This window comes from Perognathus longimembris, chromosome 2 (assembly GCF_023159225.1).
Source record: "Perognathus longimembris pacificus isolate PPM17 chromosome 2, ASM2315922v1, whole genome shotgun sequence".
NCBI lineage: Eukaryota > Metazoa > Chordata > Mammalia > Rodentia > Heteromyidae > Perognathus > Perognathus longimembris.
This window is the reverse complement of record NC_063162.1, coordinates 41,960,434-42,104,612: the sequence shown is the minus strand read 5'-3', so window position 1 is coordinate 42,104,612 and position 144,179 is coordinate 41,960,434. Positions and strand designations below refer to the sequence as shown.

General features: G+C 37.1%; 1 pseudogene; it reads right to left on the bottom strand.

Moving 5' to 3' along the window:
- Nucleotides 1-84,277: 84,277 nt before the first annotated feature.
- LOC125343294 lies at nt 84,278-84,923 on the bottom strand (annotated as a pseudogene).
- Between the last annotated feature and the right edge of the window lie 59,256 nt (nt 84,924-144,179).

Here is a 144,179-nt window from a genome sequence, read left to right as displayed (position 1 = left end):
CTCTATCTCTTTAATCGTTTTCCCTTCTTCTCTCCTTTACATCACTTTCATACTATATACTTCATTACATACTGTTTCTCATTCTCTAGCTGCATGAAAGTATTATATTTAAAGCTGTATTCCTAGCACCAAGTGTAGTGCTCAGAAACACTACTAAAGATACTCAGTACTTTAGTAGATAAATATAGAGAGAGTAATAGAATCTATACAGTGCAATTTGGAAATAATGTGGTCTACAATGGAGCATACATTTATTGTGCTGAGTGCTGCAGGTTTAAGACTATTTTCATTCCTTGCAATCACATCTTTTGAATGTGTTTATCAGTATATCGCTTTATTTCCCTCAAATACAACTGTTAGCAGCATTCATGCTGGGATTTTCACATTACTCTCAAGCTAGTAAAAAGATAGTATCATCACTAATGTGAGAATCATAGTAAATATTTTAGATACATTACAGAATTAGCTAATCCCTTACACTATTATCTATTATCTCAAGATAAAAAATAAGCTGACCAATAAATATTATTAATAAAATTTGCCCCCCTTTTACTTACTATATTAACATTACTTCATTATATAAACAGTAAATCAGTGTAGGGTCAGGTGATTTTTCCACACATGAAGTAAATGGTTTCCCTAGCTGCAAAACAAACAAGAAGTACAAAATAATGAATAAATAAACAAATATGCATAAAATCATATAAATGACATTTATCAAAATGAGCTCAAAGAAAAGGAAACAAGGTTTTTTTTATTTTCCTTTTTGTTCTTGTATTTTTTTCTCCTTTGTCACTGTTTCTGTTTTCTGTATTTTGTCTTGTGTGTAAGTTTATCTGTGTGGGAGAGGGTAGTGGGAGTACAGAAATGGTGAAACAAGGGGCGAACAAATGCAGCAGTGATACTCACTAGACATTATGTTGAAAATTATGCAACCTGGGTGTGGAGAGTTGGGATGGAAAAACTGGGAGAAAACAAGGGAAGATGTACCACTGTTCATAAAAGGATGAACTCATTATACCTGACTTATGTAACTGTAACCCCTCTGTACATCACTTCTACAATAACAAAAATAACAATAATTAGAATAGAGAAAGTTAAAAATAAAAAAGAAATTTGAATTACATCACATATAATAGCTAGCTGTACCAAAGGTATAATAAAGTAAGACTGACAAATAATAATACGATGTTGAGAGACATTGGTAAGAAATTTTTTTAAAGGAAAGCAAAGACATTAAGTATTTTCACATATATCAACTGTATAGATGTTCTTTAAAATTATAACAATTTTTTATTAAATTTAAAATGGCATTTTAAGCTTTATTTTCAATTTTTTTCTTTATTTTCGAAGTGAAGTACAGAGGGGTTACAGTTTCATATGTCAGGCAATGAGTTCATTTCTTATCTGAACTTGTTACCTCCTCCTTAATTTTCCCCCACTTCTCCCTCTCCTTCCCCCCCCCCCCCATGAGTTATACAGTGTTTACACCAAATGGTTTTGTAAGTATTGCTTTTGGAATGGTTTGCTTTTTTATCCTTTGTCTCTCGATTTTGGTATTCCTTTTCCCTTCCCTAGTTCTAATACATGTATATACAGTATCCAGGGTTTTAATGTTGGGAGCCAAGCTGGCAGTAAATTTCTTCCTGATCTCTGGCTGTGTTCTCAAGGTCGTGCAAGGGCATGGCTTACTGGAAAGACAAGACTAATCGGAAATGCTTTACTATGTCCACAGGAGTCCATTCTTAACCTCATCCTGTCTTAGCTGCCATTGGATATTGCCAACTCCAAGCTTTTTTGTGTTCTTGAATTTTAGTAACCCTATGCTAGTTCCTGGTTTTCAAACTGCATATAAGCTGGAAGTTAAGAATAAACATGGCTGCAATCTTGAGCTACAATCTTGAGCTGCAGACCTCCCGAGCCCCATCTTTTGTCTCTTGTCTTTTTTCTCTTGTCTTGTGTCTTTCTTTTTCTTTAATCTTTTCCCCCTCAATCAGGATTCCCTTTCGCTGCTGGCTGGCTCCAGCAAGTGGCGCCTGAACAGGGCCCTGAACACCTGGGACTAAGGCAGAGGACCCCACTGAGGTAAGGATGTCCGATCACTTGGGAAAGAGAGCAGGAGAGAGTAGGGAGAGTATCCTTGGGAGTAAGAAATTATGGGACAAGGTAACAGCCGCATACTATACATGCAGGCCCTCAAAGGGATGCCTCATGCCTGGGGAGTGAAAGTTGGCCAAAGTCAGTTAGAACGTTTCTTTCACTTTATTGAAGAAGCATGCCCCTGGTTCTGGGAGGAAGGAACCATTAACTTAGAAACTTGGCAGAAAATTGGAAAAAAGAGTCAGGAACATTATGACACAAATGGCCCTGAGAAAACCCCAGTGGACGCTATTACTCTTTGGAATCTGGTCCGAGATTGTTTGGATCCTAGACATAAACAGATTAGATTCAATCAGTCGATCAGAGAAACTGAACAGGGACCTGATGAGCATCGCTCAGCCCTGGGAGCTTATGCAGCTGCCCGGGAAGAGCTAAGAAAATTAATAAAATCTGAACCCACTGGGCTAGTTAATAAGGAAGACCCAGATGGCTCAGACACTGAGAAAAAAATGTGCAATGAGCCTACTAATGATAGATTGACCCATGTTGAGAGTATGTTGAAATTAGTTATAGCCCTATTGTCACAGCTTCATCCAGAACAACAAACTCCTTTAAAGGTAGATACTGGTGAGCCCCCACCGACAGTCCTGGCAAATTTACAGCTCTCCTTGGAGCAGGGTGCTCACAGAGGGGAGGGACCTGAGGCTAGGGAAATGCTAACACCAAGGAGGTAACTTCTCCTGACCGAGCACTCTACCATGGGAGGGGCACAATCTAAAAGCTGCTCAAGTTTGAGCCCAATCTTACAAATTTGGAATATTTTACAGGGCTTAGATAACGTCTGTGAGTGCTCAGGAAGATGGAGTTCTCTCTTTCTTTTTCTGCCTCTCTCTAAACTCTGCCCTCTGTGATATAGGATGGGCTGGTGCTAGCTTCCAAAGGTACCAATATTTGTTTAACATCAGCTTTGAAAGACTCAAAGAAAGGTTTTCTACTCTTGTTATTGTTGTTTTTTAAGCTTGGAGATTCAGTTAAATTCTGTTCGTTGTTGGTGAAATCCTAAATTTTCTCTAGCATTGAGCACATGGTGGACAATAGAATTGGTTGGAGGTGGAAGCTCACCAGTCCCCCAGGTGATGAGCATGCCAAATTCCTCAAGGCTGGGCAGGCACTTGGAGACTCCAGGTCCTGGTAACGCTGCCCCCACCTTGAACTCTGTATCTGTGGCCTTGCAATTCAAAGGTGCCTTTCAATTCAAATGCTGGAAGATGAAGGTGTCTTGCTGTGAGCCTGCTAAGGCTCTGACCAGCTCCTCTGCCATTATGCTTTGCCACATGTCTATGTTCTTTCTGTTCATGTCCTGTCTCCCATCTCCTGGACCTTCTCTGGTCATATTGTCCACTTCAGCTCCCCATGGGAGCTGAACTGGTTTCTCAAAATGTGGCTTCTCAGATAATCTGTGAAAATTTTGGTTTGCTGAAAAGGTTTTTTGTTTTCTAACTAACCATGTGGTTCTAAAATATGGGCAAAATAATATCATTTTTACTCTCTCTCTTCTCTCTCCCCTCTCTCCTCTCTCTCCTCTCTTTCTCTCTCTCTCTCTTTCTCTTTTCCAGTTCAGATCCTCTGCCTTGTAGTGGCCTATCTACACAATCCAGAAGATAAGTGTCCCATGGAAAACTGAGAGCATTACACAAAAAGCTTGAAATCTGAGCATCCTGGTGCAAACCAGCCTGGGCAGGAAAGTCCCTGAGACTCTTATCTCTAATTAACCACCAGCAAGCTGAAAGTAATAGAGCTGTAGCCATTAGAAAAACACCTCAAGTTCAAACCTATGACTGGAACTCATGAAAACAAACCTCATGGCCCAGCTCCTGCGCCCCTGCTCTGTGCCCCGGCTCCACATCCCCAGTGGCTGCGCCTGCAGATCATTTGAGGAGCCCAACTGGTGATCTGAGGAGGTCTCCCTGGAACCCAACCCCATCTATGGCGTGTCCAAGGTGCAGGCGGAGCTCATGGGAGAATATTATCATTATTGGTATGGCCTGGATTTCTGGTGTCTGCGATACCCTGGGATTGTTTCTGCCAATTCCCAGCTGGAGGAGGAGCAATGGACCACAGGCGGCGGGTTCGAATGTAAAGAATGAGGAGGTTCTTTCACCTGGAAGTGGGACGGACCTTCATGTTCATCGGAGAGCACACAGGAGAGAAACCTTATGAATACAACAAATGTGGACAGACCCTGGCATGGAAAATAGAATTCACACAGGTGATAAACCTTGTAAACATAGAAAGTCTTTCAACCAAAACTCACTTTAGCAGGCCTAAGAGAATTCACACATGTGAGAAATGTTAGGAATGTAATAGATGTGGAATGTCTTTCACCTGGAAGAAAACTCAGTTTGCATTGGAGAACCCAAACAGGATAAAAAGCCTTGTGAATGTAAATCCATTTTTTAAAAAAAGAACTCTTAAAGCAGGCTCAGATTGTGTGGTGAGCAGCAACTGGAGAGAGGTAACAAAGAATATTGCTCATAAAGTTTACTTGCACATTTGAAAACACAATTAGGTTATTAATATGGAGAAGATAACATGACATCCTACATAATTTCATAGAAAAGTCCATTCTGTGCATATTAGGTAACATAATGAATTCTACTGAATAATCAACAAAAAATATTGTCTCTAAAGTAAACATAATTGCCTACTGAAAAAATAGTCAATATGTTTAATGAAATTAACAGCAAGATAAACTTAGAAATCAGACTACTCAGTAAATTTTTAATTTGTCATTGAAATCAGTTATTTTAGGATATGTCTCTTTCAAAAGTGTTACATTTGATTTTAGATAATCAATCTCTTGTTTAATGTGTACTTAAAATAAAGGTAATCTTAGTGGCCAAAAAAAGAAATGATAAAATAATGGCATTCACAGGGAAATGGTCAGATCTTGAACAAATAATATTGAGCAAGACAAGCCTAGAGCACAGAGGACAAAGGCGCATGGTCTCCCTGATATGTGGTTGTTGGAGGGTGAGGGGAGAACAGTAGAGATCATGTCTGTAAAGCAACAAACTTCTTTTCAAATGGTTTTTCTACATATTTTGGTCAGTGACTTTAAATCATCTCTCTAAAACCAAACAATTACTAAATAAACATAAAAAGGTCTCAAAAGCTACATACATATAATTATATAAGATGAAGCTAAACAAAATTAACTCCAAGACCTGGAAACAGGAGGATTTTACTGTTGTCAATGTTTAATGTACTAGGTGAATTTCCTTTGATGTACCCCATGTGGTCACTGTATATGATTCTGGTACACTGGATATTGTATATATGCTTATCTGAACTGGGGAAGAGAGAGAAAAATGAAGGAGGGTGTAACAAATATGACAAGAAATGTACTCACTACCTTATTATGTAACTATACCCTCTCTGCACATCACCTGATCAATAAAATTTAATAATAATTTAAAAAAGTCTTTAGACTAACAAAAAAATATATCATTTTGCCAGTGGAATTTCAGAAAACTTACATGGCCAATTAAAGAACAATTCTAAGCGCGCCCCAAAGCTGTGCACAACTGTCTGTCTGTTGGTAAAACTAAAAAAAAAAAAAAAAAAAAAAAAAACTAGCATCATAGTATCAAAGTTACTTCCTTTTTTTTTTTTTACTACTATTTTAACTTACTTTAAGTATTGTGTTAAACTGATCTTTGCAGCCTGTGGGTGGAGTAACAGTGAGCAGCCTGGAGGCAATCCTATCACCAGACTCCAAGCCAAAAGAAAAAAAAATCCCAAGTTTTAAACCCAAACTGATCATGTTTGGGTGCAAGCAAATTTATCTTAAGAAAAACTCCAAAAGGTTCTAATATGCATCACGTGGTATAAGTACAATGATGAAACACCAGTGTTATTCTTTATGTCTATCTATGCTAAATGTCAAGTGTACATCGGATCCTGACAATTCTTTGTTATAGACTAAGATTTTGCTTCTCCATTTTTCTCTCCTGTGCTCTCATAAACTTTTTAAGATCAAGGGACCAGAGTCATTGTGGAACAAGTGTGCAAATGTGGCTGCTAACCTAGATTTTCCTGACCCAGAATTAATATTTTGCTTAATAGGATGCAGGTCAACATGTGTGCTAGCTGTGTGAACTGTGGTGGTTTGTGACTACAGGAAGCTGCCTCCAGAGTCTGCTCCCAAACTGCCTAGTTTCACTATTAACTTATTCTCTCTCTCTTGCATGGGAAACTGCTCAGGGAATCTAGGAATCCTGTGAAGATTTTGACAGGCCCAGAGTGCTACTACCCTGGCTCTGCCTGCCCCAAGATTAGGGTTGGGTTTATAGCAGGCCTATCATGACAGAGTTGCAACCGAGACTTACTCCAAGGTTAAAAGCATCAGAGTTGTGTTTGGTGGCCACAGGGTTGCATTGGGGTAGCATTGGTGTCTTCCCCCTCCATGTCTCAGAAACTGTCATGGCTGCTGCAGAGAGCAGACTTGGTTGGCCTTTAATCTGTGTTGATTTTGTTACTAAAAAGATGGTTAAAGGCCTAAGCCTTCTAAAATCTTTTAAAGTTGTCACCCTCCTTAAACCAGTGGGGCACCATCCTACAAAAGCCAGAGTACTCAGAGTAAACAACCAAGGAATACTGGGAGGTTTCAAATGTCTTTAACCAGTCTGTGTAGAAATTTGCAGGCAACCCAGCAGGAGGTGTGACAATCTATCCAGGGGACTCTGAGAGATGCCACTACAGCCTTGCCCAGATCCAACCCTTCTCTCCTGCCGGCCTCCATCACACCTGATTTGGGATGAAGACACAGTCACTTTGGATTCGCTGAAGCTGAGACTTTTACACTGTCCTGACCCTTTTCCCTCTATGATGAACATAGTTGTGCTGGTGGTTTGTGAGTTAAAGGTATAATTTAGTGACAGAGTATCTGCTTAGTTTGGAGGAGGCCTGCGTTTTAATTCCTTGGACCATGAAAAATAAATAAATAAATTCTATGTAGAAAAGACAGAATTATCAAAGAAATTTTCCAAAGTAGATTTTTAATTTGCTATAATTAAAGTTACAACATAATCCTTAAGTGCAGGGTAGTTTGAGATTTCAGGTTAGCAATGATGGAGGCTTGTAGGGACAAGGAAAAATGAATATCAGAAGACCCAAAGACAGCCATTACATGTGTGTTTAAGAGAGTAAGAAAAAGAAAGCACAAAGGCATAATCAGCAATGAAAAAAATATGTTTTTGAAAAATAGAGGTGATCCACTTTTTGATGCTCTGAGATAGTATAAATAGAAAAAAAATGGATATATGTTTGGAAGAATCCATCTTACTCATCAAGAGTCATGTCATTTGGCTAAAGTAACAGAAGGGTGTGTTAACAGTGTAAGGGAAGTGATGGAATAGCAAATCTCAAACAAAACCCTTAGAATTTTAACTAAAGCCAGTGTTTATTGTCAAAGAAATAGCTTAACATATCTAGTAGATATTCAACCACTCTTTGAGAATAATTATAATTTTTTGCCAGGAATACTATCAAGGAAGGCACACTGACCCAATCTCAGACATCATTAGAATTTAACATCATGATAAAATGCTTTAAAGAAAGGCCCTCTTCCTTTGAGAACACTCATAACCCATGGTGATTAGAAACCACTAGGCATTGTTCTTTACATCTTGACAGGTAATGATCAATATAACACTTTATTGGTACAATGGTTAAAAAGGAATTGAGACTCAGATCCTTGAAATGAGTCTGGAATTACCAAGAAAAATTGATTGAGTAGCAAGAAAGAACCAGGGCAAGTAACTCATTTGTGTAATCCCAGATACTCATGAAGTGGAGAACTCATAGGATTGTGGTGTGATCATGAGCAAAAAGATAGCCGACTATATCTCAACTAATGAACCGGATTTGATTGTTCAACTGAATAACCCATGGTGGGAGAGGGAAAAGGGGAGGGGGGAATGAGGGAGGAGGTAACAAACAGTACAAGAAATGTACCCAAGGCCTAAAGTATGAAATTGTAACCTCTCTGTACATCAATTTGACAATTAAATAAAAATAAAAAATTAATATTTTATAATATTAAAAAAAAGATTCTGTCCAAAAGACAAGTACAGAAAAAGAACAATGAGTGTTAGAATACATGCATACTAAGTGCAAAGCTCTGGGTTTTTATTCTTTTGTTTTGTTTTGTTTGTTTTTTGCCAGTCCTGGGGCTTGACTCAGGGCCTGAGCACCATCTTTGGCTTGTTTTTGCTCAAGGCTAGCACTCTACCTCTTGAGCCACAGTGCCACTTCCAGCTTTTTCTGTTTAAGTGGTGCAGAGGAATTGAACCCAAGGCTTTGTGCATGCTAGGCAAGTACTCTACCACTAAGCCATATTCCCAGCACCAGCTCTGATTTTTTTAAATTTATTTTTATTTTTACTTTATTGTTATTGTAAAGGTGATGCACAGATGGATTACAGTTGAACAAATCAGGTAATGAGTACATCTCCTTTCATACAGAGTCATCTCTTCTCTCACTCTCTCCCAGTCTCTCCCTTCCATCTTCACCTGCAAGTTGTATAGTTCACTTTTATAACAGTGTGCAGTGAACCTAACTGCTGCTCTTGTTCACCGTTTTCCCCTAGAGTTCTGTGCCCCCATCACTCCAAAGACAGATAAGAAAGAAAAAAAAATAGGTCCAACAACAACAAAAGGAAAAAAAGTTTCTATTTCTTGGCATTCGTTTTCATACATCTATTATTTCATATGATCAAATGCACACAGGCATTAAACCATTGTATTTATCTTTTAAGATCATCCACCTTTATTCTCACTGTGTGTAAATGCCTGCAGTCCTGTGTAATATATCATGTCCCAATGTATTTTTAGCTCTGGCTTCAGCGTATGAGAGAAAACAAGTGTCATTTGTTTCTCTGAACTTGGCTTTGACCTTCAAATGACATAATTATTCTTTCTAATGGCTGTGTAAAATTTCATTGTGTATAAGTAGCATACTTTTTGGATCTACTCATCTATTGTTGGTGATTGGGACTATTTCCATGTGTGGCTATTGTGAATAGTGCAGCAAGGTACACAGATATGAAAGTGTCTTTGTGATAGCCTGACTTTCAGTTTTCTGAGTAGATGCCCAAGAATGGTATGGCTGGGTGGTAGGGAAGATCTGTGTTTAGTTTTTTGTGGAACCTCCAGTCTTCTGTCTAGAATAGTTGTACTAGTTTACAATCCCACCAACAGTGCAATAGGGTCCCTTTTAACGCACATCCCTGCCAACATTTGTTGAAGCCCTTCTTTTAATCACTTATACTGAAACTAAAAAGTAAGGGAATGGCAAAGGAAAAATTTATTCTTATTTTTTTCCAATATCAGAATTTGAACTCATAGTCTCATGCTTGCTCAATGGCTGTCTGACTGCCTACTTTTTGGACCATGTTTCTAGCTTGGCTTTTTGTTGATTATCTTCCAATATGGTGCATAAGACTTCTCTGCTGTTGCTAACTTCAGATTGTGAGCTTCCAGGTTTCAGCTTCCTCAGTAGTTAGGATTATATTTATGAACCAGTGACACTTAGCAAATACGTATTTCAAAACCTTTCACAGTGGTAAATTCCAATAGAAATCATATCAATCATTTGCAGGGTTCAATTTTTGATAAGATTTGTGAAAATGAATCAATGTCTCTTATCTGTTTCTTTGAGGTGGCTTTTGGGTTGATCTCAGGGCCTGGCATTGCTCAGCAGGTGTTCTACCACTTGAGACATACATATTAACTTTAGCTTATTTATTCTGTAGACAGAATATTCTTGCCTAGGTAGACTGAGATTGTGATCCTTTTTCCTCCATTTTCTGAATACCTGAGATTATACTCATGCAGCCACCATGCCCAGTTTGTCTTTAAGATAAGGTCTTCTCTTTTAAAATATTTAAGTACTTGTATATACGGGTTTCAATTCAACAAGACAGATTAAGAGTAGGGTGCAACTTGATTGCTGTCACCCCACTTCCATCATTCGTCCTCATCTTTCTCAATCATATCCATATGCTCAAGGAAAGTAGGTTCTTCTTAACATTATGTTTTTGGAGCTGGGAAGTTGCCTGTTCCTTTTCCATCACCTCTCAGCTTTCTTGGATTAACACTGACCCATCTTTGATATATCACTTTTAAGGCATTATGATGAGGTATTACCATAATGTTGCTGATGACTAAAATGAAAATAAGGAACTTAAATGAATCTAATAAAACTTAGATTTGTATACACCTCATGAATTTTAGAATAATGACTCCAAATAAGTCCATGAACCTTAACATTTTCCTCATAAACAAAAGGGAAAATCTCTCTCAAATAATTCGCTTTGGTAGCATATCCAAGCCATAGAACTAGTAGACTAAATTTTTCTCACCACTTTATCCTTGCATATTAGTTTACTCATTTAATGTTTTCCTATCCTGGAAATAATACATATCTACATAGATACACATATTTGCTATTAAAAGTTTTCCTTGGAACTGGGGGGATAATCAAGCAATAGAACACCTACGAAGAAATATAGGACACCAAATTTAAATCTTAATAGAAAGAAAGGAATTTAAACAATGAATTAAAATTATGAATGGATTTTCAGCCTATGCTAATAACATGTTTCTATAGGATTCAACAGCTCATGATAAATATATTTGTTTGTTATTATGCTTGGCAGTTTCTGGGATCAAACATAAGGGAGTTGTACAGAAGGATTAATTTTTTTAATAATTAAAAAAATTTGACAAGGTGTTTGTTGTGCAAAAGGGGTACAGTTACATAATAGGGTAGTGTGTACATTTCTTGTGATATCTTACACCCTGTTTTTCTTTCCCTTCCCTAGATCAGTTAGACATATATACAATACACGGTATATCAAAAACATATACAGTATCCACGTTGCCTACGCCAAAGGAAATTCACTTAGGACTTTAAATGTAACATCAACAATAGAGTTTGTTTATCCTTGTCTTATATGAACATACATATGTAGTTTTTGAGCTATTGTAAACCATTAAGAGGTCTGTTTTTGACCTTTATATGTTGAGTAGTTGTTTGGTTTTAGTTACGTAATATACGGTCACTGACCCAAACCTGAGGGAAATACCATTTGACAAGAATTTTTTGGTTTCACAGACCCGGTCTCTACTGTCTCCCCCACCCCCAACCTTAACAGTAATATATGAAGGAGATCATGCCTGTTTGTTTTCTGTGTTCTAGGCTTGTCTCGCTCAACATTATTTGTTCAAGTTCTGACCATTTCCTGCAAATAACAATATTTCATCATTTCTAATCGCTATGTAGTATTCCATTGTGTATAGGTACCATATTTTTTTAATCCATTCATCTGTGGAGGGGTATCTGGCTTGTTTCCATATTTTGGCTATTGTGAATTGTGCAGCAATAAACATGGAAGTGCAGATTTTTTTTTTTTTTATATATCTTGAGGCCTGTTGTTCAGGATAGATGCCTAGGAGTGGTATGGCTGGGTCATAGGGTAAGTCTATATTGAGCTTTTTGAGGAACCTCCATACTGTTCTCCAAAGTGGTTGTACTAATTTGCATTCCCACCAAAAATGGAGAAGGGTTCCTCTTTCCTCACACCCACTCCAGCATTTGTTGTTGGCTGAGTTCAGAGTATAGGCCATTCTAACTGGGGTGAGGTGGTATCTCAGGGTTGTTTTTATTTGCATTTCCTTTACTGCCAGGGATGTTCAACATTTCCTCTTATGTTTCTTTGCCATTTTTATTTCTTCTCTTGTGAAGTCTCTCTTTAGCTCCTTTGCCCATTTCCTAATTGGTTTACTGGGCTTGGAAGGGCTTAGTTTTTTGAGTTCTCTGTAGATGATAGATATTAGGCCTTTGTCTGTTGCTGGGCTGGTAAAGATCCTTTCCCATATTGTTGGCTGTCTTTCTATTTGGTGGCTATGTCCTTAGCTGTGCAGAAACTTTTTAATTTGTAGTAGTCCCATTTGTTGAGTCTCTCCCCTATCTGTTGTGCCCCTGGGACTATATTCAGGAAGTTCCTCCCTGTGCCTATAAGTTCTAGCATCTTTCCTACTCTGTCCTTCAGTAGTTTCAAGGATTCAGGTCTGATATTGAGGTCCTTGAACCATTTTGAGTTGATCTTGGTGCATGGTGATAGTCTTGGGTCTACTTTGAGTTTTCTGCATATGGCTGCCAGTTCTCCCAGCACCAGTAGTTGTAGAGGCTATGTTTATTCCATTGTATGTCTTTAGCTCCTTTGTCGAATATCAGCTGACTATAAGAGTACAGTTTTATTTCTGGATCTTCAATTCTAATCCTTTGGTCTTCTGGTCTGTTTTTATACCAGTATAGGCTGTTTTTGTTATGATGGCTCTATAGTAGAGCTTGAAGTCTGGTATTGTGATACCTCCTGCACTGCTTTTTTTTTTTTTTGCCTAGAATTGCTTTGGCTATTCTAGGTCTTTTGCTGTTCTATATGAATTTATGGATTGCTTTCTCTATTTCAGTGAAGATGTAACTGGGATTTTGATAGGGATTGCATTGAATTTGTAGAACAATTTGGGCAATATGGCCATTTTCACTATATTGATTCTTCCTACCCATGAGCAAGGGAGGTCTTTTGATCTCTTTGTGTCTTTTTTGATTTTATAGTTCTCATTAATTAGGTCCATAACGTCCTTGGTTAGGTTGATCCCTAGGTACTTTTTTTTGGGGGGGGGGTACTGTAAATGGAATTGTTTCCATAATTTCCTTTTCTGTTTGTACATTCCTGGTGTACAGAAAAGCTGCTGACTTTTGTGGATTGATTTTGTATCCTGCTACTTTGCCAAAATGGTTTATTAGGTGTAGGAGTTTGGGGACTGAGCTTTTTGGGTCATTCAGATATAAGATCATGTCATCTGCGAATAGGGATGGCTTGATTTCTTCCTTGTCAATGTGGATCCATTTAATGTCCTTCTCTTGCCTTATTGCTATGGCTAGGGATTCCAGCACTATGTTGAAAAGAAGTGGGGAGAGTGGGCATCCTTGTCTTGTTCCTGAGTTTAGGGGGAATGATTTTAGTTTCTTTCCATTTAATATGATGTTAGCAGTTGGTCTGTTGTATTTGGCTTTTATTGTTTTGAGGAATGTGCCATCTATTCCTGTTCTCTCCAGAGCTTTTAGTAAGTATGGATGTTGTATTTTCTCAAAGGCTTTTTGGGCATCGACTGAGATAACAATGTGATTCTTGATTTTAGTTCTATTTATGTGGTGAATTACATTGATTGATTTACGGATGTTGAACCATCCTTGTGACTGTGGGATGAAGCCTACTTGGTCATGATGTATAATTTTCTTAATCAGTTTCTGGATCCTGTTAGCTAATATTTTATTGAGGAGCTTTGCATGTGTGTTCATTAGTGATATTGGTCTGTAGTTCTCTTTTTTTGTTTGTTTGTTTGGTCTTTGCCTTGTTTGGGAATGAGTATGATATTAGCTTCATAGAATGAGTTTGGGATTTCTCCCTCTGTTTCTATTTTACGGAAGAGTTTGAGGAGTATTGGTATTAGCTCCTCACTAAAGGTTTTGTAGAATTCGTTGGTGAATCCATCTGGGCCTGCGCTTTTCTTTGTTGGGAGGTTCTTGATTACCCCCTGTATCTTGCTGTAAGTTTTTGGTTTATTTTGTTGATTCATTTCTTCTTGGTTCAGTTTGAGCAGTGTATACTTCTCTAAGAATGGATCCATTTCTGTGAAAATATTGTTTTTAGTGAGTTCTGGAAATAGTTCCTTATGATTTTTTTAATATTATGTGTACTTGTTGTTATTTTTCTGGTGGAGTCCCTGATTTTACGTATATGAGTCTTTTTACTTCTTTTTTTTGTAAGTCTTGCGAGGGGTCTGTCAATTTTATTTATTTTCTCAAAGAACCAGCTTTTAGTCTTATTTATTTGTTGAATGGCCTTTCTATTTTTAATCAGATTTATCTCTACTCTAATCTTTGTGATCTCTCTCCTCCTAGTCATTTTAGATTTGATCATTTTTTTTCTCCAGTTCTTTTAGTTTCATCGTGAGGTTATTCACCTGCTCTGTTTCCATTCTTTTAATGTGAGTGCTGAGGGCGATAATCTTGCCCCTCAGTACTGCCTTAGCTGTGTCCCATAGCTTTCTTTGTGATGTATTTTCATTGTCATTGTGGTTTATGAATTCTTTAATTTCATCTTTAATTTGGTCTGTGGCCCAAGTGTTGGATAACAGTGTGGGGTTTAGCCTCCAAGAATGTGTATAGCCTCTGTGGTAACCGTTGTTATTGAGGGTTACTTTTAATCCACTGTGGTCAGATATAATACCTGGGATGACGTCAATACTTTTGTATTTGCTGAGGTTCTTTGTGTGGGCTATGACATGGTCGATTTTGGAGTATGATCCATGGGCTGCTGAGAAGAAGGTGTATTGGGTCTCTGTAGGGTGGAAGATTCTGTATAGATCTGTCAGATCCATTTGGGATATGGTGTTACTTAGGTCCTCAGCTCCCTTGCTGATCCTCTGGTTGTTGAATCTGTCTCTTGGAGTGAGTGGGGTATTAAAGTCACCCACTATGATTGTGTTTGGGACTATCTTGTTCTGCAGTTCTGTGAAAATTTGCTTGACATATGTAGGGCCTCTTTTGTTCGGTGAGTATACATTTATCACCATGATGTCTTGATTCTATATTTTTCCTTGTGTTACAATGTAGTGACCTTCTTTTTCTTTTTGAGTTGATTTTAATGAAAAGTCCAGGTTGTCTGAGATCAGGATGGCTACTCCTGCTGTTTTGGTAGGTGTGTTTGGTTGGAAGAACTTGCTCCATCCTGTCATTTGGAGCCTGTTTTTATCCCTTGCTGTACGTGGGTCTCTTGTAGACAACAGATGGCAACTTTTTGTTTGCAGATCCATTCTGCCAGTCTGCTCCTCTTTATCGGAGAGTTTATACTGTTTATATTCAAAGAGATCAAGGATAAGAGTGTTTTTTCTCCTTCCATTTTCTTGTTGGGCTGTTTTTCCTCTTTTTTTTTTTTCTTGTCTTTAGTGAGCTACTCTTTCTGTTGGGCTCTGGCTATTGTAGTTTCTTTCTGTCTGTGTGTCCTGTCCGATTTCTGTTGGGTGGGATTCCCCTCTTAGAATTCTCTGTAGGGCTGGTTTTTTGTTCACACACTCCTTTAGATTCTCTTTGCTATGGAAAGATCTGGTTTTCCCCTCGAATATGAACTCCAGCTTTGCTGGATATTTTATTCTAGGTTGGCAGTTGTTGGCCTGTAGGACTTGGATGGTGTTCTTCCATTTTCTTCGCGCGTGGTATGTTTGTGTGGAGAGGTCTGCTGTTATTCGGATCCTCTTCCTATTGTAGTAAATTTCTTTCTTTGCTTTGGCTGAATTCAAAATTTGCTTTTTATTCTTAAGATCTGAAGTCTTGATTATTATGTGCCTTGGTGTGGCTTTTCTAGGATCTGGTCTGCCAGGTGTCCTATAGTCTTCATTTATGTGGATGGGGTCCCTTGTGAGATTGGGGAAGTTTTCTGCAATAACTTTATTGAAAATATGTTGAAGCCCTCTGCTCTGGTATTTGGCTCCTTCTTCTATTGCAATTATGCGCAGATTATATCTCTTGTCTTTGTCCAGTAGCTCCTGGATTAGTCTGCCACGGAGCTTTACCATTTCTTGGAGTGTGGTAATTTTCTGGTTCTTATTGGCTGCATCATCATCCAACAGAGAGATTCTGGCTTCCATATGGTCAATTCTTTGTGCTGTGGATTCAAGTGAGGAGTTTATGGATGTCAGAGAGCTATTTATAGTTGCCAGAACAGCTCTGATCATGGAAATTTCTTTAAGAGTTGTATTTTAAATCTATTTTTTCATGCATTTCACTTCTCAGGATGTTAAGGTCTTCTTTAACAGATGTTTGCAATGTATCCATTTTTGCTTCCATTTCTTTCTTGGCTTCCTGGATGTCCTTTGAGACTTCCACTCTAAACTCCTGGAATTGTTTTCTGATTTTGTTTCTGAGGCTTTCCATCATTTCTGCTAACATAGCCTCAGTTGTTTTTTTATTCTCCATCTCCTCTTCAGTCGTGCTACTTTATGGATCTGGTGAGTTGGCTTGCCCTTTGATGAAATTTGTTATATTTCTTTGTGATTTGTGCATCTGGAGATCTGTGGGTGGCTTCCCTGGTTTGGCTTTGTGCTGGTTCCCGCTGGTCCATCAGTGGGAGACTTGTTTGTGCCTTGGCTCTGGGTTTGAGTTTGGCTGTTGAACTTTACTGCCCAATGGGTGAGCATGACCTTCTCGATTGTTGCTGAGGTGGTCACCCTCACTTGTGCCTTCTTGTGTGCTCCAGCGGGGGTTTGGGCAAGACGTCCTCCTGCTGGGGAGCTAGCATGCTCGCCCATGCTGGCCCTACAGGGGGCGGGTGCGTGCGCACTCTAGTGCTTCCTTTGGGGGTGAGTTGCCGAGTTGTTAGACAGTGCTTGTGTCCTCTCGCGAATTTGTTGTGGGAGGACGGTTTGCTTGGGCCCCTGCAGGATCAAGTGTCCGTGTGCGGGTTGGTGCCTGTAGACTCTCTGTGTCTCCGCTGTGAGGGAGGGCATGTGTTCAGGCCCAGGTGACCCTGCTGTGCTGGTGTTGCTCACCAGCGAGCCTGGTCCTACCAGTCCCCAGGCTGGGGAGGGGGCGGGGCCGGTGCAGCCAGGTTCAGGCAGTTCTGCTGGGGCTTTTGGGGGGTCGGATGCTTTGGCGCTGCTCCACCTCTGTTAGTTCCCGCATTCTCCCAGAGGTCTTAGTGCCGCCAGCTATGGAGCTGCTTTATTCCCTCGGAGTAGGGAGGGGGAGGAAGGGAGCTCTAGCTTCTTTGTAGGGTTTGGGTCTCTGCTAGAGCTGGTCTCTTGTTTGGGGGAGTAAGGGGAACTTACTGGTCCTGGGTTGAGTGTGTGTCCCACGCTGCTGTGGATTCTTCGGGGCTATGGTGCTGGGGTATAGTGATCAGTCGTGTGGTGGCGGCCCCGGCTCTCCCCGTCTGCACATTGGGTTCCCCTGCTGCTTACGTCTGGTCCCAGCCATTTGGTCCCCGCACCTCCGGTCCTTCGCTGCTGCTGTCTGTCTCGATGGTCGGCACTCCGTCTGGGGTCCGTGGAGCTCTTGCTGTCCAGATTCTGTGCTCCTGGTGTGACTTTTCGGCAGTCAGTTTGTTGGCGCTGGGTCCCCTTTCCTAGCCTGGCCCTGTTCTGGCCAGGGTCAGCGGGTGTGGGGGGGTACCCCAGAGATTTTCCGGCTCTGTGTAGGCTCTTCTTTTTTTGTTCTTTTTCATTTCCTGCGTTTCTCCGTTGCTTCTGGCTGCTGGGTTTGCTGGGTTCTTGATGGGGTGTTGGGTGCTGGAGTTCCCAGCTCACTATTCAGTTGGAGCAAGTTGGGGTGCCTCCCTACTGTGGCGGCGCCATCTTCCCTTCGCCCAAGAGATTCTTTAACTGATAGAAAATGTATGTCTTTCAGAAGTCTACTTCTGTAAGGTTCTCAGGTCTACTACCCAGTTTTTCTCAATTTAATTGTGATCCCAAATTGAGCATTTACCCATTTGAAGAATGCTTACTTTGTGGAGAATTATTCCACTGCCTTTAGTGAAGCTACCTTTATCTTATTTCTTTCATATTTGACCATTCTATGTACTCTATCCTTTGTACATCTTGAATTTGCCATGGATGTGTAAATGAAACAAATTTACCTTTAGAAATAAATTGATGACTGGTTTTCTTTCTGAGTATTATAACTTGAGGATGTATATAACAGTGTTTGGAGCCACAGAAGAGAGTGATGGTCAATAAGCTTTGTTTGTTTGTTTTATTTTATTACTTATTTTTGCTATGATCCCTTATTGCAAAGTGCTGAGACAATTCTTTGAAAACTTTGAATGTTCTCATGGCCAACATGTAATATATGTCTATTGGTTGTGATGAAGAAATGGCATCATTTTTCCTTCTGCTGCTCTGAGATACATTATTCTATGCTAACTTCTGAAAAGTGTTTTGGGTCATTTTCTCTGGATAAATAACTCTCCCAATTTATCCTAGTGGAAAAATTTGGCAAAATAAAATCACATTTTGTCTTTTCTATTTTTTAATTTTAGAAATGGATATGGGGCTTCTAATAGAAACACTTATGCAAATGGTCAATATTAGCAGCTGACCTTGAAGAATGTCCTGCATACAAACAACTCTCTACTTGGTACTTGACTGGTGATAATGATTCAGAACAGGTGTTAATTCTCCATTTGCAGGCTCATTATGGATCTGTTAAACTTTGGAAGTTGAACCTGCCTCTCAAGTGACTCGGAAATTTTGCCATTTTCATCTCTATAGTGGGTTTATGCTCTCTTATTTCCAAAGAACATATGTTCTGCAATGCTAATACAGTCCATAGCATATTCACTATTATGTAAACATTCCTTCCTGTGAAACATTTACCTATAAATGTGATGTATTCTTAGCTCCTTTCCTCATTTTCAAAGTTCATTTGAATGACAAACTACAGATTTCTTTAAAATGCTTTTACTTGTTTTCCCTTGAAATTTTGTTTGTGTATATATTTTTGTGGTATAGTTATTTCTAAGAACATAAATAGAAGTATAGTTGCTGGTGTGAATCATTTTATATGGGCAAGAAACAATCTGAAAATAAAATAAAACTGGTAATGGAAATGTTATTGGAAGGGGAAACATGGAAGATGGAAGCAGTGCTCACTTTCCTAAGAGCTGGCACCACCCAGCATGTGTCAGTTTTGAGTTCATTCCCCAGTACTGCAAAATCAGAGGGGGGGGAGGGAAGAAGGAGGAAGGGACAGGGACTGCAAAATTATGTATTCATTGTAACATCTCATTTTGATATAAACCACAATAGACACTAAATTTATTTGAGTACAATGATTTAAATATATAATACTATTTTTCAGATAAGTTTGAAAAAGCATAATATATTTACCCCATAGAATCTTCAAAACACTGTAAACCAGAAATATCACTGGAGTTAAAGAAACAAATAATCTTCTGCTGAACAGTAGGAGGGTGAATAATATTAGAAACCCAAGATATTGAAAGGATAATATTCAACACTAAACTTAGTCATAGCACATGATAGCACAGAAATATTAACATAGATCCTAAGGCTATACTTCATATAAATTTAAAGCATAAACTAAGTAATCATTTTAATAAAGTAGAATTAAATAACCTTAATCTAATTTCTTTAACATATAATAATGCATTAGACTACTTGAAATATTCTTATATATTTCAAATCAGTTAAAATTTTAAATTAAAGATATTTTATAAATGTTATTTAAAAACAAAAGTATACAGGCTAATAGAGTAGTGTGGTATTGGAATGCAAGACTATATATGTGCCTAGTATAATTGCTAATTCATATTAAATATACATATCTTAGTGTAGTTGTTAATTTTAAATATACAGATCTCTTTAAATGCTTATGCTTATTCATGGTAGAAATCTCAACATTCCTTTGTAAATATGTAGTTTTTTTTATTATTGTTAGTCATGTACTATGCAATAACACATGGAACTTCTTGTTCCTATTGGTAATTTTGTTACTTTGATCAACATCTCCCCTTCCTATCTCTCTCACTGACCCTTGCTAACCTCTGGAAATGATTCTTCTACTCTCAGCTTCTAATGGAGCAATGTTTTATAGGATTTTTCTTTCTGTGATTGGTGAATTTTACTTAATATACTGACCTGCACTTCCATCTGTGTTGTCACAGAAATATTTCATTTCATTCCTTTTTATGTCTGATCAGTATTCTGTTTTGTATAATAGGTTGTTAAATGTATAATAGGCAAACCTATTGTACATTTATATTTATTTAAACCTTCCATACATTGCTTCTACTTCTTAGGCCCTCTGAAGAAATATGGGGCTACAGATGACTTTTTAGTATGCAGCTATCATTTCCTTTAGGCCTAGGATTGAAGGAAATGTGTTCAACTTTCTCCTGAAAATGTTCTATTGATTTAGATTCCCAGTGTGAAAATGTTTTCTATTCTCATTTTCTTTATCAATATTTGTTATCCTTAATCTTCTCTATAATAGCTTTTCTTGTGGGTGGTGAGATTAGCTATTTTAAATCAAATAAGGGTTTATCATTAAATTACAATTATCTAAATAAATGATTACAAGATGCAAGATCAAAGGAATAAGAAATAAAGCTACAATTTACTATCTATGGTGTATCAAAAACCCTCTTGCATTCGTCCACATAGTGTATTCCAGTTAATCATCACAACTATTCTGACAGGTTTAGATGTCATTTTACAGATTTAAAAAATTGGACCATTTGAAATGTTTTCTTCTTAGCCCTGGATCCACTCAAGCCAGGAAGCTCCAGTTTCCAGATTTCTGCCGTGGCTCACCATTTGGTATTCTTCTCAGAGGAACCTTCCTGACACCTCATTGTGCAGAAATATATGTGCTTGCTTATAGAAAGGATTTGAACCTGCATTAAAGAACAATCCAAAGTTATTTCAGTTGAAGTAGCCATGAGGCAGAGATGTTAGACTTTTAATGGTTATTAACTGCCCTGTGAGGAAGAGCTGCTATGTTAGAGGAGATTTAGTTTCATGAGGGCTGTTCATGGCAGAGAAATCAAAAATGGTAGTTAAGGGTCCAGAGAGACACTAAATGCTGTGTTCCAGGCACATGTGACTCTCAGATAAGAACACTCATGAAAATGATAAAGCATGATGTCCACAGAATGTTTAGTTCTAGAGGAACAGAGAGGAGACACAAAATCCAGGTTTTTACAACTTCTCACAAGTAGAATTTGGAAACTGTGTACTTAGGAAAGCTTAGCTGCTCTCTTGTATTATTTTTGTTTCTTAGTTATTTTTTAATCTTTAAATAACTGAACAAAGGGGATTTCAATTCACCAAGTCAATTTATAAGGATAATGAATCCCAATCAGTGCTACCTTCTTTTAATGTCATATATCAAGCTCAGAAATGCTTTAAATTCTGAACCTCTAAAAAAGCCACAGGCTCTGAATGTGACTTAGTGGTAGAGTGCTTGCCTACCACGCGTGAAGCCCTGGGTTCCATTCCTCAGTATCACAAAAACAAAAAGCCAGAAATGGTGCTGTGGATCAGGGGTAGAGTGCTACCCCTTGAGCACAGAGAGGCTCAGGGACAGAGTCTAAGCTCTGAGTTCAAGCCCAGGACAGGCAATAAATGAATGAATGAATGAATGAATGAAAATTTTTAAAAACCCACCATAGCCTGAAGACTTTAACTGACATAGAAGTGGGAGATTTTTATTAAAAAGAAAAAGCCAAGACCTCCAACTTATTACAGTAAGAAGGCCATAAAGTCAAGTCAAGTTGTCCTGAGAAACGTACACATGACTATATAATATATAATTATATAATATGACTATGTTATATATGTGTGTAAGTATACATATGAATATACAAATACAGAGAGATAGACAAAGACAAAGGGACAGAGAGAGGCAGAAAGAGAAATCGCTCTTGAGGAATGTCCATATTTCTAGGTTGGCCTGTGTATGAAGGTCAGGCATAGGGTGCATACAAGAAATCTGAATCATATCTCAGGACTGTGTGTCGGGTTGGTCCAGCTTGGTCTCTTTGGAAAGCAAATTCTGATTCAGAATTCTGATTCAGAATTAAGAAAGAGACTCAATAGCAGCATGTTGGAAGATCTGCTGGTCAGGACGGAGCAAAGGCAGCAGTTGAAGCTTCATTGTACACAATGATGGTGTGTGAGGACTTAATAGTTAAAACAGTCCATCAGAGAACTCCTGCAGCACTTACAGTCTGCCTGGAGCAGTCACTGCACACCAGGCCTCCTGGTTCTGCAAAGAGGGAGGGAAGCCACAGGGCAGAAAAACCCAAGACTGCTGAGAGAGGCAGTCTTCTCAGAGCAGCTGCCTTCACGATTTCTTCTTCTGAAGATAATCTAGGCACAATTCTCCAAACTAGGTTAGAGACAAATGAATAATAAAACTAGGAATAAATATTTGCAGAGAATATGGCTCACCAAGGACTAATTTCCTTAGTACATAAAGTTTTCTTATAGCTCATGCGAAAACAATAAATCAAAGAACTTATAGAAAAAGGAGCCGAGAGGATGAACAGGCTGTTAACTCCTACCAGGCACACAGGCACATCTGCCCAAGAAGAGTCAAGTGACCATGAAAGAAAAAAAAAAGGAAAATATGATGGATTCTTTTAAGTTAAAGAAACATGAATTGATACTGTAATTTAAGGCCTGGTATTAAAAAAGATACACTATATTAGTAAAGACATAAGATTCGTATGGTGATACATCAACATATATTAACACATAAATGCACACATACAGGTTTCTAATAAACACATATGTTTCTAATAAATATATATTTAACATAAATATGTGTATATAAGTTTAAATGTATGAAGAATAATTTAGAAGTAAATGTCCATTTTTAAAGGTGTGTTCTGTGACTCCAATTCTTTTTCAAAATAAATTGAACATATATCCTCATATATGCACAGTGAATATTGATTTGATCAAATTTTATAGTGGTAAACACTGGAAACAAATTAAAAAATATCCTCAGCACTATTCATGATGCTCACTTTTTGAGTACCACACAGTGCCACACAGGAGAAATATGCAGTCATTTAAAAATGTCACATATCTAGAGTTTAAGGAGTAGGAAGACTCAAAGATTTATTAAAGTTTGGAAGAAAACAATATGTTGGTGTATTGTATAATCCCAGGACTTGACAGGTTGTGTAAGGAGAAGCACATGGTCAAAGCCAGCCTGTCCTAGCTAGAGAGCTCCAGGTCTATCCTCTATCACAAGACTCTGTCTCTACAAATCAAACAAAACAGTGGGGCCCCATCATTTATATCAATTCTTTCTCTGTATATATTCAAGTCTCACATGCATAGGTTTGCCAGCATGTATTGCTCATTCATACACACACATACACATACACACACAAATACACACTATGCATGCATTCATAAACAGAATCACCTTGAATACACTACAGACAGGTGACACTATTACAGATATTATTGAGAGACTTCAGGTCAAGGATAGAAAATTTCCTGTCCAATAATGCTATTCAATTATTTTTTCCTGACAATTCTTTCCTTCTCTAGCTCATTTACATATTCTGATGTCCAGAAAACAAATAGAAGTAAACCTGCTTTATGTACATACATGTACATATATATATATAAAGTCATTGAATATATATGAATACACTGATGAAAGCTAATGAATTTATTTTCAAATTTTAAAACATAAACAGTTTTACTATGCTGGAGAAGTCATGCAAAGTTTTGTTCCAGTTTTATTATTCTTTTTCTGAACTTAATTTTATTGTCATAGTGATATACAAAGGGGTTACATTTACATGCATAAGGTAGTGAGTAAATTAAATGTCTTTTTTTTTTAACTGTATTTCTTTTGGCACTGGGGATCGAACCCAGGACATTGCACTTGCTAGGCAAATGCTTTGCCACTGAGTTACATCCCAGCCCACATTAAATGTCAAACTTATTACCCACTCCCTCATTTTTCTCCCACCTTCCCACCCCACCTCCCAGTTGCAAAGTTAATTTCCAACATGTTGCCTTGTGAGTATCACCATTGCATATTCTTTACATTTTAACTCATGGCATACATGCACGTCATTACAGCTCTTTGAATTTTTTAAAATAAAAATTACTAGAAATTTTATAACATGTGGATGCTAAAAAGGAAACATGATGCATAACATTCAATGTACAAAATGTGAAAATGGAAATAGGTAATGAAGTGATAGGAGGGAGTGGGAAAGATTGGGGAGAATGATGGAAGAAGGTGAGATGTTGACCAGCATTCACTGGACTAATAAATTGATATGCTGAATTGAAACCCTTTCATTTTCTACTTAAAGTTTATATATGTGTGTGTATATATATATGTACACACTTTACACACACACACATATATGCAACCCTTTTATATTATTCACCAACAAAATGTGACAAGAGCCTTAGAATTTGGGGTACTCTCTTGATGTGCAGAAACATTTGTTTTCATATAATTCATCATGGATAGTTCCATGTTTGAATCATTTTATTATGTGTTCATAAAGATATCAATTAAAATTAGTAACATGTTTAAAAGTTTTATTTTAATGAATTGCCTTTTGTACTAGGCTTCTCAGTGAGAAGATATAAATCTCTTTCAATGCTCCTAAATAAAGTTACCTTGGTCAGTTAATGAACAATTCCTAGAAAGAATCATAAAATCACAATGCACATTTATAATCACTTGAGAAGTAGCACAGCAATATTTGACTCCAGAATAGCAATCACACAGGATGACCCAAGTATGTAAACATAAGAGATTAAGCAACCTCTAACACAATCACTGGGTAACAAATCTTGGTAATATTTGAAGATATATCAACAAAAACACTTCAACTCAGCTTGACCTCATGTTCTCTAGGATGATTTCATCTCTGGAAATGAGTGGTGTTTACAGAAGAGTTCAGGGACCAAGTGTTCCTTACTGGGACATACTGATTCTCTGAAATGAAAAAGCTTTGGAGCATGTATCCTAGACATTTAATTGTGGTAATTGAAATGGGAACATGTCTGTATCCTTTCTTAATATATTTGGGTTAGTTGCCTTTTAACACCTGTTTCCTCTTTATAATGGGAGACTGGAGAATAGAACCAATTTTCAGGCACTAACAACTCCTGCCGAGCCACCAGGAGAAAACTCTCTACTGAGATACCATACCATGCACTCAGCTAACATGGTACTTGCTTCTGAGGACAGGGATTCATGTTCAGCCATTTCCTGTGGGTGTCTCTATCTTCTTCACTCTTTCCATTCTTGAATAAGTGGGCAGATAATGAAAACTAAAGTGTTTATAAAGAATCAATATGCTTAAAAATCTTCCTGATGTGTTCATCTGGCTCACTAAAGAAAACTATGGTTTGGGGCTCTTTTATGCATATTATAAAATACTATTATTTGTGTTTCTCAATATACAATATAATTGTGACACATATGGCCTACCAATCCAAGTCATGCATTTTATTTTATTTAGGGATATAAAACAATTAGTACATAATCCTCAGTATAAAACATTATGCTGATGTGAAAAATATGGCAAATATTTGAAGACAAAATAATTTCAATCTCCCATCACATATTTAGAGTATAGAAAAAAGGAAACATTCTGCATTTCATATTAGGAAATCAGCATAGCATATGAAGGGGGTGGGAGAGAAAAACTGAGGACTTTTATTCAAAATAGCAAATGTCAAAGCACTATGAATGTGGCTTAGTGGTAGAGTGCTTGCCTTGTATGCATGAGGACCTTGTATGCATGATTCTTCAGGATCACATAAAGAAAATAAGTACAATTTTTATTAATTTATTTATTATCAAAATGATGTACAGAGGGGTTACAGTTTCATACATAAAGCAGTGAGTACCTTTACTTATCCAACGTGTTACCTCCTTCCTCATTTTTCTCCCATCTTCTCCCTCATTTCCTCCCCCACCCCATTTCCCTTCCCCTCTTCCTAGTGAGTTGCACAGTTGGTTTACAGCATATAGTTTTTGGAAGTATTGCTGTAAGGGCACTTACACTGGTCCCCCCACCATAAAGTGCTTGTTTATACTTTTAATATTTAAAATCTTCATGCTTGGCTTGCCCCCAGAGGGCTAGCTGCCCATCCTTCTGCTTTTCTTGGAAATATTTTATGATGCCCCTTTCTTTTCATTCAGATTCCATGGCCTTATCACATTCAAAGACAACCTGCAGTTACTCTTCCGCTTTCAAGTATTCTGCTGATTATAGATGCATTCATTTAAAGATCAAATTCTGTGTTTTTTTAAGGAGGATGGAAAGTCTATTAATGTATGTATGATTTGAATTTCATACAGTTCTACTCAGTTTTTCTTTAAACACTGTTAAATGAATTTCCAATGAATACAGCCAACATATGATCCTATAATAATGCAAATATGATCCTATTATAATGCAAATAAATGAGATCATTTTTGTGTTTTTGGTACTGGGGATTAAACTAAAGGTCACGCACATGCTAGGCAAATGCTCCACACAAACACACATACACACACCCTCAGTCTCAGATCTTATTACCTTGTTTGTCAAAGACAACCCAGGGAACTAAGAAGCTATTGCAATTGTTTGGCATCATGTATACCAACAACTCCTATCAGTTGTTTTCAGAGTCAATGTTATATTTGCCAATGCTTTTAATGTAAGAACTGGCAGAATCACTAATTTGGAGATGTGATTTTCATGATGATTCATTCAATATTCGCTTCCTAAGGTGAGAACCTGGGGCTTAGTTAATGAAAACTCTTTCTGAGGCTCATAAATGGCTTATGAGCTTCCTGAGACACAATAGCACACAGTTATTGCTTTATCTGTTTATCAACGACTTTGTTTTGCATACATCATTTCCACACATGTATTGCTTATGAATCCAAAAGATTTTCTTTCTTTAAAATGCCATGACTCATAGGATTCTATTAGTAGTAGAATTATTCTCTGTGCAGATATATACTTACATGTTAGAAATAATTTCATTTGGACTTGGTACCACTGTGTCTTGTGTATTAAAAATAAATCACACTCTTCTACTCATCCAAAAAAAAAAAGATGTCAAAGGAAAATGCACACTGAATTTAAAAGTTCTGTGTTTTGACAAAAAACTATTTTGAAAGGAAAAGACAAAGGCAAATATATGTATATATATAAAACAAAGGCTTTCAATTTATGAAATCATAAAAGAATCAGTGAAAATATCTCAGTCTACATTGCTAAATGTAACTCATTTTAGTTTCTTGACAGAACTCACGATCATTTCTCCAAATAGTTTCTCTGCTTTATGTTTGATTGACACGCATTTTCCCTTTTCACTAAGTTAATATAAGCACGCATTTTAGTTTCACGTAATTCATACTTAAGGGAGAGACATTTTTAATAATTCAGTTTTGTTTTTTCTTCCTTTTTTAAATCACAGAGGTATTGATATTAAAATCAAAGCTGAACAGTGTCTTCATTGATGCTGTTTTATTTCATGGAAGCATGGAATGGTGCACCATAAATTTTCTTATGACAATTTTGCAGAGGTGTTATGACCCAGAATTTTAAGTTTCTCTCTTTTGCGTCAAATCTTGATGTTCCTTTAAATGTAACAACATGATTACTAACAGGTTTTATGTATTATTAATAGGATAAAAGGGAAATAACTTTGGACTTATAAGGCATGCATTATTCATTTAATGTCGTCTCCTTTACTCTTGTGTAAAGGATGTGATCTTAAATTTTAAAGGAATAGATGACTTATTTCCTTAATAAGGAGTATACCAACCAAGTTAGCAAATTAAACTTTTATTTCATGAGCTTATCTGTAAATGTTACTAGCATTTTTTTAGATTAGGAAAGTTCCAAAAGTATTGTTGAAAAGTTTGGATATTTTGTTCACATGTTTTGCTAGAATAATAAATGCAGTTGACACCATAACTCTAATTATCACTAATTCTAAAGGTGTATAATGCTATATATTATATACTAAATATTTCTGCTGATCAATTTTCATGACATAAGCTTTACAGTTTGAAATTTGCCTTATCCTGATGATCTGTAAAATGCAACACAAATTGAGTAAGACAAGCTAACTCAAAGAAATAAAACCACACCATTTTCATATATTTTTTCTCATACATGAAAGTTACACCTAAAAGACATGTGTGTTAAAGGAAGTACATGCATCGATATAAACACCCATATATGTATACATATTACATATATATGTTATATATATATAATTTTGGGGAGGGGTGAAGAGAGAGGGAAAAGAAAAGTGATGAAGGCAGTGAGATCGATTTAAATATATTGTCAGCATGCATAGAAAGGTAATAGCAAAATCCTTCCCCTGGTATAACTGATAGGAGGTAATGAAAAGCAAAATGAGACAAATCAACATACTTCAGACAATTTTTACTAAATGTATTTATAGTATGACATGGAAAATTCTAAGGCTGCACATGCTTGCAAAGAGTTAAGTGTGACATAAGAATTTAGTTTCTTATACAAGACAGGTGCTATTCACACCCATTACCTTAGGTACAGAGTCAGGATGGCTCTTTGAGATTAGCATAAGCATATGTGCATTCTTGTATATCTGTAGTTTGATCTGTCTCCTCTTACTCAACCCATAAAGTCTACAAATACATTACAAATCTTCCATATTAATATAGCTGTTTTATCCCCTTGAATATAGCATCTTCAAAGATAAACTTTTGTTTGTCAGCCCAATTCCTGAAACAATTTTTTTTCTGTTCCCACTGATTTCTCAATCTTCGATTTCAAGATTTGCCACTGCAAGCTCGATGTCATAGGATGTGGGCTAAACATCTGGCATGAGTCCTCCTTTGCTAATGGTTCCTCTCACCAAAGCATATGTCTGAACAGATACCAGCTCCTACTTCTACCAAACCCAGTCAAGTCAGTCCTTGCTGGTGTGTGGATTGGATCAGTTTGGTGAAGATGACCTACATCTCTCATAATTTCATTCTTACTCTATTCCATTTAAAACATGGAGGCAGGGCTGGGGATATAGCCTAGTGGCAAGAGTGCCTGCCTCGGATACACGAGGCCCTAGGTTTGATTCCCCAGCACCACATATACAGAAAACGGCCAGAAGCGGCGCTGTGGCTCAAGTGGCGGAGTGCTAGCCTTGAGCGGGAAGAAGCCAGGGACAGTGCTCAGGCCCTGAGTCCAAGGCCCAGGACTGGCCAAAAAAAAAAAAAAAAAACAAAAAACATGGAGGCAGCCAAGAGGCGAGTAGGCAAAAGGGAAATGCAAGGGTAGTAGGAGTGGTTGAAATTCGTGGTTGCTTGCTATTCCACCTTTTTTCAGCCTGAGCCAGGGCAATGCCTGCTTTTTTTTTTTTTTTAACATTAGAGGCAGTAAGATGCTTATATAAGGTCTTGTCCTTCAGGGTTGCAGCCCCTTTCACAGTTCTGGTTTATCCTCATTCTCTTTTGCTTCACATCCACTTTCCTCTTCTGTCTTCCATACATATCTCAAGTCCCAAAGTCAAATGTAAGGATTAAAATCTTAGCAAACTTCCATGAGTGTGCAAGAACAGAATTGGAATAAACTATTCAAGGTTATTCCCAAATCATAAATTGTCATATATGAATCCTTTTATGTATCTATTTATTACAACCAAAATCAGAACATATTTTACTTATTGTGATCATCTGTTGATGATTCTGTTTTCAACTTTATTTTTTTCCCTAAACATTTTTTTCTCAATACTTTAACAGTGAATTTAATATGATGAAAGTTTTTACCCATCATTTTCAAAGTGGCTCTCAGTCTCTTTTGCAACAAAACAGAAACTCAGAGGTGATACTCAAGGCCTCATAAGTGCTGCCCTTTGGTTTGTATCTCCATTCTTATTTTTCACTGCAGCACCATTATAGTGAGAATCATGTACAAATTCGCAGTCCAGTCATGCCTCAAATCTTTGTACTCTCAAGACCTTTCTGGCCCTCCTTCATACCTTTCTCTCACCCCTATGTCCTTGATGAATACGTACTGTTTGTGACTAAGCATAAATAATGTCACTGTGAATATTCCCTGATCATCTTTAGTGAATTAACCAGACATATCTTAGTTACTTAATGGTAGATGAAGAACTATGGGTGGAGAATGTCCATGCGAATACTCTGTAGGAGAAAGAGATAATTTACCAACCACAATGAGTCTTTACTTTTCTATTATGGTCCCTTCATACGCAGCATAAAAAAATGATATACGAAGTACTTCAGGATAATTCTAGATGCAGGTATTTAAATATGAGAATGTTTTGCCTGATTTAGTATCTTCTGATTTCCTTTGCTCAGAGTTTCAGTTCAATATTTTAGCTTCCATTCTTTACATGGAAAACGCTTTACCAACACATTTCAGTGTGTATTTTGTTTGGTTTACTTTCTTGACACTCTCTTGGGCTTCATAACATGCCGTTCTGTATAGTTAGCATAGTTGAACTAAATTTGACTTATTAGATTTTTGCGTGTTTGTATATACATACAAAAGAAGGCAATTTATGTCTCTGTAGTATAGCTCCTCAAAGCTTGAAATCTAATCATTTCAGATGATTCACAAAAGAGGTGTGGGTAAAGGAAAAAGGAGGAAAAGAGCTGTTATTAAATAAGGCCCTTTAGAATTACAGCTCTAAATAATGATAGTTTGGCTACTTCTCTCATATTGTGCAAGAAACCATTTCAGAAAAATCACATTTGGGATACATTGGAGCCTGATTTCAATAGAGAAGGTCTCAGCAGGAAGGCCTGCTCTCCATTTTCCATTCTTGCCTCCCCTCATGGTTTACCAGTCATGTGACATTAGGTGAGTAATTCTTTTTTCCCTGACTTCAAATTTCTGCTGTTAGAATTCGATATAGTCATATTCCTACTAAGTAATAATCAGTAAAGAATTCAATGAATGTAATTCCAAGTTGAAAATTCAGAGGACAATGAAATTTGCTTTAAGGACAAATGAAATGACCTTGTCCTGGAAATCCTTCTGTTTGTTGTTTGGGAGAAAATAAGTGTGAAATAGCTACTCCTCTTTCCTTGGTTTCTATTGCTTTTATTTTATCTCCATCTTTTTCAATCTTCTTAATTAGATACCACAAATGTTCAGACATTTCAGAAAGTATAGTCCATTATTGAAGACTTACCTATGCAGTCCAGAAAATAGGGCAAACCAATTCCTTATTTCCAACTGTGTGTTCCTTTCAGAAACTCCACAGAGGGCTTACAGGAGAACTGCTTTTTTCACATTCTTCTACCCTCTCTCATTTCTTTGGTTATTTTATCTCTTAGCATTCTGTCTTCCCCACACTGTTGTTCTTTCTTTCAGCCTGTGGTCCCTCTGCAGATATTTCTTCCACATGGTTACTACTTTAAAACATACTATACAGGTGTTTGGATATGCAGATCTTCCTGCACAGAGAATGTTGTGCAGAATACAAGATAAACAAACACCTTGCTCTGACAAAGTCAGGTACCTACTGCCCAAACAAGAAATTCTGACACTGAGATTCATGGCAATATTTTAACTCTGGTTGTTTTGATGGACCTATCCGCACACAAAAAAAGTTTTACTTCTTACGTTTTCTAAACTCCTCTTCTATTTCTATCTGTACAGTGCTTTCCAGAAATGATGGTATTGATGCAAAATTTCTCCTGAGGAAGAGAGGTTAGTAATCTTGCTCTGTCACATTTGATTATTCATTTTTTGTTTTGTGTTTTGCTGAGTTTGGTTTGGCTTTCCCTGTAACATAAAGGAAGAGAAGTGGTAGAACATTTTTGTTGTGCCCAAGCAGGAGAGTTTGTTTGCATGATGGTTATGAGATTAAGTGTGCAGGCAGGGAGTTCCCATGTTCCATCAGGCTAAGGACCACCTCTAACTCCTAGTACTTGCCATAGTTGTTTGAACAAACTGTTAAAAATCACCTGACAGCTGGACAGAGCTGCTATTAAAAGGAAACAGGTCAAAATGGCAGAACCCCAGGATAACTGTTGCTGCAAACAACAATCCAGTCAGCCCTGATAGCAGTTTCCTGGCCTTACAGCCATGGTAAGTGTGGGAAAGGTACAGAACAATAGCTGTCATCAAGGCAGCCAAGGCCTGTGAGGCATCGTCCTGGGTTTGGTTAAGTTTTGGACTGATGGCCTTCTGAACACTAAGCCCTAGGACATGTTTTATTATAAAAAAAAAAAAAAAAAAAAAAACTTTTGATGGTCACTCCTTCCTCTTGATTCCTTTCAAAAGTATGTAAATCTTCATCCTCTTGCAAGGTTTTTTTTTTTTTTTTTTTTGGTTGTTGTTGTTTTTTTGGCCAGTCCTGGGGCTTGGACTCAGGGCCTGAGCACTGTCCCTGGCTTCTTTTTGCTCAAGGCTAGCACTCTGCCACTTGAGCCACAGTGCCACTTCTGGCCATTTTCTGTGTATGTGGTGCTGGGGAATCAAACCTAGGGCCTCATGTATACGAGGCAAGCACTCTTGCCACTAGGCCATATCCCCAGCCCCCCTCTTGCAAGTTTTACCATCCAGACAGCAACAGTGGACAGGAGGATCATCTGATGCTAATACGGGATATGCGCAGGTTAACAACTGGGCAAAAAACTTTGAAAAATTAGCATATAATAAAAAGTATGAAAGAATGGCAAGGATGTGAAGCAGGATTGCCCACAATGGGGTAACTAGAATGAGGGGGAAGGGTGAGTGGAGAAGATAAAAGAGGGTGCACACACTGAACATAGTTTGTGTATGTATGTGAACATGGAGCAATGAAGCTTTTTGAGCTTTGGTTAGGAAAGGGATGGGGAGATGATGGAGCACAATGGAGAGGGTGGGTCTAACTCTGGTACATGTTAGGCCTGGATGAACATTTCAAATCCTGTGCAATTATTCACCATCAATAAAATGGTGGATAAAATAAAGGCTATCATACTTGTATTGAAAAGTAAAGAATCTTGAGAAAATTGACAATTCATTTCGATACACATAATTAGCAAACATGGATGAGTTAGGTTGCTCCCTGCCTAGCTCTTACAAAGCAAAAATAAATGAATACATACATAAATACATACATACATACATACATTTGAAATCCTCCAGTCATTTGTCAGCTGAGAATCTAGACTTGCACTGCCCACTTCTGCCCAGGAAGTGTACTCCGCATTTCCCAAGTAAATTAGATGAACAACCAACGGAGTGCAGTTCACATAACAGATCATTTGAGGCTGTGTCTGTAGAAAAAGTAGAGGCTTATCAAAGCACTAGGATCAGACTCTCGGTTACGGGGAAGGGTGAATATGTTTATCCAGATACTAATTTGAAACTGGAAAAAATTAGATAAATAATACTTATTCAAGAAAAAATACATACAACATAGAAGTAAACTAGTAACCTAATGTAATCAAGGCTGGCTATGTATGAGACATTTTGGTTGTGTGTGCTCCTAATTATTCTGCAAACAGGGGTTCTTAATGGAAAACATACTGAGCACCCTTACACTCTTGGTTTGCTTTTTTAACTGAAGATTCAATTCCCAGCTTAAACCCTTTTTATTAAGCCTTTGTGCGGGAGCACATAACCATGAGCAAGATCTTGTGACCAATCCCCAGGGCTCTGACCCTCTCAGTCACATGTTTCCTGTTCTCCTGTGGTGATGGCACAGAAACTATTTTTCCTACTTCATCCTTTACTCCAATCCCTCCCTCATTTCTGTCTTCAGTTGTCTCTAGCTCTATTGAAAACTGCCTCTGCAGAATTAGCTGTCTTTTGCTACTGTAATTTTGGTGACAGCCTCAGAATTAACTAGTTTAATATGAATTAAGGGGGAAAAAAGCTGGAAGGAGAGGAAGCTTATGTGTGAGGCTGAGATTTAATTGGACAAAAACCCTTGATGTCACTGTAACTGATTTTGGTACCCTGGGTATTGTATATATGTTAATCGAAAGTAGGGAGGGGGAACATCAAAATAGAGAGACAAAGGGTAAATGGAAAAACAATGCAACAACAATACTTGCAAACCTATATATATGTGTAAACCAACTGTACAGCTTGCGGGGGGTGGGGGTGGTGCTGGAGAGGGGAGAAGGTGGGAGAAAAATCAGGGAGGAGGTAACAAATTTGATAGGAAGTGTACTCAACTGCCTTACATATGAAACTGTAACCCCTTTGTGTATAACTTTGACAATAAATAAAATCAATTAAAAAAAGGAAATAAATCCAGCAACTGAAGACAAAAAAAATCCCACAAAAATCTCCAGATTATGACTAAAGTCAGTAGGTAACTTGGGAGAAGATCTTTATGTGGACTGGTAGAGAAAAGAAACGGTATCAACATAGACAAAGGACTAACTTCAGATGCTGGTAGAGGCATCACTGCGTGCCAACCGCCATCAGTAAGCCCAGGAGGTTTACAATGGCTTAAAAAAAAAATCCTTCCATCATACTATACATGTTCAGCAAAAATAGAACACCTTCCTTTGACTAATTATTGGACCTTTCTCAAGTCTTCATGAAATTATTAAAGGGGGTAGGCATTGTTATGTTACCAAGAAAAAGGTCTTTGAAAGTTTCCTTTATAACTTGGGTATAGTGGCTCACATGGGTAGTCTCACATGATCAGGAGGCTGAGACAGGAGGATCAATTGAGCCCAGTAATTCAACTTGAGAGAACAAGAAGGCCACAGCAATAAGACACACACACACACACACACACACACACACACACACACACACACACACACACACAGCTTGCTTTATGAAGGATTACGGACAGCACAATTCCTAAAGTGTATAGTTTCCTAATGCCTCCCTGACAACTTTGCAAGATGGCAGCTGCAGCTTCCCATAAGAAGATGACACATGTTTTTATTTCCAAAGGGATTTCTGTGACTCCATGTGTTAGTAGTTGGCAAAAAATGATTTCCAAAACTGAACTGACTGGCAAGCCTTGTTGCTTCCTGCTACTCAGTCTTTGAAGCTAGACATGGGGCTCCACAAACAGAAGTCTGGACTCTGCAGAGTAGGTCAAAGCTCAGAATAGCTTCCTGATTAACTAGTGTCCTCCTATGGTTCTGCTCATTGAATAAATTACAGCTTTCATTTGCATGTATCATGTCACCTAACGAGGCGTCCAAGTGAGCATGGAAAAAGAGCACCTAATTTAGTCTTTTGTTGTTGTTTAGGACTTCACTGGGTCTGAAGGTAATTGTGAGAGTAATTGTGAGCTGCAATTTTTGAGCATTGTGAAGCAAGTTCCATGTGCACTTAAGGTTGAAAAGAGACAGTGTTAGAAAAACTCAAGTAGAGACATTGTGACACAGGCAATTTTTCCTGCCAGATTACTTTTCACTTTCATCTTTTAGTTGTTTGTCTTTATGTAACTGACTTAATCTCTCTGATCATTTACCTCCTCGGTAAAATGAGTGGACACTTTCTTTTCTCATAAGACTACAATGATGACTAAATAAATTTTAAAATACCGGTATGTGCATATATGCATATGTATACAAATACAAAATACTTAAAGCCTGATTATCATACTACAAACAACCTTATTTACTTATAACTGTCACTACTGCTATTGTTATCACTGTCATTGCCATTTTAAAATATTATTTATTTCTCATCTATCTGTGCTTCCCTAATAGTTTTTAATATAGTTTTATCTATTGCCACACAATACACAAAAATGTTGTAAGAATAAAATCATTTTATAGACATAACTAAGATCCACAGAAACAGCTCTTCCTTCTACTTTCTGTGCCCTCCATATTCTTACACCACAGAAGTAACTATCCCCATTAATTCAGTTTTAAGTGTCAATTTAATTCTCCTCCCTAGCTAGATGTTTTAAGAACATACTTTTATTGTTTTTGGAGGCTTTTTGCTCAGATGTAAATATCATCTACTAACCTTGAGTGGTATATTGCAATTCTAGGTCCACTAGTATGTGTTATTTAACTTTTGACTACTGAAGTTTCTTTTCAAAGGTGTTTCTCAATGGAAATTTCTCATGCATTTTATTGGAGATGTATCTTTCTTACTCCAAATTGTCTCTGCTGTGTTAAATTCTCCCTTTGGTCTCTAGCTTTTATGCCTCAGCTTCCCTCCAACAAAACTTTTTAGCTTTGGTGTTTGGACTGAAGCAGAAGGAAACCTGAAATATGTGGAAGGATTTTCTTGGGAGCATGTGCCATAGTAATTTGAAAATCTTCTAATTAAATTGTTGGATCATTTCTGATTTTCAAACTCTCTAAGATTCCTTTTCCCCTTGGAATGAGAAATTGCCTCTGAGAATTCTTCCATCTTGTACTTGAGGTAGGAGAATCTTAATAGCACCTTGACAACATGATTGGAAAGGGAGAAAACTAGTTATACTACCAATAACCAAAGAGTTACTGCATTTTTATACTCTGTCTATTTAAAAAGAATGTCCTGCCCTTCCTATTTAAATTAAAGAAAATTCGCTGTAGTCGAGGCCATGATACTATCTGGGTTTGTTTTTTTTTCCTGGAGATTCCATATATGACCTGGCTATTTTGAAGTTTTCTTTCGTTGGTTGCTGTTACCTCTTGTAAATGCTTACTACATGTGTACTCAAGCATGTTCCCTTTGCTAGGTTATAAAACTGTAGCCATTCACCATCAAAGCAGAAAATGCATATTTCTGAGAATTTTTAAATGGCTTAATTTGTAATAACATGAATGAACCTAAAAAACATTATGGTAAGTGAAATCAGCTAAGTAGAAAATGATTAACACTCTTTCTGATAGCGGCATAAAATTCCATTGTGTATATGTACCACATTTTTCTGATCCATTCGTCTACTGAGGGGCATCTGGGTTGGTTCCAGATTCTAGCTATGACAAATTGTGCTGCGATGAACATTGTTGTGCTGGTGGCCTTACTGTAATTTTGTTTGTGTTCTTTTGGATAGATGCCCAAAAGTGGGGCAGCTGGGTCATAGGGGAGTTCTATATTTAGCCTTCTGAGGAATGTCCATACTGCTTGCCAGAGTGGCTGAACCAGTTTACATTCCCACCAACAATGAAGAATGACATTGCCCCATTTGTAAGGAAATGGAAGGATTTGGAAAAAATTATACTAAGTGAAGTGAGCCAGACCCAAAGAAACATGGACTCTATGGTCTCCCTTATTGGGAATAATTAGTACAGGTTTAGGCAAGTGACAGCAGAGGATCACAATATTGGGCTATAGCCCAATAACTATACCCTCATGATCACATAAGATGATGCTAAGTGAAATGAACTCCATGTTATGGAAATGATTGTTATATCACAGTTGTAACTACTTTCAACGTCCCATGTGTATCTGTAGCTTCTATTATTGATGATGATCTTGTATCACCTTCCTGTGGTTGTACCTACACTATCTCTGTAATCTTATCTGAGTATATTGGAAATCATGTATACTGGTATTAGAACTAGGAAATTGAAAGGGAATACCAAAATTGAGAGACACAAGGTAAAAAAAGAAAAACAACTACAAAAGCAATACTTTTATAGCTGTTTGGTGTAAGTGAACTGAACACCTCATGGAGGGAAATGAAAAGGGGGAGGAGGGAGGGGGGTATGAGGGACAAGGTAACAAACAGTACAAGTAATGTATCCAATGCCTAATGTATGAAACTGTAACCTCTCTGTACATCAGTTTGATAATAAAAATTTTTTAAAAAAGAAAATGATTAACACTATATAATCTCATCTACATGCAGAATTTTAAGGAGCTTAATCTCATAGACATAGGAAGTAAAATAGTAGACGCCAGAGAGGGTAAGGGAAAGGGATAGAAGAGGTCAAAGTATACAGGTTTACATATATAGAGAAGATAAATAATTTGGGTGCTGTATTGCACACTTGGGTTACTAAATCATAATGTGTTACATATTGCAAAATAGAAGATTTGAAATGTTTCTAAACAAAGAAGTAATACATAATAGAAGTAACGGATATGTTGGTAACCTTGCTTGATCATTACACTACAAATGATATACATAAGTAGGCATGGCTATAAAGATATAAGTAGTAGTAGATAGATGATTTTTTTTATCAAACTGATGTACAGAGAGGTTACAGTTTCATACATTAGGCACTGGATACATTTCTTGTACTGTTTGTTACCTCATCCCTCATTCCCCCCTCCCCCCTCCCCCTTTCCCTTTCCCCCATGAGTTGTTCAGTTCATTTACACCAAACAGTTTTGCAAGTATTCCTTTTGTAGTTGTCTATCTTTTTTTACCCTGTGTCTCTCAATTTTGTTATTCCCTTTCAATGTCCTAGTTCTAATACCAGTACACACGGTTTCCAATATATTCAGATAAGATACAGAGATAGATGATTGATAGCTGATTAATACATTTATAAGTTTTTAAACTTCTGCTTCAAGTGCTATTTCTATTTCGAATAATTTCTGGGATAGAATGATTTAAGGAATTTTTTTTGGTATTTTTGACCGACATTTGTGTTTAGGATCTTTGTTGTCTGGTTTAAATTTTAATCCCTTAGGAGTGATCTTGTAAAACATCATTATACTTAAGTAGAAATTTACTACCCATTTCCCTACTTGTCCCTCTCACACATATGCATTGTTTTGTAACCGAAATGTCTGTACACATATTATATTTCAATTTAAAATTATTACACATCGATAAACTTTTTCTCAGAATAGTTGAAAAATACTTACAATGAGACAGAAGAGAGAAAGAGGGTAGGAAGCTTAAGAGAGGAAAACCTAGACTAACTTGCTCAGCACCTCCATGAGGTCAATCACCAAAATACCTGAATCACCAGCCATCTTTCCCCCCTTTTTTTGGCTCTCTGTCTCTCTATCTTCTATTTTTTTTCAAATTACTTTTTATTGCTTTTAAGTAGTTGTACAAAAAAATTTTGGTTTAGCAAAGCAGTTTATGAATACAATGCATTTTGATCAGTGTCTTTCAACATTCTCACCCATCCCTTCTCTACTCACCTCTTCCCTCATTCTTAATTTCTTAGGATAATAATGGATTCTTCCTTGCATTTCTCCCATTGTCTCCTCTTCCTTTGTCCACTTTCATTCTTTAGAACATACCCTACTATTTTCAAGGTAGGGAATCAGCCCAGATGCCCTAAATGGATTGGATCAAAAAAAATATGGGATATATACACAATAGAATTTTACATATTCATTAGAAAAAAATGATATTGTCCCATTTGTAAAGAAATGGAGGGGACGGGGCTGGGAATAAGGTCTAGTGGCAAGAGCGCTTGCCTTGTATACATGAACCCCTGGGTTCGATTCCCCAGCACCACATATATAGAAAATGGCCAAAAGTGGCGCTGTGGTTCAAGTGGCAGAGTGCTAGCCTTGAGCAAAAAGAAGCCAGGGACAGTGCTCAGGCCCTGAGTCCAAGGCCCAGGACTGGCAAAAAAAAAAAAAAAAAAAAAAAAAAAAAAAAAAAAAAAGAAAAAGAAAAAGAAAGAAATGGAAAGATCTGGAAAAAGATCATTTTAAATGAAGTAAGTTGGGCTCAAAGAGACTAAAGGATGCCTTTTTCTTCTCATAAGTGGAAGCTAAATTTTCTTATAAATTGTAAGTAAATATGTTGGGTAGTATGCCAGCATATTCAAATGTATTAACTGAAATATGATAGATTTAAGGGAGAACTCACATAGTGCAATTCCTTAGAAAGCAAAGTCAAAGTTTGAGGAAATAAACACCAGTCATCTTTCTCGCAAGAGCACCAAACTTATAGTCTGAAGCAGTGCCCATATGTGAACCTCAGCTTTGCCCACATGAGTAGCTTAGCACACTTCTGGCATTGAAGCTGGGACACAGATCCAAGCATGGCAAGTGGAACAGTGGATCACTGGGGTAATGACTCCATTAAAGACCACATTATTCTTTAATCATTTTTTTATTTCTGAAAATAAAACAAGACAAAACGCAAAAAAAAAAAAAAACTCTTCTTTTTCTGTCCTTCCAGCTAGTAACAAATCCCTAATATGTAATTCACAGACTTTTAACACTAAAATAAGAAATAAGTGTCAGGAAAGATCAAGTGGGAATGAAAGTAAAGTGGGGAGACAGAGACCTCAGCAGATCGGATGAGGCTTTAATCATTACTGACCAGGAAACAGTGAGTAGCCTGGGAGATGCAAGGGGCACAGAGGGAGTGGAGTCTGGGGTATAAGTATAGCAAAAATAAGAAGTGATTTGTTGTGAAAGTGGGCAGTTACCACAAACAGTTTCCAGGAGCAATGTGCACTTTTAGAAAGGGCCAGGGTGAAGTTGCACTGAGGGATGACCCAAATGGGAATGTGGGGTGGGGGTGATTAATGGACCATGAAGGAAGCATTGGGTTATGAGAGCAATGTAGATTCCCATCAATAAGTTGCTATGGTATTTATATTTTAGCAATCTTTATCTCACAGCACACCTTCCACCCCATCTGAGCACAATCAATTTGAGTGGGTCAGGGATCTGTAATTAAAGACATACCCCATACTGGTGATATGTACATGCACTCATATTATCTCTATTTTGAACAATTTCCATGATAGAATTATTTTCTGCTTGGTACTTTTTGACAGACATTTGTATTGAGCATCTTATTATCTAGCCTAAGTGTGAATCCCTTGTGCATGATCTATTTATTTAATCATTATTTCTAAGTAGAAATTTACTACCTGCTTCCATACCCATCTCTCTCATTCATTAGTTCCTTCAAGAATTTAACAGATATTTATTGACCAGAATTATCTATGAAGCATTTGGTAGACAGTAAGCACAAATAAATGACTATAATAAAGAGTCATATAGAAGACAGGGTGAGGAGTGGAGGATTATATATGCTTGGGAATGGATTTTAGATATATTGTCCATTAGCTTTGTGAACTCAGGCAAGTAAATTGAATCTCCACATAGTTAACATGCTCTACTTTGATGGGGAAATTATGATTCTTACTGCGCATGGTAAGTATGAACAGGAAGTCATATAATTAAGGCAAATGATGCTGAGCAATGTGTAGCACATAAATGCTAAGACTTCTTCATTGCGACACTACTATTGTTACAATTATTGTGAGCATTATCACCTTGTACAATCTTCCTTCTACAGCATTGGGAAGAGGCTGAGGATTTAAACCCTATGGGTCCTGAAAGCTTTAGCCTGGAACAGATTTCTTCCAGCTGTGTCACGTAGAACTTGGAAGTCATGTTTGTAAGGAAGACACATAATAGACTTTTATGCTAATAGTCAAGTGGACATACAAGAATCCACTTAAGACTACCAATAGAGTAAATTAAGAAGGGCAAGATCATGTGTGAATGCAGGATCGCTGGAAAACAGGGGAACTGTTTAATGGGGAAATTCAGAAAGGCCAAAACTGAAAACAAAACAAAACTAAACATTATCAATCTAAATTTCAAAGTTGCTGAAAAATTTAAAATACGGTGCCACCCATGTAGGAAAATAAAGCGTTAGAATAAGAAGTACTTTCTTTCTTGTAAGTCTTAGGCTATTAAAATTAAAACTGGAAGATGAAAACCTTAAAGGCCACATGTAAATATGTCAATAGAAATACATGTAGGCCAGGCACCAGTGGCTCAAGCCTGTAATCCCAGCTACCCAGGATGCTCAAACCAGGAAGACTGCAGTTCAAAGCTAGCATGGGCAGGGAAGTCTGTTGCGAGGCCTGCATACCATTTTCTAAATATGTTAAAATTATGAACCAACCTAAAATAAATTCTGCCTTAAATTTATTTTACATTCCTGTTGTCAAAGCAGGGGCTGTACAGAGAACCAGGTAAGAGTCCCCAGGCTTTGTCATATGCAGAACAGGATATCCCAGCTTACCTAGGAAAGCAGCCTAAAAGGAACCTTTTTCTGCCTCTCATGTCTTGAGATGCACATATTGTTGGATAAAGACCTTTGGACAGTCAATTCTGGATTCCTAGGTTTGGTGAACACACTTTGGGTGATGGGAAGGAAAGCAGAACATTCAAAAACATTGGATCTGAGTTACAGCACTCTCTTTCTTGGTCTCAGCTTAGATATTATGCAAACACACCATAGAGTATTTGAAAAAAAAAAAGGATTACTTTGTCTCACCATTTCTGTGCCATCAGTGGGACAAACGGTGAAGGAATTTAGCAGTGATACTAGCTACTATGTTGGAAATGAACTATACAACATGGTGGGACATGGTGGGGAGGGAGATCAGGAGGGGAATAACTGAAAGAAAATGAAGGGACAGTGCCACTGTTCAAAAATAAACGCACTCATTGCCTGATTTATGTAACTGTAACCCCTCTGTATATCACCTTTACAATAAAATTTAAATTAAAAGTAAGGTTCCTAAGGTGATTCTCCTTTTTCTCTTTTAGAATCAGGAACAACAAGAGAAAAGGCCTACAGAATATCATTTGACTCCTCACAAGAGTACTGCCCTCCTCTGCCCTCCCCAGAGGGAGGGGAGGTTTCAGTGCAGGTAGTTGCCCAATGCATAGCCACACCCCTAGGGGGAAGAAAGGGGGCCTTTTTCATTTCTAGTACTTTCTCCTCCTCTTCTTTCCCCCAACAACTAGACACAGAAGAGGACACTAACCTTCCATTCTGGACTCTCTTGCCTTATAAGCATGTAGCACCATGCCTGGTATGAAAATTATTTTCAAAAGAACAAAGTTTAGAAGAGTTATTTGGATTAGCAAAACACATATTTAGAATGGCAGGAAAGAAATATTGTGAATATTTTGGAGGAATAACAAAGGAATGAAAAGAATGACTCATGACTTTTTCCTAGTATACTGTCTTCCTGAAGAGATAAAATACATATGGGTAGTGTCATGAACATAATTGAAAAATAATTCATCCTGAGCACACAATAAAGAAGCATAAATTGAATATGTAAGCATCAAGACAAGTTGAACAAGATTTTCATTTGAGTCCTATAGAGGCAAAGTGACTTTGGCATTCTTCTCTAGCTTCTTTTCTAAATAATAATAAAGCAATAATAAACATTTCATGGAGACATTCCTATATGAAGCATGATATAAGAATAGCATACTTGAAACAATTATCTAGAGTTTATGCAGAAAAACATGTTTTTTATCCTTACTTAGAAGCCAATGGTTTGCCTTTGTATGTTTTTCTATTTCTATCATCCTAAAAATTAAATGTTCACTATTAATTAAAAATACATGAGTGTTTTTAGATTAGTTGACTTTCCCAGGGATTACTCTTGCTATTGGATAACTAGGGAAAGAGAAGCCTTCATAAGAATTTGAAGGTGAATCTATCTCACTGGTCCAATTATGAAACACAATCATATTTATCTGTACCTCTCCATTCCTTCTTCATGTTTTAAATCTATTTCTTCTGATTCACCTGGGGCAGTCTGAACTTCTTTTTGCTTCATCTTTATAAAAATATCTCTTTACTTGATTCTCACAAATCTTTGGAGACAATTTAAAAAAAAAAAAAAAAAAGGCCTTTCAGCATTAATTCATTTAGCTAGGCTCTGGTGGCTCATGCATATATTGTAACTACCCATGAGGGTGAGATCTGAAGATTACAGTTTAAAGCCATCTCAGGGAGAAAAGCCTGTGAGAAAATTATCCAGCAAAAAGCTGAAACTGGATATGTGGCTTAAGGAGTAGAACAACATCTTGATTACAAAAGCTTAGCAAGAGCTCAAATCCTTGAGGTCAAGCCCCAGTATGAAAAGAAGAAGAGGAAAAAATAACGTCAATATTTTATAATATCTTAGATGCAAACATGATGAAATTTTGTTCTGGAAGAAAATTTTTTTCTTTCAAGATTATTTACTGTGAATAGCTAGTCTAGAGCATCCATCTTAAAGGATATGAGGATATACATTTGTAAATGTACATATATACACAAACATACAGAGAGAGAGAAAGAGAGAGAGAGAGAGAGACAGAGACAGAGACAGAGACAGAGAGAGAAACTACAACCAACACTAGACACTGTTTTCCATTCTGTGCCTCTTTCTTCTATACAATACCATGACCTGGTAAGATGCCCTCAGCGATGTATCATGCCAAATCACTGCTCAATTATTTCTGGAGGATCAGTACCATTATCTGCTCAGTATCTCTCAAGAACTCCTTAAAGAGACAACTGAAACAGCTTTACCACCATAGGACATAAAACTAGAGAGAAAACAATTTTATTTTCTAAAGTCTACTGGCAGATGAGATTCTGGGAAAATACTGTCCTGAAGGTGGAGAGACGCTCTGTGCATCTATCCTATGAAAGCAGAAAGGTTGTAAAAAAGTCAGGCATCTCCTCCAGGACCTTATTTTCCTCCCAGCCGAGGTGGGCCCACGTTCCCAATGCTCAGCTCTTCATTTTGCATCATCCAGAGAGCCATTATTCTCTAGCCAACCGACAGAACTAGGGGAAATAACTTCTGTTCTGGGCCACTTGCTTTACTTGAAGCCAGACCCTTCACTTCTCCCATGATAACTTTGAGCGCTGAAGATTCAACAGTCTTTCAGTCCAAACTCATCTTTTTCTTTTTCTTTTTTCAGTATCAAAAGCTGTTTAATCATAGGCATGAGGGGAACAAGGTGAAACATACAAAGTCTCAGCTGTTGCCAGGCATCCCTGGAGCGAGTTGCCCCCCCCCCTACTCTCAGGCCAAATGAGTTAAGGCGAGTCCAGGGTGGAGGCCTGAGGCGCTCTCTCCATGGCCCTGGGCAGGATGGTCTTGGCGGGACAGTTTCAGGGCTGCTGGCTTGGAGAGAAGGCAAACTCATTCTTTTGTCTCTAGATGAAGGTGACGTTTTGTGACATTTCCCTTAAAAAGTAGGGACTCTTCACTTAGGGTCTTTGACTTCAATCGCTGAATAAGAACTGCACAAGTCACAATGATAAACAAAAGACAAGTGGGCAAGCAAACAGGCAAATGGGCATGCAGACAGGCTTGGGTGCTACAAAAGAGTGAGTTCCTGTCGGGCAGCCCTGATTTTCTGACCTGGATAAGAAAGCCGTCTAAATTCCACCTCAGTCACAAGGATCTGATAGTTCTGAGTTTTCATAAAGGTTCATTTGATTGTCCCCATCCCCCCACAATTTTGTAGCAGCATTCCAAGACAAGCTGGCGCGCGATGGTGGGAGAAAGAGAAATGAGGCAAATTTTGTTAAATCAAAAGCTATGGTTTAAAAAAAGATCAAAATTTATCCAATAAATGATAGCAGGGAAGATTCTACATCTACCTTTACTTGGCATGCCTGTAAAAATTCAATGATCAGCTAATCTTGTCATCAGTAATGTTCTCTCATTTTGTAATTGTCCATCCAATAAAGCACAAATTCTAGAAGAGCACAGAATAAGATATAAGGATATTAAAAATGGTTTAACATGCAAAGATGCTAATGGAAGCTGTAATTGTGAAAGCTATAAAAGATTTGTTAAGAATCCAGGGAAGGGCTGGGAATATGGCCTAGTAGCAAGAGTGCTTGCCTCCTACACATGAAGCTCTCGGTTCGATTCCTCAGCACCACATATATGGAAAACGGCCAGAAGGGGCGCTGTGGCTCAGGTGGCAGAGTGCTAGCCTTGAGCGGGAAGAAGCCAGGGACAGTGCCCAGGCCCTGAGTCCAAGGCCCAGGATGGCCAAAAAAAAAAAAAAAAAAAGAACCAGGGGAAATAGAAAAGGCAAAGTAAATAATAAAAATGTATCATCAAAAAGAATTAAAAATGCAGTACTTAAGACTTCAGGAGTAATTGGTTTGCAATAGCTCTTGACAGTAATATTTTTATATCTACCATTGATTCGAACTTTACAAGGATTTAGACATTTCTTTTTTAGTGTTTATAATTATTTTAAATCTTTACAACTACAACACAGAGAAAAATGACTACAGTCATTTTGTAGATAATAAAAATGAGGAAATCAGAAAGACATTAAATAACAATGTCACACAGTGTGTCTCAGAAAAGGAAATGATTTCCAAACTCAAACTATTATATACGACAGCATAGGCCACCTCTGACCCCTAAATGTGTGAGAATTCCTTTCCTATCAAGCAATTCTGCAGCAGCTGACAGCAGTCAAGTGCCCTCTGACCTCATTGCTTCAATATGCCATAAAGAGAGATATATGGACCCGTGCAAGTTCCTTGTCTCTTCACAAGTCCATACTCCAGATCCATTTCACCTAGGTAAAGAGCTGCATGAAACTTACATTCAGCCAGGTGCTGGTGGATTGTGCCTGTAATCTTAGCTACTCAGGAGGATGAGATCTGAGGCTGAGGATTGCGGTTCAAAGCCATCCCAGGGAAGGAAAGTCCATGAGATTCTTACCTTCAGTTAACCATCAGAAAACTGAAAGTGGTGCTATAGCTCAAGTGGTAGGCTTGAGCGGGAGAGTTCAGGAACAGTACCATAACTGACAAACAACAACAAAAAAGAAGTTGTTGTTGTTTTCTTTTTTATTGTTGGTTTTCCCGGAATGGTCCTTTGACAATGATGCTATTTAATGGAAACTATCTTCATTCAACTCATCTATCCTGAGTTCTAGCAGTAATTCTGATCTACTTCCCATGCTGAAATAAATCTTATTCCTACATGCTTACTTGTCCTTTCATTGAATGTTTTTCATATAGTTCTACAATTTCATACGCATATTTATAATTTTCCTTTCCATCAATTTTTCCTTTAAATTTTTTGTTATTGTATATGTGTTATTAAATTATATCTAGCCAACCTTTAAAATGCACATACCTATCACATAATGCCTGGGATATTAAATCATCACATTGTCTTTGCAATTGTTTGGGTTTTGGGGTTTTTTTTTTTGCCAGTCATGGGACTTAAACTCAAGACCTGGGAGCTGTCTCTGAGCTCTTTTGCTCCAGGCTAGTGCTCTACCACTTTGAGCCACAGCTCATCTTCTGGTTTTCTTGTGGTTAACTGGATATAAAGACTTTTGTTCCTTGGCTGTCTTTGAACTGGGATCCTCAGATCTCAGCCTTATAAACAGCTAGGGTATGGCATGAGACACCAGCACCTAGCTAGCTATCTTTGCAATTACTACTGAATATAGACACAACTTATTGAGTATGGAATTATTGAATGTGAGTGCAGTACTGCTGTTTGAGTGACAATGCATCTCTCTGGGATTCCTTGTTTATGCTTTCAAGAGACCTCCTATCACTGTGTGATTTGAGAGCTCCATCTCTGAAGACTTAGCATAACTCTTCCTCCTGTCTCCAACCACAGATGTTCTAAGTTGTTAATTGGGTAACACTACATTTTGATGAATTCCTTTTCCCTAATAAACTGATCTTAGTTCCTTTCAAAAAACATTTCCATCTTGTTGAGGTATATGCATAAGAATATTTGTAAATTGAGGGATGGAAGAAAAGATTGATACTATAAACAATCTGATAACTATGATTTGAAAAAGTTAGCACTGTTTTAAAAAATAGCACAGTATTCACTGTTAGGACATTATTTTAAATTTCATTGGCAAATACCAAGATAGGCCCAATAATGGGAATTATATTACTTCTAGATAAGATTTTTCTCATTCTTATTGGTAAAATAATTGTATTAAATCAAAAGATTACTGTAACATTTAGGTCTGAGTTTTGTAAAATTTCATCTTACTCATCACATTATTTTAGAAGCTGTATGCAACATTCAGATACTTCAAATGTCTTCATTCTTAAATATTTAAAAAACTTTATCACATTGGTCTATTGCACTCTTTCTTTGTGTTAGAACGTTTCTAGTTGATAATATTAATGAATAAATAAGAAATACTTTTTGCACTAATATAAGAAACCTGTGCCCTTTAGCACAGATAAATTCAAAGGCCTATTCATATTGTGTAAGTATTTAAAAGGATTTTTAAATTAGGCCTCAGATGAGAAAGAGTTCATATTAAGAATGCAGATTCCAGGGCTTGGAATATGGCTTAGCAATAGAGTGGTTGCCTTGCATGCATGAAGGCCTGGGTTTGATTCCTCAGCACCACATAAACAGGAAAAGCCAGAAGTGGCACTGTGGCTCAAGTGGTAGTGCTAGCCTTGAGCAAAAAGAAGACAGGACAATGTTCAGGCCTTGAGTCCAAGCCTCAGAACTGGCAAAAAAAAAAAAAAAAAAAAAAAAGAAGAAGAAAGAATGCAGATTCCTGGTGATCCTATATCTTTGATATCCAAACTATAAGCAAATAATACACAAACTTAGTAACTCAATTTAAAATGACCAAAGAAACTGAATACACAGATTTCCAAAAAGATATAAAATATTCAAGTATACATGCAAAGGTACTCAATTTACTAACATCAGTGAAATACAACTGAAAACCAAAATGACATAGGATTAGAATTCAGCTATTCATTAACAAAAAGACTAAGGATGACCATGAATTTATACAACCATTATGGAAGTTCAAGACTACCCATAACTGTAAAAGACTAATTATTACAGCATGCTTGTTATATAAGCATATATGTGCAAATGTTTTATGAAATAAAATTATATTTAAACTTGCTAAGTATCAATATTTATTCATGCTGAAGATACTTAAGGTTTTATACTGATTATTTTAACTGTCATTTTAGGGCATTTTTAATTTCAACAGTTCTTTAATTAGCTATCTATATTAACTCACATAGGATTAAATATTCATTCCCATGGCAATCTCTAAAGTAAAGTAAAATATATTAAAATATTAGTAGTGTGCATTATCCTAAACAGACATGTTTTCAGAGTATCATTCAGTACTAGACCTCTTTAGGATATTATTATTGTGTAGTTTTTTCTAGAAGTCTTAGATCTACAGAGTTACATGTTGCTTATAATTTGGATAACTGCTCCCCAAAGATTTAGGTGTTAGGATCTTAGGACAGCACAGCTGAGAGATAGGTAGCAGGGTCTTCAGGAGAAGGTACCTAGAAGGTGGCCCTTGGAAACCGAATGCCTGCCCTGCAAGGCAAATGAGAACTTGGATTTTCCCTTTGTCTTTTTCTTTTTCTGGTTCTAGCCAAGGGGTTTTTGGAATCTTTCTCTTTTAAAATAAATTTATTAATTCCAGACATTTTATTACAGTGATGTCAATCTTACACAAACGCTGAAGTTTAATAAAATAATATCTTGATATTAGGAGCCAGAACCACTAAACACAAATAAAAAGTTACTTCCTGCTGAAACATATTTGACTACTTATATATGTATTTTATGCAAATAGATATATTTCTAAAAAATACTATATACCTACTAGTAGAGTATAATATATATGTATATATACATATGCTGTATACATTACTTTTAAATTGCTGAAATAAATTCTGTACATTCATAATGTACAACATGATGCACACACACATATATTCATACATACACCCACATATTCTGGATTGGCTAAACAGAGGTAATTAGCAATTATTACATCACATTTCCTTGTTTGTCTTGAATACCCTTAATATTTACTCTCTGTGAAATCTTCCAGGACTCAGCATATTGCTTTTAGCTATAACCAATGTGTTGTCCAAGGGAACTTTTGAAGGTATTCCTCTGGTCAGCCAGAATCTAGTTTCTATAAAAATCACTTTACTATTTTTATGAGTTCTGCATTCTTAGATTCCACATATGATGGGGATTGTGCAGTGTTTGTCTTTTTATGCTTGGTTTGTACATTTGAAAATCATTTTGAGAATTCTGGCACTGATTTAAATAAATACTTTCAGCATTCTGGTAATTAATATACCATCTGTCAAAGTTGCATGCATGTGATACTCTGAAAATGCGGTAAACACATGTCCTGTCTTTTACCTCTACTTTACCTCTCTGGTTTTAGTCTCTGTTCCTCTGTATTTTTTCAATTAAGAAATTAAGTTTTACAGTTACATTTTCTAGCTTGGTAAGTATTTCCTTAACATATGAAATGGGCTAAGTATTCTGGGGATTCAAAAATAAGTCAAATATACATTTCCAAGCATATTTAAAATCATAGATAAATTATCAATAACATTCCACATCCACACTTGAAATTGCAAATCACTGTCATTATGTGAAATGTTGAATCCAGCTTGGAGGCATAAAGATGGAGGGATTCATTTGCTCTGGACATTATCAGCAAGTAATTCAGGTAAAACTGAGCAAATAAAATTCCTCTGTAAAATCTTGAAGAGTATTTGAGACCCATCAAGCAAGTGAAAACACAGAAAATTCATTCTCTTTCTTTCACGTTGCAGGATTTTATTTGTTTAACCTTAGAAGCTCTGGAGAACATATGAGCTACTTTCACCAATAAAGATATACAAAAGGACACAGCATTCAGAATTGCCTCTTGGTCTGCTTCTTTTGTCAGTGACTTGTCAATGGTGTTTGCCTCATTTCCCTGGCCTATTCTGTTATGAAGGTGGGCTGTCTACATCCAATCTGATGATTTTTCATTGCAAATTTTAGTATATCTCCTTCTAAAACATTTAAGGATTTCTTTCTCACAGTAAAACATTGCAGACTCTCATGATGTAAAGATATTATAGACTCTTTTATTTAACACACATGCATTCCACATCTGACAATTCATTTTTAGGATATTGCTGTGGAGTTATCATTTGTGGTTTTTGTTTCTCCTTGGTTTTTCTCAAGATTGACTGTGATTTGTGATTTACTGGACCTGGTGTCTCTAAGGGGACAAGATGAGGTTAGAGCTGTATTGCTTTTTCTATGAGAAGACTCGTTTTCATTTCTGCTCAGTATTGGGAGTGGGAATCGACTTAACCATCAGGACTAACCACAGCTCAGTGATCTGTTTTGTGGTTTTTAGGGTTAAGAACTGTACACTTTAATCTGTACACTCAAATCTATGCAGGATTGTGATTGTCTTTCCTAACTGGTTCTAGAATCTATAACTCTTATAGATCGAGATTTCTATGTCTTGTATCTGGATAAAAGGCTTCCCAGTGTCCCCTTGAATGGACTTCATCCTGCTTCCCATTTTAAATCCTGCATTCTAGGTTCCTGGGTATCAGAACGTCTATTTCACTGAACTTGAGTCAAAGTTTATAATCCTTTTTCAAACCTGACTAGTAAAAATCAAGCTTAAGGCCACTAGAGATAGGTGAAGGTCAGTGCTATTTTTTTCTCTTTGTTGGTTCTTTCTTATGATTTTATACATTTAGTGATTTTTCATTCTCTCCTGTCAGCTCAACCAAAAGTTAGTTTCTTTTTCTTTTTTGCCTGGATGATTTTCCTTCTGATGGTCTGTCTCATTGCTGGAGATGTTATTCCTCTTCAATGATTTGATTCTTTCCTTCATGTTGACTCAATGTCTCACATGTGTTTATAATTGTATAGCATAAATGATTTTTGCAAATAGACAACTGCAAATAAATTATGCAACCAATAAATAATGGTACTTTCTTATTTATTTAGCCTAATTAATGCTAATAATAATTTGGAGAAAAATCTATTAGAAACAAGTTATCCAACTTGTCTGATTTTATGATGTCAGAGTTAAGAGTCTGTTCTTTTGAAAACATTGTATGCTGATCATCATCTATTCCTTACTGGCCAAGGAGGTATTCTCCATATGGAAGTCAAGAAGAACAAACAAAAATACCTGACACTGGGCAGAAGAGACAACAATGGTTTACTCATTACACATGCCCAGAGACTGGAGTGAAAGACCAGACACCATGCAGGGATATTTGTGAACTGAAGAGAGGGCAGTCATTGAGTTTGTTAGGACAAGGAGGATGTCTGATGGTACTAGTTGAATGAGAATTGACGGAACGTTCCAGGTGCAATGGACAGAGGAACCAGCAGGGCAAGAAGCCTTTGCTAATGGTTGTAAGTTCATAAAGAGGTAGTAAGGGACCTCACAAGGATGCCTGGGGTTCCTGCAAAAGTCAAAGCTGTTAAGAGAGCAGATGGGATTTCAGTTTCACCAGCCATGGTGAAAAAGATGGATGTTTACTTCTAGTCCTTTATCCAACAACTGTGTAGTATTTGCTAATCTCCTAAAGCCATATTCATCTACATAATGAGCAATGTCCTTAGATTCATTACCAACACGGCACTCTAAGAATGCAACTAATTTTACTAAATTTACTAAATTAACCTCATAGCCCATACTTACCTTTCATAGAACTAATGGTTACGGTTGTTTGTGCTTTAGGATGTATATAGTTTGATCATATGATAGCTCAGAAAGGTACATATAATTCTACTCAGATTTGCACATGATTCGTTCCTTTATTCTCTGTTTTTGTTTTATCATTTATGTACCTATATAAATTAATATGCATTCTATGTATCAATTTTATATTGAGTTACTTTCCTTGTTAATCATCTCTGGTATACCAGTTTGGTCATTTCTTGTCATTACTAAATTTTATGGAGCTTAAGCTAACCCTCTCAACATAATCAAAATTTATTTCTGAGTAGAAAATCATATTTGAATGAGGCTCCCCATGACATTGTTGATATACAGAGAGCAAGAAAAAGAAATACATTGTGGACTTCAGCCAAGTATTTTGAAATTACCCTAACATTATTTGGGAATGTGTTAGTGCAAATAGAATCCTGAGGAGTCACTAGGTACAGTTTTCTTAGTATAAAATAACTGCACCAATGTAATGTTTGAATTTTTAGAAAAAATATTTTAAAATCCTATTTATATGTGGATTAAAAGAAAATTCTACGTGAGATGCTAATTCTATTTGACCAAAATTATTATTTTTACCAATGTGTCTTATTTACAAATATGTGTCAACTTAATAAACATATACATACATGTGCATACACATATTATGCTTATGTATACATGTTTTTGATTGTGAATGTTTAGCAGAGAGATACAGAAATAGGTTTCTGAAATTCCTGGAACCTAGATAAGCACTTTCAAAGCCCATGGACATTGTAAATAGTGCAGTTTCAGTTATGTGAACAAAGTTTAGGTTCACTGTATTTTTGGAAATGAAGAAATGAGTGAATGATTGACAGACGAGTGACACGTTTCTGAAATAGAGATTCTCGGTACAGGACATTCTGTGAATGATCTTATTTCTTTGTTTCAAACTTCCAATAGTTTACTAAATGTTTGATCTTATTGTTTATATTTTCTCGAGCACTGTAATGTTTATGGAATAAAAAGATGTATATATATGCATGTAACTGCTGATTCAAAAACCCATGAGATTAAAATAAGTCACACTGAAGATTAAACATGCTAAAGTGCCGGGCTTCGCTCTACCTCCCATCCACGTGGGGGTCCTGGGCTTCTCTGCCTCTTCTGTGTGTGGTCCTCTGCCGCTCTCTCACATCCCCCTGGCCAGTAGGGTTTAACTGCAGGAGCGGAGGCCATGGGCAGCCTCGGTAGTGTGTGGTCTGGAGAAGTCCTGCCCCCTCCCCATTCCCAAGGAAGACATGGGCACGTGGACTTCTCGGAGAACCCTCAAGGGGTGTTCTGGTTTAATAAAGGGAGGGGCTAACAGTATATGGCAACGATGATGAGAAAAGGGGTGATAGAGGGGCTGGGGATATGGCCTAGTGGCAAGAGTGCTTGCCTCGTATACATGAGGCCCTGGGTTCAATTCCCCAGCACCACATATACAGAAAACGGCCAGAAGTGGCGCTGTGGCTCAAGTGGCAGAGTGCTAGTGAGTCCAAGCACCAGGACTGGCCAAAAAAAAAAAAAAAAAGAAAGAAAAGGGGTGATAGACCAGGAACTGGCGATAGGCCAGCAAGCTTATCCTAGGACCCCCTCATGGGCTAAGGTCACTTCCATAGTCCCGCCCTCTGGGCAAAGCCCACGAAAGGGGGGCACACATGCTTGCTGGTGAGAAGTTGGGGGTCTGGTCTCAAAGCTACTCCTTCTGGTTCCCGACCCAGAAGGCCATAGGTGTGGCTAACTTCCATACTGCCCCAGGGCTGGGGGAAGGGCGGCATCTCGGGATTGCTCTCATCACCCATCCCCCTTCAAGGCCAAGCTGAATCCCCAACACTAAAGGACAGTGTATTAGTAAAAGTAAAACAAGCCATTATGGTCCTCATGGGCAGTGTTAGCTCCTTCTGTATTCTCCTAGAAAATATCAGAAGAGTTATCGACAAACTGTAAAGACAGCACAGAAATTTGTATGCATGATAAAGTCATATATTTGAAGAATATCCTCATAGGACGGTGTGTAAACTAAACACTTAAATTGAAAGAAAAAAATTCTGCTTTGAGGATGAAGGTTCTTATAAGTGATGAGGTGCCAGATGTTCCTATAATAAAACATGAACAAATTTGGGTCAGCCGCACTTCTTTTAATGTCCTAAAACATCTATCAGAGTGGCAGCTTAAGAGAGTTTGCAGATATTTTAGAGGGATGTCAAAGCCTTTGTATAAAATATACACATGCAATAACTTTATCAGTCAATTTCCATACAGAAATATTTATCTTCCTTTTTAATGTGTATCAGACCTTACATTACTGGAAAGAAATGTAAATATGTATTTGTAATAGTCCTTCCATAAGAAAACAGGCATTTTCAATTTACACAAGATTCCATGTTTGGTAAATTCAAAGTTAAACATACAAGTGGTTATTTTAAGTATTCCCCAAAGCATATGTTTAGAATGTTGTAAACAACCTCTCAGGAATTTGTAATGTGAAAGATTTTCATATCTGTGGCCATAAACTTCCTATTTGTACAGGGTTTCTCAAGTCATGAGAAAAACTAGCCACCAATGTAGGAATCTATAAAATATATGACTATATTTGACAGACCTAGAAGGAAACTTAATCATTTTAACTGTAAGCCTCATGAAACAGAGAAAACATCTTGGAAGTTTGTATTAGCGAACATACCAAAGAGAGCAGAAATGTGAATTCTATTCATGCTAGAGGTTTGGCATGCTTATTTTATTTTATTGAGGTGTGTGCATGTGTATGTGTGTGTGTCATGGTATTGTACATTGAACTCAATGCCTCCATGTTCTCCTTTAGCTTTTTCACTCAAGCATGGCATTCTCCCACTTGAGCCACAGATCCTCTTCCTGTTTTTTGCTAGTTAATTGGATATAAAAACTATCCAGGATTTGTCTGTCTGGGCTGGATTTGAACCAGGATCCTTAGAGCTGAACCTCTTGAGTAGCTAGGAGTGTGTTGCTGGTACATAGTGGCATGAATAATTTATTTTGACTTAAAAGGTACATGATATTATTAATACCATTTTCAAACATATATGTATGTCTATAGTTATGACAGGATAGTCTTTTTCTTGATGGCATTAAGAATTTAAATCTGACAAACATAAATAAGCACCTCAGCCATCAGACATGCATGCTGCCTATTCACATACTTATGTATTCAGTATGAAATGCTAATAAATAGCTGTAAATCTATTTTGAACCATTAGAGTTGATTCAGAAACAAACATGCTATGACTATTAGAATTATTCTAATTTGTTTCCTTGGCATACACCACGCTTGGCCATAATTTGCTTGGAGATAATGATTTTAAAGCAGTGTTAATATCAGGTAAATTCCAATGTTTCAAAATCTCAGTAAGTATTATTCTCTTCACTTTTATTTTGTCATTATTAGAGGTGAGAGTTTATAGTAAATACTGGAAAGCCATACAAAGAGCTAGGTAATACAAACAACAAAGCTCTGCTTTCTCTCAGGATAAAAGTGAAAAATATGTTAATTTGCAGGCAATAAGGAAATATAAAACACCAGGGTTAACAAAAATAGGACATGAAAGAGGAAGAGGGATTGTGGGTAAGGAAGAAATGATCATGAGAAGGAAAAGAGGGAAGGGGTGGCCGAATATGACTGAAGTGCATACAATATAGGATGAGATGACATACTGAAACTCATTATTTCATAAAATTAATCAAAGTTGTAGGTATTCTGCTCCCAATTTCCTAGAATCTTTCTCTAGAATTAAAGTAATTTTATAAAACTGTTAACGCTGGCCTATTGTGTCCATAATTATCAAACACATATGATATATACTAGTTTTAATTAGCCTCCACAAATTATAATAACTAAAAAATTGGCTTTCTCTATGCTTATGGGATTTGAAGTCAAAATTTGGGAAATACCAATTTGGAAAAGAAATATTTTACACTAGAAGAATGGAGCAAAGACTGGAAACAGAAATACAATGAGAATCTCCTGCACAAACAAGATTAGAAAACCATAGCAAAAAAAATGTTCAGTGAATGATTCATTTCAACAGTACTCAACCTCCTATTTACTTATTTGTTAAAATTTAATTGCAGGTTATTTGCAAGTGTGAAAACAAAACAATGAAGTTTGTGGAGGATGTTATTTGGGGCAGGAAGAGTCATCATAGGGCTGAGATTGATTGGGATGTAGTGTAAACATGTGGAGATGACACAGTGAAATACTTCTCCCTCTCCCTGTATAATTAATAGAAAAATCATAACAATTTGCATAGGAAAATATGGGGTGGTAAATGTTGCGGATGCTAACCGTAGGCTCCCTTTTAACATTTCTTGTATTCAGTGTGGCTTTTTCTACACATGTCTTGAAGCCACAAGGACAAGAAAGAGAATTCAGAAAAAAAAAAAAAAATTCTGGTTTGGACAGGTTTAGGACAGGTTTAGCATTGAACCTCGTAATTCATAGAAAATAATCATTATAGCAATTTACCAACTGTGTAAGATAAAATTATGACTTTTTCAATTTTAAAGTAATATATATATTATTTGCATTGATTAACTCTACTTGTAATGCAATCATTTTTTTGTTCTTGAAAACTATTCTGGTTATTCCTGCCTTGGAGGTGTTCTCTTGCTCTCATCTTTATGCCAGGTACTTCCCATTGGATCTTTGCATGGTTAATCCATCAACTCACACATGCTTTTCCCTACTACTCTATGATGTGAGTGAAACATAGAAAATTATATCAAAGAGAAAAAGTGATGGAACAAGAAGAGCTCATTACAGGTAACTATGATGTTGACTACAGACAGTGGAACATGAAAGTTTAATCCTGCTTCCCCTCACTTCCTCAAAAAAAACAAAACAAAACCCCAAAAAACAACACAATGGAGACTGTCCTGGATAATGCTACCATGGATATGAAAGTGTAGATATCTGTCTGTCATACTGAGTTTGCTTCCCTTGGATATACACACAAGAGTGGAGTTGGTATACGATATGGTAGTTCTACTTAGACTTTATTTTAGAAATCTCAACACTGTTTTCCATAGTGGTTATACTAATTTATATTCCTTTCAGCAGTATGCAAGTTTCTTTTCTTCAGATTATAGCTAGAATTTATCCTTCAATTGATTAATAATTGTTATGGTGTCAGGTAATGTATTACTGTGATTTACATAATTAATCCTTGGGGATTAATTATACAGGGTACATTTAAATATACCTGCTTATTGGTGGGCAATAAAATTATAGTATACAATGTACACATGAAAAATTAGAACTAGGTAAATAAAGAAGATGGGTGAGTTTGAAGAGATGGGAGAGAATGGTAAAAAGGATAATATTGGGCATAATCCATTGTACTCACAAACATGCTGAATTAAAACTTCTTTGTACAACTAACTACTTAAAGATAGTTTAGTTGAAATATCCATTCATCTGCATTCTATGAATAATGTATATTTAAGTATTTTTCCCATCATTAACTTGATTAAAATAATTACTCATTATTCAGTCTCCATCTCATCTACATTTTCTCTTTAAAGGCCATTATTTACCTCGTAGTACACAACCACTTGTGTTTCTGTAACAAATGTGTGTCCATCACTGTACATTCCTGTGCTACCTTGTATATGCATCTGTGCCAATACCAGCTCTAGCTAGATTGAAGAATAGAACCCAGGATTATATCACTCAAAAATTATTTCTGAAGGCAGATGGAGTATAATTGTTCATTTTTATATCTCACCCACATATATTTAGCTTGATCAAGGTCCTCAGAAGTTAATTGATTTAAGTGATTAAGTCTATATAACTGAAACCAATTCCTGCACTCTTACAAAGGGAGAAATACCGTGTATGTAACTATAAATTGTTGTGTATGATGATCCATCAGTCTTTGTTTCTATGGAGCATGTCTCATTTCTAGTCTTTCCCCAGTGTTTATTTTTCAAACCATATCAATCGCCACAAACTTGATATGGGATTGAATTCTCACTATTTGAATTCTTTAATAAGCACCATAAAGAATGAGTTTAGTAGCATGTTCTTTCTCCCATTGGAACTGAGATCTTTTGAGTAGGAAAATAGGGAATGGCATTTCCAAATAGCTAATGCAGCTTTTTGGCCTTTGTATTTCCTAGAATTTAGAACTCTCTACCTCAGTTTAAACTCATGTAATTTTAAGCTTTTAGTTAATTTGATGAGGAATTTCACTGTATGGAAGTGCATTCAGTTTGCAGTAGTCTGATATTTTCCACTCTATTGTAACTTCCTTAAAGATATTACATATGATAGCTTCCAAAACCACTTCTGTTAGGTATTTAAAAATAGGAAGATGTGTCATTACTATTGCCTTTTTCTTGGGGTGTTTAGAAAGTGCTTAAAATATCTAGACAATGAGATACCCACTCTGGGAATATTCTTCTTGCTCATTTCACAAGTACAAGTTTTTCTTTTTAATTAATTTTATTAAGTGTATTATCTTTGCTCAGTAAAATTTCATTGTTCAAATAACCAAATCTGAACTGTTTTTATTTAAAAATCAAGTGATTAATTTCTAGAGCAATCTAAGACAGGAATGGAAAAATAAAACAACAGAAAATTTGGATGAAAATAAGTGCTCTGAATGAAAAAAAAAAAAAGAAAGAAAAGTGAGCTGGAAGGCAACTTTGACTACTGAGTAGGAAAAGAATAACATATGGAATTAAAACATGATGTGTTTCTCTGTATTTATTTCTTCTCTTCCTTTTCATGGTTTGGTATATGACCAATCATTTCCTCATGTCATGGTCTGTGTTTGCAATCTTATGGAGGAACAACATTTAATCTACTATTTATGGAGTATAGAAATTACTCAAATGAAGAGAAGAAAAAATAAAAACAATTCATATAAAAAACAGAGACAACAAATGAAAATATAACAGAACATTCCACCTACACCCTATATGTTCTACAATGCACAAGTACCAAGGGCAATATTAAATCATTTGGGACAATATCGTTTCCATATGAAACATGAACCTATATGTTCTTCTTGTCAGTACAGTATAGCAACAGTTTGCCTCACATTTAAGTTGCTTTGCAGCCTCCAAATAATCTTGAGATGATTTAAGTGCAGAAGTGAATATTTTGTTATTTTATATGAGCCACATGAACAACCGCAGATTTTGGTTTTGCAGGGGTTCTGTGACAGACCCCTCCCCCAAAGGATAGTGATGGGTGACCCTTATTCCCATGCAGTTGTAATTTTGTTTTTAGCCATGGGGTTTTATTTCATAGAACGATCAGTCTTACAATGAAATATAATATTTCCCTTAAGAGGTTTAAATATTTCTATGCTTACTGTAATGGCATCTGAAGGGGAGGGGGGAATCCCCCATTCCTCTAATAGTCCACCACTAAGAGACAGTCTCAAGTAAAAAGATGAATTTATTGGGCAAGTTCTGGATGGACTGGTCCCAAGTTTCAGAAAAAACATATAACACAGGTAAGCGGCTCGGGAACCCAGCAGTGCAGAAGGGGAGAGCTGGGGACACCACCACGACCTTTTGCCACACTACAGCACTCCACCCCCAAAGGACCAACGGCGGCGCGTGACACACACACAATCCAGGACCAGTGAGTCCCCCATTACCCCCTCCCCCAACGGGAGACCAGCTATCAGAGACCCAAACACTACAAAGAAGCTAGATTTCCCCCCACCCCCTCCCCACCCCGAGGGAACAAAGAACCCCCAAATCAGGCGGGAAGGCCCCATCAGGCTCTGGGAAGTCACAGGAGTTTAGCAGGGGAAGGGCGGAGCAGCCCCAAGGCCACCCAGGAGCCTGAACTGGCCTAACTGGCCCTGCCCCCTTCCCAACAGGGGCCGGGGGACCACCGGCAGTGCAAGCCCCACCCAAGGGGCCTGGACCTCGTGGACCTTTACAACTAAAATCATAGGCGCTGATGGGCAATACCAGCACAGCAGGGACACCTGGGCCTGATCACGGCCCCCCACCTTGCGCAGTGGAAGTGCAGTCTGAGGGCGCTAATCCACACCTGGACAGTTGATCCCACTGGGCCCCACACATACTGCAACCCACAGCAGACTTGCGGGAGGGCACACGTACAACCCAACAACCCTGGGCTCGCTCTGGTAGGCATACCCCGCTCAAGTGGGCGGGACCACAGTGGCAGCACCCGCTCTGGTAGGTGCGCCTACACAGGAGGGCAGAGCACTCCATCAGCCTGTGCCCACTCAGTTTGGCGCATATCGCACAAGTGGGTAGGCTGCACCCCAACAACACTGGCCCCGGATCGGTCCACACAGAAAGGCGAACTGCCTGAGAGGTGAGCTCCTCTGACCAAGATAAAGAGTGGAAAAAAGAATGAAAGAAGAGATAAGCCTCCACACCACGCTGAATTAGTGACAAACAAACCCCCAACAGGGTCATGCTAGGGTCAGCACAGAACAGCTGCAGGACACTGTCCCACAGAGAAAAACACAGAACCTACCAGCCCCCAAGTGCAGGGAGAGTGACCACCTCAGCAACAACCGAGAAGGTCACGCTCACCCATTGGGAAGCAAGGTCCAACAGCCAAACCCAAACCCAGAGCCAGGACACCAGGGCACAAGGCTCCCACTGACAGACCAGTGGGAACCAGCACAAAGCCAAACCAGGGAAGCCACCCACAGATCTCCAGATGCACAAATCACAAAGAAATATAACACAGTTCATCAAAGGGCAAGCCAACTCATCAGTTCCAAAAAGCAGCACAACTGAAGAGGAGATGGAGAATAAAAAAGCAAATGAGGCCATGTTAACAGAAATGATGGAAAGCGACAGAAACGAAATCAGAAAACAATTCCAGGAGTTTAGAGTGGAAGTCTTGAAGGACATCCAGGAAGCCAAGAAAGAAATGGAAGCAAAAATGGATACAGTGCAAACCTCCGTTAAAGAAGACCTTAACATCCTGAGAAGTGAAATGCATGAAAAAATAGATTTAAAATACAACTCTTTAAAGGAAGAAATTTCCACGATCGGAGCTGATCTGACAACCATAAATAGCTCTCTGACATCTATAAACTCTGCAATTGAATCCACAGCACAAAGAATTGACCATATGGAATCCAGAATCTCTCGCTTGGATGATGAAGCAGCCGACAACAACCAGAAAATTACCACACTCCAAGAAACGGTGAAGCTTCAGGGAAGACTAATCTAGGAACTAGTGGACAAAGACAAGAGATATAATCTGCGCATAATTGGAATAGGAGAAGGAGCCGAATACCAGAGCAGAGGGCTTCATCATATTTTCAGTAAAGTTATTGCAGAAAACTTCCCCAATCTCACAAGGGACCCCATCCAGGTAACCAAAGACTATAGGACACCTGGCAGGCCAGACCCCAGAAAAGCCACCCCAAGGCACATAATATTCAAGACCTCAGATCTCAAGAATAAAGAGCAAATTCTGAATGCAGCTAAAGCGAAGAAAGAAATTTACTACAATGGGAAGAGGATCCGAATAACAGCAGACCTCTCCACACAAACCTACCAAGCGTGAAGTGAGTGGAAGAACACCATCCAAGTTCTACAGGCCAACTATATGCAACTTAGGATTAAATATCCAGTGAAGATGGAGTTCACATTCGAAGGGAAACCAGATGTTTCCATAGAAAAAAGGATCTAAAGGAGTATGTGAATAAAAAACCAGCCCTACAAAGAATTCTAAGAGGGGAATCCCACCCAACAGAAATCAGACAGGACACACAGACAGAAACAGAAAGAAACTACAATAGCCAGAGCCCAACAGAAAGAGCAGCTCACTAAAGACAAAAAAAAAAAAAAAAAAAAGAGGAAAAACAGCCCAACAAGAAAATGGAAGGAGAAAAAAATTTTTATCCTTGATCTCTTTAAATATAAACGGTACAAACTCTCTGATTAAGAGGAGCAGACTGGCAGAATGTATCTGCAAACAAAAAGTTGCCATCTGTTGTCTACAAGAAAACCACCTTACAGCAAGGGACAAAAACAGGTTCCAGATGAAAGGGTGGAGAAGATCTTCCAAGCAAATGCACCTACCAAAACGGCAGGTGTAACCATCCTGATCTCAGACAAGGTGGACTTTTCATTAAAATCAACTCAAAAAGACAAATAAGGACACTACATTTTAATACATTGAAACATCCAGAATCAAGACATCACTGTGATAAATGTATACTCACCAAACAAAAGAGACCCTACATATGTCAAGCAAATTCTCACAGAACTACAGAGCAAGATAATGCAAACACAATTATAGTGGGAGAGTTTAATACCCTACTCTCTCCAAGAGATAGATCCAACACCCAGAGAGGATTAGCAAGGGATCTGAGGACCTAAGTAACACCATATCCCAAATGGATCTGACAGATTTATACAGAATCTTCCACCCTACAGAGACCCAATACACCTTCTTCTCAGCAGTCCATGGATCATACTCCAAAATCGACCATGTCATAGGCCACATAAAGAACCTCAGCAAATACAAAAGTATTGACTTTATTCCATGTATTATATCTGATCACATTGGATTAAAGGTAAGCCTCAATAACAACAGTTACCACAGAGGCTATACACATTCTTGGAGGCTAAACCCCACACTGTTATCCAACACTTGGGCCACAGACCAAATTAAAGATGAAATCAACGAATTCACAAGCCACAATGACAAAGAACATACATCAAAAAGAAAGCTATGGGACACAGCTAAGGCAGTACTGAGGGGCAAGATCATTGCCCTCAGCCACTCACATTAAAAGAATGGAAGCAGAGCAGGTGAATAACCTCACGATGAAACTAAAACAACTGGAGAAACAAGAAATGACAGAATCTAAAATGACTAGGAGGAGAGAGATCACAAAGATTAAAGAAGAAATAAATCTGATTGAAAATAGAAAGACCATCAACAAATAAATAAGACTAAAAGCTGGTTCTTTGAGAACATGAATAAAATTGACAGACCCCTCACAAGACTTACAAAAAACAGAAGAGAATCATATACATAAAATTAGGGACTCCACAGGAATAATTACAACAAGTACACACTATATTCAAACACTCATAAGGAGCTATTTCCAGGACCTCTACTCAGTAAAAAACAATAATTTTAAAGAAATGGATCAATTCTTAGAGAAGTATAAACTGCCCAAACTGAACCAAGAGGAAATACATCAACTAAATAAACCAATAACTTACAGCGAGATACAGGGGGTAATCAAGAACCTCCCAACAAAGGAAAGCCCAGGTCCAGATGGATTCACCAACGAATTCTATAAAACCTTTAGTGAGGAGCTAATACCAATGCTCCTCAAACTCTTGCACGAAATAGAAACAGAGGGAGAAATCCCAAGCTCATTCTATGAAGCTAATATCATACTCATTCCCAAACAAGGCAAAGCCCCAACACAAAAAGAGAACTGCAAACCAATATCACTAATGAACACAGACGCAAAGCTCCTCAATAAAATATTAGCTAACAAGATCCAGAAACTGATTAAGAAAATTATACATCATGACCAAGTAGGCTTCATCCCACAGTCACAAGGATGGTTCAACATCCGTAAATCAATCAATGTAATTCACCACATAAACAGAACTAAAATCAAGAATCACATTGTTATCTCAGTCGATGCCCAAAAAGTCTTTGACAAAATACAACATCCATACTTAGTAAAAGTTCTGGAGAGAACAGGAATAGATGGAACATTCCTCAAAACAATAAAAGCCATATACAACAGACCAACTGCTAACATCATATTAAATGGAAAGAAACTTAAATCATTCCTCCTAAACTCAGGAACAAGACAAGGATGCCCACTCTCCCCACTTCTTTTCAACATAGTGCTGGAATCCCTAGCCATAGCAATAAGGTAAGAGGAGGACTTCAAAGGGATCCACATCGGCAAGGAAGAAATCAAATTATCCCTAGTCACAGACGACTTATATCTGAAGAACCCAAAAACTCAGTCCCCAAACTCCTACACCTAATAAACCATTTTGGCAAAGTAGCAGGATACAAAATCAATCCACAAAAGTCAGCAGCTTTTCTGTACACCAGGAATGTACAAACAGAAAAGGAAATTATGGAAACAATTCCATTTACAATAGCCAAAAAATAAATAAATAAAGTACCTAGGGATGAACTTAACCAAGGACGTAACAGACCTATTTAATGAAAACTATAAAAATCTATTAAGGGAAATCAAAGAAGACACAAGGAGATGGAAAGATTTCCTATGCTCATGGGTAGGCTGAATCAATATAGTGAAAATGGCCATATTGCCCAAATTGTTATATAAATTCAATGCAATCCCTATCAAAATCCCAGTCACATTCTTCACTGAAATAAAGAAAGCAATCCATAAATTCATATGAAACAGCAAAAGACCTAGAATAGCCAAAGCAATTCTAGGCAAAAAAAGGAGTGCAGGAGGTATCACAATACCAGACTTCAAGCTCTACTATAGGGCCATCATAACAAAAACAGCCTGGTATTGGTATAAAAACAGATCGGAAGACCAATGGATTAGAACTGAAGATCCAGAAATAAAACCACACTCTTACAGTCAGCTGATATTCGACAAAGGAGCTAAAGACATACAATGGAATAAACATAGCCTCTTCAACTACTGGTGCTGGGAGAACTGGGCAGCCATATGCAGAAAACTCAAAGTAGACCCAAGACTATCACCATGCACCAAGATCAACTCAAAATGGATCAAGGACCTCAATATCAGACCTGAATCCTTGAAACTACTGAAGGACTGAGTAGGGAAGGCGCTAGAACTTATAGGCACAGGAAGGAACTTCCTGAATAGAGTCCCAGGGGCACAACAAATAGGGGAGAGACTCGACAAATGGGACTACTACAAAATAAAAAGTTTCTGCACAGCTAAGGACATAGCCACCAAAATAGGAAGACAGCCAACCATATGGGAAAGGATCTTTTTTTTTTTTTTTTGGCCAGTCCTGGGCCTTGGACTCAGGGCCTGAGCACTGTCCCTGGCTTCTTCCCGCTCAAGGCTAGCACTCTGCCTCTTGAGCCACAGCTCTGCTTCTGGCCGTTTTTTCTGTATATGTGGTGCTGGGGAATCAAACCTAGGGCCTCGTGTATCCGAGGCAGGCACTCTTGCCACTAGGCTATATCCCCAGCCCGGGAAAGGATCTTTACCAGCATAGCAACAGACAAAGGCCTAATATCTGTCATCTACAGAGAACTCAAAAAACTAAGCCCCTCCAAGCCCAATAAACCATTTATGAAATGGGCAAAGGAGCTAAAGAGAGACTTCACAAGAGAAGAAATAAAAATGGCAAAGAAACATATGAGGAAATGCTCAACATCCCTTTCAGTAAAGGAAATGCAAATAAAAACAACCCTGAGATACCACCTCACCCCAGTTAGAATGGCCTATACTCTGAACTCAGGCAACAACAAATGCTGGAGGGGGTGCAGGGAAAGAGGAACCCTTCTCCATTGTTGGTAGGAGTGCAAATTAGCACAACCACTTTGGCGAACAGCATGGAGGTTTCTCAAAAAGCTCAATATAGACCTACCCTATGACCCAGCCATACCACTCCTAGACATCTATCCTAAACAGCAAGTCCCAAGATATCAAAAAGACATTTGTACTTCCATGTTTATCATGGCACAATTCACAATAGCCAAAATACGGAAACAACCCAGGTGCCCCTCCACAGATGAATGGATTAAAAAAATATGGTACCTATACACAATGGAATACTACATAGTGATTAGGAATGGTGAATTATTGTTATTCGCAGGGAAATGGTCAGAACTCGAACAAATAATATTGAGCGAGACAAGCCTAGAACACAGAAAACAAAGGGGCATGATCTCCCTGATATATGACTGTTAAGAAAGGGAGACGGAGAGACAGTAGAGACCAGGTCTGTGAAACCAAAAACTTCTTGTCAAATGGTATTTTCCACAGAATTGGGGCAGTGATGCAACAGTATGTAACTAAAACCAAACAACTACTCAACATATAAAGGTCAAAAATTGACCTCTCAGTGGAATACAATAACTCAAAAGCTGTGTACGTACGTTCATATAAGACTACTGTCGACATATTGTCTAATATCGACATTACATTTAAAGCCCTAGGCGAATTTTCTTGGGCTTGACCACGTGGCTTCTGTATATGTTTTTGATACATTGTATATTGTCTATATGTCTACCTGACCTAGAGAAAGGAAAGAAAAACAGGGCGTAAGATCTAACAAGAAATGTACATATTGCCCAACTATTTAACTGTACCCTTTTTGCACAACACCTTGTCAAAAAAAATGTGTTCAATTAATAAATAAATTAAATTAAAAAAAAACATATAACACAAAACAGGACAGTGGCACAGAGATGTACTTCTGGAGGATTTCCAATTACCAACAAACCAATTCAGCTCCAATGGAGAGCTGAATTGAGACACCATGAGGAGGAGAGACACAGACTCGAACATGTGGCATGGTGTAATGGCGCCTGAGCTGGCCTGCCCCTAAATATGGTCAGGTCAGGGGGCAGGGTCACAGGAAGCTCCAGTTCCAAGCACTTGTCACAACCTATAGGCCATGTGTCTGCCCCTGTCTCTTGGGATTCAGCAACTCCCATTACCTGGGGATGGGGCTTCCTTTTCTGTAGGAACCCAGGCACACCCATCAAGAATATGAGCGCTTATGGGAGGGGGGCACTATTGTTTACAAGGAGAGGGAGTCTTCCCAGGATTCTGAGCTGCAGCTGGGGCTGGGAAAATAGTGGCTATAGAGTCAGCTTCTGCTATCTTTCACTGGCCAGATCTGACCTCCATATTACACTTACTTTCCAACAGAAGCAAAAAGTGGTACAGATTGTAACTAAAGCCCCAAAATAAAATGGAAATGAAAGAGTGGATAATATCTCTCTAACCTACTGTTGGCCTAAAGTTTCCTACTTGAGTGAGTAGTAACTTTACAAAGCATAGGACACATGATTGTCATTCAAAATGGCAGCATGAGAACCGAAATGAAACATTTCCCCAGAAAAATATTGAACATATGTGCAAACAAAAAAAACAACCATTTCAGATCTCTGGAAATTAACCAAAGGAAAGGAATCAACTCAGTTTTAAGTTATATGCCCTCTATCTTAAAGATAGACCATATTTTTTGCTGATCTCCATTTCCAAGTTCTTGGGTTATTAAACCTAACACTCATTAGGGGCGGGGGCAAGAATCATGTTACCTGAGAATTATTAAAATCCAGATATATCACCACCTAGTATCATCACTGCCGAAAACTAATTGTCATCATAAAAACAAAAGCTCAACACTCACCAAGAACATTAAAAAAAAAAATGACAGTGAAAAACTGTATTATTTGACTAATTGCCGTCCTTTAATGTCTTTCCAGAGATCCAGAAGACTGCACATGTGTGCAAGATTCTCTTTCTTTCTCGGATAAAACTGGGCAAAGAAAAACCAAAGTCATTTAGCTCTCTCCAACTTTTGTTTTCCCATAAAGTGGAGTTCATTTCACTTAGCATTATATTATGTGTTCATAGGGGCATACTATTGGGATCTTGTGATCCTCTGCTGTGACTAGCCTAAACCTGTGCTAATTATTCCCTATGTAGTAAACCATAGTGTCCTTGTTTCTTTGGTTCTGGCTCACTTCACTTAGTATAATTTTTTCCAAGTCCTTCCATTTCCTTACGAATGGGGCAATGTCATTCTTTCTGACAGAGGCATTGAATTCCATTGTGTATATGTACTACATTTTCCTGATCCACTTGTCTACTGAGGGGCATCTGGGTTGGTTCCATATTTTATCAATGACAAATTGTGCTGTGATCAACATTGTTGTGCTGGTGGCTTTAGTGTGGTCTTGCTTGTAATCTTTTGGGTAGATGCCCAAAAGTGGGGCTGCTGGGTCATATGGGGGCTGTATGTTTAACCTTCTGAGGAACCTCCATACCGCTTTTCAGAGTGGTTGAACAAGTTTACATTTCCACCACCAATGAAGTAGGGTTCTCTTTTGGCCACATCCCCTCCAGCATTTGTTGTTTTTAGTTTTCCTGATAATGGACATTTATTCTGGGATGAGATAGAATCTCAATGGTGTTTTGATTTTCATTTGTTTTATGGCCAGTGATGTAGAGCAAATCAAAGAAAGGTTGGACAAATGGGACTGCATCAAACTGCAGAGCTTCTGCAGGGCAAAGGTCATAGCTTGCAAGATAAACAGAAAGCCCACAGATTGGGAAAAGATCTTTACCAGCCATACAACGGACAAAGGCCTCATATCTAAAATATACATAGAACTCAAAAAATTAAATTCCTCCAAAACAAATCCTCAAAGAACCAATGGCCTCCCCAACAAGTGAGCTAAAGACCTAAAAAGAGACTTCTCTGAAGAGGAAATGAGAATGCCCAAGAGACACATGACTTTAACATCTTACCTAAGGAAGAAATAAAATCTAAGGCTGCCACAAGTGTCCTTAAGCTTCAAGGCAGGCATTCACATACAGTTATGCTAGTAAAAGATGAAATACATATAGTCGAAGACAACAGAATTTTCTAACCAACTTTGATTCTTCACTAAATTTTGCTGACCTATGGAAACCTAGGAAGCCAAACTTAAATGCATAAATGTTTACAAAGAAAATTATCAAACTCACAATCTGTGCACAATCAAGACCATAGAATCTACTGAATTAATTCAAGGGAGAAGGTAAAAATGGGCAGCAACTTTAAAAATAAACATGAACTCAATATTGATAGCTCATGTCTATAATTCTAGCTACTTGGGATGTTGAGATCTGAGGATTGCAGCTTGAAGCCAGTTTGGGCAGGAAAGTTGGTGAGTCTCTTAGCTCCAATTAACTTCCAAAAATAAAAATAAAAAAAGGAAGCAAGCCATGGACAAGACATGGAATCAATCCAGATGCCCCTTAATAGATGAATGGATCAAGAAGATGCTGTATACATACACAATGGAATTCTACGCCTCTATCAGAAAGAATGATATTCTACTGTACATAGGAAACGAGAAGGCTTAGGAAAAAATTATATTAAGTGAAGTTAGGCAGACCCAAAGAATCATAGATTGCATTTTCTGCTTATTTATTTTACCTAGACTGGACTTATAAATCTATGAGTAAGTACAATGGATATTAAAAGACAAAAAGTTACACTTGGACATGATAAACTATATGAGACTCTAAACATTCACACAGTGAGACCAAAGGAGGATATTCATAGGAGAGGCTCACAAGGGCTCAATAGTTATGAGCATATGATTGTATAAAATGATGTGTATTGAAATAAACTCCAAGAAATGGAAACAAGAGGTTTTTTTAGTTATTTTTCTTTTTTGGTTTTGTTTTGTAACTGTTTTTTATTTCTGTACTTTTGTTTTTATGTAAGTTTATCTGTTTGGGGAGGGTAAGGAGGAACACAGAGATGGTGGGACATGGTGAAAAAGATGCAGCAGTGATACTCACTGAACAATATGTTGTAAATCGAGAAAAGGGATCAGGAGGGAAAAACTGGGAGAATAAAAGGAACAGATGACACTGTTCAAAAAGAAGTGTGTTTATCACTTGATTTATATAACTATAACCCCCCTGTATATCACTTTTACAAGAAAGAAGGCCAGAAGTAGAGCTGTGGCTCAAGTGGTAGAGCGCTAGCCCTGAGCAAGAAAGCTCATGGAAAGTTCTCTAGCCCTGATATCAGACCATAGAAGACACTAGCACTAAACAAACAAACACAACATGGTCTAAGAATGTTCCATTTTCACATACAGACAAAAATAGAAAATGTGCAGTGGAAACAAGTATCCACATACACATTAAGAAAGGTAGCCAACAAAATATCCTTCAAAGTAAGACAGATGAAGTGGCCCAACTCTCCGGCATGCAGTGAATAAAAACACTGCTAAAGCTTTCTTATACACTGTTAAATTACCGTTCAGCTTGAGGTTATGTCCTTATCATAAGCACCTCTATTAATGAATATTTTCCCTTTAAATAAGCTATGATGTTATGAAGCTGGGTTATTGACTCCCTAAGTGAGAGCTGTTTAGCCCCTTCCCTGGTGCCCTGGTTGAGCAAAGGTAGATAACAAAAGACCCAGCTGGAGAACACAGTATCAGCCTGGGATACTCCAAGAACTCCACATATGCTTGTGTAAGCTCCACTGCAGACATGGCAGCCTTGACTACTTGAAAGTATGCACACCAGGCTTTTGGCCATAACAAGCCTCATGGCCTTTAGCAGTAATTTTTCATTGAGGCCAGAGGGGAACACTTCTCTTCCTGTCACAACAGTAAGCTAACAGTCTTAAAACCCTCCTTTCTGGATATAAATATACTGGCTCATTGCTAACAGCCTTAAAATCCTCTTTTCTGGATATAAATAGACTGGCTCATTGTCAAGCCAGCTGGAAGACATCCTTCTTTGCTGCCCCCTAGTGTTTATCATTATTAGAAGCAGCTAAGCTGGAAACATGGAGAGATGGATCCTATCTAGCTACTCAGGAAGCAGAGATCTGAGAATCTAGGTTGAAAGCCAGCCTGGGCAGGGAAGTCCATGAGACTTTTATATCCTCTTAATCAGAAAAAATGTGGACACAAAGCTGTGAATCTAATACTAACTGTATTGGAAAAAACTAAGTGACAGTGCTCAGACAGAAATGAAACAGAAAGAAGAGAAAGAAAGAGAGAAAGAGAAAGAAAGAAACAAACAAAAGAAAGAAAGAAGAAAGAAAGAAAGGAAGGAAGGAAGGAAGGAAGGAAGGAAGGAAGGAAGGAAGAAAGGAAGGAAGGAAGGAGGGAAGGAAGGAATAAAGGAGGAAGGAAGGAGGGAAAGAAAGAGAGAAAAAGAGAAAGAAGGAAAAGAATGAGAGAAAGGAAGGAAGAAGGAAGGATGGAAAGAAGTAAGAAGGAAAGAAAAAAAGAAAGCAGGAAAGAAGGAAAGAAAGAAAGAAAGAAAGTAAGGAAGGAAGGAAGAAAGAAAGGAAGGAAGGAAGGAAGGAAGGAAGGAAGGAAGGAAGGAAGGAAGGAAAGAAGGAAGGAAGGAAGGAAGGAAGGGAGGGAGGGAGGAAGGAAGGAAGGAAGGGAGGGAGGGAGGAAGGAAGGGAGGGAGGGAGAAGGAAAGAGGAGAAGGAAGGAAAGAAAGAAGAGAAGGAAGGAAAGAAGGAAGGGAGGAGGAGGAGGGAGAGTGGGAGAGAGTAGTGGTGGTGGTTTGTCACAGTAGACATAAGATAGAAATGGCTGAAGGACAGAAATGATGGAAACAGAGGAGGAAGAAACAATGAAATGAATAATGTCAGAAATAAAAGTAGTGTAAGAAGTGGCAGAGACCAGAATTTGAAACAGTACAAGAAATGTATCCAATGCCTAATGTATGAAACTGTAACCTCTCTGTACATCAGTTTGACAATAAAAATTAAAAAGAAAAAGAAAAAGATGGAAGTTTGTGGCAAGCCATCAAGGAGCAACTGTGGGTCCTGATTTCTGGAAGAATTCCAGGGAGCTGCTAAGTTTTAAGATCCAAGGGTTTCAGATAACCTTAGGCCTGAGGGTTGTAATGCTAGCCAAGGAGCATACATCCCAGGCCTAACAGCTGTCACATTGGCACCTGTTTATCTGCCGAGGGTTCCAGTAGTCAATGTCCATTTGGGTGCTGAAACACTACTGCCTGCTGCTTTTGCTGTCAGCTACTTATGGTGACTGCTGCTGGAATCTGAGAATTACCAAAATTGCCAAATGCTGGGGTCACTGGTGATTAAAGTTCAGAAAACTAGGCCTCTATCCGGAATGCCTAGGGCCTTTGGCTTCTAATTCCTCCCACAATAGTTCCCTGGCTTTCAGGATTTGGATCATCTGTGTCTACCAACCTAGCTCAAGGCTTTGGGCATTCCAGGGGATCAGGACTGCACAAGCTGGGAGAGCTAGCTTTCTATACGGATAGAGCTTAAGGCCAGATGGTTAGTAATGAAAGGATCCCAAATCTACAAAGAACAAAGTGAATTTGTTGCTTCAAGAACTAGACAGTGGGTGTGTTGGGAATTGTATGTGGGTTTCATTTGTGAATTCTAACATAGAGTGCACTGGTAGTTACAGATACAGAAATACTTTTTTTTTTTTTTGCCAGTCCTGGGCCTTGGACTCAGAGCCTGAGCACTGTCTCTGGCTTCTTTTTGCTCAAGGCTAGCTCTCTGTCACTTGAGCCACAGTGCCACTTCTGGCCATTTTCTATGTATGTGGTGCTGGGGAATCGAACCCAGGGCTTCATGTATAGGAGGTAAGCACTCTTGCCAGTGGCCATATCCACAGCCCCAAGATACAGGAATTCTTGAGTGGTACTAATTTTTGATAAAGAGTGGAATGGTATATTAATTAATATTTAATAAGCTATTAAATATATGTAACAAATAACATACTCAGAAATTGATATCAAATATATGCCAACGATAATGCTGTGGCATAGAAAAATCACAACCATGCCTCTGATATAGTTCATGGAAATTTGCATAGATTGCTGTTATGGTTTTTGTTTGTTTGTTTTGCCAGTCCTGGGGCTTGAAATCAGGGCCTGAGCACTGTCCCTAACTTCTTCCTGCTCAAGGTTAGCACTCTTCTACTTGAGCCACAATGCCACTTCTGGCTTTTTCTATATATGTGGTGCTAAGGAATTGAAACCCAGGGCACTCTACCACTAGGCCATAATTCCTGCCCTATGCAATTAGTTATGTTTTAAAAGACCTGAAGTCATACAGAGAATGTGCACCAACCATTTGCTCCCATTAGAGGGAATATTTCAATTGATGATACTGTAACTTTAGTGAGTTTTCTCAAGAACAAGACCTAACAGATCAGCTCCCCTCCCATTTCATATCTTTGGTTTCACTGTATATCCTTTCTTCTATACATATGTATAGAAAATTAAAACACAGTTTTAACCAATTTCTGAATATCAAACTCTAGTGGAAGGAAATGTGCCAATATTAAAATGTGCTACATCATAAAACATTTTGAGTCAAAGGAGGGCTTGGTAGTATTGTCAAACTTAAACTTTTTAGACTTTTATTTTCCCCTGGCAAAAACTCCTTTCAGAAAGTTCATAAAATTTGAGAGTACACCAATGAGAAATAATATAACATACTAATAGTGCATTCTGAGAAAAATGTTCAGTTCTTCCTCTCACCCCTTCTAATAGACAATGATTATTGTATCTATCTACCCTAATCAGAGACATTTGTTCAAAAGGCAGCAATGTCAATTGATGTGAATGCATGCTAGCCTGCAGAGCTATAATCACATTCCAGCTAGACAGAGATAATGTACACTTACAACTCAGGAGCCACTTAGACAAAGAAATAAGGTTTTTTTAGAATGATATAAAGTCATAAAGTTCACTGCTACATTGTAAAATAAAAGTTGGAGACTGGTCCTTGCATTTGAAAATATCAAAAGTTACATAAGTCACCTAGAAGATGGATGAAATATATCAGAAGGCTCCAGGAACACTGAAGCAGTATTTGGAAAACAGAGATCATATCTTGCAAGATATGATTTCAATGGGTTTATAAAAGCTGGCCTTGCTAAGAAAATTCTCAAGAAAATGTCACAGGCATCTATGTCTCAGACATTGTTTACCAACAGTTCTATTCACACAACTCTCTGATTTGTGTGTTAAATTGCTTGCATACATTGCTGGTGGCTTCATGCCAATGAAATCAGGTAGATTTATGTGAGAACTTTTTTTTTATCATCCATACAGTGCTCTTACACCAAAGATCTCATAAATATTTTAATCAAAATTAATCCTTCTAATCAAAGAAGACACAGGAGATGGAAAGACCTCCTATGTTCATGGGTAGGAAGAATCAATATAGTGAAAATGGCCATATTGCCCAAGTTGTTATACAAATTCAATGCAATCTCCATCAAGATCCCAGCTACATTCTTCACTGAAATAGAGAAAGCAACCAATAAATTCATATGGAACAGCAAAAGACCTAGAATAGCCAAAGCAATTCTAGGCAAAAAAAAAAAAAAAGCAGTGCAGGAGGTATCACAATACCAGACTTCAAGCTCTACTATAGAGCCATCATAACAAAAACAGCCTGGTACTGGTATAAAAACAGACCTGAAGACCAATGGAATAGAACTGAAGACCCAGAAATAAAACCACACTCTTACAGTCAGCTGATATTCGACAAAGGAGCTAAAGACATACAATGGAATAAACATAGCCTCTTCAACTACTGGTGCTGGGAAAATTGGGCAGCCATATGCAGAAAACTCAAAGTAGACCCAAGCCTATCACCATGCACCAAGATCAACTCAAAATGGATCAAGGACCTCAATATCAGACCTGAATCCTTGAAACTACTGAAGGACTGAGTAGGAAAGATGCTAGAACTTATAGGCATAGGAAGGAACTTCCTGAATAGAGTCCCAGGGGCACAACAGATAGGGGAGAGACTCAACAAATGGGACTACTACAAAATAAAAAGTTTCTGCACAGCTAAGGACATAGCCACCAAACTAGAAAGACAGCCAACCATATGGGAAAGGATCTTTACCAGCCCAGCAACAGACAAAGGCCTAATATCTGTCATCTACAGAGAACTCAAAAACTAAGCCCCTCCAAGCCCAATAAACCATTTATGAAATGGGCAAAGGAGCTAAAGAGAGACTTCACAAGAGAAGAAATAAAAATGGCAAAGAAACATAAGAGGAAATGTTCAACATCCCTGGCAGTAAAGGAAATGCAAATAAAAACAACCCTGAGATACCACCTCACCCCAGTTAGAATGGCCTATACTCTGAACTCAGGCATCAACAAATGCTGGAATGGGAGTGGGAAAGAGGAACCCTTCTCCATTGTTGGTGGGAGTGCAAATTAGTACAATCACTTTGGAGAACAGTATGAAGGTTCCTCAAAAAGCTCAATATAGACCTACCCTATGACCCAGCCATACCACTCCTAGGCATCTATCCTGAACAGCAGGTCCCAAGATATCAAAAAGACATTTGTACTTCCATGTTTATCGCTGCACAATTCACAGTAGCCTAAATATGGAATCAGCCTAGATGCCCTTCCACAGATGAATGGATTAAAAAAATATGGTACCTATACACAATGGAATACTACATACGATTAGGAATGGTGAAATATTGTTATTCGCAGGAAACGGTCAGAACTTGAACAAATAATGTTGAGCAAGACAAGCCTAGAACATAGAAAACAAAGGGCATAATCTCCCTGATATATGACTGTTAAGATGGGGTGATGGAGAGACAGTAGAGACCAGGTCTGTGAAACCAAAAACTTCTTGTCAAATGGTATTTTCCACAGAATTGGGGCAGTGATGCAACAGTATGTAACTAAAACCAAACAACTACTCAACATATAAAGGTCAAAAATTGACCTCTCAGTGGAATACAATAGCTCAAAAGCTATATATGTACGTTCATATAAGACTACTGTCGACATATTGTCTAATGTTGACATTACATTTAAAGCCCTAGGCGAATTTTCTTTGGCATAGGCCTACTTTGGCTACTGTATATGTTTTTGGTACATTGTGTATTGTGTATATGTCTACCTGACCTAGGGAAGGGAAAGAAAAACAGGTTGTAAGATATCACAAGAAATGTACACACTGCCCTACTATGTAACTGTACTCTTTTTGCACAACACCTTGTCAAAAAAAATTTGTTTAATTAATAAATAAATTACAAAAAAATTTCTTGGATTTTTTTCATAGCTCTTCAAGTGAAAAAATCCCTAATTAGATTGCGAGTTTTATTCTGCTATACCATCCTTCCATTTCTTCATCATGTGCTTAATTTTATAGGAAATATTGTTCACTTTTGCATGGTCATATTTTAAATCTTAAAAGTTATATAGTTCTACTCAGACTTACAGTCTGAATAAATTGTCTTTATTACAGCAAACCTAAGTGTTTTTTGTTGTTGTTATTGTTGTCATTGTTGTTATAGTTGTTATGAACAATGGCCTAGCCTCAAGTATTGAAGTATGGCCCTTTATTAATTCTCAGAAAGTAAATAGTTATGGATGAACATTTATTGTGTCAAATTCATTTTTCAAACCTTGAAAATATACCATGTACAAGGCAATATCATAAATGCATTGGTAGGTTTGGACCAACAAAATATGATCTTTGATCTTAAAGAGCATAGGTCTCTGAGGGAAAATGACACATATACTCAAGCAACAGTAAGTCAAGGTTGAAAGCTTTAGGGGACATAAGAAACAGAAAGATAAATGAGAATGTGATTGTAGAGAAGATAGGGAATTTATGAGCAAGCCTGAAAAAGGGGGAGGGGAGTTAACTGCTAAAAATGACGGGTAAGCAAGATTTCAAATAAGTGTTTGTTTAAGAATAAGTGAATACCAAAGTACGGTGAAAAAAATCAGGACGACAAGATAGGGTAGGGCTTAGAGAAGAAAGAAACAAAGAAAAAAATAAGAGAAGGGACCACTTACTATTTGTGACCTTGCTGTTCCTGGCTCCTTCAGACTTGCCCTGCATTTCTTTCTAGCCTCTTCCTGTCACAACCTTTTAAGCCTCTTGCTTAAGAGAAGATTGCCAATCTCCTACTAAAAATCACCTGAGAGGTAAGGGATTACTTAATGTAAGGATGACGTAATTCAGCCTTAAAAATCATTGATGTCTGAGCAAGAATAGATGACAAAGGAGTATTTGAAAAACTTTATTAACTTGCAAGGTCTTTAATTTTTAGCCCATAAATCCCACAAATGTTGATAGGATTCATGTAGAATTTTTGACTTTCTCCATCAAAGTAAGTATGTGTGAGAGGAGACAGAAAGAGAAAGAGGGGGCGGGGGGAGAGGACAAAGGGAGAGTGAAGAGAGAAAGAGAGAAGAAAGAGAACACAGTAGCATGTAATACTTCCTTCTCAAAAGATCATAAGGGCAACATTGCTACTTTGATTCTATTATTGTTTCACCCTTTTTGCTCTTTTCAAAGATCATAAATTTACTTCAATTTTAGTTTCATGTATTTACTGACTCATTTTCTTTTGGGTTTTCTAAATAAATGGTAAGCTCAAGGAGGGCCAGTCTTTATTTAAATAACTACAAACTTACATAATCATCAGAACACGGCATAGAATCAGAAATAATTACAGGTCATAAAGAAATTTTTTCCTTTAAAAAGTGTGAGGTAAACATGATAGCTATGTATTTGTTTGGACCATAGGCAATGACGAGCCTTATTGGTGTGAAAGCGTGCTGGAAGTGGTGCACACAATGAATTCAACTTACAGTGTGTTCCATCCCTGGAACACTCTAATTTGCATCACAATACACTGCTTTCCAATGTTTTGGTTCAAGAATGTGAGGTGGGGGTGGCTGTCTCATCTGTCACTCCATTGATGGCCAGGGTTTGGCTAACCTAGCTGGCAAGGTGGGGTTCCTTTTTCTCTTTCACCACTCCATGTTCATCCTTCCCAATGCTGACCACCAGGGAGAAGAAAACAAATATTCCAGTCAGAGGAGGACTATTCTTTGGTCAATTACATACAAGTAGCTACACTACTCTACTGGAGCCTTCAAACAAGATCTGAAATACTATATATAGTTCAAGTGAAAAGAGCGGGATGCTGGTTCCTAAGTTTGTATCTATGTTAACAATGAACTGAACTACACTAGACAGGGTAGGAGAGTTGCATGTGTCAAGGTATTTGCTTAGAGCACAGAGTGAGGAACAAAAACCAGTTGTTGACACTTAGAAAATGCTCTCCTGGTTCTTCCAATGATATCTTAAACTGAGATGTACTGTATAAGAAGGTACTCTCTGAGCAGTATGCACTTAGGATATGTTAATGTGCATCTATCTATCTATCTATTTATCTATCTGCTTGTTTAGTAAATGCAGTGGAAATCTAGTATCTAAGGATTCAAATATTTGCAATTTTGCTATCACTTGTTGTGGTGATTAAATTTCAATGGCCAAACTGGGTCAATTGAAGCACAACTAAAAGATTAGTAATATACCACCCCAGGTGATTTTCTAATAGTATTTTTAGACACAATTAAAATAATGAGGATGCTAACTACATAAGAAGGTAAAATCGTTAGTGAATTCATAATGTGATATTTGAGAGGTGATGGAAGGTAGGAAGTGGGTTACATAGTTGGAGGCATTGTGTCAGCACAGGCATGGCTTTGGGAGCAATATCTTGTTCTTGATTCTCTCTGTCACTCTCTCTGTTTTCCTGCTACCATGATGTGAGCTCTTTGCTCTGCTGTTTTCTTCCCACTATAATGGTTTGAAACCTCTGAAACTATGAGACAAAATACATAATTCCTACCTTTCGATAAACATCCTTCATTTGGTCTAAATGATAAGGAAAGTAAGTCACATACTTATTTAAATAGGAATAATAAAAATAAATTGTAAACCACTCTTTTTTCTAAGTCAAAGCAATATCACTAGAAACAGAAGTTAGGATAATTGCAGTTATATTTTTCCCTTTGCAATTCATTAGATTTGACAGTACTTGAAAGCTGTTTAAAGATATTTAGCTTTATGTTTAAATGACTTTGTTAGGTTGTCATCCTCTCATTTCCATGACACTACTAATTGTAGTTACCTACAGGAAGAGAAATGGAAATAAAAGCACATGTTAGAGGCATATTTCACTTCAGTGAGTTGCATTCTGTCTGCTCTCTTGTATTAACAAGTTGTCACTTATTATCATGGGCTCTGTTTCACTCAACCTACTAAGTCTCATCAAAATATTATAACTAAACTGCAATACATTCCACTCATTGCCTGGGTGAGTTTCAAGTAAAACATAAAAATAATTTATTAAAATTAAATTATACTATTCAAAATCACCATATTTGATTTCTTAGGGGGACATATAACTGGATTTGTAGAAGAATTGTAGAAGTAAAGTTCATATAAGGTTTATACACTTTGTAAACATATAACCTTTAGTCACTTTTTATAAACTTAACTTATAAGCTTATAAACTTTATTTTTTTCTTTTTTTAAATTTAATTTTATTGTCAAGGTGATGTACAGAGGGGTTACAATTACATACGTAAGGTAGTAAGGACATTTCTTGTCGAACATTGTTACCCCTCCCTCATTTTTGTCCCACTTTTCCTCCCCTCCAGTCCCTCCCATCAGGTTGTAAAGTTCATTTCCAACATATTGTCTTGTGAATCGCTCTCACATTGGTTTAGTCTTTGTCTTTTGCCTCACCAGTTTGTTTTTCCCCTTCCCTAATTCAGATAAATATATGAACAAAAAGCGTACCAAAACCAAATACAGTGACAAGAGGGGATAATCCATAGGAAAGAAAAAAAAAACATGAGAGGGAAAAGAATTAACTTTACATAGTACATTAAAAGCAACAACAAAAAGAAAAACCTCTTGTTTCCTTATCCAAGTGTTTATTTCACATAGCATCATCTTATGTGATCATAGGTACATAACTATTGAGCTATTGTGATCCTCTGCTAGGACTGTCTTAGACACATACTATTACAAGTGAGGGAAACCATGGAGTCTATGTTTCTTTGGGTCTGGCTCAGTTCACTTAATATGATTTTTTTCCAAGCCTTTCCATTTTCTTATGAATGGGACAATATTATTCTTTCTGATGGAAGCATAGAATTCCATTGTGGATATATACCACATTTTCTTGATTCATTCATTAACTTCAGTCACTTCTCCAAATTATGGCAGCACATATTGTAGGTGGTCCAGGTGAAATATTCTCAAAATTAATAGAGCAGTATTGATAATTCTTTTAATGTCTTTTTTCTTTTCTTTTCCCATACTCAATCCAAGTAACCAAAGTGTATTGAATAATCATATCTTTCCAGTCTCTGCTCTGTTCCCACATTTTCCTGTTTTTAAGACTTTGAGAATCATTGAAAAAAAAGCTGCATGAGATCTTTGTAGCTATTTGTCAAGTATCAGGTTCTCTCCACACAGAATTGTGAATCTATCATGAACTTCAATAGTACAGTACTGAATTTAGAAATGTCTGCCTTCAGTGCTTGGTGGTTGTTTCCTGCCTGTAATAGTAGCTACCCAGAGGCTGGGGATGTGGCTTAGTGGTAGAGTGCTTGTGTAGCACGCATGAAGCCCTGGGTTCAATTCCTCAGCACCACATAAACAGAAAAAAAACAGAAGTAGCACTGTGGCTCAAGAGGTAGAGTGCTAGTCTTGAGCACAATGAGGCTCAAGGACAGCTCCCAGGCCATGAATTCAAGCCCCAGGACTGGCAAAAAAAAAAAAAAAAAAAAGGTCATTCAGCGATTGAGAGAATGGGGATCATAGTTTGAGACTAGATAAAGCAGAACATTCCTGAGACACTATTTCAAAAATAACCAACAAAAATTAAGGGCTGGAGACACGGTTCACTTGGTAGAGCATCAACACAATGAGTGCAAGGCTCCAAATTAAAACTTACTGGAGGGGCTGGGAATATGGGAATATGGCTGGGAATATGGTAAAGTGCCCGCCTCGTATCTGTGAAGCCCTGGGTTCGATTCCTCAGCACCACAGATATAGGAAAAGCTGGAAGTGGCACTGTGGCTCAAGAGGTAGAGTGCTAGCCTTGAGCAAAAAGAAGCCAGGAACAGTGCTCACGCCCTGAGTTCAAGTCCCAGGACTGGCAAAAAAAAAAAAAAAAACCTCACTGGAATGAGTTTAGAAAAGAAAAGGTAAGGAAACCAACTCTTTTTTCAACTCTGCAATTTTTTTTTAAAAAGGTTGCTTACTTTCTGTGAGAAACATTGAGGATAAAGATCTTGAAACCAGTTCTGAAAACTCAGCTAAGATCTCAGGGAAGTCAGCTCTCTAGTCATAAATTTTGTCCATATTCCATTATGGTACTTTTACATCCTAGAATCACTGCATAAATCTAAAATACAGGGACTTGGTTTGCTCCTCTTCTTTAGTCCATGGCTGACAGATAACAAATACTTAATTGAATTTATACTTCTTTAATAAAGGAATGTTTGTCAAAAACATTCAGACTGCTCCACACCAAAGTAATATTCATTTTTATATTCACAACCTTTATCTAAATTCATTATACAATTTTATGATCCTAAAACATACTTAATAAGCTGGTTGCTGCAACAGATCTAATTTTAATAACATCTGTGCAGAATTCTTGTTTTTATTTAAACTCTTTGACAGTGTCGACTACTTTCGTGTCCCACTGACTTCCCCTTGAAGTCTTGTTTGTAGCTCTCCAACCTGGACCTATTTTAGTTATGCTCCATTATCTGAAAATTAATGCACAGCATCCACATTGGGCTCAATGAATCTACTTAAGTTTGCTGTGTTCCTCTGCAGGAACCTCATTATTACCTCTCTGTCTCTGTGAAGGCAGGAACTGCAGGGCGCTTCTGCGGCAGATCAAAGTTCATTCAAGCCTGTCCATGTTTATTCCTATCTTGAAGACACATTGTTCTTTTCCTCATTCCTCTTTCTACCCACAGATAATGCTGATGTTAAATACTGAATATTTTCCGCGGGGAGCTTCTCCAGTTGTTCTATGTCAGGATTGTCCTAACAATACCCACTTTGTGAAATAAAACCCCAGGCTAGATGGCTGATGATGGTAACTCATTTACATGGTTTCTTTCCACTTAGGTTCTCAAAATTTAGGACTATGTCCACATTCAAAAGTACATGCTCTTATTGCATAAGTGAGCAATTCAACAGACAAGTGATGTAACTAAAATAACTCTTGCATAGATGTGAGGAAGTATAACTAAAATATAATTTTCAGTCTTTGACAGAGAAATTCCTGGACTGAGGATCTAACCCAGTGGTAGAATAAGTTTCTGGAATGTACAATATTCTGGGTTTGATTGCTGGCACCAAGCAATTGAAAGAGAGAGAGAGAGAGAGAGAGAGAGAGAGAGAGAGAGAGAGAGAGAGACAGAGAGACAGAGAGACAGAGAGACAGAGACACAAAGAGAGACAAAGAGAGAGACACAAGAGAGACAGAGAGAGACAGAGAGATGAGAGAGAGAATAGGGGAGAGGAAGAGAAAGCAAGAGGACAAAACAATGCAAACTTAAATATTAAAAAATGAAAATGAAGCCAGGCACTGTGGTTCATACCTGTAATCCTAGCTACTCAGGAGGCTGAGATCTGTGGAGCACTGTTTGAAGCCAGCCTGCACAGGAAAGTCCATGAGATTCTTATCTCTAATTAACCATCAGAAAACCAGAATTGGTACTGTGCTTCAAAATGGTAGAGCACTAGCCTTGAGCAAAAGAGCTCAGGGACAGCACCTAGGCCTTCAGTTCAAGCCCCACAAATGACAAAAAAAAAAAAAAAAAAAAAAAAGACAAGATAGAAGAAGGGTAACAAAAGGAAAATTTATGCAAATGTCAATAATACAATATAATCCAAATACAGTTAGTTTTATTGAGTTTGAGAACTATAATTAGAAAAACAACAACAGTAACAATTGCCCAACAGACCCATTTAAAGTAAAAAATATGAATTTTCCAAAAGTTTACTGATTTCAGAAACAAAGACTGAGCTGATTTATGAAAAGACCAAAATCAAAACCTAGGTAACTTTTAGGGGTGCACCAATATCTTTGTCATTCTTCACTCTGAAAAAAATAATCATTTCCTCTGCTTTTCAAGTCACATAGTGAAAAGCAAAAGAGAACATCACTAGGTCTCCAGGCTTATATCACCATTCAGTCAATCACTACTAACATGTGGTGCTATCTGAGAGTAACATAAATGGTTGGGACAGAACTGGGAAGATGTCCTAAGAAGTGATTGCTGCAATGCTGAAATTAAAATGGCTCATGATGTCTCTGGCTGTGGGAACTTTGGCTCTTTACAAAATCCCTTTGCTGAAGAGAATTTAGGAAGCCCCTAGGATTGTCCCTATTCACAATTAAAATTCTTCTCTCCCTGTGCTGTGGGAGTCATACAAACAGGATTCTGCCCATGAGATCTTCCTTAGCTCCACAGAGGTGATACAATGACTAGGAGTGTATTCTGAGCATTTCTTTGCTGCTGAACTCCCAGGATAAATGAGAAGGTGAATATGGAAGTACTTTAAGCACTTTACTATTGTAACTATTTTTGCATGAAACTTCTGAAAATACATTAAATATATTAATCTTACAAATAATTTTGCACAAATCTCCAATAGAGATGTTATCCTCCTTATGAATATTGATTCTATTTTGCTTATGATATTAGATTATACTTTTTGCCTTTCCTGTTTTCATGGGAAGCTATTAAATAAACTTCCCACGGAAAATTCAATGATAATTACTAGGTAGGGAAAGGTCTGTGAGAGGTCTCCTGTCCTTGGAGAGGAGAATATTTACTTCTAGATCCTATTTATTTCCTCTTGATCTCTCCTCCACTTTCTTTGTCTATGAGTTCATTACTAACAGCGTCGGTTAGATTTAATTTTCTCATAATACATTTATCTCTGAATCAAGAGTAGGAAATCCTGTAAGTATTCAAAATCATCAGACTTGCAGACTCCAGTTCTTAAAAAAATCTAGAAAAGGAAATAAAAGAGAAATTAGTAACTTTGATATACATAAGTATATTTAGAATGGAGCTGTGGCTCAAAGCAGTAGAGCACTAGCCTTGAGCAAAAGATCTCTGGGACAGTGACCAATCCCTGAGTTCATGCCCTACAACCAAAAAGAAAAAAGTTTGTCTGAATAAGTATATTTAGTTTCATTGTAATCAATAAAATGTTTTATATAAACAGAGAAAAATGAAAATATGATACACTGCAAAGCTAGTTATGTGCAGCTGACATTCTCATCTTATGCTTACTGTGATGAAGATCATTTAATGATTTTTTACTTTAAGAAGTTTACTTTAATTCTAAGTGATTAATCATGAGTGCACAGCACATTTTTTGTCTGTTCAATCTGTAAAGTGACAAAACAACTTTCTAAAATATACAGCACACTTTATAATTTTTAAAAATAATCTAATACGTCATCTGTATATGTATTGTAATATTTAATAATTTTATCTTAGATCTAAGGGCCCTAATATAATGAAGGCGTTTTCATGTAACTGTTAAGTTTATACCTAGAAAGGGTAAAGGCAACATCTGAACTTGGAATGGCCTCCTATCCTAAACCCAAGTAACAATGTCCTCTTATGAAAAATTTCCATAAATTATTAATGACTTTACTGTATTTAAAAAACAGCTTCAGCAAATGTGAAAAACAACATGAAAAAAGCCTGCTATTTGTTTGTTGATTCATGATGAGATAAGAGAAAGCAAGGCAAAAATATTATTCTTCTACAGAAAGTTGTTTTATAAAAGGAAAAGTATCAAAAGGTCCAATAAGCATTCAACTTGCTCAGAACAAAATGATATTCAGTGTGTCCATCTTCTGAATTGCTCAATAACCCCAAGTGATTTTCAAATTAGGAGGCAAATTGCTGGCAGTAAGTTCATCAAACTTAGAGATGTCTGTAACAGGGACTTTATAGAAATCAACCATGTCTCTGACTCTGCACATCTGGTGAAGCTTGGAGTTGGGTATCGCATAGCCCAAGTCATCAGCCAACTGTGCCAGCAGACTGAACTTCACAAGACCATCTTCAATGGAGATGTCTTGCCAATCACTAGGAACGGATGAACCCAAAACTTTAAGACAAGATTCCACACGACTCGGAGATCTTCGGGTGGTGTGTATGCTCGGCTTCGCAAAGGTGGACACACCAGAACGGGTTCTTTTCTCATCTCTTCTATGGGTGCAGCCACCACTGGTTCTTTCTCTTTTCTGGATAGAGACCAACATTCTCTGTGTATTGCTCCCAAGAATGTCCGCGTCAAGCCTCTTCCAGCACTGCCGGAGACACAGAACGCCGCCATCTTCAATGACAGCCTATTTAATAATTTTGTGTAAAGCAATGTGAAAATGTATACCACAGCATCAAAAGTTGTAATGTCTTTGAGCTTGTACTTAAAATAGAATAACTCTCTCAGGAAAAACAATCCAAACTCCAAGCAAATATGTATACACTATATTATTTGAATAATGAATATCAAGAACCAGGATTAAGCCTTCAATAGATTAACGGTCAAACAATCATATTTAATCCATATTAGTAAATATTTGGCATCCATATAGAATGTTAATTTCAGTGAGACAGTCAGATTACCTAGATAATATAATATAATAATATACAAATCATCTATACTTTCTATTCATATTTTGCACGTTGTTCATCACCATGATGGATGTTGAGAAAATCCCACGTTAGCTCATCATATCTTCTAAATAGTATTACTACACAGAAAATTATCAAAACCATTTTAAATATTGGTGAGTTCGATTTATTAAAATCATAACAGCCAACTTAATAATAAACCAGAGGTCTTCATACTAAATCAATGCTAGACCCTTTATTTTCTATAGTTCTGAGTTTTTTTGGTTGTTGTTATTTATTTGTTTGTTTCTGGTTCTTAGTTTTGAACTCAGAGACTGGATCTTGCTCAGCTAGCTAACTCAGCTTACTTGTCCCTGGTGCTCTACCACATAAGCCACACATCCAGCCCAGCTCAATGCTATTTATTTTGGAGATGAGGTTTCCCAGACTCTTCTGCTTTGCCTGTTTTCAAACTGCAATTCTCAGATTGTCAGTTTCTTTAGTAAAACTATAACTATAGGAGTGACCCACTGGTACTTGACTTAATTTTTAATTTTTTCTTTTATTTGGAATAGAATATGCAGTATAAACTCATGGCTGTGATCTGTCTTCTTCCTTCATCCAGCACTGCACTGTGCCTAATAAATTCTGAAGTAGTAACACTCCCTTCTCAAATATATGAGAGAAGGACAGGAATGTTGGAGTAGCTACTGGCAGTATTTTTGCCTCTGTTTTGTAACTATATTCATTAATACAAGAGTTTATAGGCTTTCTAGTAACTACTATTTTATAAAATACCCATCTTCCAGGTGCCAGTGGCTCACACCTGTAATCCTAGCTACTCAGGAGTCTGATCTGAGGACTGCGGTTCAAAGCCAGCCTGCCTGGGTAGGAAATTCTACAAGACTCTTAACTCCAATTAACCACCAGAAAACCAGAAGTGGCACTGTGGCTCAAGTGGTAGAACACTAGCCTTCAGCTGAATTGCTCAGGAACAGTGCCCAGGCCCAGAGTTCAAGCCCCACGGCCAACAAAGAACAACAAGAAAACACCCATAGATACCTCATGAGAGTTTTCTATCCTTGTGAATCACAGGAGAATTATTGTTTAAAAGATACACCAATAACAGTAAAATAATGATCCAATGCCAATAGCCAGATATTGGGCAGATATGCATGCACACAAATATACATGTATATGTATTTTTATGTATAGATGTATGTCTTTATACATCAATATACATACATACACAGAGAGAGAGACAGAGGCAGAGAGTCAAAATCAAAAGAGGTATCACATGGACTGGAATATGGTACCACTATTTATATGTAATAAAGCAATCAGACCTGAACAAGCAAGTGATTAGGCTGACTCCTGAAAATCTTTTCTTCTGCAACAAGAGTACACCTCTTACGAATTGCTAACTGTATTACTTCCTTCCATAAATCAGACTACTTATGACAGACATTCTACTTCCTGTGCTGTATTACTCAGAATAGCATTTAGCAATAAATTAGCCACTGGTAGAAGTCCCCTGTGGGCTTTATTTGTTCAAGCTTTTAATTAAATTCCTGAAAGCAAACAATAACCCCACCAGATTATGTGTGATTCCTCATTCCTCCAGACAATTAATATGACTCCTGCTTTTAGCTGACAATCACCTGTCCAAATAAATATTCTCAGATTTTTTCCCTATGAAAATAGTAGGACAATAAAAGGGTACAATTCAAGACAATTCTATTTTTTATTGAAAATATTATAATTTGGTTATCACCTAAAACCAGGTGTCTAGCTGTGAGTAGTATATCACCAGATTTCCTGCATTTCCTTGTCATTTTCTTTGCTTTCTATTTGTGTTTTTTTTTTAATTCTAATGTTCTTGTTTAATTAGTTTTTGCCTAGAGTCTTCTCATTAAGAAAATGTCCTTTGCCTCTTACTAAAAGCATAAGATAGATATGAGATATTGTCAACTTCAGTTAAATTCTTATAATTTTCCCTTTGTCCTCTATTTTTGGCTGAGGAGGAATTAATTTCAAGTGATGATATTTCTGCTAGAGAGATGTAGATAGAAAGAAAGAGGTAAATCAAGAAAGGCAGATTGGACCTTTACAATAAGAGCCTTACAATGAAATGGAAACCCAGACCTCAAGTTGCACAAATTCCTGTTTCTGTTTGTAAGTGTACATATTCACCAGATATATCTATGAAGCTCTTTTGGTTAAATCCTATTTTTCATATGGAAAAAATACTCCTGATATTTCATAATATGCTTTTGATTTGCACATTTGCTTTCTATTTGAATGAGAAGGAAAGTTTTAAGGGGAGGGAAGTGTTTCAGAAAAAGTAGATTTGAATTGTGATCTGAAAACTTGGTCAAAACATGATACATTATTTTGAGCTACATTGTAATAATGTGACTCAAAATATCACACAGAATACCTAACATGACCAAAGATCAAATATTTAATTCAGCATGCAAACTCTTTGTAGAATGGAAATATGTTCAGTCTTTCCATACACTAAAACTTACTTCTGTCATTCTTCCAAGTATCCACATTAGTTCTTGGCTAATGAGATGATAGACTTTCATGTGATTCAATGTTGAACTTGAGGTGTCTCATTAGCAATAAACAATAAAGTACTCAAGAAGGACCCAGCTTAGTCCCAACAGTGGACAAAAGTCATGTCATTCTTCCTACTTAGAGTACTTATCATTGTAAACTTTGCAGACGAATTTTGGAAGTTTAAGACAAACACCAAAGCCTTATTGTTTTCAATTAAATGAATAAATCTGCAGAGTGGAAAAATTTGTTGGTTAATTACTCATCATTGACAACTCAAAGCCTACCAAGATTAAAAAGTCTTTGCCCCCAGGGTGGTGCTATCAGAAGAATTTTCAAGAGCCTGGGCAATGGAAGGGCATTCTCCTGGTGCAGTTGCTGCAGTCGCTGCCGGCCAGAGGCTTGGGGGGCAAGAGGAGACCGAGTCACGGAAGACGAGGGGGCCCGGACAAGACAGACCCGGGAGGCTAGACTCGAGGTGCAGATCTAGTTTATTGCACAGTTTCAAAGCGTATATAGGCGAATCACCCAGTATATGATGTAATCAACAGCCAATGGATAACAGACACCTGTACTTAGGGACTCTTTTGAATGGGGACTTTCCAGGAGGTGCAGGCTTGGGGTGGAGCCAACTCATGCCTTAATTCCCATTGGGTTTGCCCAAGAGCATGTAGTGACTCTGCTGTTTGCAGCAGAGTTGCGGGCATACGTGGCTCTATGCATGGGGCGTTCCCCACATTCTCCCATTGGGAGTCATGAGTTCATACCCATTCATCCCCCTGGTAATTCTTGCGAAAGGATTGTTGTAAAAAGAGTCTGGCTATTCTGACCCAGTCTCTTTGCCTTCTTGTTTGAGACATGACTCCTTTGTTGCTTAGTCTTCACATGAAATACTCACCAGAAATGAGCCAGTGAGAGGGTAATGCCCTTGAAAATCCACAATGGCGAGCTAAATCAAGTTTTCAATTACTTTTTTCTTGTTACAGAGTTGCGTGCCTCCAAAGTTCATTGTAGTTTTACAACTTAAGCGTATCCTTTGCTAGAATAAGAAAAGCCAAACCTTCATTGTCGTTATAATCAAGCTACATGTCTAGAAGTTGTCCATTTCTCATCTGCTTTTGATTTTTCAGCATTACTTTTTATGTGATATTTACAAACCTTTTTTCCAGAAGATCCTTGATTATAAACCATAGCCATAACTTCCCTATTTATATGGATCATTAGTTTGCAACTAAGAAACATTGGCTCATTGATTTTCACTAATTTAAATGAATTCTTGATTGGAAATACATTTGTAACAAACGTAATACTTCTCATTGGCTGCCTGTGCACTGTCTACCTCTGCCTAATCTGATAATCTTGTTGGTCAAATAATGATGTTATAAATATCCAGACAACAGAAAATGATTCCCAAGCCATGGTAGTGCACGATTAAAAAAATATATTTTATAAAAATATCTTATTGTCAAGGTGATGTACAGAAGGGTTACAGTTACATACGTAAGGTATTCAGTACATTTCTTGTCAAGCCTATTACCTCCTCCCTCATTTTTCTTCCACCTTCTCTCCTTCCCAATTACTCTCCTCCCAATTCCAACTAGTATTGTCTTGAAAGTATTATTGTTGCATTGGTTCATCTTTTACCCGTTGTAATCCAAATTTTTATTGGCTTAGTCTCCTCCTCTTCCTCCTGTTCTTCCTCTTCTTCCTTCTTCAAAAAGGAACCCAGAAAACATTGAATTATAGTACCACAAGAGTACAGTATTAGGAGGGAGATAGTCCCCAAGAGTTATCTCATAGAATGTTAGAGAAAATCCATTCTTGATATCTGAAAATAGAAAATGTCTACTAATCTAACACTTGTGCATATTTATACCTTGGAAAAGATGTCTAAAGATATCTTCTTTTCCATGGTGCTGTCAAACAAACAAACGTCTTCCAATTGTTTCGGAAGCAAAAACAGCACAGACTTGTACAGAGAAGCTTTTTTTTGTTCCTTTAAAAGTTCTTTGAAAGCATTCATGCATTCACCACCATCAATACTTTGAATTGTTTTTAGAAAAAAAAGTATTATTGTCCTTATTTTTTTCAAGTGTGAAAAGCAAGGCACAGGTTAAGGACATTTCCAAAGGTAAAGGTAGAAGCCTCTGATCTAGGCTAGAATTTGCTCATTCAAGCATCTCTGCATAGATACCCCTTTCTCCTCAGCAAAGGGTGGAGGTTGGGAAGGTAAGAGAAGAGGAGGACAAAGGAACGCTAATTATAGATCTTTCTTGTGCCAATCATTTTCATCTTGCCATCAAAATTCTGAGGTTTGTTCCTTGAGTAGAATGGCAGTAGGCAGAGCAAAAACTTGGTCTGTCAAGTCAGTCTCAGAATGGAAGCATTATCCTTGCATTAACCTTTGGTGGGATTTATAGTAGGGACTTGGGGGGGGGTCCATGAGGTCACCTGTGCTATGTCACAGAGCTTCAGAACCCCCTTCTGTACAGAGCTTAGGGAATGCACTCCCACAGTGGTGATGTAGGTTCTGCATGTGCCACCTTTTTCTAAATGTACAAAAATAGCTGCTTTCCCCACACAAGATACAATGCTGTTGTTTCCTTCAGAAACTGCTGGAAATTATTTTCCTCATCCAACAAATAAGATCCAGATAATCTTTGACATCCTTTACTTTCTAATAATCTACCTATGGGAGCTGATCATAACCATGATTGATTAGGTGTGGTAGAGCCATTTTTCACTTATCTTGGAGAGCTACATTACCCAGCAAGCATAGCTTGTGCACATGTTCAATAGAAACAAGATTAAAAATAAGGAAAGAGCAAGGCCTCCACTGACCTCAAATCCAGGTGTATTTTCTCTGTACCTCCTTGATTTCTGGACTTAATTGAAATAAAGTGGGTGATGGGAACACACATAAATACATATATTTAACATGCTGGTATGATGCCACTTTAAGCATATATCTCTTCAGTAATTTAAAGTGTACATTACTTCAAATAAGATCATTGTATGAAAATAATAATAGCCTTGTCGATAACAAATAGTACTGAGGTGATTAATTCCTCTTTTTGTCCTTGTCTTTTAATATAAACATGAATTGTTGAGTACATTGCAATATGATGTGTAGGAAGCTTCTTTGGTTCAGGCTATTGGATTCATGTTCTTTTGCATAACTTTTCAAATTTTCCCTCCCCAACTATCAGAAGCATTACTTTGTATAAGAAATTGATTAAGGAAGTGCTCAGTATCCCTGGCCATAAAAGAAATGCAAATAAAAACAACATTGAGATTCCACCTCACCCCAGGAAGAATGGCCATTACCAAGAAAACGCATAACAACAGATATTGGCAGAGATGTGGCCCTACTACACTATTGGTGGGAGTGTAAACTTGTTCACTTTGGAAAGCAGTGTGGAGTTTCCTCAAAAAAGCTAACATAGAACTCTGCTCTGATCCAGCAATCCCACTTTGGGGCATCCATCACAAACAAGACCACACTATAGTTACCAGAACAGCCATGTTTATCTCAGCACAATCCACCATCACTAAAATATGGAACCAACACAGATGTCCTTCAGTAGAGGAATGGACCAAGAAAATGTGGCATATATACACAATGGAATTCTATGCCTCTATCAGAAAGAATGGAATTGCCCCATTCATAAGGAAATGGAAAGACTTGGAAAATATCATACTAAGTGAAGTGATCCAGACCCAAAGTAATATAGACACTATGGTTTCCCTCATTGGTAATAATTAATATATGTCTAGGATAGCCCTAGAAGATCACAATAGCTCAATAGCTATGTACATATGATTACATAAGATGATGCTAAGAGAAATGAACTTTAAGTTATGGAAATAAGTGTTTCATTGTTGTTATTTTCAATGTACTACGTGAAATTATGCCTTTTTCTTTTGTTGTTCTTTCCTATGGCTTTACCCCTGATGTCACTTTAACTGATTTTGTTACCCTGGTCATTTCATATATATTTATCAGAACTGGAGAAGTGAAGCAGAACATCAAAATGGGGAGACAAAGGTCAAAGATGAACCAATGCAACAGCCATACTTAGAGGACAATATGCTGTAAACCAACTGTCCAAATGGGGGGAGGGGCTGTGGAGGGGAAAAGGGGGGAGAAAAATGTGGGAAGAGGTAAGAAGTTTGAAAAGAAATGTACTCATTGCCTTACATATGAAACTGTAGCCCCCTACATCACTGACAATAAACAAACACATAAAAAGTAAATAATGAATTAAAGATTTTATCTGCAGAATGTTCTACCTCACCTCTATGACTACCAGCCCCAAACAATTAGGTAAGACCCTGTCAATATTTCTCCTCAGAAGTGTTTTCATATCTAGGATTGGACCAACTTGAATTTCTTTTTTTTCTTTTTCCCATTGTGGGGCCTGAACTCAGGGCTTGGGCCCTGTCCCTGAAGTCCATCTACAGCACCACTTCTAGTAGTTAACTGGAGATAAGAGTCCCATGGGCTTTCCTTACCAGGCTGGCTTTGAACTGCAATACTCACATCTCAGCCTCCTGAGTAGCTAGGATTACAAGCATGAGCCACCAGTGGCCAGCACAGTTTGTGTTTCTACAGTTACATGTGATCCTGACATAGTTGGACCAGGGGCCTCACATTGATTTTTTTTTTAATTTCATGTGTATGTGTATGTGTATGTACATTGGTACTAGAGACTGAACTGTGGGAGCTGTGCTCTTCTCTTTAGCTTCTTTATTCAGTGCTGGCACCCTACCACTTGAGCCACAGCTCTACTTCTGAGTTTTTGCTGGTTAATTGGATATAAGAGGCTGAAGCATTTCATGGATTTCTCTTCCCGGGTTGGTTTGAATCTTTGTTTTCATATTTCAGACTTCTGAGTAGCAAGAATTACATGTCTGAGTCATCTAGTGCCTGGGACACTTTGAAAAATTTGAAAATGGTCTGTGTGCTTCTCTCAAAAACCCCAAAAGGATATTCTTGTCAGAAACAAAAACCTTTCTTTTTAAATGAAGAAATATCCAAATTATTTACCATACTTCCCGTCCAATAATGTTCTTCTGTGAGTGCCAGTTATACTTAGTAACTGGACATTATAATTAGCATTTGGATATTTTAATTCATATTTGCATATTATAATGTATTTATATAAACATAAACACTGGGATTAACAATTTAGTATTCATAAATAAATCAGTAATGGTGCTTTTTAGTATTCACATGGCTACAGTGCAGTTATTACACTTGAAAATCAGAACTCTGTATATTAAGGAGCATCATTGTCCTGAGAAGTTGAGGATATCCTAAAAATAGAAGAGAATTTTTTTATGTCAGTCCTGGGGCTTGGGACTCAGGCTTCTTTTTGCTGACAGCAAGCACTCTACCTCTTGAGCCACAGCACCACTTCCAGCTTTTTCTGTTTATGTGGTGCTGAGGAATTGAACCCAGGGATTCATGCATACTAGCACAGCACTCTGCCACTAAGTCACATTCCCAGCCCAGAAGATGATTCTTTTAAATTGAACTAAGAAATAGTTTATTGATGCTATTTGTGAAAAGACAAATTAAGTTTTCAATCATTAAAGACTATCGAATTGCTACTTCGTATTGTTCTTTTTTGCAAATTTGTTTTCTAGGATGTTATTAATCACCATATAGTGCTTGTATTAACTCAAATTTTACTTCTTTACACAAAGATTTTGTTGGGAATAGTTCTATCAAAGTATCATTTTAGTATGTCTTGGTAAATTATATACTTTGGGAGACAGGTTGTTACTTTCATCAGGAATTAATATATTGAGATCATTATAAAACATCAGTCATTTTCAAAGCAGCACCTTTTCAGTAGTTACTTCATCACTAACAATATGAGCATACCTTAAATTTATTTTTGAGATTCATATTCTGTACTTTATTTCAAATAGTCATTTCAATTGTCCAGCCAAAGAGCACTATTAATACAGATTCAGGAATGTTAACATGCTTAATAAAAACAGCTTTACAATTATTTTCACACTTTTCCAAATATTTTATGTCTCATTTTGAAATGGAAATTCAGATTAATGTGATTATAGGAGCCAAAAAATTTGCTACAACTTAAAATCACCACATTGGAAAATCAAATGGTCTCATATACTGAGATCATGTTACAGCATAGAGAATGCATTTGATTATTTTGTTCATATTATTTGTTAAAAGGTATATTTCCTACATTTCTCGACTAGACATATGCTTGGAACTTCTGTGCTCAATTCTTAACCACACACTTGTTTCTTTAATAATTTGTGCATAATATTGCATTGTTAAATTAGGAAAATGATATGGGATTTATATTTTAATTAAGGCAAACATCTGAACTAAATGTTATACAGATTATTAAAGTAATATTTATGGAGTGATTTGGAGACATAGTTAATTATTGAGACTGATTAAAAATTATCAAAGTCTAAATTTTCTATTAATAACAATAATAAATCACATTCACTCAATCACTTACTCAGTAAAATATCTTCCACACAATGTATTGTGAATCCTAAAATTACAATGAGCTATTAAAATTCAGGTGGTGCATCATCCTCACTATGAGACTATTGAACAGCTTGTATCACATTTCTATTGCAAAGACATGCTTTTTAAAGTTCTGTTTGCAGGCTTTTCTTCTTTTATTTATTTGTGGGACAGAGTTCTGCCAAATACTGGCTCCTAAATAAGACACTATTTGAGGAGATGTTAACATGCAATAGCTGTGACAGCATATGGCATTACACACTTCCTGTAAAACACAGTAGGCTTTGAAAATGTAGAAGGAAGAATTGCACCATGATTCACCATAGCTAAGTTACGGAATCAGACCAAATGCCCCTCAGTGGAGGAATGGACTAAGAACCTGTGGTACTTACACCCAATGGAACTTTACTCGTCCATTAGAATGCTATTATATTATTCAGAAAGAAATGGAAAACCTGTAAAAATTATATTAGGTGAAGTATGTCAGGCTCAGAGAGACACTAGATGCATATTTTCCCTTGTATATGAAAGATAGAATTAGCTTATAAACTTCTAAGTAAAATATGTTGGTATGTAAGTTTACACAAATGTATTCAATGCAATAGGAGTTTTCAAAACAAAACTCAAAATAGTTTAATTCCTTAGAAAGGAAAGCTCAAAAGTAAATAAACAAAATAAACACCAAGAAGCAGGATATGGGGTAGAGTGAAGGGGAAAAGCATAGAAACAAATGAAGAGGGGCAAATACAGTCAAAATTCAATGTATATCCTACAAAATTAAGAAGAGTGAGGGAAGGGATGGGTAAGGGAGAGATGGGTGAGAATATTGCAAGTAATGATATGGATCAAGAGACATTTTATTCATAAACTGCTTTTTTTTCTTTTTTTAATTAAATTTTTATTGTCAAACTGAGGTACAGAGAGATTACAGTTTCATACGTTAGGCATTGGATACATTTCTTGTACTGTTTGTTACCTCCTCCTTCATTCCCACTCCCCCTCCCGCTTTCCCTTCCCCCCCATGAGTTGTTCAGTTCATTTACAGCAAGCAGTTTTGCAAGTATTGCTTTTGTAGTCGTTTATCCATAAACTGCTTTTAAAGACAAAAAGTTTATCATTTAGGTGTTACCTAAATCTTTCCTCACTGTGGAGGGAACCCCATGGTACTGCAAACACTTCAAGCATGATTTCATTTCTAAGCGCTCTCAGCTGATCCTGAGGCAGGGAGAGCATGGGGCAAGCAACTCATAATTCCTAACAATTCCAGCTCTTCATCAACAAGGAATGAAGGACAAAGAGAGATTTATATTGTGTCTTTGGGGATATTCCTTCTTGTATTTAATGCCCTCTGCCAGAGAAATATTCTCCCCATCCCTGTAGTTGGAGAGGTGGTGCATGCATGTAATACCAGCCACCCAAGACACAAAGGCAGGGATATTGAGAATAAAAGCCAGCTCTGGAAATTCTAGTGAGATTTTACATCAAATATGAAATATAAATAGAAGGGTTTGAGGAGAGGACTCAAGTGGTAGAACACTGACAAGCAGGTTTGAGAGCCTGGTTTTGAAACTCAGTGAGACATGCATGAATGAATGAATGAATATATAAGCCATATGAGATATGGAAGTCTTTATAAATTTAATTAAAGCTAAAATCAAATTGGAGTTATTGTGTCTTTAAATCTCTATCTGTTCATTCCTTGGTATGTACAAGGAATTGATGCCAGGAATGGATCAGGAAAACGTGGTACATATACACATTGGAATTTTATGCCTCTATCATTAGTAAGGAAATGGAAGGACTTGGAAAAAATTATACTAAGTGACGTAAGCCAGACCTAAAAAACCTGGACTGTATGGTCTCCCTCAGAGGGAATAATTAGCACAGGTTTAGGCAAGTCACAGCAGAGGATCACAAGAGCCTAATAGCTATGCCCCTATGAATGCATAAGATAATGCTAAGTGAAATGAACTCCATGTTATGGAAACAAGTGTTATACCACTGTTGTAATTACTTTCAACATGCCATGTGAAACTGTAGCTTCTATTGTTGATGATCCTCTTGTATCCCCTTCCTGTGGTTGTACCTGCACTATCACTGTATCTTATCTGAGTAAATTGGAAACCATGTATACTGGTATTAGAACTAGGAAAGTGAAAGGGAATACCAAAATGGAGAGACACGGAATAAAAAGACAAATGACTACAAAAGCAATACTTGCAAAACTGTTTGGTGTAAATCAACTGAACAACTCATGGGGGGAGAGGGAAAAGGGAAGGCGGAGGGGCGAATGTGGGAGGAGGTAACAAACAGTACAAGAAATGTATCCAATGCCTAACATATGAAACTGTAACCTCTCTGTACATCACTTTGACAATAAATAAGAAAAAAAAATCTATGCTAAAAGCCCTGGAAAAACTGGGATTCCAGGGAACATTCCTGAATATAATCAAGGCAGTTTATGACAAACCAACAGCAAGCATAACTCTAAATGGTAAAAAACTAAAGCCATTCCCTTTAAAATCAGGAACAAGGCAGGGATGTCCACTCTCTCCCCTGCTCTTCAACATAGTACTAGAATTCCTTGCCAGAGCAATTAGGCAAGAAGAAAATATAAAGGGGATCCAAATAGGAAAAGATGAAGTTAAACTTTCTGTCTTCGCAGATGACATGATCCTATCCCTAAAGAATCCCATAGACTCTACCCCCAAGCTACTAGAGCTGATCCAAAACTTTGGCAAAGTTGCAAGATATAAAATAAACCCTCAGAAATCAATGGCCTTTTTCTATGCTAACAACCCGAAGACCAAGGCTGAAATCAAGAAAGCAACTCCTTTTGCAATAGCGTCAAAAAACATAAAATACCCAGGAATAGCCTTAACCAAAGAAGTGAAAGAACTTTTTGAGGAGAACTTTAAAAACTTGAAAAATGAAATTACGTCAGAACTAAGGAAATGGAAAAAACTCCCATGCTCTTGGATTGGAAGGATTAATATAATCAAAATGGCAATATTGCCAAAGGCTATCTACAAATTCAATACAATACCCATTAATATCCCAACACCATTTTTTAATGAAATAGAGGAAGCAATCCAGAAATTCATATGGAACAATAAGAGACCTAGAATAGCAAAAACAATCCTAAGCAGAAAGAACAGTGCTGGAGGAATTACAATACCCAACTTCAAGCTGTATTATAAAGTTATAGTAATAAAAACTGCTTGGTATTGGCACCGGAATAGGCCTGAAGACCAATGAAACAGAACTGAAGACCCAGAAATGAACCCACAGAACTACGCCTACTTAATCTTTGATAAAGGAGCTAAAACAATAGTTTGGAAGAAAGATAGCCTCTTTAACAAATAGTGCGGGCAAGACTGGCTCAACACTTGCAACAAACTAAAACTAGATCCTTATATATCACCCTGCACCAAAATCAGTTCCAAATGGATTAAAGACGTCGAAATGAAAACAGACACCCTGAAAACACTAAAGGAAGGAGTAGGAGAAACACTTGGGCTCCTTGGCGCAGGACGGAACTTCCTTAACAAAGACCCAGAAAGGCTACAAATCAAAGAAAGTTTGGACAAATGGGACTGCATCAAACTGCAGAGCTTCTGCACAGCAAAGGACATAGCTCGCAAGATAAACAGAAAGCCCACTGACTGGGAGAAGATCTTTACCGGCCATTCAACGGACAAAGGCCTCATATCTAAAATATATGCAGAACTAAAAAAATTACCTTCTTCCAAAACAAAACCGCAAAGAACCAATAGCCCCCTCATCAAGTGGGCTAAAGACTTACAAAGAGACTTCTCTGATGAGGAAATGAGAATGGCCAAGAGACATATGAAAAAGTGCTCTACATCACTGGCCATAAAATAAATGCATATCAAAACAACATTGAGATTCCATCTCACCCCAGTGAGAATGTCATATATCAAGAAAACTAACAATAACAATTGTTGGAGGGGATGTGGCCCAAAGGGAACCCTTCTTTATTGTTGGTGGGAATGTAAACTGGTTCAGCCACTCTGGCAAGCAGTGTGGAGATTCCTCAGAAGGCTAAATATAGAACTCCCCTGTGACCCAGCAGCCCCACTTTTGGGTATCTCTCCAAAAGACCACAAACAAAATCACAGTAATGCCACCAGCACAACAATGTTCATCGCAGCGCAATTTGTCATAGCTAGAATCTGGAACCAACCCAGATGCCCCTCAGTAGACAAATGGACCAGGGAAATGTGGTACATATACACAATGGAATTTTATGCCTCTATCAGAAAGAATGACATTGCCCCATTTGTAAGGAAATGGAAGGACTTGGAAAAAATTATACTAAGTGAAGTGAGCCAGACCCAAAGAAACATTGACTCTATGGTCTCCCTTATTGGGAATAATTAGTACAGGTTTAGGCAACTCATAGCAGAGGATCACAAGAGCCCAATAGCTATACCCTTATGAACACATAAGATAATGCTAAGTGAAATGAACTCGATGTTATGAAAACGATTGTTATATCACAGTTGTAACTACTTTCAACGTCCCATGTGTATCTGTTGCTTCTATTATTGATGATGTTCTTGTATCACCTTCCTGTGGTTGTACCTACACTATCTCTGTAATCTTATCTGAGTATATTGGAAACCGTCTATACTGGTATTGGAAGTAGGAAATTGAAAGGGAATACCAAAATTGAGAGACGCAGGGTAAAAAAAAGACAAACTACTACAAAAGCAATACTTGCAAAACTGTTTGGTGTAAGTGAACTGAACACCTCAGGACAGGGAAAGGGAAGGGGGGGGAGGGGAGAATGAGGGAGGAGGTAACAAACAGTACAAGAAATGTATCCAATGCCTAATGTATGAAACTGTAACCTCTCTGTACATCAGTTTGATAATAAAAATTTGAAGAAGAAAAAAAGAAAAAAAATCTCTGTTCATTTCTTGGTATGTACAAGGAATTGATTCCAGAACCCTCCTACAGAAACTGAGACTTATGGGTATTCCATTCATAATTCAGTAGTATTTACAAATGACTTCTGTAAGCCAATCCATGTCTACACTGCTTGTATTTATAATTTCCCACACATTGTTGATGTTAGGTCTGTTCTACTGCTTACAGAATGCTGACAGTGAAGTGAATCCTGAACAGATTTGTTGAAATACCGTTAGAACCCATTTCCTACTTCTGGTTAGAATTTGGTTACTGATATTTGAGCTCACTAGTATTTATTTTAGTTTATTTTTTGTTAGTTGTGAGGGTTGAACTCAGGGGCCTGGGCTTTGTCTTTGAGCCTTTTTGTGCTCAAGGCTAGTGTTCTGCCATTTAAGCCACCGCATGACTTCTGGTTTTTGAGTGGTCAATTGTAGATAAGACACTCAAGAGGATTTTTATTTTTGCCCAAGCTAGCTTCAAGCCTAGATCAACAGATCTCTGGAGCAGCTAGAATTACAGATGTGAGCCACCAGCTCCCAGATCTTATTAGCACTTTTTTTTTAAATTTTCAAACTGATGTACAGAGAGGTGACAGTTTCATACGTTAGACATTGGATACATTTCTTTTACTGTTTGGTACCTCCTCCCTCATTCCCCACCCCCTCCTCCCCCTTTCCCTTTCCCCCCCAAGAGTTGTTCAGTTCATTTACACCAAACAGTTTTGCAAGTATTGCTTTTGTAGTCGTTTGTCTTTTTTTACCCTGTGTCTCTCGATTTTAGTATAAAGGTGACTATGTAGCACTGTTTTGTCCACTTTTCTAATTTCCTTTTAATTTTAAAGGTATTGTGGCCTTGCATCTTCCTAAATGCTCACCAAGAGTGCTGTTTTTACCTCTAACAAATTTTCACACAAAACTAAATAATAAGAAGCTCAATAAATTTACTTTGGCACTGGTATTTTCCATTTCTTTTATTTTTTAGAAAATAAGCTATATTACCTAATGCAGCATTAAAGCAAATTGAACTTCTCTTCTCCAAGGCATTTCTCCTTAGGGATTACTCTTGAACTACTGTATTAATACCAACAGTGAATTATTTACAGCATAATTCAATCGAGTGCCTAGCCCAATGTAAAGCCACATCAAATGACTCTTCTATTGAACTTGTCATATCTTGCAGCTTTAATTCCACAGGGAAGCACACACACTTTAAAAGGAAATGTTTTTGCATTTTGCATGTAGTGCAACAAGTTTAGCTACCTCACCTTTGTTTCCTAAGAAAATTAAGGAATGAATTACCTTTAGCTGTAAATAAACATTTGGTTTATTGGAGAAACTCTAATGCTGTGATATTGAAGGTAATCTAGAAGATTTCTATCATAATTTTACGTATCAATTTGCTTAAAATCTAAAAAGAGGACTCTTCTTTTTAAATTCTTTTAACATAAATGGAAGAACAATTTGTGGAGTCCTTAATGAATACTTATTAAATATTTTAGATTTTTTTTCACTGATAAATTCTTCCTATTGGCTACAAAGAGGTCATTTCAGGTTCTAGCTCATCTATATTCTTAATAATTTAAAACTTTCTTTCCTCAGGTGTGATTATCTACTTAGTGCTATCTGTTATCATCTCATTTTAATTTTTTTGTGCCAGTCCTTGGGCTTGAACCCAGGGCCTGGGTGCTGCCCCTGAGGTTCTTTTGCTCAAGGCTAGCTCTCTACCACTTGAACCACAGCTCCACTTCTGGCTTCTTTTGTGTGTGTGTGCATTTGGGGACCAGAGCCGGGGAGAGGGGGGGAACAGCAGAAGCTTATTGGAGATAAAAGTCACACCAATGTTTCTGCACATGCTGACTGTTGAACTGCAGTCCTTACCTCTCAGCCTACTTAATAGCTAGGATTATACACATGAGCCACCAGTATCTGGCTGGTTATCTCATTTTTAATACATGTTTGTCTCAAATCATCAGCATACCTCACCTTGACCTTGAAAGACACACAAAGTCATTCAATCTTTGAGTCCATTAATGAATCCCTCCAATAATAATGGTATGGGTATCTATTTCTTGTCTCTAAAATGAGGCTGTATTTTCATGATTTAGAATAATATTTAATGTTGCATAGCTTTATAATATAATATTCACATTATCCATGGAATAAATATCCCTGAGCATGTATTAAAGGAATGTTTACTTTCTTGATTTTATTTATACAATTTTACTTATTGAATATTCAATCATTTTAGAAACAAAATATGTGGAATATAATGAGAAAATACCCCTTGGAACTATGGTGTTATAGTTAAAATGTCAATTATTTAAATGAGGAATAACATGCTCTGATATACATTTAGAACTATCTGAAAATGAATTTGCATTATTGAATAAAAACTATAGGAAGTGAAAAATTGCAGTATATGTAATATAGTTAATATATTTTAAGTGTCTCACTAAAAAGAATAAAAACTTATGTAGTCTACCCATTTGACAGTGGACTTTTAAAAGAGTTTGTTTTTCCTGTTTTGTTTTCATTTGTTAGTATCATATATTTATAAAATATCTGAAGTTGAAACTTGATAGTGTAAGTGTAGAAAATGTTTTATAAATGCATATAATAAACACATTACTAAATTAGTCACTTTTTCTTATTATTTGGTTTATTCATAGTCAAATTATAGTATTCTTATGTTTGAAGACTGATTTATTGACCTGGAATTAGTATTGTTTTTTTTCTCACTGTAAAATAAATTTGAGAAGCTATAGGTGTTGCTGGATGATGCAAAATATACTTCACATATTTCAGAGCTTGGATCAATGCCTAACACCAAACCAAAATTAATTACTTGAAAATATAGAAAATTAACAGAATTTTCCTCATTGAATTTCCTTATAACAGTTATGATTATATCATTACTAAAATTGAAGCTTAATTTACTCCTAATTCTCTATCATAATATTCTGTAACATCATAGTATACTTAAAAGTAAATTTTTTGAGTAAATTGTTTCCTTTTATACTAGTTTTAGTATGTTAAGGCGAGGACTTGGTTATTACTATTTCACAGAGTCCAAAGCACAAATAGCACAAAAGTTTTACTTAAGTCATCCTAAAATTACATACACTGGAAGCTCAAATTTTACTTCTGTTAGTAAATTTACTCTAGTTGTAATAGTAATATTTATAATTAAATCCTAATTTAAACAAAAATAATAAAGGAATGTTTATGCCATCTTGAATTGCAAAAGAAAAAGTCAAGTAGATATGTTTGAAGATCAAACACATCCATGATGTGATACTTGGCAATATGTCCCCTACATACATTTTGAGTTAAGAATTTCATTATGATAAAATGTCAACATGAGGGGCTGGGGATATAGCCTAGTGGCAAGAGTGCCTGCCTCGGATACACGAGGCCCTAGGTTCGATTCCCCAGCACCACATATGCAGAAAACGGCCAAAAGCGGCGCTGTGGCTCAAGTGGCAGAGTGCTAGCCTTGAGCGGGAAGAAGCCAGGGACAGTGCTCAGGCCCTGAGTCCAAGGCCCAGCACTGGCAAAAAAAAAAAAAAAATGTCAACATGAAGTAGAGATGATTATATACATATTGTTAAGATTTTCAAATTACCCACTTGAAATAGTTCAGTTCTTCTATGCTACCAAAACAATTTTGACCAGATACATTTTGACAATGATAGGGGAAGGTAGCCATTTTGAAAGATACAGATAATTTGTTTTGTAAATTTCTTTCTCAAAAGAAATTATTTTCAGCCTGGGCCAAGAAAATTCCCAATGTTATTCCTCTCTCCTTTTCCTTTCTTACCTAAGTGTATGTAGGGACATAGACGGATTGTATGTGATAAGCTTATAAAGTAGTAGCCTAGACACTAGAGATGGTCAGAAATCTCATATTTAATATATAATTTCAATCAAATATAATTAGGGATACACTGAGAAATATTGTAGATATTAAAGCATTTTTTAAAGTCTGTAAAATAACAAATATAACAGAGGTAACTAACCAAAGATAACATGTAATTTTAATTTCTATCACTTCTGAAGGAAAAATTGAAACCATTTTCTTTTACTTTATTTATGGCTAAGATGCAGAAAATTACAGAAAGCAGTGCTTTATCATATTTTGGCATAATAAAAGGCAAACACCAGAGCCTGGATAGGGCCTACAAGGAGCCAACAGGGTACATAGAAACATGTTCAGCATCCATAGTCATCAGAGAAGTGGAAATTAAAACCAGAATGACATATCCCCCTTGGTCTGTTATTAGAAAGACCAAGAAAAGACAACAAATGTCAAAGATTTAAAGAAAAATGATGCCTTGCCAATTCTTAATGGGAGTGTAAGTTAGGGCAGGTACTGGAAAACTAGTTGAAGATCTCTCCTAAAACTAAATAAGTCATAAATATGTACTATATTATTACATGTATACTGTAAGGCTATAAGAACAATTTATATTTACATTATATATAGATGTGGGCATACTTCATCTTTTTCTTACCTATCTCAAAACTTTCCATCTCAGTATTTACCGTCAGTTCTTCCTCTTCTCTTTTGTCCATGTAAAGGCTCAAAATGTTGGTTTTTCTTTTTTTTTTTAATATACGTATGTATGTACGAATGCATGTATGCAGTTTTTGATCTTTGAATAATGCTACAAAATACATGCTTTGAAAATTAGTTTATTATTTTCTTTTATTTGTTCTATTTTGTGCCATTCCAAATAAATGTCCTATTATAATATCATGTCATAGTCTTAGGGTGTAAATATGAAATATCACTCAAGTCTCCTGTGCTGAACACTTAGTCTCCAGAGTTTGCCATTTGGGAGGTGATGGAAATTTAGAGAGGTGGGCCTACTTAGGAGCAACCAAGTTACTTGGACGTGCCTTTCAAGATTCTACCCAGTCAATTCCCTGGTCCCTTCTGCTTTCTCTGCTTCTTGTCCTGGATGAGCCACAACTACTTCACACCTTCCTGCCACCAGGATGTTGCATCACCTGCATAGAGAAACTATGGATTGAACACAGAAGCCATGAACCAAAACAAATCTTTCTTCCTTCAAATTGCTATGTCAAATCTTTCTTAAAGACACAGGCATAACGAATAAACAGCATTTATTTTTAGCCACTGATTTAGATTTTTAATGTTAGTGAGTATGTATAGATAAAAAGAGATGAAAACTCATGATTTTTTTTGAGTCTAGCTCCTTCACTGAGCTTACATAGTGTACTCCCATAGTGTACACACAGTCCATACAAGTGAATCTTCCTGCTTTGTTTTGTTTTGGGTTTTTTTTGATAGATTCCTGATTGCTTACAGATGGAAGAGGGAAAAGAATTCATTGACAATTGCAAAATGTCTGCTTTACATAAGCACAGGCATGATGCCTCCAGTAGATAGCTTTATATTCCCAGAGTAATGGAAAATTTGAAAAATCACTCTTTCTGACAAAATATTGATGGTAATATTATGTAGATAAAATGGTTCAGGATTTAATATAATGTTAGAGTCTACATTTACTAGAGCAGAAATTCTCAGATGGAAACTCCCCTGGGAGTATTGCTTGAAATCATATTTTTAAGTGAGGCATATTGTTTTTAAGTCAGGGAAGAAATGGTCTATAGCTGTACAGTAAGATGAGCTCTTAGCATAATTACTCACAGCCATGGCCTAATTGAAGGTAGGTGGCTGGCAAATTTATGAAGTAAGAGAAATTGGTCTTTTATACAGTCTGGATCTATCTTCCTCTGCCATTCCATCGTTCAGTGTAATGAAGCCCTCCCTCTTTAATCTACCTTCAAAATCTACTTTCCTTTTTTTCACTTCCAGTGACCCACTTTGAGCTAAAGTGTGAAAGTTTCTTATGAGTTCTCAATTGCACCATTTTAGCAGACTGCTTGAATTTTGCCCATTGAATAGTCATTGTGCACATTACAGTATTTACTTTAATAAGACATCAGAATTTCACACTTCTTATAGGTAATTTTATTTATTCTTTCTAGCAAACGTATCAGGACCCAGTGATAGAGCATTTGCCTAGCATACTTGGAGTCCTAATTTCCAATTCTTAGCACTAGAAGACAGTGAATCAATATGAAAGGAAACTTTGGTTTAGTCTTTAGCACTGCAATTTTTTTAAAAAAAAATCAAGTAGCCACATTCAAATATAACAATTGAAATTAATTGTAATAATATATTGTATTTAATTTTAGTAAGTAGACAATGTGAAAATTATTAATGAGATACTGGATCCAATTTTGCTGAACTAAGTTCTTAAAAATTCAGCATTGATTTCACATGTTAATGTGTATAAACTATGTAGTCTCATTGACCTCTGTGGTAAGGGGATAGATAGGCTACTGTTGGGATGTTATTACATTGGATAGTAAGGTCTAAAAGGTGATCCAAAAATGCTATGGTGATGAAAGAATGTTTCAGAATTTTCTGTCCATTTCTAAGTATCCCTAGCATAACCCTGAAATAGCATTCTCCCCACCTGAATAAAAAAATCTACTGTATTTATGGACATTGTTATTAAAATTTTTAAAGACATAGTCCCTTCCTTCTAGAGCTCAAGGAAATACTTCTGAAAATCTAGTAGTTTTCTTCCTCTAAATAGAAACTGTTCTGGGAAAAATGTATGTTTCAGGGAAGCAGCCTCTTCATTAAGGAAGTTATTACTGCATAGCAAATGAAAATGCCAAATGAGTGGGTAAAGATCCCAGAATGTGATGAAGCCTCAGAACGATAATGCTTTTCAATCACAGGCATTTGTAATTCTTCCTAAGCACTTAGAGCTATCAGTGAGCACAAAGGTAATGCAAGGTAACTTTTAATACTTCAAATACATTTCAATCTCTACACTTCATTTATTCCACAAATTAGTTTACCATAAATCTATCATTGGTAGCCAATTTTATATACTGTTTCATCAAAAGACGATTTCTTTTATTGCTTCCCACATTTGGAGCACTTTCGGCTCTGCTTTTTCATAACAAAATAAACATATATCTTGTCGTGGCATTAAGACAGTGCAAATGATAAAAAACCTGTCATCACCACTGGGGACAGTTTTTGACACATTCTGCTTTGCCAAACACCTTGTGAGTACTTTGTGTCCTTAACATTTACAGGTTATTTAAATCACAATCCGCAGAAGAATATCCGAATTCTATTCAACCAAAGAGCAGCTAATCGGGATACTCTATGATTTCAAAGTGACATAGATAGAAATTAACTTAGCTGTATCCATTGGTCTCTTGAGAAATGAAGGCCAGCTTAGAAACTTCTTCCCCTACAGTATAAGTATAATTCACAATGCAAGCATAAATCTGTGGAATAAAAAGTGAGGATGATGATGCAAGTGTTTCTTCTGTGCTGTGTAACCAACCTTTTGTTAATATATATCCAATACATCTATTTTAACCTTAAATACCTATATGAGGGAGTTACGATTTAATGAAGCAGTTTAGGAATAATGTGCATTATGATGAGTGTTACCTCTTTCAAAAGTTTTATCCTTTCCTCCCCTACCTATCTTTCCCTTACTCTCCATAATTTTGTAGAATATACATTATATTCTTGACTGTAAATTTTCCTCTTTTCTTCATTTGTCCACTCCTTTTCCCTTGGCTCCACACCACCCCCTTTGACTACGCACTTTCTGGTGTTTTATTTTAGTGAACATTGACTTTGCCTTTCTAAGGAATTACCCTATTTGAGTTCTCCCTTGAATCTTGCATATCACCCAATGTATTTACTTATAAGTTTGTAAGCTAAATCTAAGGGGAGGGGGGAAGGAAACCTAAGTTTGAGCTAAGGAATTGAAGATGAGTTATCCAAACCTTTTCCTTTGGCTGGAATGGATATTATGAGTCATTTATTTGTTTATTCATGTTGCTACATATTAAATGGCAAAATAATAAATCACTATGATAAGTTTGTTAAAGTTCTTTTATAAAGGAGCTCAAATCATGGGTTCTGAGTGAAGCATTATGTCTACAGAAAACTGGAATAAAAATCCAGAACACACTAGGAACAGACATGGAAGACAAGACTAGCACACTTCGTTGCTTGGTTTATCATGCTTTCAACCCTGCATAAACTGTGTGCCCAAGACAAATTAGAAACTTGATCAATATCATAGAAGATTTTGCCAGTGGAAATATAATGGCACTTTGCAAAAAAGACAGTAACTGAGCAAACATATTACATCAAGAAGTCAATAAGATAATGGCTTTGTTTTGAGAAATTTATAACCAATTCCATGTCCAGATGCAAACAGAAGTACACTAATCATTTTAACAATTTGGAAAGTGCAAGACAACCTAGCATTTAAGAGCCAGAATAAAAATAAAGTTTTAAACCTTCTTATGTGAACGCATAGAAAATTAATGGATTGGACTTCCTGGAAGACGGCGGAGGAGCAGCAGAGCCCTAGCTGAGCTCCCTCGGACATCGTAGTTTTCTCACCCCATAGAAACTTTTACTCCTAGAAAGACAGCCAGAATAAGTTCTAACAGTATAGGGATTCTGGCCAGGAAGGAAAAATCGACTTTGCTCATCTGAAAACACAGATTTGAGCTCCAGGCACAGCGCCCTGCACAATGACCCGCACTCCACGCGGCTGAAGCACACAGCCTAGACCAGGGAGAAATCCTCCAGATGGCGGCTCAGCACGGACGACCTGAAATCGCAGAGAAAGCGTGAGTACCCCACGAAAGATATTCTCACTTGCGCCCACAGAGCAGCTTCTGGAAGGCAGCCCTTCCCCCACCGCCAGAGCAAAGTGCCATCTTTGCCACTGGCATAGGGTCAGACCAGATTGGAACTAAAGTGAGCCTGGGGAAAGTGAGGTCAAAGGAGCCATCTTTGAAAAGGGCAAGAAGGACAGACCAGTGAGAGACAGCTTCGCCCAGGAGAACTCCCCCTGCCCAGGCAGGAGGTATGTCCTGGGCCGTGGCTTAGCCAGAGGTGCCCCGCCCTGCCCGCCTGAATTTGTAAATTTAAAGCAGGGGATCATGTTTGTTCCTGAGACAAATAAACGGTCCTGTCACAGAGGAAGCCCAATTCCCAGCCTGAATCGGAGATGAATTCCATAGCCAGCTCCACCAGGTGGCCGCCCCGCCCAGGAGGGAGGAACCTCCCCAAGGCAAGCAACTCTCAGCCAGGTAAACCAGGCTAGAGGCGCCCCTGCCCTGCTGAGTCCACAGACTATTCAAAGCCAGGCATTAAAAGCCTCGGCCCCACAGCAGACAAAGGAGCCATGGTTCCTGAGACTGCTCACGTCCCAATCTACAGAGGATGGCCAAGGCCTACCTGCAAGCTGTGTAAACAACAGAGACCCAGGATTGCACCAACAGGGGAGAAGGGTCAGAACAGATCCACCCCCGGCAAATTGAAATCAAGTCAAAACCAGCCAATCAGGAAAATAGACTGCAGACCATTGCAAGGAAACCAGAGACTGGGGAAAGACCACCCAAAAAAGGAGGAGAAGATATAAAAATGGCAAAGAAACACATGAGGAAATACCCAACATCCCTGGTAGTAAAGGAAATGCAAATAAAAACAACCCTGAGATACCACCTCACCCCAGTTAGAATGGCCTATACTCTGAACTCAGGCAACAACAAACGCTGGAGGGGGTGCGGGGAAAAAGGAACCCTTCTCCATTGTTGGTGGGAGTGCAAACTAGACAACCACTTTGGAGAACAGTATGGAGGTTTCTCAAAAAGCTCAATATAGACCTACCCTATGACCCAGCCATACCACTCCTAGGCATCTATCCTAAACAGCAAACACCAAGATATCAAAAAGACATTTGTAGGGCTGGGGATATGGACTAGTGGCAAGAGTGCTTGCCTTGTATACATGAAGCCCTGGGTTCAATTCCCTAGCACCACATATACAGAAAATGGCCAGAAGTGTCGCTGTGGCTCAACTGGCAGAGTGCTAGCTAGCCTTGAGCAAAAAGAAGCCAGGGACAGTGCTCAGGCCCTGAGTCCAAGCCCCAGGACTGGCCAAAAAAAAAAACAAAAAACAAAACATTTGTACTTCCATGTTTATCACGGCACAATTCACAATAGCCAAAATATGGAAACAACCCAGATGCCCCTCCACAGACGAATGGATGCAAAAAATATGGTACTTATATACAACGGAATACTACATAGCACATAGGAATGGTGAAATATTGTTATTCGCAGGGAACTGGTCAGAACTCGAACAAATAATGTTGAGCCAGACAAGCCTAGAACACAGAAAACAAAGGGGCATAATCTCCCTGATATATGACTGTTAACAAAGGGAGACGGAGAGACAGTAGAGACCAAGTCTGTGAAACAATAACTGCTTGTCAAATAGTATTCCCCACAGGATTGGGGCAGCGATCCAACAGTATGTAACTAAAACCAAACAATTACTCAACATATAAAGGTCAAAAAATTGACCTCTCAGGGGAATACAATAGCTCAAAAGCTAGGTATGTACGTTCACATAAGGCTAGAGTCGACTATTGTCTAATATCGACATTACATTTAAAGGCCTAGGCAAACTTTCTTGGGCGTGGCCACGTGGCTACTGTATATGTTCTTGATACATTGCATATTGTATATACGTCTACCTGACCTAGAGAAGAGATAGAAAAACAGGTTGTAAGATATCACAAGAAATGTACACACTGCCCTACTATGTAAAAGTACCCTTTTTGCACAACACATTGTCAAAAAATTTGTGTTCAATTAATAAACAAATAAATATAAAAAAATAAATAAAGTAAAATAAAACATTTTTAAACTTAAAAAAAATTTTTTTTAATTTTTTCCCTTCTGAAACATCGTTGGTTTTTTTGTTTTGCATTTTCACCTGTTCTTTAATCAAATTTTTTATTTTTGTTGTACTTTTGGATGTTCATTTTTCTGGTTTTTTTCCTTTTTATTATTTCATTTTTAAATAATTTTTCTCTGTTTTGTGCATCTGTCTTCCAATATTTTTACTTTATTTCTCTCTTTGCGTTCTCTTTCTTTAAAAATTACTTTCCTATGAATAACACCTCCACTCTTTTCTGCTAACTCTCTATTGTCTATCATTTTAACCTTGTTCTTTCTACTGATTCTACTCTTCTCCACATTTTCACATCACTGAAACTAAACCAAAATCACCCAACGCAATACATTTTACTCTATTCTCTTTACTACCTCTAACTTACCCTCCTGACTTACTGCCTGGACCTCCAGGTTCCATTGACTCCTGGTTATTGGATAGAGGGTATCCCTGCTTAATCCGAGTGAATCAAAGGGGTTCATAGAGAAAGCCAGTCCTAAAAGAACTTAATATAAAAACAAGAATTGCGTATAGGGTTGTAACAGTAAATAAGTAACTACTGAATACAGGGCCCAGGATCGGTTGTTATATTGAAATTGTATTCTTTAGGAACACCAAATCTAATTTTATAGACAGGTATACAAGGTATCTGTATATAATTGTGAACTTATAAGATTTATACAAGAGTGTTTGGTAAGGGATGCTTTGGGTCTTAAACACTGCTCACAGGTGCTAGTAGACTGGCATTCCCAATTCAAATGGGCAGAAGGAACACAAGAAAGATGGCAAACAATGATGTCTTATCCTCCACTCAAAACAAGCAGGAAGCAGAGGAGTCAATCAAAGACATAGAAGAGAACCCCCAAAATGCTCTACAAAGTCTACTGATAAACATGATAAATGAAAAGTTTGAATCTCTTCAGTCAATTATTCTAGAGCGTGAGGAGGCAAAGCAAACATTAATGGAGAATTTCATGGCCTCCACAAATAGAAAGACAAGTGAACTTCAAGAGTCAAATGAAAAGATAGCTACCCGGCTAAAAGATTTGAGAGACAACACTCAAAACCAAATTAATGAAGTTAATGAAGTAAGAAGTCCATACAGGACCTAAGAGATGACATGGAAATCATCAGGAAAGACCAATCAGAAGGAAAAGAGATTCGAAATCGAGTAGCTAGCCTACAGTCCCGACTAAATGAAGCAGAGGTTCGAATCTAAGGAACTGAAGATTCCCTAGATTCTATGGAGAAAGTTCAAAAATCGATACTAAATAATTGCATAGACCAACTAGACTTAACTGACATCTACAGAATATTCCACCCAGCAACAACAGAATACACATTCTTCTCAGTGGCACATGGAACATTCTCCAAAATAGATCACATCTTAGGGCACAAAGAAAATGTGTACAAATTTAGAAGTATCAAAACCATTCCCTGCATTCTCTCAGACCACAATAGAATAAAATTAGAGCTCAACTCAAACAGTCACCACAGAAAATCCTACAATTCATGGAGACTAAACACACTGCTAAACCATGAGGGGGTCATTGAAGAAATTAAAACGGAAATTCAAATGTTTATGGAATTCAACCTAGATGAGGACACAAAGTACAAGCTCCTTTGGGACACAGCAAAGGTAGTAATAAGAGGAAAATTTATATCTCTGAGTGCATACACCAACAAACTGGAGAAACAGCAACTCAATAATTTAAGGAAGCACCTTAATTTCCTTGAAAGAGAACAAAAAGCCAAACCCAAAGTCAATAGACGGAAGCAGATAATTAAAATCAAATCAGAATTAAATTAATTAGAGACAAAAAAATCGAAAGAATCAATATAACAAAGAGTTGGTTCTTCAAAAAATTCAACAAGGTAGATAGACCCCTGGCAAACCTGACCAAAAAACGAAGGCAGCACAATCAAATAAACAAGATAAGAGATGAAACAGGTAACATCACCACAGAAATACCCGAAATTCAGAAAATAATAAGGGACTATTTTGCAAACCTTTATGCCAACAAATTTGAGAACTTGGAAGAAAAGGATGATTTCCTAGAAAAAGTTCATATCCACAAACTTAACCATGAAGATTTAAACCTTCTAAACAGACCCATATTAGGTATTGAAATAGAAACGACAATAAAGGATCTCCCATCCAAGAAATGCCCAGGCCAAGATGGATTTACTGCAGAATTCTACAAGGCCTTCAAAACAGAACTCACACCAATATTTCTCAAACTCTTCAATGAAATTGAAAGAGAACGTTGACTACCAGACTCATTCTATGAAGCCAGTATAACCCTCATCCCAAAACCAGGCAGGGACTCATCACGGAAAGAGGACTATAGACCGATTTCCCTGATGAACATAGATGCAAAAATTCTCAACAAAATTCTGGCCAATCGACTTCAATAGCTCATCAAAAAAATCATACACCACGTTCAAACTGGATTCATCCTAGGGATGCAAAGTTGGTTTAATATACGCAAGTCAATTAATGTAATCCACCATATCAACCAGAGCAAGGTAAAGAACCACATGGTTTTATCTCTGGATGTGGAAAAAGCATTCGTTAAAATCCAGCACCCATTTATGCTAAAAGCCCTGGAAAAACTGGGATTCCAGGGAACATTCCTGAATATAATCAAGGCAGTTTATGACAAACCAACAGCAAGCATAATTCTAAATGGCGAAAAAATTAAGCCATTCCCTTTAAAATCAGGAACAAGGCAGGGATGTCCACTCTCTCCCCTGCTCTTCAACATAGAACTAGAATTCCTTGCCAGAGCAATTAGGCAAGAAGAAACTATAAAGGGGATCCAAATAGGAAAAGATGAAGTTAAACTTTCTCTCTTTGCTGATGACATGATCCTATCCCTAAAGAATCCCATAGACTCGACCCCCAAGCTACTAGAGCTGATCCAAAACTTTGGCAAAGTTACAGGATATAAAATAAACCCTCAAAAATCAACGGCCTTTCTCTATGCTAACGACCCGAATACAGAGGCTGAAATCAAGAAAGCAACTCCTTTTGTGATAGCGTCAAAAAACATAAAATGCCTAGGAATAACCTTAACCAAAGAAGTGAAAGACCTCTTTGATGAGAAATTTAAAAGCTTGAAAAACTAAATTAAATCAGATGTAAGGAAATGAAAAAACCTTCCCTGCTCCTGGATTTGGAGGATTAATATAATCAAAATGGCAATAATGCCAAAGGCTATCTATAAATTCAATACAATACCCATTAATATCCCAACACCATTTTTTAGTGAAATACAGGAAGCAATCCAGAAATTCATATGGAACAATAAAAGACCTAGAATAGCAAAAAACAATTCTAAGAAGAAAGAACAGTGCTGGAGGAATTTCAATACCAAACTTCAAGCTGTATTATAAAGCTATAACAATAAAAACAGCTTGGTATTGGCACCAGAACAGGCCTGAACCAATGGAATAGAATTGAAGACCCAGAAATGAACCCACAGAACTACGCCTACTTAATCTTTGATAAAGGAGCTAAAACTATAGTTTGGAAGAAAAATAGCCTCTTTAACAAATGGTGCTGGCAAAACTGGTTCAACACATGCAACAAACTAAAACCGGATCCTTATATATCACCCTGCACCAATATCAATTCCAAATGGATTAAAGACCTTGAAATCAAAACAGACACCCTGAAAACACTAAAGGAAGGAGTAGGAGAAACACTTGGGCTCCTTGGCGCAGGACAGTACTTTCTTAACAAAGATCCAGAAAGGCTACAAATCAAAGAAAGGTTGGACAAATGGGAATGCATCAAACTGCAGAGCTTCTACAGGGCAAAGGACATAGCTCGCAAGATAAACAGAAAGCCCACAGACTGGGAGAAGATCTTTACTGGCCATTCAACGGACAAAGGCCTCATATCTAAAATATATGCAGAACTAAAATATTACCTTCTTCCAAAACAAAACCGCAAAGAACCAATAGCCCCCTCATCAAGTGGGCTAAAGACTTACAAAGAAACTTCTCTGATGAGGAAATGAGAATGGCCAAGAGACATATGAAAAAGTGCTCTACATCACTGGCCATAAAAGAAATGCAAATCAAAACAACATTGAGATTCCATCTCACCCCAGTAAGAATGTCATATATTAAGAAAACTAACAATAACAATTGTTGGAGGGGATGTGGCCAAAAGGGAACCCTTCTTCGTGTTGGTGGGAATGTAAACTGGTTCAGCCACTCTGGCAAGCAGTATGGAGATTCCTCAGAAGGCTAAATGTAGAACTCCCCTATGACCCGGCAGCCCCACTTTTGGGTATCTCTCCAAAAGACCACAAACAAGAACACACTAAAGCCACCAGCACAACAATGTTCATTGCAGCACAATTTGTCATAGCTAGAATCTGGAACTAACCCAGATGCCCCTCAGTAGACGAATGGATCAGGAAAATGTGGTACATATACACAATGGAATTTTATGACTCTATCAGAAAGAATGACATTGTTCCATTTGTAAGGAAATGGAAGGACTTGGAAAAAATTATACTAAGTGAAGTGAGCCAGACCCAAAGAAACATGGACTCTATGGTCTCCCTGATTGGGAATAATTAGTACAGATATAGGCAAGTCATAGCAGAGCATCACAAGACCCAATAGCTATACCCTTATGAACACATAAGATAATGCTAAGTGAAATGAACTCCATGTTATGAAAACGATTGTTATATCATAGTTGTAACTACTTTCAATGTCCCATGTTTATCTGTAGCTTCTATTATTGATGATGTTCATGTATCACCTTCCTGTGGTTGTACCTACACTATCTCTGTAATCTTATCTGAGTATTTCGGAAACCGTGTATACTGGTATTAGAACTAGGAAATTGAAAGGGAATACCAAAATTTGAGAGACACAGGGTAAAAAAAGACAAACAACTACAAAAGCAATACTTGCAAAACTGTTTGGTGTATGTGAACTGAACACCTCATGGGGGGAAAGGGAAAGGGGGAGGAGGTAGGGGGGTATTAGGTATAAGGTAACAAACAGTACAAGAAATGTATCCAATGCCTAACGTATGAAACTGTAACCTCTCTGTAAATCAGTTTGATAATAAAAATATGAAAAGAAAAGAAAATGTATAAGTAAAATAAATAGATAAATAAATGTTTCACAGAATTCTGTGAAACAACCCATACTTTTGAACACAATTCAATAATGTAGGAGTTCAATCACAATAAAACAAAAAATATTATTGATAATGAGATTCTTCATAAGGAGACATTTTAAGAACTTAAGAAGATTTGAATACAGTTTTATTACTTCTACAGAAATTTCTAATTGCTAGTTCATATTTCAGGAGATTAATAATATATTCTTTCCTAAGAAAATATTGTACTTTCTATAATATTTCTGCTGTGTTTGATTTTCTTTAGTAAATTTACAGTTTCTTTGTAAACAGAAAATATGAGTAAATGTAATATAAAATGTCATCTTTTTAAGTTTTAAGGTACATTTTAAAAATGTAGGTGGAAATGAATCATAAATGCACCTATTTTCCTTGCTCTTATGCTTTAAGAGCAGCATCCTTTAAAATTGTTTTAACTCAATGAGTTATAAAATGAACTTAATCTCTTAATTGCTTTTGGAATAAAAAGAGCCACTTTCAATATATGATTAGAAATGCACAGAGGGGTGTAACTCTGTCAGTGATAACATTTGTACTCTTCTGCATATTTCAGAAGTGGTCAGACTATATTGAAATGAGTACTGCTATGGTCAACACACTTTAATATATTTTAATTTACACACTGTTCTTAACATATCATAATCCCAGGTCAATGTATATTAGTAAAGTGACCATTTGAATTAACATACTTACAGTATTGGTTTTATTGCTACATCTATGAAAAGTATAGAATAGTATACTTTTAGGTCCAATATGATATGATGTTTTCAATCTATGTGATGAAAGAGTCTAAAAATACTTCACGTGCGTTTAAATCTCAAAAATATTTAAAAATTGAATTTCTCCCTGAATTTCATCACCTTGACATTTTATAGCCAGAGTGGTTCCCAAAATTTCTCATTTCTCAACACCAATTAACTTGTTTTATTTCCTCTTGACTTTTTTGAGTCCATTATGAATTACAGCAAGATGAAAATCCATATTATATAAATACAGAAGAATTTTGTTCATTTCTTTTACTCAATTTATTTTTTTTAAGTTCTCCATTACAAATCAGAATGCTGGTAGCTCTTGCCTGTGTTCCTAGCTACTTGGGAGGCTGAAAATGGGAAGACTATGGTTCCACACCTGCCTAGGCAGAAAAGTTCTCAAGCTTCAGTCTCAAAAGAGGGAAACTGAATGAATCAGCATGTGCCTGTCACCTCCACAATGATAAGAAGCCAAGAAATAAAAATAAAATGAAATAAAAAGAAGAGGATCAAAGTTCAGGAACACCTAAGCAGGAAGATCAAACAGTAAGAAAGAAGCACTGAGGTATGTGTCAGTGGTAGAACATCCACCTTACAAGTCTTAGTTCAAACCTAATACTACCAAAATCATGCCAATTGAAATGAAATATCATAAGACTTGTAAATTTAATTTTTAAATTAATGGTTTTTAAATAAAGGATTTATCTTATTTCTGTCTATAATCCAATCTCAGAATTAAGTTTCAACAAAATACTTAGTTTCAAAGCCAGATACCTGTGATTAATGCCTGTAACCCTAACTACACAGGAGGATGAGATCAGAGGATCAAGGCTCAAAGCCAGCCCAAGGGGGAAGTTTGAGAGACTTTCATCTCCAGTTAACTATCAAAACACCAGAAGTGGAGGTGTGGCTCAAAAGCTAGAGTGCTAGCCTTGAACACAAAAAAAGCTCAAGGACAGAGCCCAGGCCTTGAGTTCAAGTTTCAGTACAGGATAAAAACCAAAGCAAAAATAAAAACAAAACCCTTTTGTTTCTCAGAGGAGCAATTCTATTCTGGTTTGTAAAATCTCTTCATAAAGCAGAAAACAAAGATCAGAATCCACAAAGTAAATTTTTTGTTGTTGTTGGCATACGCTAGACAACCGTGTTGCTTTATTGTTGTTTTTAAAATTGACAAAAACAATAACAAAAGAAAGATTGTGTCTGTCTATAATAGACACATTTTACTAGAATACTAGCATCAAAGTCATAAAGTGGAAATTTTGTGAATAACAGTCATGAGATTTAAACCTCTGTGTTCCAGAAAACAGGAATGGGTGAATATGAAGAACAATTGTTTTGAAAATAGAAGTAGGAATTTGAAATTAGATATTCCAATTTGCTCCACAAAAGACCCATAATCTGCCATGTAGGAACGAAGATGGAACTTCTTGAAGACTTCAAGGAAAGTAGCAGCATTGGGGAAAGTTTGGGGGAATATGGTGCAAAGCAGCTGAGCAAAAGTAACAGATTATGACATATGAGATTAAAAAGAATAAACTGCTTGCTGATGTTGATATGTTTATACTACTGTTATTTAATTGTCCTGTGTGTATATGTCTGTATATCTGCATATACACACATAACTTTTTTTTTAAATTTTAGTTGCAATATCATGTTTGGAAATAAAAAGTGTGTCATTTCTGTAAGGTTCTCCAGAAATGAAACCTGTCACGTGGTTCAGACAAGCTGCTAGCCCACACAAGATGGAGGTGTGGAAAGACAGAGAGGAAGGAAGAAAAGAAAAAGAGAGAAAGAGAGTAAGAGAGAAAGAGTAAGAGAAAAAGAAGGGGGACTGTATTGAGCTGAATTTTATAGGAAAAGGTGGGAGTTATGGCCAGGTGGCTTGGATGTGACCTCAGAAAAGCAAGTGGTAACTGCTTCCAGGTGTACCAGTTGTCTAGGTAACTCAGGTACTGGGCACAGACTTAAACAGGAGGGAGGCATCTGCATGGAGCCCTCCTGGGTAGAAACCTTATAGTCCAGACTTTTAATAATTATGAAAAAGGGTGCTGAATCTCTCTGGCTACTTCCTGCTGGCAGGGGGCATCAACATTAGGGGTAAAAGGTGGAGATGTGGCCTCTGCGGGAGAAGGAAAGCAGCAGCTGTCCCTTGGTGGCCCTTGAATGATGCCTGGAAGAAATCTCATGAGGCAGGGGCTGTAACTTATTAGGAATTGATCACAAATATTTGTCAGAGTTATTTTTCTAAAACTGCCCATTTTTTCCTTTGGCTTGTGGAGTAGATAAAACCCAGATTGGCTAGCCTTTCAGAGAGAACCTAGAAGGGGGATGGGGTCCCTAGAACCCAGCCCACATTTCATTCTCCAGATCATGAGCCAAATGTTTGGGACATTGAGGCTGGTTTTCTAGCCTAGGAGGTATTTTTACTTCATGGAGTAGTCTGGTGAGGACACAGGAATCCACAAGGACATAGACAAGGGGTCCGCGATGACATCGAGTCAAATTCCTGATTCAGGCATCCCTGAAATGAGAACATCTGGCCAAAAAGGCATAAGGGGTCCCTCTGGCATGGTCAGACAAGCAGAGGACCTGTAGATGGGAGTTATTCAGCAGACAAAGAGGGAAGATGGTGTGGTGGATACATAGCCAGCAATAGTAAAGGCAAGAAGTTCTCAGTGAGTTTGGTCCCAGAAGGGGCAGTCGAGGAAGTGATTAATGCTAAGTGAAATGAACTCCATGTTATGGAAATGAGTGTTATATCACTGTTGTAATTACTTTCAACATGCCATGTGAAACTGTAGCTTCTATTGATGATGATCCTCTTGTATCCCCTTCCTGTGGTAGTACCTGCACTATCACTGTATCTCATCTGAGTACATTGGAAATGGTATATACTAGTATTAGAACTAGAAAAGTGAAAGGGAATACCAAAATCGAGAGACACAGGATAAAAAGACAAACGACTACAAAAGCAAGACTTGGGAAACTGTTTGGTGTAAACCAACTGAACAACATGGGGGGAGAGGCAAAGGGGGAGAGCAGAGGGGGGAATGAGGGAGGAGGTAACAAACAGTACAAGAAATGTATCCAATGCCTAAGGTATGAAACTGTAACCACTGTACATCACTTCGACAATAAATAAGAAAAAAAAAGAGAGAGAGGAGATCCAACAACTCCTGACTCTGTCCCCTCTCAATTCGTGGCACCAGATGTAAGGTTCATAGGAAAGGAAACCTGCAACATGGTTCAGGCAGAAAGGAGTTTATTGGTGGGAAAGCAAACTGCCAGCCCACACAAGATGGAGGTATGCGGAGACAAAGGGCAAGGAAGAAGAGCAAAGGAGAGTAAGATAGAAAAAGAAAGACAAGGAGAATGTGTTGAGCCAGATTTTATAGGAAAAGGTGGGAGTTATGGCCAGGTGGATTGGATATGACCTCAGAGAAGGAGAAGGTAACTGCTTCCAGGTGTGCCAGTTACCTAGGTAACTCAGGTACTGGGCACAAATTTAAACAGATGTAGGGCATCTGCATGGAGCCCTCCCGGATGTGGACCTTACAATTTAATTTATGGAGTTTAGTTGGCACTATTCAAAAACTAACAATTATATTGATGTAAAAATGTTAAATTTTTTTCAATTTGTATAGGAGGAATATACTTAATTAGAAACACAAAGTCTAATCCACGTATCTTTTTTTTTTTAATTTCTGATCTGTCATAGAGGTTGAACTCAAGGTCTAGGCACTGTCTCTGAGCCAGAAATAGAGCTGTGGCTCACTGATTTTGGGTGTTTAATCGGTGATAAGATTCTCATGACTTTCCTGCCCCTGCTGGCTTCGAACTATGGTTCTCAGATCTCCGCCTCCTGAGTAGCTAGAACCAGAGGTGTGATCTACTGGTGCCTGGCTTATCCACATGGTTTTACTTACAGACATTAATAAGCTATTCTGTAAAAATGAACAAAAACTTATAAACTTTAATTCCAGACTAGTGGCCATTGGCTAACAGCATGTAGGAACAAAGAAGGCAATGTTTATTGCTCCTCTAGGCTATGTGGGTCTTTGGGAACAGATATCCCAATGGAGCTAGCTAAAGACTTCTTGAATCTGTGATTGAACAATTATGAGCATTAATATTAGTGAAGAGAAAATTGTTGATAACACATAGTAAATTGCAGTTAAAAGGCACATGAGAAAATAATAGGGAAATTTATGGACATATTAGGAAATTGTGGTTAGAATATAAGAACAGATTTCTAAAAGTGAGTCATTCCAGGGTTTAACCATAGAGATTATGTCTAGCCATTAATGTAAATTGTCAGTAAGCATCTTTGGAGTTAAGGGTGCTTGGAGTCTCGAGGTTGGGGTTTCAAAATTATCTATCCATAAATTCCAGTAATCCAAGACTGGGATTGGTCTGTAATGGAATCCTGAGAACTAGAGGTCACATCTAGAAGGACAGGAATGCCCTTAATGTGAAAGAGCAGCAATAAACAAAGGAAACAAACTTATACTACAACACTGAAACTAAGATATGTGCACTGAATATATGTTGTAACCCATGCCTCCAGGATATCATAAGTCAACCGAGACTGCATTAGAAATCCTCAGACTATTTGTCACCCTTTGCCAAAAAGGAAACAGCATGAACCTCCACAAGGAATGCTTTGTTGATTTGCTTTTCTGTTTTCTTGATAAGAGCAACTTAAACTTTTTCACCCTGGCTGATGTGAAAAGTGAAAATGGTGAGAGAGCCTTATATATGCACATAACATAGAAGTCACAGTCACAAGAGAGTGAGGCAAGTTTTAGCTCAAACAAGGGTTGGCACAGGCTTTCTATGTAACAAGGCAAGACATGGGATACATTTCCTAGGGGCAATAGAGCACCTTCGGTGTGGTTCTGTTTCATTTATCATGGCACACTCATAGCTTATTTGAATTACTGTGTGCAAAAGTAAATGGTGCTCCCCTTTGGTACAGGTTCCAGGTCAATCTCTCTCATTATAAAATCCCTAGGAATAAGCATAGTGTGAAGGTCACACAGGCTCCTGAGACTAACAGTTAAGTGACTGAGAAGAATTGGAACATGGTGGGTGGTGGAACAATTGTTGATGAATAGAGTGTGTGGTAACAGGGGTAGAAATAAAAGGCCTTGGAGATTATTGCTGCCTAGGGTTACCTACAGTATGAGGTGAATTATCTCCAGAATTCTCTAATTTGTTTTATTGTGCTATTTGGGGAAGGAATGATGTCAGGGGGAGGAGAGATACAAATATTTCACAGATCATTTATATTTCATCTTTGCAAACTAAAGAACCATTCTTTGCTTGGTTTTTAAGTAGGAATTTCAATTTACAAATTACTCTAATACCTGAATTTGCACATTCATTTATTTCAAAAGAGATGTATAGCTTTTTCAAACTTCTAACTCCAGTGTACTTTCTTTGAAGATTGGGAATTCTGTTCATGTGAAAGCAATGGAAACTAGGAAGATACAGAATATATAAATTTTCATTTCAATTTTTTACTGAGTTGATTTGGAAATCACTATGTGTTCCCTGGGCAACCAGAACTAGCCAGATGCAAAATGATAGCATGTAATTCAAATATTGGATATGTTGGTAATCCAAAGAGGAGAAAAAGAAAAAAAACAGAAAAGAATGGGGGAAAAACAGACATCTATGAGTTGATTATAAATTCAAAATATGCTTAACTGTCTTTATACCAGAAGCTCAAGAAAAGGTAAAGCAAGTGGATTTTCTAAAGCCATATAATAAGACAACAAAGTTATTACTAGTTTTCTGAGATTCATGTTTCCAAAGAATGGTCCAGTAGACAGTGGATACTATTCTACCTCTACTTCATCTATGATAAAAATCTAGAATGGATTTAATAATCTACTTGTCAAAAGCAACTTACTAAATAGTTTGCATGAAACCTTTTCTACATATATCCATGCATTTATTCATTCATTTATTTATGTTATATTTATTTATTTATACTTTGAAGATAGATAGATAGATAGATAGATAGATAGATAGATAGATAGATAGATAGACAGATAGATTTGACTTCTAATGCTTCCATTCTTGCAGAAGAGGGTAAACAAAACAGATAATTTCATGTAGGAATAAATACTACAAACAGAGTAGAGCAAGGAATTTTTCCCCCAGGATCTGACATTATAAAGGATGCCTTCACTCTGTGCAGCAGAGTGTGCAGGAAAGATTGGCAGAGCAACTACAACTTTTAAAATATGCTTTAGAAAAACATATAGCTCCCAGAGAATTCTCTAAGATTCAGCATTTTCCAACAGTGGTAGTTATGTATGTTTTAATGACCTGTTCAAGTCATAAATGCATGGATTTTTATGGTTTTAATTACAGAATAAATTTCCTAATGTTACGAAATTCTAAATGGCCAGTGGGAAGAAATTCTTAAAATAGTGAATATAATAATATCCAGACAATATACAAATTGGCTATTAATGAGTTTCCTGCAAAATGCTTTGCTTGATTACTTACTATCCTGAGGCAATTTGATGTGGAAATGAACAGGACTGAATGGAACTGGGCTTTAATCCTGGCCTTCACCCATCTAGATAAATGTGAGCTACCTACTTTTCAATAAAACAGGAGGATTGTACCAGTGGACATGTTCCTTACTCAGTCTTACATTGGAACTGAGTTAAATGAGAAGAGACCTTACAAAATGTCTTCTGTATTCTGTTCAGAGAGAGAATGCAAATAAGTTTCAGAGTGTGATGTCACACAGGATGCAGACTATTCTATTGGCTAGGAACAAGTAGGCCAATGTTCTGACTCTCTGAGCCCCCTGTTTTTGTGGATGAGGCTTCATGGAGATAAAGGGTGGTCTCTTTTAGGAAGATCGTGAACATGTTTAAGTAACAGAATCCATAAGGTGCTTCCCCATGCTTTCTATTACAGATCAATTCCAGCCTTGGATAACTGGAACTTAGAGATAGATAATTTTGAAACCCAACCTCAAGATTTTAATCTTTCTTAACTCCAAATGTGCTTACTGATAATTTATATTAATGGCTAGAGATAATCTCTATGGTTAAACCCTAGAATTTCTCATTCTTAGAAATCTGTTCTTATATTCTAACCACATTTCCCTAATATGTCCATAAATTTTCCTATTTTAAAACGTCATCTCACTCTATAGTTTTTACCACAACCCTCTTCAGCTTCAAGGTTAAAAAAAAAATTCTCATTGAATGATTGTCTTTAGAGCTGTTTCTCCAGTCCTACTTGAAGTCTATTTTACTATTTTAGTACATAATTGAAATATTTTGGATAAATAGTGTAGCCAGTAAAACCATATATGAGCCTGTGAGGTTCTAGAAATGGGTCTCTACAAAGTCATATTTTATGTGCCATTTAATGTTAAAGAAAAGTGAGTGTGAAGAGATGACTAGTGTCCGATCTGAAGGTGATATGAAGGGGACTAATGGACCCACATTCTTATGTAGGCCATGTGTTTGATACAGGCAGATCACACTGTGGTACCAACTGAAATATTTCTTTGATTCCTCTCATAACTGCATTTTAAAATTCACTATGTTAATTACTTCTCTTTCATGTAATAGATTTCTTTTTCCATGATTTCCTCTGACATCTTAAAGAAAAAAAGCACTCTTCTATCATTTTTTTGTTACTATGATTTCTTGTTAACTTAATTAAAAAATGACTTTTACTTATCACAAAGGTAGAATTGGATAGTTCACTACTTTAAACTGTTGACAATTTTAAACAAATCAAGCATTAAAATGTATTATAATCCATAACCTATCTGATATATAGATATATATGGCACCAGAATGGCCTTCCAAAGGCCCTGTGACATTCTGGTGCCATTGAAAGGTGTCAAAGCATTTAAGAGGCTTTAGGTCACTAGGGATATGTTCCCTTTGGGGATTGTGAGACCCAGTTTGCTTTTTTTACTTACTTTAAAAAAATAGTCGCTACACCATCAGATGGCAGTATGTTATGTCACATGTTCTTGCAATGGAGTGCTGTGCTACAAGTAGAGACATACAAGCAGTGTGTCTTCCAGGCTATAGAAGGGGAGTTCCCCAAACTAAAAGGCTTTAGATTGACCTTGTGTATTGGTTACATTTATACAATTCTGCTTGGTATGTATTTGTTACTTGTATTTGTTATTTTATTTTCTAAATCAGATACTTTGGCTGAATTTTCTGTAATTTCAAATCATGGATCATGGATCATGAAGTCAGAGAATGTCTAGGGTGGACACAATGTGCCACATGTGAAAATGATTTAAGTAGAAGACTAACTGATCAGTCTTTCTTTAGATGTCCCTGTTAGTAATTCTCCTTCCATCACATTAGTTCACGATCTGAAAATGATCATTTATTGTATCCCAATTGCTCTACGGATTCCAAGTCATTACTTCTTAGGAACAAACTCTAACCCTATTCTACCTCTAAGAGAACTGTTTTTCATGGGACCGTTTGTACCCTAAAGCTTATTAAAACACTTGCAGTAATGATGATTATAATGGTAAGACCTCATTCCACCTATGCTATTCCAGTGCACAGTGTATCCTTGATTCGGAACACGTGCTTTGCTAGTTAGAGAAACATCTTTGAGTTTAGCTGTAGACTACTTTTCTTGTACTGATGAACTTGCACACAGAAGAATGTGTTTGCAACTAATATAATGTAATAATAGCTCTCAGACTAAAGGTTAAAGTTTTCGTTCAAACCTTGAATGAACCTCAGCATTACTTAAGAAGTATTCTGTTTGAGTGTAACAAAAACTCTAGGGAGACTACTTTAGTGTCTTTCAAAATTTTTTCTTATGAAGCACCAACAACAAATATATATTTAAACTAAATAATAATTTTCAGTTTTCAATTTGGTCCCTACTGCATTCGTGTATTATATTCAATTACATTTAGGTGTATTAAATAGCACAAGGGCAATTGAGCTAAATCAGGTAAGCCCTTACTCCAGGATTTTTTATGTAACATATGTTTACATTATTTTCCTTTCTCAGTTGCAAATGCAACATATACTTCAGATCTACAGGCTCCCTTTTAAGGAAATTAGGAACTCTCAATTATTTTCATACTTAAAAGCCAGAAAACCTTTTATTTCTTTTCTTAGCAGCAAATTTTATTTTGCAAAGTAAAAGCTAAGTAGAAGCTTTTTTTTTTTTTTTTTTTTTTGCATGCTACTTTGGATTTGATGACTAGCTGACATTTTCACAAATCATTTTAAACTTCCAGTCAGGAAACTACCTGATTAACAACCAGCCTAAATAGAATGTGTGATAAGGCCAAAAAAAAAAAAAAAAAAAAAGAAGCAACCATATCTAGATGAGAAATTTGTTCCAGCTTACTACTTGGGTCTCAGCTGAATGGGTGTTCAGAATGGAAAAGGCTGCTTTAATGAGGACAATAAGTTTAGACAGTGACCTTTGAAATCAATGACACTTGCCCTTTACCTGCAAAGTTTGGGGGTCCAATATGGATTCATTTCCCATCCCAACATCCTGAATTAGGTTCCGGGAAACAGTCATCCTAAGACTTTTGCATTTTATTTTAATGATGTGATTAACTGAAAATCAGACCAACTAACTTGGAGCCACTCCTGGCTTGGCCTTACAAAGTAGGTATGCTTCCCAAAAGCATTAACTAGACACATGTACATGCACTACCAACACTGAGCACTCTGCCATCTGCACATTTATGCTACAGAGAGAGTCTGCAATTTCTTCTTTTTTACTGTATTTTTATTTTTTGGTTGTGAGGCTTGAACTCAGGGCCAGGACACTTTGCCCAAACTTTTTTATTTTGTTGGAATTCTGAGACCAACATGTCAATACAGTTACTTTCATCTTCAGGCTCTATTGTTGATTAACAGCCATTCGTTCCAATGTCTTCTTTTTTTCTCTTTTTTTTTTTTCAAATTTTTTTATCAAACTGATGTACAGAGAGGTTACAGTTTCATACGTTAGGCATTGGATACATTTCTTGTACTGTTTGTTACCTTGTCCCTCATACCCCCCTCCCTCCTCCCCCTTTCCCTTCCCCCCCCCCCCCAGAGATGTTCAGTTCACTTACACCAAACAGTTTTGCAAATATTGCTTTTATAGTTGTTTGTCTTTTTTTTACCCTGTATCTCTCAAATTTGGTATTCCCTTTCAATTTCCTACTTCCAATACCAGTATACACGGTTTCCAATATACTCAGAAAACATTAAAGAGATAGTGTAGGTACAACCACAGGAAGGTGATACATGAACATCATCAATAATAGAAGCTACAGATAAACATGGGATGTTGAAAGTAGTTACAACTGTGATATAACAATTGTTTCCATAACATGGAGTTCATTTCACTTAGCATCATCTTATGTGTTCATAAGGGTATAGCTATTGGGTCTTGTGATGCTCTGCTATGACTTGCCTACACCTGTACTAATTATTCCCAATCAGGAAGACCATAGAGTCCATGTTTCTTTGGGTCTGGCTCACTTCACTTAGTATAATTTTTTCCAAGTCCTTCCATTTCCTTACAAATGGGGCAATGTCATTATTTTTGATAGAGGCATAAAATTCCATTGTGTATATGTACCACATTTTCCTGATCCATTTGTCTACTGAGGGGCATCTGGGTTGATTCCAGATTCTAGCTATGACAAATTGTGCTGCGATGAACATTGTTGTAATGTTGGCATTACTGTGATATTGTTTGTGGTCTTTTGGATAGATACCCAAAAGTGGGGCTGCTGGGTCATAGGGGAATTCTATATTTAGCCTTCTGAGGAATCTCCATACTGCTTGCCAGAGTGGCTGAACCAGTTTACATTCCCACCAACAATGAAGTAGGGTTCCCTTTTGGCCACATCCACTCCAACAATTGTCATTGTTAGTTTTCTTGATATACGACATTCTTACTGGGGTGAGATGGAATCTCAATGTTGTTTTGATTTGCATTTCTTTTATGTCCAGTGATGTAGAACACTTTTTCATATGACTCTTGGTCATTCTCATTTCCTCATCAGAGAAGTCTCTTTGTAAGTCTTTAGCCCACTTCATGAGGGAGCTATTGGTTCTTTGCGGTTTTGTTTTAAAGAAGGTAATTTTTTAGTTCTGCATATATTTTAGAGATGAGGCCTTTGTCTGTTGAATGTCCGGTAAAGATCTTCTCCCAGTGTGTGGGCTTTCTGTTTATCTTGCGAGCTATGTCCTTTTCCCTGCAGAAGCTCTGCAGTTTGATGCAGTCCCATTTGTCCAACCTTTCTTTGATTTGTATCCTTTCTGGGTCATTGTTAAGGAAGTTCCGTCCTGCGCCAAGGAGCCCAAGTGTTTCTCCTACTCCTTCCTTTAGTGTTTTCAGGGTGTCTGTTTTCATTTCAAGGTCTTTAATCCATTTGGAATTGATTTTGGTGCAGGGTGATATATAAGGATCTAGTTTTAGTTTGTTGCAAGTGTTGAGCCAGTTTTGCCAGCACCACTTGTTAAAGAGGCTATCTTTCTTCCATACTATTGTTTTAGCTCCTTTATCAAAGTTTAAGTAGGCGTAGTTCTGTGGGTTCATTTCTGGGTCTTCAATTCTATTCCATTGGTCTTCAGGCATGTTCCGGTGCCAATACCAAGCTGTTTTTATTACTATAGCTTTATAATACAGCTTGAAGTTGGGTATTGTAATTCCTCCAGCACTGTTCTTCCTGCTTAGGATTGTTTTTGCTATTCTAGGTCTTTTATTGTTCCATATGAATTTCTGGATTGCTTCCTCTATTTCATTAAAGAATGGTGTTGGGATATTAATGGGTATTGCATTGAATTTGTAGATAGCCTTTGGCAATATTGCCATTTTGATTATATTAATCCTCCCAATCCAGGAGCATGGGAGGTTTTTCGATTTCCTTAGTTCTGACTTAATTTCGGTTTTCAAGCTTTTAAAGTTCTCATCAAAGAGGTCTTTCACTTCTTTGGTTAAGGTTATTCCTTGGTATTTTATGTTTTTGGGGGCTATTGCAAAAGGAGTTGCTTTCTTGATTTCAGCCTCGGTCTTCGGGTCGTTAGCATAGAGAAAGGTTTTGAAGGTTTATTTTTGAAGGTTTATTTTATATCCTGCAACTTTGCCAAAGTTTTGGATCAGCTCTAGTAGCTTGTGGGTAGAGTCTATGGGATTCTTTTGGTATAGGATCATGTCATCTGCGAAGAGAGAAAGTTTAACTTCATCTTTTCCTATTTGGATCCCCTTTATATTTTCTTCTTGCCTAATTGCTCTGGCAAGGAATTCTAGTACTATGTTGAAGAGCAGGGGAGAGAGTGGACATCCCTGCCTTGTTCCTGATTTTAAAGAGAATGGCTTTAGTTTTTCGCCATTTAGAGTTATGCTTGCTGTTGGTTTGTCATAAACTGCCTTGATTATATTCAGGAATGTTCCCTGGAATCCCATTGTTTCCAGGGCTTTTAGCATAAATGGGTGCTGGATTTTATCAAACGCTTTTTCCGCATCCAGAGATAAAACCATGTGGTTCTTTATCTTACTCCAGTTGATGTGGTGGATTACATTAATTGATTTATGTATATTAAACCAACTTTGCATCCCTGAGATAAATCCAGTTTGATCGTGGTGTATGATATTTTTGATGACCTGTTGAAGTCGATTGGCCAGAATTTTGTTGAGAATTTTTGCGTCTATGTTCATCATGGAGATCGGTCTGTAGTCCTCGTTCCATGATGAGTCTCTGCCTGGTTTTGGGATGAGGGTTATACTGGCTTCATAGAATGAGTCTGGTAGTGAATGTTCTCTTTCAATTTCATTGAAGAGTTTGAGAAATAGTGGTGTGAGTTCTGTTTTGAAGGCCTTGTAGAATTCTGCAGTTAAGCCGTCTGGACCTGGGCTTTTCTTGAATGGGACATCATTTATTGCCGTTTCTATTTCAATACCTAATATGGGTCTGTTTAGAAGGTTTAAATCTGCATGGTTGAGTTTGGGGATATCAATTTTTTCTAGGAAATCATCCTTTTCTTCCAAGTTCTCGAATTTGTTGGCAAAAAGGATTGCAAAATAGTCCCTTATTATTTTCTGAATTTCGGGTATTTCTGAGGTGATGTTACCTGTTTCATCTCTTATCTTGTTTATTTGATTGTGCTGCCTTCGTTTTTTGGTTAGGTTTGCAAGGGGTCTGTCTTTCTTGTTGATTTTTTCAAAGAACCAACTCTTTGTTTTGTTGATTCTTTCGATGTTTTTTTCGTCTCTAATTGATTTAATTCTGATTTGATTTTAATTATTTGCTTCCGTCTATTGACTTGGGGTTTGGCTTGCTGATCTCTCTCCAGAAAATTAAGATGCTTCCTTAAATTACTGAGTTGCTGTTTCTCCAGTTTGTTGATGTATGTACTCAGAGATATAAATTTTCCTCTGAGCACTGCCTTTGCTGTGTTCCAAAGGAGCTGGTACTTTGGTCCTCAACTTGGTTGAAGTCAGTAAACATTTGAATTTCTGTTTTAATTTCTTCAATGACCCACTGATGGTTCAGCAGTGTGTTGTTAAGTCTCCATGAATTGTAGGATTTTCTGTGGTGGCTGTTTGAGTTGAGCTCTAATTTTATTCCATTGTGGTCTGAGAGAATGCAGGGAATGGTTTTGATACTTCTGAATTTGTACAGATTTTCTTTGTGCCCTAGATGTGATCTATTTTGGAGAATGTTCCATGTGCTGCAGAGAAGAATGTGTATTCTGTTGTTGCTGGGTGGAATATTCTGTAGATGTCGATTAAGTCTAGTTGGTCTATGCAATTATTTAGTTCTGTGGTTTCTTTGTTCAGTTTTTGGCATGTTGATCTGTCCAGAGGTGATAGTGGAGTGTTAACGTCTCCAACTATCAATGTGTTTGTGTCTATGAGTGTGTTTTAGAGTCAGTAGTGTTTGTTTGATGAAGTTGGGTGCTCCTGCATTTGGTGTGTAGATATTTAGAATGGTTATATCTTTCTGTAGGAGAGATCCCTTTAATAGTATGTAGTAGCCTTCTTTGTCACTTCTTACCTTTTTTAATTTGAAGTCAATTTTGTCTGATAGTAGGATTGCAACTCCAGCCTGCTTATGGGGGCCATTTGCTTGATAGATTTGTTTCCAGCCTTTCACTTTTAGAAGATGTTTACTTTTGCTGGATAGATGTGTCTCTTGGAGGCAGCAGAACAATGGATCTTGAGTTTTGATCCAACTTATGAGCCTATGTCGTTTGATTCGAGAATTAAGTCCATTAATGTTGAGAGTTAGGATTGAGAGATGATCGTCTCTTCCTTTCATTATCATTATCTTGTTAAAAGCTGTGTCTTCCCATTTCTTGATCAGATGTTTACTATTTAGGGTTCATTTCTTTGTCTGTATTGGGATCTTGATTATTTTCCCTGTTTAGTACATCTTTGAGGATTTTCTGTAACGCTGATTTGGTGGAGATACATTTTTTCAGTTTTTCCTTACTGTGGAAGACTTTTATTTGACCTTCGGCTATGAATGAGAGTTTGGCTGGGTACAGAATTCTTGGTTGGTAGTTATTTTTATTTAGTGTTTGGCTCTCCTTGCTGGGTACAGAATTCTTGGTTGGCAGTTATTTTTATTTAGTGTTTGGCTCTCCTTGCTTTCATGGTCTCTGCTGAGAAGTCTGGCATAATTCTGATTGCTTTTCCTTTATATGTGATTGTTTTCTTCTCCCTAACAGCTTTAAGGATTCTTTCCTTGTACTCTTCTGATCCTGTTTTGATTACAGTGTGTCAGTGGGATGCCCTATTCTGGTCTGGTCGGTTTGGGGTTCTAAATGCTTCTTGTATCTGTATAAGCCTTTCATTCTGGATATTTGGGAAGTTCTCAGCTAATATTCTGTTAAATTGATTGCCTATCCCATTAACTTCTTTCTCCAAGTTTTCCTCAATACCTATTATCCTTAAATTGGGCTTCGTGATTGTGTCGTAAATCTCCTGTAGTGATCTGTTTTGTTGATTGGACTGGATTTGTATTGATTTTTGATCTTTCTCCATCGAATCTAAGGAATCTTCAGCTCCTGAGATTCGATCCTCTGCTTCACTTAGTTGGGACTGTAAGCTAGCTACTTGATTTTGAATCTCTTTTCCTTCTGACTGGTCTTTCCTGATGATTTCCATGTTATTTCTTAGGTCTTGTATGGACTTCTTTACTTCATTAACTTCATTACTTTGGTTTTGATTGTTGTCTCTCAAATCTTTAAGCTGGGTAGCTATGTTTTCATTTGACTCTTGAAGTTCATTTATCTTTCTATTTGTGGATGCCATGAAATTCTCCATTAATTTTTGCTTTGCCTCCTCACACTCTAGAATAATTGACTGAAGAGATTAAAACTTTTCATTTATCATGTTTATCAGTAGACTTTGTAGATCATTTTGGGGGTTCTCTTCTGTGTCTTTGATTGACTGCTCTGCTTCCTGCTTGTTTTGAGTGGGGGATAAGACATCATTTTTTGCCATCTTTCTTGTGTTCCTTCTGCCCATTTGAATTGGGAATGCCAGTCTACCAGCACCTGTGAGCAGCGTTTAAGACCCAAAGCATCCCTTACCAAGCACTGCTGTGTAAATCTTACAAGTTCACAATTATATACAGATACCTTGTATACCTGTCTATAAAATTAGATTTGGTGTTCCTAAAGAATACAATTTCAATATAACAACTGATCCTGGTCCCAGTATTCAGTAGTTACTTATTTACTGTTACAACCCTATACGCAATTCTTGTTTTTATATTAAGTTCTTTTAGGACTGGCTTTCTCTATGAATCCCTTTCATTCACTCAGATTAAGCTGGGATACCCTCTATCCAATAACCAGGAGTCAATGGAACCTGGAGGTCCAGGCAGTTAGTCAGGAGGGTAAGTTGGAGGTAGTAAAGAGAATAGAGTAAAATGTATTGGGGGGGTGGTGGTGATTTTGGTTTAGTTTCAGTGATGTGGAAATGTGGAGAAGAGTAGAATCAGTTGAAAGAACAAGGTTAAAATAACAGACAATGGAGAGTTAGCAGAAAAGAGTGGAGGTGTTATTCTTAGGAAAGTAATTTTTAAAGAAAGAGAACGCAAAGAGAGAAATAAAGTAATAATACTGGAAGACAGATGCACAAAACAGAGAAAAAATATTTTAAAAATAAAAAAAGATAAAGAAAAAAAAAAACAGAAAAAGGAACAACCCAAACAAACAAACAAAAAAAAAAACTTGATAAAACAAACTGGTAAAAATTGAAAACAAACAAACAAACAAAAAAAACAACGACGTTTCAGAAGTGGAAAAATTAAAAAGAAAATTTTTTTTTAAAAAAGTTTAAAAAATATTTGAAAAGAAAAAAAAATGGAGTCCTCCCTGTTTGGGTGGTCTTTCCCCAGTCTCTGGTTTCCTTGCAATGGTCTGCAGTCTATTTTCCTGATTGGCTGGTTTGACTTGATTTCAGTTTGCATGGGGTGGATCTGTTCTGATCCTTCCCCCTGTTGGTGCAATCCTGGGTCTCTGTGGTTCGTACAGCTTGCAGGTAGGCACTGGGCATCCTCTATAGATGGGGACGTGAGCAGTCTCAGAAAGTGTGGCTCCTCTGTCTGCTGTGGGCCGCTGCCTTTGATGCCTTGCCTTGAATAGGCTGTGGACTCAGCAGGGCGGGGGGCGCCTCTGACCTGTTTTACCCGGCTGAGAGTTGCTCACCTGGGGGAGGCGGCCTCCTTGGCAGAGGTGGCTATGGAATGCAGCTCCGTTTCAGCCTGGGAATTGGGCTTCCTCAGTGACGGGACCCTTTAGCTGTCTCAGGAACTGTTTGTTCCCCCGTCTGGTGTTTCAGTGCTGCTGGGAGCTGCTCGCAGCTTTCGCTTTAAATTTAGAAATTCCGGCGGGCAGGGTGGGGCACCTCTGGCTAAGCGAGGCCCAGGACACGCCTCCTGCCTGGGCAGGGGGCGTTCTTCTGGGCGGAGCTGGCTCTCACTGTTCAGTCCCTCTTGCCCTTTTCAAAGATGGCTACTTTGACCTCACTTTCCCCAGGCCTGCTATAGTTCCAATCTGGTCTGACCCTATGCCAGTGGCAAAGATGGAGCTTTGCTCTGGTGGTGGGTGAAGGGCTGCCTTCCAGAAACTGCTCTGTGGGCGCGAGTGAGAATATCTTTCATGGGGTACTCACACTTTCTCTGTGATTTCAGGTCGTCCGTGCTGAGCCGCCATCTGGAGGATTTCTCGCTGGTCTCTGCTGTGTGCTTTAGCCGCGTGGAGCGCGGGTTGCTGTGCCGCGCGCTGTGCCGACGCCGGCACTGGCGCGGTGGCGGGACGCCGCCCAGAGCTCAAATCTGTGTTTTCAGATGAGCAAAGTCGATTTTTCCTTCCTGGTCAGTATGCCTGTACTGTTAGAACTTACTCTGGCTGTCTTTCTAGGAGTAAAAGTTTCTATGGGGTGAGAAAACTGCGATGTCGGAAGGAGCTCAGCTAGGGCTCTGCTGCTCCTCAGCTGTCTTCCCGGAAGTCTCCTCCCATGTCTTTTTATATATTTCTTTTGCTTTTGTGTTGAACTTAACCTGTTCTTATAACGACATCAGACATATTGAGTTATGATGCATTCATACAACCTCATTCTATCTAATGACTTTATTTAAAGAAGATATTCTCTCCACTTTAAGTACGGTTGTATTGGAATTTAATTGGATTTAGATTTCAACACAGAATTACTATTAAAATTAGCAAACATATTTAGTTTCCTGCTGTAGTTTCAGAATATTCTACACAGCACATTTCCAATGCAGTTATCACAATAAAGCTGTCCACACAGCTTTTATGAGTATGTGAACAGAGTCCCTATAGTTTGTGCCAAGATTCTGGGAGAAATTAGAGACTGTGAAATTCATTCTACCTTCCTTGAAATACTAGCTCTCATGTAGAAAACACAGGTTCACTTTTATTTACCAATATGTACTATATTTATATATGAAAATTAATTTTGGAGAAATTATGAAGTTTCTTAGTGTTGAATCAAGTTTTATGAAAAATTTATTCATATAATTCTTTGTAATTTTTAATGCCTGAGAAATTGGAAATTCATGTTTACACAAAAAAAGAATTATTTGAAGTGCTAATATAAGAACTTTAAATAATTTTGTGAGCTGGAGAATATTTATTTCTTAGTGTCTGAGTTATGTAAAACAACTCTGAGCACCAAATGGGTAACTACACTTTTAAATAGTCTTCAGGAAAGTCAAGCTCCCATTGTCATGTATAATCATTTATCCAAATGTGTAATCCTTAATCCCATGTAAGAATTTGGTAGTGATTTTTGTTCTTTCTCCTTCACACTATTTGCTTCATTCATTCCAATTTTATTCACATTTTCTCTCAATCAGCTTTACAATAAAAGGAGAAAATATAGCTGCAAGTTAAGCTGGTACCTTACAAAAAGAAAAGGAAAGAAAGAATCCTACTAGGAAGGAGCTACATCAGTAAAGACTTCAGCTAAACAAAGTTTGATAAAGTAGACTATATGGGCATTTTTACTCAATAGAGGATGCTGGCTTCAGTCAGCTGAAAAGATCATTTAAAAAGATCATTATTTGGAGGTAAGGGGCACATCAGTGGAGAGCATTGCAATAGCATGGTTCTGAGCTACCAGTGTAGTTATGTCATAATATTGTCATAAATATCATTGTCATAAATATCAGCCTATTTCTTGAATACTTCGTGGACTGTTGCAGTGTTTCCATGGAGAACAGAACTGTAGAGGTAAAGAGGAGCCTTTGAGAATTGTGCCATGTGTCTGTGACTCAATGTATGAAGAAATTTTCAAGAATAAACTATTTCCTGATAATTAAACATGAATAAGAAAATCGATATTATTTCCTCTTACAACATGGTTCTGAAGATGATAGATAATACATGTTTGAAAGCATTAAGGCTTCTTGATATGGAGAGAATAAAAAATATGGTAAAATTACCACTATCTCTTGTTGGTTCCAAATCTACTTAACAATTCCCTTTTGATAATCAGGGCTCAATCAATAAATTATAATTTATTATTTTTAAAAACAGAAAATTTCTATATAACATGGCAAATGAAATGGATACATCTATCTCTCAGGCTATCTTCCCTTCTTTTTAAAAAAAATTTTTCTTGTAGGGTTCTTAGGGCTTGAATTTAGGATCTAGGCACTACCTTAACTGATTTTACCAAGGCTTGCATCCTACAACTTTAGTCACACCTCTGCTTTTGGCTTTTTCAATGGAGTTAAGAGTATCTTTGCTTTGGCTGTCCCAGCTGGCTTTGAGCTCAATCCATAAATCTCAGCCTCCTGAGTAGCTAAGATTGAAGACATTAACCAACAGAGTTTGGCCCCCTTTTTTATCTTTTATCATAATTTTCATAGAACAGAAAAAGGGAAGTGAGACAAATGCTAATGTCTAGACTCTAAGCTTTAACCAGAAATATGCCAGTTTTAGGATACTTCAAAATGCATATCAAATTATACAGAAGTAGGAATAGAATACATATCACAAATTTTAATCACTTCCTTTAGTGTATATGAATGTTGCAACAAATTTTGCAAGGGCCAAAGTGACATGCCAATCATTGAGCACATGTATAAGGTCCTACAAAACAAAGGGTACTGCAACTGTTATATGCACCTTTGAGGATATAAATCGTTCCATTGAAACTCATGAAGCAGATTCTAAGGTTTATAAATTAAGAACATCTTGGAAAGTATAAAGGAATTTGTTACAAAATTTCGTACTTAGAGACTTCAACATAGAATGAATAGCAACTTCAGAATTTGACAGAAGTAGATCTGCTGACAGCAGTAAGCCCTGATATTTGCTAACATTTGGCTATATAATGTAATCAACCTCTCAGTGTATTATATGGTTTCATCTCTTTTATCTCACAGATAAGTGCTCAGACATTTTTCTAGAGGCCATGTCAGACCATGTCAGGGTTGGTCTATAGCAACCTTCCACTTCAATGGGATATTTTACTATAGCTAATTATGTTCCCAAACACCCCAGGATCTTGTTACAGTGCCTGATTACTAGACAACAAACCACCACTCAAAATATGATGTCCTGGATTACTTTTTCCCCCAATGACTTCAATTAATACTATATTAATAATCTATCTTAATCTCATGAATAGTTTATTGATATTGAAATAGATAAAAGGATTTTCACTATTTTCTCATGTGGAGCTTATTGTCATCATGTGCAAATCTATCTAGTTTTTTTCATTACTGAGAAGATCTTTATAAGAAATTTTGGAAGCAATATATTTATTTTCTAAAATAAGGACTCAGTGTTTGAATACGATTTCCTCAGTTGTTAGGTATTCTTGTAACAGAGAGTTTCTGTGTTTGGAAATGCCAAAGAAATAGTTCTTTATCCTTAAATGAACACCCCAACCCCTTATTTTCAATAGGAAGGATGATTCTCTTGAACTAGAGGTAACATGGTCTTTGTATATAAATATACTACAGAGACCTCACCAGGTAAATAAACAAGTACTGTGTCGTGAACACACCAGCTAGGGTGAAAGAAATTAATTTTCATCTTCAAAATAGCCATTTACTTCCAAGTAGACATCTAATAGAAGCAAGACCAAACTCTCCATTTCAGAAATATATTACTTCCCCTCCCCTTCCTCTCCCCTTCCTCTCCTGCCTCCTCTCCCCTTCCTCTTCCTCTATTTTTCCTCCTCCTCTCTTTTTCCTCCCGCCTTTCCCATCCTGCCACCACAACCCCCCCTGCTTCTGGGGTTTAAATTCAGCGATTCAGTACCCTGTGCTTGGAAGGCAACCATCTGTCACTTGAGCCAACCTTTTTGCTTTAGTTTGTTCCTCAAAGCACTTTTTAGCTGAAATTATCCCTCCAAGGTGAGTACCCTCCCTACTGGTCTTGATCTTATTTTTTATTTATTTCTACTTATGCCATGGTAGGGTTTGGACTCAGAGCTTCATGTTACTAGGTAGATTCTCTACTACTTACGCTTGTTTTTCTTTTCTTTTCTTTTTTTTTTCAAGCAAAAAGATGGGTTTATTGGGGAAGCAAAAAACAAACTGCAGGCCGGGGGACACAGCAAAGATTTGAGAGCTGCCACCGTGCCCCCAAGCTTATTTTTCAAACAGGTTCTTTCATCTTTGCTGATGCCTGGATTACAACCTTCCTAGTTAAACTTTATGCATAGCTGGCATGATTGTAAAATTCCACCCTGGTAGGTTGAAATGGTTTTTCCTTAGGCTCATCTAAACCTCTGATCTCTTGATCTTTGCCTCCTTGAGTAGCTAAAGTTACAGACAGGAGCCATTATAGTTGGCCCTGGTTTGTGTTTGCCATATGTTTGCTAACTTTTTTTTCTTTTTTCTTTTTTCTGGTCTGGACTTGCCTCAAACCATGATCCTTCCACTATCTACCTCCTCTGTAAATGAAAACCTTTTCAAAGTTTAATGCATGGTTTTAGATATCCTATGTCTCCATAGTTATTGTTAGAAAACTTGCTTATTGCATTTCCCAACTTTTCTTTTTCTTTTTTAATTAAGTAATTTTATTTTATTTTTTACCAGTCCTGGGGCTTGTACTCAGAGCCTAGGCAATGTCCCTGAGCAGGTCTGTGCTCAAGGCTAGTGCTCTACCACTTGAGCCACAATGCCATTTCCAGTCTTTTCTGTTTATGTGGTACTGAGAAATCAAACTCAAGCCTTCATGCATGCTAAGTAAGCATTCTACCACTAAGCCACATTCCCAGCCCTACATTTCCCAACTTTTATTAACTTGATAAGGTAATAGTCACTTTTTGTACAAATATTTTTCACTTTTTACCTTATTGTCATTTTTCCTTTAAAATTTAATTATTTCCTTTGGACAATCAGTATCTGCTCATGCCATCATATCCATAAATTTCTAGACATTCACCTACAGCTCTAGAAACTTTCACATGCTGACAAATAATCTCAAATAACCATTGATAGGCTTGTTGAGAAATGGGTCTTTAAAGTGATAAGTTCCAAAAGGCATTTGATAAGGACATTCAAACCATATCTTCACTCCTTTCATGGGATTAGACATTACATGCCAGGCAGGATATCTTTGCCTTTTTATCTTTCATGTTCTTAGATCTCTCAGTTACTGTCATAACAAATATTAGTTGAAGTCAGTCTTTGAAATACAAAGCTAAGTCAAATGTATGTATGTGTATATCTAAATATCTTTTGGAAGTTTGGAGATCTTTTCAAGATTCTGAGAAACCAAATTTTTAACATGTTATTGAATTACTCCTTTCACAGTATAATAATGTGATTTTATTTTATACTTCAGCAATCTCCAATCTGTGTCATTTGAACATATTTATATGAGAGTGTAAAGATAATAAAACTATGAGACAAAATCACTTATAGTTATCTTTTATATACTGAGAAATTGATATGACTCTTTCAATATTGATTTTCTTAATTCAATGTACATATAATAGCTATAAGAGCATCATATATTGAATGTCAGTTTCAAAGACGTTGATTTTTTAAAATGATTCCATCTAGTGAAATTCATAAAATTGCAAAAAGAAAATTCCTACCTTGGGAAGATTTTTTTCCTGTTACCTCAGGCTTTATTATATATACGGACAAACTGTTTCTGCCATCAATGTGTTATCCCCGTCTTAGGTGTAGGGCTGTCTCATTAGTGTGCTTAATTGAAATGTCTTTTGTGTCTTTAGAAAATCATCTGTCAGTAAATTATAGGTGGATGACCTTAGATGACTCATGGGACTAGAAACTACATGAAAAGAAAATAACCCCATGGTTATAAACTATAGTTTCTCAAAAAGTAAAAAGAAAGCATAGAGTTTTAATATGGCAACAAATACATCATAAAAATAATGAATAGAAGAATGCTAACTCCAGTTTCATTTATATGTTTAGCTTGAGGATTAGATAGGTGTGTACGAATTGTTCTACTCAATTTTGTCCTTGATGAATGAGAAATTGATATAATGGCATTTGCTACTTTATTAACTCATGAGAGAAAGATATATGAGGAATAGACAAGGAGATCTTTATATATTTAATGATTTAACATGTTTCTCTGTGCCTAGCTAAATTTATCTGCACATTTATACTAGATAAACAGATGTAAGTTTGTAAATGTTAGTTTCTGAATTCTACCTACCTGAAATCTGATAAAAAATATATACTTTTGTCACATTTCTAGCTACTGAATGCAAAGAATTTCTTTGCACAAAACATCATTCAGCATAATTTTTTATGGATTTTTTTCTGCTAAGCAACAATACTGTCAAAATTCTCCTCAGCAAGCAACGATTACATGGTATCAGAATTCAGCATGGTATCAGATGACAGCATGGGTAAGGGAAAAGCAATAGGTTCAAATTTCTTTCCAAGTATGCAGATATTTTCCAGGTCTAGTAAAGGATTGATAAGGTAAAATAAGAAGGGTTAGTGACACTTATGAGATGTACTCAATAGATGTTGGCTAAAAAATGGGAATTCCTGAGTTCTGGGGCTTTCTGTTATTATGGGAACTTAAGCCAACACATGCTTAACCTTTTTAAAGAAATATTTGAGAGGAGATTATTAAATGTTTTATAAGCTATAAAACACTGTATGTGACTTATGAATAATTACAATTGCTCTGCAGCTAAACTTGTAACTATGTGCTAGGTTACAATTCAAAAGTGTTATTATCATCTTGCTTAATAGTTTTCCTAATTCATCTAAACCCATAACTGTATGAAGGATCATGTTTAACTCGAGTAATTTTTATAATACAGTGGTAATTGAATTAGTTTGCTTCCCTTTTGTCATTTAGAAATCTTGTTCCCTAAGCAACTAAGCTTGTCACTTCTGTTTATTAATATCATCATCATCATCATCATCATCATCATCATCATCATCATCATCATCGTCATCATGTGCAGTGTTCCATTTTTGACTGATGGAGTTGGTTTTCATTATTATAATTTTTTTCTTTTCATTTTAAAAATTTCTTTTGGCGGTTTCACAAACTTTTTAACCAACTTTCCATGTTACACTGGTGGCAATTGGGTACTGAAGACTACACCTGTTGCCTTGGGCTTGGTCCATAGATATCAGTTGCTTAGAGTTGTGATGTTCTTAGTAAGTGTCATGGTGAATAAGTGAAACTGAAGGCTGAGAAACAAATGAGTCTTCATAACTGCAGAAGAAACAGTGAAATGCTAAGGAAAACATGAAGATTATCTATGAGTGGAACACTGAGAAATAGCATTTTTCTTTAATTTAGGGCCTGTTCCCATAACGGCCTGACAATGCTATGATGTGAATCATCTTTGTTTGTTTGTTTGTTTGTTTGTTTTTAATACTATCTTGTTCAATCAAGTTTTGAATAACTGAATACTGAAGATTCAACTGGGACTGTGGTAAGCTCTTCTAATCATCCTATCTGTCAAAATACTAACTTCACTAAAAAATAGTTTTGATTAATTTGTTGTAATTATTTTAATTATTAGTAATTTATTAATTTGACTGACATATTACTTGTAACATGTCAACTGATTTGAATACTTTGAAAGAAATATTATTTTTGAGAAAAACAATAAATCTAAAATGTTTATAATTCTGTAACAATTATAGATAAATTAAGAATAATCAAATTCCAGGTGAAAAGTTGATTAAACTGAGAATTCAAAATATAGATGTTAATTAAACTGTATTAGAGTGGTGATTCTCAAACCTTTCAAGTATCTACTTGCTGGTGTTTATTCTCAGGGTGAGAATTCCTTGCAATGACATTTATCACAGGATCTCATAGACTGAGACACTAATAATTAATAACTATTGAACTTAAGCAACTTCATTGTGTCTTTGTATAATTGCATTGAGATCAAGAGAATAGCACTTACTAATCCTTTGGATACTTTCTTTTCTTCCTGATAAAATTGACTTATTTTCTATTTTGAGATGGACATCTCCATAGACAGATACAACTTGCTCCAAACTTTCTTGAAAAGAAAAACAAAACCTGAAAAGAAAAAAAAAACCTGAAAAATGTAGCTTCTGCAGTTTTTTTTTTTTTCCAGAAAGAAGACTAAAAGAAAAAAAATGAGGATCCGTATCTTTGTTTTCATAAAGAAGCTTCCCTGGGGAGGCTGAGGAGAGTAAAAGAACATACGAAGCTCCTCCTACTCATGGCCCAAATGACACTGCTGAGGAAACAAAGCCAGTGTGAAATAACAAGACTCATGTTACTGCTCTTGACTAATTAATGCCTACCACTATGGATAATTCCATTCCAAACGCATGTATTAAATTTTTCATACCCCTATGACAATATTTAAAACTGAGAGTTCTCTGTGTTATAATTAGGTCCTGAGGATGGAGCTCTTGTAGAAAAAGAAGATCTTAAGTCTTTCTCTCTCTCTCTCTCCCTCTCTGCCATGTAAGGAAACAAGTCAGGTCAATTTCAAGTTAGGGCTCCCAGTGCCCCACCATGGACAGGTAAGCCACTAGAACTGTCAGAAATGTCACAATTGCTTAAGACACTAGGTCTAAGATATTCTCTTTTGCTTTTAGTTTTATAAAACTTATGGAAGAGCACTGTGAACTGACTAAAGTAGTAACATCAGGTTCAAAAATGAGAATGACACCATAGTATATGTGTCCTGTGTGGATATTTATTTTGTTAAAAAATAGGTGAAGGTGGACACATTGACATGGACTGGTGATCTCCACACTAGGAATGTCAAGGCAAGAGTTCAAGGGAAAAGCTGAACCATGTAGGAGACTGTGTCTAAAAGTAAATAATAGGAAAGAAAAGAAAAAAATAGGCCTACTACATGAAGAACCTTTGAGAATGACGAGCTCTCATTTTCACTTTTCATTATCTTTACTTGTGCAAAAGAGTCGCCATTTCACAAAGCAGTTTACAAATACAGTGAATCTTGCTCAATGTCGTTCCTTTCAACTTTTCACAAACCTTCCTGCCTAGGCTAGATTTGATTTGTGATCCTCACATCTTATCCTCCTGAGAAGCTAGAATTTCAGGTGTGAGACACCAGAGCCTGGCTACGTATCATTTTCTTCCTATGAATGAGTTGACTTTCAAAAGATGCCACTGTACTATTATTATAAACAGTAGAATTATGTGTTTCTAGGTATAGAGAAATTGTGGCCAATTGTGATTTTTAGTCAAGAACAAAAACTGATGAAGGTGATATACTGGCATGTAAAATTCAGGAGTAATGAGATGCATCATATCTCCCTGCTTATTGAATGAGGAAAGAAAACTGAAGATGTGAACAGGAATAAATAATGTTATGTATTGCCCACTATAATTCACTCAGCAGATAAACTCTATTGTGTTTGTATAACATTCATAGTCTATATATATTCTTTGACTTATAATCAAGTTACATTCCAGTAAACTCATAAACTGTAAATATCATGAATCAAAAATCAAAATACATATAAATTGAAAAAATAAAAATCTACCTTGTAGAATATCATAGCTTCTCCACACAGTATTCAGTGTTGGGATAGTCCTTGCACTTGTTTGTCTAACTGCAATGAGAAAGTCACTGATATTAACACCACGAAAGTATAACCTGTAACAGATTGCTAGCTCTGGAAAAGAGTATAATTCAAAATTTGAAATGCAGTTCTTTCTGAATGTGTATTATTTTCACAGGAACAACCATACATTGAAACATCTTAAATTAGTGACAATCTGTGGAGTCCATATGTCCAGTTTGCTGGTGGGAATGCCTTAATCCTAAAGGAGATGTGTGCACCACTGAAAATGAGGTACATGGGCTTGTAAGCTTTTTTAATGCATAAATCAATAAATATCTGTCACTTATTAATATTTTTGATTTTCAAGGCCAAATGAGTTAGATGCTGCAAAAAAAGGAATTATTTGAGATGCTGAATAAATTTTGTGTCTGTAGTTCATAACTTGCATGCATTTTTTCACCATACACTGAGATTTGGGTCACTCATTTGCAAAGTCTTTTTAATATTATTGATCATAGGAAGGAAACTCTTTAAGCATTGCTTGTACTAAGGTTTGAAAATAATGTGTACAAGATCTGGGTCTTTGTCCTGCTTGCCCATGATTTTCTTTAGGAAACTGATTGATAAGACCTACCCTGACCTTTACCATGCCACTTCTGCATCATAGGAATCGTTCACTATCAAATGATATTGTAGGTGAATACTCATTTCTTTCTATTTACCTTTGAAATTACAGAGAACAGAATAGTCTTAATATTGTGAACATCGCAATACTCGACTCTTTGTCATGATTAGAGATGTCACATATTGTTAAATATTATTTGCCCTGCACAACAGTGCTTGACCTATGTGATCTAACAGAGAAAATCTCTGCTTGCCAATTCATGTGCCATGCCCCAAAGTTAGAGACCTTTTACTAATCTGTCCAAGGTAACATTGATTTAATCTATCCACATTTGCATGATTGACAGATGAACCATTCTCCCTGAAATGGAATCTTCTTTCCCCAGTCTCGTGTGTGTGTGTGTGTGTGTGTGTGTGTGTGTGTGTGTGTGTGTGTGTGTGTGTGTGTGTTGAATGAGGTTGAGCTCAGGGCCACATTTTTTTCTCGGCAAAAACCTAGAAGAAATAGCCTCCAGCTATGGATACTTTAAAATATATATTACAACTCCAGGTTTGTTAAAGGCATACCCATTTGGCAGTGGATTATGAGAAAAACCCATAATATCAATAGAAATATTACATTTTTCTAGTGATTGAGTTGTCTTAACTATAGGTACCTTCCAAAACGATGTAGTTTTGGGTGGCTTTAACATAATTTTTAATGTTAGAGTTTGTAGTCATGTTGATTTTCAGTATTTGTATGACCATATATATTGTGAATTTCAACACAGATTTCTATATTTATAAAGCTGTGGTTAAATCTACTCTCTTATTTCCTCAGGTAAAGCCATATAATTGTGCAAGTAGAATTGTACAGATTCTCAGGATTTACAACATCTCATTCTTTTAGTTTATTTAAGAAGTATTTATTGCTTAACTTGCTTGCAAGTTAAAGTAGGACAGGCTTATATAGCATGACCTTCTCATAAAAAAGGTTTGAATCCAGCCAAAATAAATAAAATCATATATAAATAAAAAATGGCAGTAAAAGCCATCAAGAGTGGTACAGTT